At 40.6% G+C, this 131,626-nt stretch overlaps 7 protein-coding genes and 2 long non-coding RNA genes across 10 annotated transcripts; 5 read left to right on the top strand and 4 right to left on the bottom strand.

The window, feature by feature from the left end:
* The first annotated feature begins 16,451 nt into the window (after positions 1–16,451).
* LOC127181553 (endonuclease domain-containing 1 protein-like) lies at positions 16,452–17,312 on the top strand. Its single transcript, XM_051136329.1, has 2 exons — positions 16,452–16,794; positions 16,944–17,312. The coding sequence occupies exons 1-2, from the start codon at positions 16,486–16,488 to the stop codon at positions 17,310–17,312; spliced, it is 678 nt and encodes a 225-aa protein (XP_050992286.1). The 5' UTR covers positions 16,452–16,485.
* A 5,793-nt stretch (positions 17,313–23,105) lies between these two features.
* Positions 23,106–26,494, bottom strand: LOC127181748 (uncharacterized). The gene is made up of 3 exons (XR_007829813.1): positions 25,050–26,494; positions 24,824–24,877; positions 23,106–24,298 (listed from the first exon to the last, which is right to left on the bottom strand). It is a non-coding gene; the product is annotated as an uncharacterized LOC127181748 (long non-coding RNA).
* A 4,699-nt stretch (positions 26,495–31,193) lies between these two features.
* LOC127181744 (CD209 antigen-like protein E) lies at positions 31,194–63,713 on the top strand. Its single transcript, XM_051136642.1, has 7 exons — positions 31,194–31,309; positions 60,606–60,734; positions 61,505–61,552; positions 61,676–61,747; positions 61,898–62,055; positions 62,238–62,350; positions 62,752–63,713. Exons 1-7 carry the CDS (start codon positions 31,234–31,236, stop codon positions 62,915–62,917), a joined length of 762 nt encoding a protein of 253 aa, XP_050992599.1. The 5' UTR covers positions 31,194–31,233; the 3' UTR covers positions 62,918–63,713.
* Positions 39,557–40,954, bottom strand: LOC127181742 (uncharacterized). Its single transcript, XM_051136640.1, has 2 exons — positions 40,615–40,954; positions 39,557–40,411 (listed from the first exon to the last, which is right to left on the bottom strand). Exons 1-2 carry the CDS (start codon positions 40,933–40,935, stop codon positions 39,926–39,928), a joined length of 807 nt encoding a protein of 268 aa, XP_050992597.1. The 5' UTR covers positions 40,936–40,954; the 3' UTR covers positions 39,557–39,925.
* A 10,649-nt stretch (positions 63,714–74,362) lies between the features above and the next one.
* LOC127181736 (uncharacterized) lies at positions 74,363–78,846 on the bottom strand. Its single transcript, XM_051136635.1, has 3 exons — positions 75,819–78,846; positions 75,479–75,553; positions 74,363–75,361 (listed from the first exon to the last, which is right to left on the bottom strand). The coding sequence occupies exons 1-2, from the start codon at positions 76,757–76,759 to the stop codon at positions 75,481–75,483; spliced, it is 1,014 nt and encodes a 337-aa protein (XP_050992592.1). The 5' UTR covers positions 76,760–78,846; the 3' UTR covers positions 74,363–75,361; positions 75,479–75,480.
* A 5,858-nt stretch (positions 78,847–84,704) lies between these two features.
* Positions 84,705–91,634, bottom strand: LOC127181747 (uncharacterized). 2 transcript variants are annotated; one of them, XR_007829812.1, is made up of 6 exons: positions 90,957–91,619; positions 88,873–88,907; positions 87,778–87,869; positions 87,515–87,616; positions 87,291–87,394; positions 84,705–86,971 (listed from the first exon to the last, which is right to left on the bottom strand). It is a non-coding gene; the product is annotated as an uncharacterized LOC127181747 (long non-coding RNA). The 2 variants fall into 2 exon arrangements; XR_007829811.1 differs by having other exon boundaries at positions 87,778–88,907; positions 90,957–91,634.
* Positions 91,635–103,847: 12,213 nt separating this feature from the next.
* On the top strand, positions 103,848–106,081 carry LOC127181552 (C-type lectin domain family 4 member E-like). The gene is given in 6 exon segments (XM_051136327.1): positions 103,848–103,929; positions 104,010–104,081; positions 104,855–104,926; positions 105,027–105,181; positions 105,679–105,788; positions 105,907–106,081. Coding segments are annotated over 6 exon segments (666 nt in total).
* A 1,233-nt stretch (positions 106,082–107,314) lies between these two features.
* On the top strand, positions 107,315–112,026 carry LOC127181743 (CD209 antigen-like protein E). The gene is made up of 7 exons (XM_051136641.1): positions 107,315–107,435; positions 108,458–108,583; positions 108,717–108,806; positions 108,945–109,016; positions 109,120–109,271; positions 110,991–111,103; positions 111,332–112,026. The coding sequence occupies exons 1-7, from the start codon at positions 107,360–107,362 to the stop codon at positions 111,492–111,494; spliced, it is 792 nt and encodes a 263-aa protein (XP_050992598.1). The 5' UTR covers positions 107,315–107,359; the 3' UTR covers positions 111,495–112,026.
* A 1,074-nt stretch (positions 112,027–113,100) lies between these two features.
* Positions 113,101–130,322, top strand: LOC127181739 (C-type lectin domain family 4 member E-like). Its single transcript, XM_051136638.1, has 8 exons — positions 113,101–113,214; positions 120,037–120,165; positions 127,390–127,437; positions 127,570–127,641; positions 127,857–127,928; positions 128,064–128,221; positions 129,044–129,156; positions 129,342–130,322. Exons 1-8 carry the CDS (start codon positions 113,139–113,141, stop codon positions 129,508–129,510), a joined length of 837 nt encoding a protein of 278 aa, XP_050992595.1. The 5' UTR covers positions 113,101–113,138; the 3' UTR covers positions 129,511–130,322.
* The last annotated feature ends 1,304 nt before the right edge of the window (positions 130,323–131,626 follow it).

Here is a 131,626-nt window from a genome sequence, read left to right as displayed (position 1 = left end):
ATAGAGTAGACATGTCTGTGTGTGTATATTCCGCTGTTTTCACATCTCATATGCAAACATTGCAGCTGCTCCCCTGCTACACTCTTAAAAATAAAGGTGCTTCATGGTGCCATAGAAGAGGCTTTTTGTCTAAATGGTTCCATAAAGAACCTTTAACACAGGGGTCACCAAACTTGTTCCTGGAGGGCCGGAGTCCTGCAGAGTTTAACTCCAACTTTCCTCAACGCACCTGCCTGGAAGTTTCAAGTATACCTAGTAAGACCTTGATTAGCTGGTTCAGGTGTGTTTGATTAGGGTTGGAGCTAAACTCTGCAGGGACACCGGCCCTCCAGGACCAAGTGTGGTGACCCCTGCTTTAACATCTGAAGAATCTTTCTGTTTCACAAAAGGTTCTTTGTGGCAAATAAGGTTCTTCAGATTATAAAAAGGTAAGCAAGAAATTGTTCTTTAAATAACCTTTGACTGAATGCTTCTTTGTGGAACCAAAATGGTTCTTCTATGGCATCGCTTGAAGAACCTTTTGAAGCACCTTTATATTTAAGAGTGTATGCTGTTTTTAGGGATGCCCCGATCCGCCTTTTTCGCCTCCGTTACCTAGGGTTTGGTATTGGCTGATACCGATATCAGTGTCAGTAGTGTGTCAGTAGGAAATATTAGTTTACATTTCCAAACATTCATTTTGCCATTAATTGTAATAATCCAGCAAGATTTTTGTTTGCACAAGGAGTCTGACAATAGCCAGTGCTCCAGACAGAGATCTGATCTCATCATCATTCAGTCTGTCTGGAATGACATAAAGAAACAGAACAAATGGAGACAGACTAAATACAGAATAATTGTGGCAACGTCTCCAAGATGCTTCAAGAGATCTACAGTACCTACAAAGCTACCTGAAAAACTTTGCGCAAGTGCACCTAGGGCAAAAGCTGCTTTAAACGCAAAGGCTGGTCACACCAAATGTTGATTTAATTTAGTTATTTGAAGTTATTGAGAAAGAAAATCTATTTATGACATTTTTTTTGACAGCATCCTCATTTTACAGCATTTTTCACAAGTGCCTAAAACTTTTAACAGTACTATAGATTTGCAGGTAGGTTTCTTGAAGCATCTTGGAGACGTTAACACAATTCTACTGGATTTAGTCTCTCTCAGTTTGTTCTGTTTCTTCATGTCATTCCAGACACACTGGATGATGATGAGATCAGATCTCTGTGTGGAGCACTGGCTGTTGTCAGACTTCTTGTGCAAACAATACTGAACAAACAGGCACTGAAGACTGGAGTAATGGATGATGAAAATGTAGCTTTGCATCGTAGAAATAAATTGTATTTTAAAGTATATTAAAACAGAAAACTGTTGTTTTAAATTACAATGCTATTTCATAATATTACATTTTTACTGTACTTTTGATCAAACAAATATGAGCATAAGAGATTTAAAAAAAAAAAAAAACCTTAAGAATCTTAAAAATCTTACTGATCCCAAACTTTTGCACAGCAGTGTATACAACCGCCATACTTTTTCTTTACCCCGTCATCACAGACTATATGCAAACTAACTGAATAATATTAAAGCACATTGCCTTGTAAAGAAATTTAATAAATTAATTATAAACTAAAAACTAAATTAATTATAAAGAATGATATGAATCTGCCTTAGCTCTTATTTTCATTCTCCCATTACATACAATCTCCCTCTCACTGGTAAATAACTAACTAACTAACTAACTAAGCTTGACAGCAATTCTGAAGCAAGAAGTTGCATAGTTGTTATGCATCATCACTGGGTGCTGTTTTTACCTTGTAAACATCACACATACCACACAATCACATATTCCACCTCCCACAAGTTGATTTACAACAGGTGAGAAATTTAAAACAAAAATGGCTACTGCTCTCCCTGTTATTAAGTGTTTAGCCTCCTAGCATTAGCAAGAGTTAAAACAGTATGACTGTCTATAAACAGAGTAGATTATATTATGTTATGAGGTGAAGATATAGGCTTTGGAAATCTTGTAAAGCATGAAAAACATCACAAATTTTAAATAAGAGTAGAGTAAATCTTACCAGCTTTTCAACATGGCTCCTCTGGAGGCCAATGATGTCACTTCCTGTTTCCTAAAAGTGTATAATAAAAGTGTATAATCATATTAATATTATAATATTATAGCAGATTGTGGCAAACCGAAATTCTTGAAATGCCAAGGCATAAACCAGGTGAGAATAAATAATCAAACAGGTGGAATGTTGAGGTCAGATTTCTACCAGCATGTTTACTGCATGGCTGTAGAAACACGTCCCTCATGACTTACCATACACAGTGTTAGCTAAAGCAAGGAGAGGATGTTTTCCAACCCATTATCATCCGCCGAAACCAAGCTCCACCATGGATATCAGGGGACTTTTTCATCTCTTATTTTCATGAGGGCTTGAAACATTTCACCTCTGCTTACTAACCTTAAGAGCAGCTCTCAGAACTTGCCGTGTTGCATCTACAACTGTTTGTTGACACCCGTTTACAGTTCACCATCAGTATTAATGTTCATTATACCAGCTAAAACTAACAATTCTTCTCAGATTGGATTCAGATGGTTTTTATCTGATTATTTGCACCACGACACCTGCCACTGTAATGGTAACCACCAAGCCCTCATATTTTCTGAAGAAGTTGTTGAATTCCCTTGCAGACATCTGTCAAGGTAAATCACCCTTGTTGTAATTACAATTATATTTTTAAAACACAATGCACATTATATAACTGCAACATTTAAGTGTTAATATATTTTGTCTAGAAATATTCACATAGACTTTCTATGACTTGCATGCATTGGATGCATTGATAACAATCATTAATCATAAAATAATAAGACATTCAAAAGAGAAAAACACAAAAACAACTGGCTTAAAGACAAATGTGGGATGTATTAGATTCTGCAGAAGAGAAAGGAGGTAATTAAAACTATTATTATAATTATTATTTTAAATATATAAAAGGACTTGACCTAATGTAAATGGAAAGAAACACAAAGCACGTTATATCCTGGCCAAGTTTTAGAGTTTAGAGTTTTTTTTAATATTTAAATAAAACTTAATATAATATAATATAATATAATATAATACACTATTCAAAAGTTTTTTTTTTTTTTAGCAAGGATGAATACATTGATAAAACAATTAAAAATAAATGTGGAAAACAACAGATTCTGCAAAACAAAAAGGAGGTATATTTTTTGTTTAAATATACAGTGGTCAACATTTGAAGTGGACCAGATAGTGTTAATAATGTTTTTATAATATAATATAATATAATATAATATAATATAATATAATATAATATAATATAATATTCAGAGTGTTTTTAGCAAGGATGAAAAATAGGTAAAACATTTAAAAAAATATTTTGAGCTAATCAAAATCTGTTTGTTTAAATATATACTGTAAAAAATCTACTTAAATTGAGAAAAAGCAATGCACATTATATAACTGTGTTCACATTTTTTTGTCTATGACCATACATTTTAAAATGCATAAACTTCTTTTAATAAATAAGATCATAAATAGTTTTTGAATTATATATTTAAGCATGCAAAATACTTTTTTGTATGTAGTGCACTTAAAATGTAGCCATAAATGACATTACTTTGTTTGTGTCTGTTTTTCCTGCAGGATCGCAGGATCAGAGATGGCAACCAGACGACCACAGGTATGCAATTATGAAAAGCAAGACACTACTAAATGTGCCAGCATCAGTGAACAGCGATGTGAGAATCTCACCAGACCACAAACAAACACACACACACACAAAATATGTCATTCAACAGGGCATCCGCTTTTTTTTTTCTTCTGTATAACAGCTATTCGATTTATTTGTATATCGAATGACTAGCTGACAATGTATTGTTTCAAATGTGCTTCAAAACATGAACGGCCGTCTTTAATTGCACACTTGCATTCTGAGAAAAAAAGAAATGAAGAAAGCACCTTAAAGATGTTTTTTTTGTCGTGTGGCACAGTGTGTTATCTTCTGGGCCATCAGTGTGGTTTGGAGTGATGGCTTTATTCCAGCGGAAAGAGGGTCTCCAAAGCCCTGGCATGAGTTCAACTCGAACGTTACATAATATCTGCAGGAATGTGCCAGGAGATAAGCGAGATCTGTAGAAACAATTTATAGTTACATGAATTAAAAATCTGGAATTATGAGGTTTGAACTGATTCTCTCAACTAAGGAAGTATTTTAGGAGAGTTAAGAAGAGAGGTAAGTTCAGTTCCAAAATGCAAATCACTGAACATGTTCTAGCACAGTTTGACGTTACAATTTGGCTGGAATGCAAAATCAGCCTGTATAAATGCTCATACTGCTGCAATCTATACGCACATACAATACAATGCACACTCAAATACATGCATGCATTTAGGAGACAGTGTGCATATATATGTATGGCTTTTGCAAGCATTAACAACTCATATGTAAAGACACATCAAAACAACATTTACCCTAATCATTCCTGTGAATTTCTTTGGAGTACAGAATATAGGCCCCAGGCAAACTTCACAGTGATTTGTCAACAGTCTGATCCAAGCCGTTTCTATCAATCACTGTGTGTGTCTCTAAACCATAGCCTGAAGGAGGGTTTGAAATTATCTTGTATGTATAACTGTATAGATCATTGGTTCTCGACTGGATTTGTTTCAGGATGCATAGTTTAAACCTTAGCCTGAGGGAGGATTTGAAATGATCCTGTATCTAAAACTATATAGATTTGTGGTTTTCAGCTGGATTGATTTCAGGACGCAGTTTCAGAATTGTTTATCGTATAAATGCAAACAAAAATGTCCTTAAAGGAATAGTTCACCCAAATAAGAGCATGCTGAAAAGGTATACTTACCCTCAGGCCATCCAAGTTTGTTTCTTCATCCGATTTGGAGAAATGAAGCATTACATCACTTGCTCACCAATGAATCCTCTGCAGTGAATGGGTGCTGTCAAAATGAGAGTCTGATAAAAACATCACAATAATCCACAAGTAATCCACATGACTTCAGTCTATCAATTAACATCTTGTCAAGCAAAGATGTTTTTTTGTTTGTTTTTTTAATGACATTTTTAACTACAAGTCCTCTATCCATAATATTACTTTCTCCAATGAACAAGTAATTTTGCCTGAATTAGGAAAGAAATATGCACAGATCATTTCTTGCATCCTGTTGAATTTCATTAGTGGCATTAAGTTTTAAAAAGGTGATAAATTTATAAACCAGGGTGCACATGGTGTGCATGTGTGACCAAAAATAAAAAAAATGCACTGTGTAAGTAAGTTCAGACCACTCATTTGCATAGTACTGACATTGTTGATAGCTGGTAATGCACAGTTACTATTTTAGATCAAAAAACTGTAATACTGTATAAGATTTCTATTCAAACTGAAGGCATAAATCTAGACTATCCGCTGCCATTTTCAGAGCATAATCAAAACTGTGACATTTCATTTACTGACGCTCTTTAATCAACGCTCTTCAATTTGGCAACCTGCCAAAGTAAAAGTTTGCTGATTTTAAGTTTGCACTTCATCACATTTGGTCAGTTACCTGGATGCACGGCCATACTGGCGATACTCAGATGTAAACAATAGCATGGATTGCACAGTTAATGTACTATTATACGTTGTTCTACTAATATAAAAAAAAATAAAGTGTCGAAGCTGCTAAGTCATATAGAGTAGAACTTGAAGGACGTACTGTACGAGCAGTACAAATTAAGATATTAGCCTAATATTTCACCCAACTGACCGGAAATTATAAGAACAAACACTGTCAAGATTCTTGCCCTGGAAATCCTGGTTCAGTCTGCCAACCACAAATGTCTTTTGTTCCTCAGACAGTTTTTTGGACTCTTCTCCTTGATTTGTTATAATGTTTGGTAGTCTATAGTACTCCAGATGTTTTTTTTTTTAGTACAGCCCAAAACATGACAATATTTGATCATTTTCAGCAGCAATAATTGGTAAAATATGTGAGTTTTGGTCGCTTCAGTGGCATTGTTTAGTCGGCATCGTTCAGTGCCGCTAATATGGCCAATTGATGGTGCATCGCAAAACACTCTATTATTATTATTTTTTTTTTTAAAAAAGAAAGAAAAAAAGGTGCAATAATATTATTATCCCTATTATTAATTTTTTTTTTTTTGTAGTCACATTTAATGGGTCACATATGTGCAATGTGAGGACTAAACCAAATCTATAGGTGCTCTTATGAGAACCAGGCTGAAAAGCGTATGAGCACCCCTGCTCATAAACATAAATATATGCTTTTGTTACATTTTATTTTTGCATTTAGCATTGTTATTAGAGTACATATGTACAGAGCTATAAAATGAAAGTGCATAGTAGCTCAGATCATTTGATGAGAAATGTTTGAGTTAATAATGAGACTTTGATATATCGGCAAATCTGAGCATTTAGACTTTAGTCGAGACAAAAAAAGTGTTTTTTTTTTTTTTTTTATTATTAATTAATGTGACCTATTCTTAAGGGATGCATGAAACTGATCAACATTTATAATGTTACAAAATATTTATATTTCAAATAAATTGCTTTGAACTTCCCATTCATCAGAGACTTTCACATTGTTTAAAAATATGTATTGCTCATTTGAACTTTCTATTCTTCAATGATTTCGGATTGCACAAAAATATTAAGCAGCACAACTGTTATCAACATAAATGTTTCTTGAGCAGCAAATCAGCATATTAGAATGATTTCTGAAGGATCATGTGACACTAAAAACTGTAGTAATGATGCTGAAAAGTCACAGTAGTAAATTATATTCTAAAATATATTATAAATTTAAATCTAGATTGTGTCCTTCATGAAATCAAAATACAGTAAAAATCATTTAGTAGTATAAGAGATGATAGTTTGTATGTTAAGGGTTTAAAGTGTTATACAGTGTTTTATTCTCTGATTACAAGATGTCCTCTTCTAGAAAACATCCAATGGCAGTGGCAACTGGATATATCATCCTTTTTAATGTCACCTGGGACAACGCCAACTTTTGTCATGCATTGGATGTTTGCTTCAAGACTGAACGCTCCGGCATAAACCGGCTTGAGGTGTTTGCTCCTTACCATAGCAACAGAACCTGATCGCGCTGGCCGCGCAGGAAGTGCTACAACAAGGACAACAGGAAGTGCCCTGGCTCCGTCGGCCAGGCTTCGAAGAATTCCAGGAAGTTATTGTACTGTGTGGAATGAGCACTGGAATGCAGCATGTCTGCGGAGCAGCGAGGTCCCTGGCCGTGTTGTGAGTCACCAGGCGACGGCTTTTGAAGATAACGGCTCGTTTTTTTAATGCATATGTGGCATAAGGCTGGCAGAGGCCTGACTGCATTTCTTCTTCACATGACACAGACAGATCTTTAACTAAAACTGTAACTATTGAAAAACACAAATACTTGAAATAAAGCTGAAATATAATAAAAATATACAGTTGAGGTCAAAAGTGTACATACATCTCACAGTATGTGAAAATGTTATTATTTTTACCAAAATAAGAGGGATCGTACAAAATGCATGCTACTTTGTATTTAGTACTGACCTGAATATGATATTTCAACAAAAACAACAACATTTACATATAGTCTGCAAGAGAAAATAATAGAAAATAAAACTTTACATACACTTGCTTAAAAATACTGTGTTGTTACCTGAATGATCCACAGCTGTGTTTTTGAACCCCTTCCATAAATGACTGTATGATTTTGAGATCATTTTTTTTTTACACTGAGGACAACTGAGGAACTCATATGCAACTATTACAGAAGGTTCAATCAATCACTGATGCTCCAGAAGGAAAAGTTATGTTTTTTTTTTTTTATTTATTTTTTTTATAGTACTGCCCTTTAGAAGCTTCAGAAGATACATGTTTCCCAGAAGACAAAATAAGTTACATTTACCCTAATCTTCAAATTCAAAAAAATTTCACCCCCAGCTCTTAATGCATTGTGTTTCCTTCTGGAGCATCAGTGAGTGTTTGAACCTTCTGATAGTTACATGAGAGTCCTTCAGTTATCTTCAGTGTGAAAAGATAGATCTCAAAATCATACACTCATTGTTGGAAAGGGTTTAAATACACAAAAATGCTGAAAAACCATAGAATTTGTGGGACCTGAAGGATTTTTCTGAAGAACAGCAGGCAGTTTTACTGTTCAGGACAAACAAGCAAATTATGATCAACTATGACTAAACAAAAAACAAAACAAATAAAACAGCTGTGGATCATTCAGGTAACAACACTTTGTGTTAAGAATCAAGCGTAGAATCAAACTTTTTTACGGGGTCATTTTTATAAATTCAACTATTATTTTCTCTTGTGGACTATAAGTAAATGTCTTTTATCGGAAATATCTTATTCAGGTCAGTACTAAAAAAAATAACATGCATTCTGCATGATCCCTCTTATTTTGGTAATATAATTAACATTTTAACATTAACTGCTAAATGTATATACACTTTTGACCTCAACTGTAAATAGTAGATGAAAAACTTAAGCTGCAAGCTACAAATCCTGGCAACTGGTTGTGTCCATTTTATGTACAAAATCCAATCACTTAGAAAAGTAAAGTAAGTATTACAGTATTTTTACAAGTAACTTGCTTATAGACAGGAATTGTATGTTTCTTACAAGGCTCAAATGCTTCTTAATTTGTAAAAAAGAAGTGACTCAGAAGGGAATAAATGTATTATCCTATCCTGTATGTTGAATGGGTAATAAAAAAAAAAAAAAAAAAAAAAATTGTGTGGGCTTGAATAAATCTGCAAACAGTTTCCAATTTTTCCGCTAACATCAGCATTAATAGGAACTGAAGGGCTGCTGATCTCCACCACTAATTTACTATTGTGCACTATTTATGTTTTATCTACTATTATACTTACGCCAAGTTGTTTTAATAAATCTTAACTGAGCAAACTTCAATTGATGTGCTTTTTAAAAACACCTATGTATTTCTGTATGTCTTCTAAGAATTACTTGTGCTTCTTACTTGTGCTGGAAGCTTCTTGTGCTTCTAGGTCAAACGCTTCTTAATTTGTAAAAAAGAGAAGTGAATCAGAAGAGCATAAATGCAGCATCACATCCTGTATGTGGAACAGGCGTTAAACATCATTGGCTTGAATGAATCTGGAAGTTTCCCCATTTGTTTCAGTAACATCAGCATTAACAAGAACGGAAGGGCATTTCAGTGGCTTTCTGCTGATTTGCACAATTAATTTGTATATTTAGGGTTAGGAATTTATTCGCAAATCAGCTTAAGTGGTAAATTTTGACATGCAACTTAACTCAAGCCATGTCTAAAATATGACAGAAACTGCATAGAAACATACTAAAAATGCTTTAGCAGCCACACGACAACCATCCAAGTTCCGTATGGGCAAACGCTACTAAAATCTAGTTAGTCTACTCTTCCTCCAAACTACTCTGATTTTTATTCCATCTCTAAGTTTCTTTTTCATTTGATCCTGCTCTAGTTCCACAGGCTTAACCGGCAACATCCCTGGCCAATCAGAGCGAGGAATCGGAGCGTTCCGGAAGGTTCCGTCTGACAGTCGATCTCTCTAACGCGTGGACAGAGGTGCGCAGGCTGGAGGGCAGGGGTGAAAGGTCAAAGGTCAACCCTGGTGGCTAAGCTTTAGCAGAAAACACGGCTTTGACAGTCTGAGCGACACACTTTCTTCTCGCTGACATGGAAAGCCTCAAAGCTCGTCAAAACAAACCCTCCCTTGACTGGCTTTTACTGGATTAACATAAGAGATCTGAAAGAGCCTAACAGTAAAAAAAATTAAACACATCCTTTGCAAATAACTTTATAAACTGCATGCTGGATATGACAGTCTCACATGCAAAGTTAACCCAGAGGACAGAGTTACTGCTCAGAGTTTGTGCCTCTAAAGCTTAAAAGAATTAATGGAGTTGTCAGTTATATTTTTTGGCTCATCTTATACACAAGATAAAATAAATTAAAAAGTAAAATTAAATACAGCAATAAAATAAGTTTTAGTATAATTACTACACTATTAGTACGACGGTGTTTAGTGCCAATTTAAAAAAATAAAAAAATCTAAAATTACGAGAATAAAGTCAAAATATTTTGAGAATAAAGTCGAAATTGCAAGAATAAATTTCAAATATTTCGAGAATAAATTTGAAATGTTTTGAGAATAAGGTCGAAATTATGAGAATTAATTTGTAGCAACTAAATTTATAATATTTTGAAAGTATAGCTTGCACATGCAAATTGCCTGGATTTGGAGCACCGGGAGAAGATACCAGGCCACCGGAATTTATTTGAATATATGTGGGATTATTAGCAAAAATCATATCATGTGTTATACTTGCAGGGACAGTATGCTAGGAAATAATAATTCATGTCTTCGATTACATATATAGGCCTATTTGTAGAGCGTCAGCCACCCAATAATAGCAATACGTTTTGTGCTTTTGGTACTTTTAATATAAGACAATGTCTCAGCTTTCAAAATCTGTCAGTTTTATCACAAAATACTAATTATAAATGTGTTTTTCCTCTTTATTTCAAGTTTATAGCTCGATATAAATGTGAAGGAACATCAAAAGGAATGAAAAAAAAAAAAACAAAATATCCCAATTTAATGAAATGAATGTCTCACTGTAATTGGAAAGATGACTGATTCACATGCTGCTTAAACTGAGGCGAATACAGCAATTTGTCATGCCACATTAAAGATCGTGAAAAACACATTATTATACTAGACATATTGTTTGTATTTTGCTATAAAACTGACAGATTTTAAAAGCTGAGACTTTGGGATATCTTCCAAATCCGGGCCATTTGCATGCGCAAAAGGCTATAATATAGGCTACTCTCAAAATATTATAACTTTAATCTCGTAATTGCTACAAATTTCTCATAATTTTGACTTTATTCTCAAAATATTTTGACTTTATTCTCTAAACACTTCGACTTTATTCTTGTAATTTTGACTTTATTCTAGTAATATTTTGACTTCATTCTTGTAATTTCAACTTTATTCTTGAAATATTGTGACTTCAAACTCGTAATCTTAGATTTTTTAATTTTTTAGCATAGCACTAAACCCCATCGTATATTAGTATTTTGAATTGGATTTCGATCTTATATTTTATAGTTAATGCTTATGTCATGTAACTATTATGATTTCACATTTTGTATCATTATAACCAAATAGACAAAAATTTGTCAATAGCTGACATATAGTAAGTACTATAAATCAATACAATTGATTTGGATAGCAGTTCAGATGATTTAAACTTGGACGAACTTGATAAAAAATGTTTAAGATCTCTCCCTAAACTCTAGACTGATATCAAATCACATTTATTTAAGTTAATGTTGCAAAATTCAGCTTTAAGGCTGCTGTAAAGCAGCTCTACAGAATATAATAGTTTTATTATTCAGCTCAATTCAGTTCATGGTTGATTCAGTTCAGTTCAGTAACAGTGTCAATGTTGCAAAGTTCATCAACACCTAGGAAACAAGATTACGATTAAAGAGATTACTTTCATAGTGTGAAACTACTTTGTGTCCGCCAGTTTGGATAAAAATCAAATACTGAAAAATCCAAATGTAAACCAATTGCATATCATATTTTAAACATTAAATACATTTTAAACATCCTTTTCTGACAAAATAGACTGAAATTACACATTTAAGTGGTTCCAACGTAAATGCATTGCAAAGTGTTTTAGAAACGGAAAGTGAAGCAGAATAAATAAACAAACATGTTTGTCTGAGAAAATATCTAGATTGAATTTTTGATTTAATTCAGACCGGTGCAAATACAAGTTCCTTAGTGACTTAAGCAGCAGCAGGAAGGTAAGCTTGTGTGTGTGTTTTCAGTGTTGACAGAGTGTTTTGGTATGTGATCCTATGGTGTGTTTGGTGTAGAAAATACCTTGTTGGCTCACACTCCTAGTGTGTGTTTCAGCGGTGAGGTTAATGACTTTGACCTCTGATGAATCCCTCCTGTTTCTGCCATGTGGTTTAGTGAAACTCAGGAGATAAAGATCAGGATCTGTGTACCTAAAAATCACACACACTTTAATGCCAAACCAGAGGACAGCAAAACAAGTGTCAGATTGTGTTGAACATGGTGAAAGTGATGTAAAATGACTGATTGAATAAAAATGCCTTAATTTTAATACTTACAATGTTGAAAACATACTATGGTCACAAAATAACCCAGTACAAATTCCAAACATCTTAAATAAACTCTGTGGTGACCAGTAAGCTAACGTTTTGATGTCAATATGTGCAGCTAGGAGATGAATGCATGGCATATTATGTTTATTTACCTAAGTGTGAACCATTTATTCTTTATTTTTAGGTCATCCTTTCAAAACGAGCACAATACACTATTGAGTGAATTTTTTACCTTAGCATGTGGACCTGGGCTCACGGCTCATTTTTTACATACGTTTGTCGCCCTCTAGTGTTCATTCATGCAACGACATTACTACGCAGTTTCCAGTCGTGATGGAAAAGAGTTCATTTCATTTTTCATTTTATTTCGAACAAAACATAATTTAAAACAAACTAATACACATATATAAATGTGAAACAAAAAACATCCCAAAAACTTAATACATTACAAAATAATGTTCGAAAAGGAGTGGGATGAAGCTAAAGCTTATTTTTTCCCACCCCCTATACAGTTGTATAGTTGGGTTTAGAATAACATAAACGTATACAACTTCTGATATTACTATGCTTTTGTTCGGAGTATTATATACTGTGCAAAGTGTACTTTTGAAAGGTTATCAATGAAGAAAGATGACTGTGCGGCAGCCAACAGAAGCTAACTTACCACATGCTAACCAGTGTTTGACATCTTGTTCTCTGTGCTGCTTACGGCAGTATCGCAAATAATAAATATATTGCATTTTTAGGTACTGTTTTTGACACAGGTAATATTAGTAAATGTTTCTTGAGCAGAAAGTCAACATACAAGAATGCTTCTTGAAGGATCATGTAACTCCGATGACTGGAGTAATGATGCTAAAAATTCAGAAATAAATAAATTCTTAAATATATTAAAATGCAAAACTGCTATTTTAAATGTAAACAATATTTCACAATATAAATGTATTCACTTTATTTTTAACAAATAAATGCAGCCTTCGTGAGCATAAAAAACTTTCAAAAACATATTACTTATTCCATTATGACTTTATGCATTATGCAGCACTGCTTTGGCTCTTGTTATCCTCTATCAGAAGCATGAGGATTTTGACTCTGTCAGTTAAATAGCACCACGGACAGCTCCTGAATGACCCAAAGGAAACAAGCCAGAACTCTGTCAACAAATACATGTCATGCACCAGACAGCAGATCACACATAAGAAAGTAACTTGTTCCATCTGTAAAAAGTATTTTGAAAACTAAACCTCACAGACCACATTGACTTTTAGACTCAAAGTAGATGACCAAGATTATATCTTCCACATCTACTGCAAAAAAAGAATTCCTCAAAACAGTTTTACTAAGATTAAATCAAAGATTAAAATGAGAATCCATCCATCAGATTATAAAATGTGATAATTTCTAATTGCGTCAGATGTGTTGGTTTGCAGTTTTCTAAATGGTTGAAATGATAATGATGCATGAGAATTCAGATTTCATTCCTTCATCAAACAAATGCTCTCATTGCAAAGATAAGAATGAATGTAGGACTTTTTGCTTCTGCTACTGTTTTGATTCAGTTTATTTCTTCTTATTTAATTTCAGTGGGTCTGGGTGAATTCTAAGTAGTACTGACTCCAAATGCAGTATAAATATGACTATGTAGTGGAGTGTGTGGGCGCAGATGTGTGAAACTCTCAAGGTCTGTTTTAAAATTTGCAGGTTCACAGGGGTAGATGCGCTTATATCAGTTATGACTTACCAGACGTTATGTGGAACTAAAGGTTATTAAAAAAAATTTCTAGTCACTTCAGCTTTGTTCTAGGTTTGCAATTTAACTCTCAATGAAGATGCGGCTCTTTATTGTGAGTTATACTGGCACTGAGCTTTTCATTGGTCATATCTAATTCTGGGAGCATTTACTAAATGTAGAGCATTTTTCTTTAAGAAACAGCCTCCAGTGATTTCTGGCATCATGGATTCACACTTTCTGAGTAATCATTACAAAGAAATCTGTAAAAAATATCAGAATGTGTACAGATTTGCAACACTGTATGACACAACAAACAGGATTCCTGCTTTCTCAGCTTACAAATATTTTGGGTAAAATACATCATGGTTCAGATGACCATAGCAGTTTCTTTATTTTCTGTAATTCAGAGAGCATATTTATGTTTCAGATGTATTGCCAGAGATTTATACTACATAACATGTACTGATAATACAAAAAGAAATTATCTTACTTTATATTTTTCCATAATTGTTATATTGACTGTCCTTCAACTGCTGTCTTTTAATCATTTGTTTTGTAATTGACAAGCAAGAAAGTGGTTGGTTTTAATTCCATAAACAAACAACTGCACACTGCGTTTGTTTTACTACTTTATTGTTTGATTGGTTTTAATTCCATGTCAGAACTTTATAAATCCTCTATTCAGTGCTGATTTCACCTGAAATACAGGTATTTTCTAATTGTAGGGTGTGACTGCTAATCAGCCAAACCACACGCATCTGCTGTATTTAAAAGGGATTTCGCTCATCAGCAAGGAAGCTCTTGAAATTCTTTGGTCTTTACATTCTATTTTGTTTGGCAGACACTTTCTAAGCAAAACAACTAACAAGACAACAAGAAAATAACATTCTATGTAAGTGGTAAATATTAAAACTAGCAAAGCAATAGGAAAAAATAGGCCTCAAGTGCTGAGAAGGGTATCAAAGCGCAAGACACAAGATCACTACAGCACTCTACCGATATTTTGACATTTCACAGGTCAAACTCGACACTCAAATTATGTGCAATATCTATGACCCAGTTAACAGAATTAGATTCTAGAGCAGGGGTGCTCAACCCTGGTCCTGGAGATCGACTTTCCTGCAGTGTTCAGCTCCAACCCTGACCAAACACACCTGAACCAGCTAATTAGGATCTCAAGGAGCACTTGATAATTACAGACAGGTGTGTTTGATTAGGGTCGGAACTAAACTCTGCAGGAAAGTCGATCTCCGGGAACAGGGTTGGGCACCCCTGTTCTAGAGAATGTTTCTTGTAAGCAATGCTTTTTATTCTTTAATAAAGTTTGCGGTAGCAAATGTTGGAATATCCGAAACATTTCACGTGTGCACAAATTTATGAGTTTACTTTAAAATTAGTCGGAAAAAAGGTGGTAAAACTGGCAACCAATTACAGAATCCAATACATACAATTTCCCTCATGCATGTAAATAGAATAGAATAGAATATCTTCATATTGTTCACAAGGGTGGAAATTTGTTTTAGCTTCACAATATTTGGAGTGGTCTATCATACTTGGTGGAATCCAGACACTCCTCATCACCTGCACACTACCATTCCAACAGTTAAGTATGGAAGTATCAGCCTCATGCTGTGGGTATGTTTTTCAGCGGCAGGGACTGGGAGAATTGTCAGAGTAGAAGGAAAGCTCAACACAGCAAAATACAGGGACTGCCTTACTGAAAACCCACAGCATTCAGAAACTCAGACTGGGCAGAAGCTTCACCTTCCAACAGGACAATGACCCTAAGCACACAGCTAAAACAATGCAAGAGTGGCTTATGGACAATGTGAATGTCCTTGAGTGGCCCAGCCAGAGCTTGAGCTTGAACCCAATCAAACATTTCTAGAGAAACCTGAAAACGTCTGTAGGCCCCCATCCAAGCTGACAGAGCTTGAGAGGTGAAGAGAAGAATGGCAGATAATGCAGATAATCCAAATGCAGATGTGCAAAGCTTTTCTCATCATACCCAAAAAGACTTGAGGCTGTAAAGATGATTCAACTAAGTACTGAGTTAAGGGTATGAACACTTATGCAATGTACTTATTTTTTTTTTTTTAAATTGTAATAAATTTGCAAAGTTGTCACAAAACTTTTTTTACCCCTTTGTCAGCATATATGTATATATAGTCTATAGACATGAACACTTTTTGTCAAAGTGACTGCCAACTGGTAAAAAGTCTCAAACACAGCCTTGTAGACAAGGGTCATTCACATGTCACATGTGGGAACCGATATTAAGTGTTATTTGTTAACTTTTAACTGTTCATGAGCACTTTGTAAAGGTCTTAAAGACACTACATTAAAAATGACTTTGCATCTTAAACTTTTTTTAGCAACTCAGAGTTGAGCTCATAGTAAGGAGTGTATGTAGGCGTTGACTGTTGTTACACTATTTAAATGAGAGCGCAGAGTCCATTTAGAGAGGCTCGAGTTTGAATTGTGAAAGCTTTCTGCAACCACAACTTTTTTTTTGGTTTGCAAGTCAGATCAGCATAGGTGAAGATGCGTCTTCTTGTTGTGTCTGCACTGCTGGTGTACGGTTTTTCTTTCGTCATAACCAAAGTTGTAGATTCATTCAGCACATGCAGTGATTTCTTTTTAAATGGACAGGCTCCAGTGATTCCTGGCATTCTGCAGAATTCAGTCTCACAGGATAACAATTGCTACAAATTAATCTGTCAAAAATATCAAAACGCTTACAAATTTGCAACTCTCTACGACACAACAAACAAGATCCCTGTTTTCTCAGCTTATAGATATACTGGAATTTATGGAAGGAGACCACGTATTCCATGGATGATCGAGCTGCAGGTAATGTTTGTTACTGTTTCTAATTTTTTTATTCCAGTTGTGTTTGAGAGAAACCTTATTATTGTGTCACAAACTTTCTACACAAAAAATAAATAAATATGGGTAAAATTTGAGGAATTTAGGAAACAAGTTATTATCTTTGTTTATAGTTTGAAACTTTAGATGCTACCATGCGTGAACCATGTGTCAATCAGGCCTTCCCTGGAGACTACTGGACACAGAACAATTTGACTTGCGGTCACTTATTTCCCAACGGCCATGCAGCCAATGAAATTGCTGCTCTGTCTACATTCACACTGACCAACACTGTGCCACAGTATGCCAGCTTTAATAATGGTAGCTGGGGTAGAATGGAGCAAACGGTTAGAAACACCATGCATTCTCACTGCCGTGACAAGGACAATGCTGGTAATATCTTGGCATATGTGCTGACAGGAGCTGTGCCAAGCAAAGTCTTCTTGAATAACAGAGTCAACGTTCCTTCCTGTTCAAAATTTTTGAAAGTAAATGAAGGTTAAGACAACAAGCAAGAATCATGGAGGTCCTTTTTAAAATGTATGCTTCAAAAATCAATCAATCAATATTATTATTATTATTATTTATTTATTTATTTTTTTCTTCAAAAAAGCAACATAAAATGTATCTTCTCTGACATACACAGATTCGTTCAGGCTTTACATAATTAATAAGTACATTAATAAATTAATTTATAAATAAGAGAAAATAAAACTTAATTCTGTTGTACAACTAAAACCGTAAAACTTGTCATTTCAAAAGGCACAATTCAATTATAAATTAAAGACATAACACAGATCCAGTTCATTCATTTAGACTGTAAAGAACTAAAACTTAATTGTCATATTTTTCTTTTACCCATTTCACCTTTGTTAAAAAAAAAAAAAAAAAATAATAATAAAAACTATAAACTATTTTAAACAATTTTCTAAATTAGAAATTCAGTTATTCAGATTACCGTTCAGCTAAATTTGTCCAATAGAATTTGGCTTGGTGTGCAATGATTGGTTGGTCTATACATGACAAACAATTCAATTATGAACTGACCCTTCACAAAGACCCGCCCCCCTTCATTACTGTTGCTATGTCTGACAAAAAATGCTGCTCTCACACTACACATCACATTCTCACACAATGAAAAATACATTGTGGTGCAAAGAGGAAACTGACAACACACCAACAGACAAGACAGAGCAGGTTCCTTCTAGTATGAAACTGTAACGGGACTCTTTGGAAGCGTGAGTAGATCCAAGTGCGAACTTTATTATACAGATCGTAGTCAGACAGGCAAGGTCAATCTCCAACAAACAGTGATAATCAGGGCAAGGCGAGAGCGTAATCCAATAAACAGGCAGAACGTCAAAATACCAGAGAGCAGTCCAAAAGTAACAAATAAACAAGGCAATGGAACAAGGCAAAATTATGGCAATGAAACAGGGCAAAACTATGACTATGGAACAAAACCGTGGCAAATAACAAAAACAAGGCAATGAAAACAGGGAAAACGCTTGGTAGAGTCCGCACAGGCAAAACAATACTTTGCGGGGCCTGTTTGGTATAGGCCTCCTTAAATGGCCACCAAACAGGAAGTAATCCATGAAGCAGCAGAGGGAGCGGTAACAGAGAGTCAATGGGTGAGGGCTCCCTCTGCTGGTGTGGCATTACAGAATCCCCCCCTCTAGGAGCGACTCCTGGCGCTCAAGCAACAACAGTCCAGGAGGGTGGGGGAACAGAGGCAAAACAGGGGGTGGGACAGGGGGCCAGGTCCGTGCAGAAGAGGTGGGCCTGGATCGTGGAGCAGGGACAGACAGTGAAGCACTGGAGGACCTGGGCCATGGAGCAGTGGCAGACAGTGAAGCACTAGAGGACCTGGGCCATGGAGCAGTGGCAGACAGTGAAGCACTGGAGGACCTGGACCGTGGATCTGTGGCAGACAGTGGAACCTTGGAGGACCAGGGCCGTGGAGCTGTGGCAGACAGTGGAACCTTGGAGGACCTGGACCGTGGAGCTGTGGCAGACAGTGGAACCTTGAAGGACCTGGACCGTGGAGCTGTGGCAGACAGTGGAACCCTGGAGGACCTGGGCCATGGTACAGTGGTAGACAGTGAAACCTCAGAGGACCTGGGCCGTGGAGCAATGGCAGACAGTGGGACACTGGAGCAGAAGTCCACCATGCTTAATTCGGAGGAGCCTGGAGCCATGGTGGAGCAGGGAGAGCAGGCAGCAATGGCAGGGCAGGCAGAGCAGGCAGAGCAGGAAGCCATGGCGGGGCAGGCAGAGCAGGAAGCCATGGCGGGGCAGGCAGAGCAGGAAGCCATGGCGGGGCAGGCAGAGCAGGCATAACAGGGAGCCATGGCGGGACAGACAGAGCAGACAGGAGCAAAGATATCCACAGTGGAACTAGTGACATCCATAGCAGAGCGGAGAGTTCATGATTAGCCTTTTTGGCCATGACATGGCAGGCAAAGAGTTTGTGATAGGCCTCCTTGGCCATGACATGATCAACTGTGGTTTGGCGTAACATAGACAACCCAGCTGTAACTAGACTTGACTCAGGAACAACAACTGTAACATGACTTGACTCAGGAACAACAGCTGTAACTTGGCTTGACTCAGGAACAACAGCTGTAACTTGACTTGACTCATGGTGAACAGCTGTGACTTGGCTTGACTCATGGGGAACAGCTGTGACTTGGCTTGACTTATGGGAAACAGCTGTGACTTGGCTTGACTCATGGGGAACAGCTGTGTCTTGGCTTGACTCATGGGGAACAGCTGTGACTTGGCTTGACTCATGGAGAACAGCCCTGACTTGACTTGACACCGGAGGATCAAGCATCACTTGATTTGTTTTGTGTGTGGCTGACATGGTGAGATGTGATTTGGATGAGATGGTTTTGGACTGATGAGGCTCGGGCGTGGCAGCCATCTTGTGAACAGGCTTGGGGATGGCGGTCATCTTGTGGACTGGCTCGGGGATGGTGGCTATCTTGTGGACTGGCTTGAGGTTGGCAGCCATGACAGGTGCAGACCCTGGACGGGCAGGCATGGCGTGAGCAGGCCCTGGAGCGGCAGGCATGGCGTGAGCAGGCCCTGGAGCGGCAGGAATGGCGTGAGCAGGCCCTGGAGCAGAAGACGTGACGTGAGCAGGCCTTGGAGCAGAAGACATGACATGAGCAGGTTTTGGCTTGGCAGACTTGGCATGAGAGGGCTCTGGCTTAGTAGACTTGACAAGTGCAGGCTGTGGCTTGGCAGATGTGACGTGAACAGGTTCTGGCTTGGCAGGCATGGCGTGAAAGGGCTCTGACGTGACTTAAATGATTCCTGACATGACAAAAAAATTACCAGGTTTGGCAGATATTGGGGGATAGCAAGGTTCCTCATCAGCTACCCCCACAGTAAATGGTGAACCAGCCAACTGGAGTGCAAAGTCAATGTATTGTTCTAGAGTCCAGTGAGGGGTATGGCGAGGCATGAGGTAATTAAGTGAGTCCTTTAATCCATGACGGAAGATGTCCTTTAGGGCAATGTCATTAAAGCCTACTAAGTGTCAGAGTAATCCAATAAACAGGCAGAACGTCAAAATACCAGAGAGCAGTCCAAAAGTAACAAATAAACAAGGCAATGGAACAAGGCAAAACTATGGCAATGAAACAGGGCAAAAACTATGACTATGGAACAAAACCGTGGCAAATAACAAAAACAAGGCAATGAAAACAGGGAAAACGCTTGGTAGAGTCCGCACAGGCAAAACAATACTTTGCGGCGCCTGTTTGGTATAGGCCTCCTTAAATGGCCACCAAACAGGAAGTAACCCATGAAGCAGCAGAGGGAGCGGTAACAGAGAGTCAATGGGTGAGGGCTCCCTCTGCTGGCGTGGCGTTACAGAAACAAGTTACAATTTTGTCATTTTTTTAAGAAATTCAAACAATAACAGCCGTTTTGTGGCTCTTTAATGTGTTGTGACAGATCACTGTATTGCCTCAGTTCAAACTCAGTTCAAAAAGCCATATAGGATCCTGACTGCTGCTCAAGAGCTTGGTTGAATTCTAAGTAGTGTTGAATGCAAATGCATTAAATATACAGCTGTATGTAGAAGGGCTTGGTGAGTAGATGATGAAAGGAAACTCAACACTCAAGCTCAAGCCCAACACAAGCTATTTTTAAAGGCTGTGGGTTCACATCATCAACATCTTTGTTTCACAGGAAATCATAACAGCTACTCATCAGCAACTCTCTTAGTAATGCTGGAGCCTTACATTGCTATTGTGAACCAATAATTGTTGTTGTTGATATAATATAAACAACAATATAATAAAAATGGTGCAGATGTGTATTAGTTCTACAAGTGAGTCTACTTCCACAAACAGAACGAGCCTGTGCCTGGATTGTCCTCAGTTAAGCATACAAATGAATCCCTTGCAAAAGCATACTGTGAGCATTTTCCCATGTTTAATTTACATGGTTACTTTGAAATGTGTCTTGTTATACAGGCAGTAAAGAGTTGCACCCATATTCACTCAGCTCTACAGTTTTAGTGACTGCAGCAGCTCGATCACATGCAAATCAGGCTATCAATTAGAAGTACAATAACAATACAATAGCAATAATGCTATGAAGTGAATTGGGATTTCTCTCCTGTCATGCAGCTGATGAATTCACTGCTGAATCTACATTCACACTGACCAGCACTGTACCACAGAATACCAGATGGTCTCCAAAGCTTATTAGGCCCCAGATATACAAGAAAACATCACTGAAGTCAGAATTATGACTTCAAATTGGATTTAAATAAAAATGTGGAAAAAATTGACAGCTGTTTAATGACAGTTGTTCATTTGTTATGCTTTCAGGATTAGAGGTCTGTGAAAGTGCCTTTGTTTAGCTCTCCCAGAATCTGTCACATGGTAGCATGCTAGTTTTAGTATAACAGTATATGTTTTAGTTTGTGCATTAATGCATTATATACTCATTATATACTCGCAATATACTCAATTAACTTACTTTTTTTTCAGAGAGTCACTGCATATATTATGACAGATGTCAGGCACACAGCACTGCCAAACTGCATCACTATGTTCATGTGTCGCTTTAGAATGCTACAGTTGCAATAAAAATGATTCAACCCCCAGATACTGCAGTACTTCACAAATACAAGCATTTCTGTTAATGTCAAAATATAATTTAATAGTTTTGAGTTTCAGGATTTTTAATAACGCAGCTATGTCATAATTATTCAACCCTTATTAAACATAGCTGTTTTTAATCACTTATTTGTATAGTGGGGAAAAAATGTCTTAAAACACAGTTAAACCTTTAGAATCTCTATTAGAAAGCAAAATTAGCTTGAGCTGTTACACATACATATATTTAACCCATGCATGTGCTGAAGCTGAGTAGAAAATAGGACAAGTCAAAATAGCTCTCAGAAAAGCTATACACAAACTATAGAGGAAAAATAATTGTATTACTTTATAAAGTCTAAGGCTACATGAAGATATCTAAGATATTAAACATTCTCAGAGACACAACTGGCAGCCTTATTCCTTAGCTTAAAATGTGTTGTACCAGAAAACCTTTGAGGGTGTTGAAGAAAAAAGCACAATATCGTAAAATGTTTGATCAGAACAACCTGCAATGTACAGTCAAAGACTTGCAAAATGACCCAGTAAAAGTTGGAAAAACATTCCAATGCAGAGTATAAGATAAACAGAAGACAAACATGGCTTTCATGTTGGGGCATCTTGCTGAATGCCACTCTTAACCAAGATGAACATAAAACGCTGACTTGAATATGCTAAAATTCATTTGGACTCCTGTGTGAGTTCTGAAAGAATGTTTTATAGAGTGATGTGACCAAACTGAAACTTTTTGGACCCATGGATCAGCAGTATGTCTGGTGCAAAAAAGGCAATGCTTATAAGCAGAAGAACACCATCTCTATGGTCAAACATTGAGGTCGACCAGTCCTGTTACTTTTTTTTTTTTTTGTAGCAGGAAATCCAAATCATGAGTGTATGAAGGATATCATGGATATTTATTGAAGTATCAGGCCATTTTGGCAAGAATTGTGATGCCTTTGGTGCAAAGACTGAAGCTAATGATCAATGGACTTTCTTGTAGGACAATCATCCTAAAGTATACATCCAAATCTACGTATGCTTGGTTCAGGGATTAGCCATGTCAATCCTTTGCAGTCTCTACATCTTTATTTTACACTTTGACCTCTGCCTCTGAACACACCCTCTTAAAGCCCCCATGCATAACAACACATCTCTCCCCTAAAGAGAAAAAAAACAATAAATTGAAGAAATTACATAGCATTTACTCTATTTTGCATAGTAAATCCAATCATCAACAACAAAAATATTCAAATGCAATATAATTTTGAATCACTTCAAGCTGATTGTACTCCTTATTCCCTTCTTATAATAGAAATCAAACAATCACTTGTAAACCAACTCGAAACTTCACATAACTTCAATCAGTCTTTCTGGAGGTTTAATGTTTCTATTCGGTCTTTGTTCAGTCAGTGTCTTCAGTACTGTCTCTGCAACCTCTCCAGTCTTTGTATTCAATGGTTCAGAAGTTGTAGTTGTTGGATCCTGTATGTCAGTCTCAAGAGATACTTTGCTTGAGACTTAAATCAATTCTGTTCCATCGCAGAGTTGATCCACCATCCATCGTAATGTCATAAGACCTTGGAGCCACTTGTTTTTCCATTTACCCTGTTGAGACCATAGACCTGTATTGAGGTTTCTTATCTTGACAGTGTCTCCTGGTTTCAAAGCTGTCAGTGGCTTCGCTTTTCTATCATACAGTCTCCTTTGTTTGATTTTTTGTTTCTGTTTAAAGCATTTCACTTGACTTGCATGTGGAGTGTCCAGCAGATCCTCTCTAATGGGCAAATTTGTTCGGATTCTTCTGCACGTGAGCATTTGAGCTGGGGAAAAGCCGTTCTCCAGTGGTGCACTTCTATAGATCATGAGACTTCTATGAAAGTCTTCACTCCCTGCATGAGCCTTTCGCATGAGTCCTTTTACTATTTTTACAGCAGACTCCGCCAGTCCATTTGATCTGGGGTAATTTGGACTGGATGTATCATGGCGAAAACCCCATTCCTCAGAAAACTTCTTGAATTCACTACTGGAAAACTGAGGTCCGTTGTCTGTAAATACTACACAGGGGACACCATGGCGAGCAAACGTAGGCTTCATGAAGGCAATGACCGCTTTGCTAGTAGCAGACTGCAGTGTGGCCACCTCTGGATAATTAGAGTAGTGGTCAGTTACCACAATGTAACTCTTCCCATCACAGTCAAATAAATCTGCTCCAACTTTGTAGTAAGGCCTACTTGTTACAGGATGCGGAAGAAGAGGCTCTGCCTGCTGTTTGGGCCTGAAGGTCAAACAAAGCTAGTGTAGCAGTTTTACTCTGGTTGTGGTTTTATTCAATAAAAACGATGTTGACGATGGAGGTCACATGTATTCTGCAGAAACACAGAGCACAAATTAATTCTTTGGACACACGTCTCTCCCCTTCACTCAGGCTCTCGTTAGCAGAGCAAGAGAGAATACATCTGACCCCGTCAGCAGCAAATTTGATTCTAAAGCTGCAATGTACTCAAAGTAATAATTATAAAACATAAGACAACAAAATAAAATACAAAAATAAACCACAGAATAAAGTAGCCAGGAAAATACAAATCATTGTTATATGGCATATCAGGTATTATATTGTGTTCAGGTGTCCTATAAGAATATAAATTTGTCACTGCTTACTCATACAGTGAGCAATAAGATAAGAAATTTTACAAAAATAACCAAACATTCCAATATCAATGTATCAAATATCAAAACAAATGTATCAAAGAAAAGTGCAAATAAAATGTATCAAAATATACAATGTGATGTCACTTTTGCAGACAGACCTCATTTTTTATATCAAACTCATATAAAGTTGATTTTAAACACATTTTGAACATTTCTCAACATACAGTAAAGATACAGCATACCTGCAGAAACAGAGCACAAATTAATTCTTTGGACACACGTCTCTCCCCTTCACTCTGCTCAGACAGAACGAAAAAAATTGTAAGCTATACCAGTCACAGTAAAGCATCCAAAATGCAATCATTTACATTCATTTTCATGACATCACAGCCTTACATTACTATTAGATATTCTGTATCTCGTAAAATAACACACTGAACTCATTTAGTGCACTTTAAACATTCTTACCAGGCTCTCGTTAGCAGAGCGAGAGAGAATACATCTGACCCCGTCAGCGGCAAATTTGATTCTAAAGATAGCGCTGTCAACGAGCGCCGCACAAGGTATCATGTGCGTCACTAATACGTGCTCTTCATAACACAAAATTCTGCATATATGGTTCCATGTAGAGTAAATGACGTCCATTGTACCTTATAACTCAGAAAACAATAAATATAAAACACAAAGGAAATAAGTTTTGATGAAGTTCACTTCAAACACAGCATTTTATAATTATTAGCCCAACTACACTTCATGCCGCTGTCAACTGCGAAATGTCCGGATTAATCCTGGGCCAGTACATCACTTCCCTAGTTCTCCTTTTGCACTTTTCTTCTCCCAGGTGTCTTTCATGAATTTTTTTTCAGCATTTCTTTCCTTAGGCTCATTGGGATGACAAATTTACTGCCTTTGCAGATAATGCCATCTACAACTGTGAGTTCTGATCTGCAAGCCCAGTAGTCTCTAATTCTTACAGGACAGTCATTTTTTTCCTTCAGAACCTTCCGTTCTTTCATTATTTCGTCCTTTTCTGTCTCAAGTTTTATCTGGTCCTGTTACGGATCTGGTCGGTGAGCTGCGGACCGCTCACCACCAGATGTCGCCCTCACTCTACTTACACACACAGTCTGTTGCATTCCACCCCGGACTTCATTACCCATCAGCCACCACTCATGTCACCTGCGTCCAATCAGAGACTGTATAAAAACCCCGGACCTTCCCAGTGCACTTCACGGATTGTTGTGATTGTTATAGTTAGTGTTTCCAAGTCTCCTAGTTTCCTTTGTTCCCTATGTTAACGCTCCTGCCTGGCCATCTCGTTTTGCGTTCGTCTGCTGCCTACCTATTGGACTCTTATTTCGGATTATTGGATTATTCTCTGGTCTCTCCCTTTCACGGATTTCGTTCGCCTCTGGATTATCAAGGACTGTTAAACGGACTACTCTTGTGCCTAGCCTTCGTTATTCCTCTTTGCTTGTTTGTCTGACCCTGCCTGCTTTCACCATGTATCTGTCTCGCCCCATTAATAAAAGCTTGCAAGTGGATCCGTTCGCCTCTCGTCTCCTTCCCACTGTAACAGAACAATCCGTCGCTACAGGATCCAGCAGCTTCACCCCCGGACAATCAATCGATGCGGACACAGACAGAATTCTATGCAGAATCAAACAGAGATCCCACACACTCGAACAGTATGCCCGTGAGTTTATTTCAATTTCAAACTATTCCACTCTCCCGGACTGTGTAATAATTGAGATTTTTTGTGACGGCGTGAACCAGCCCCTCCGTACGCTGTTGAGACGCGAGGGCCCGCGCTTGTCACTGGAGGCATTTTTGAACTTTGCGTTGTTGTGTGTGGGTTCGCCGTGCACCGTGGGGGTCGCAGAGAGGGAACGTGACAACGCGGTAATGGTGACCGCGCGTCCCACTCGCAGATTGGCGGTCATGCCGGACCACGATGCCACAAGCACGTTTGCCGCCTGGATTGCTCGGGAAACGGCAGCCGTGTCGGAGCGTGCCCATGCTATGGTGGCGTCAGCTGAGTCCGTGCACAAGGTGGCGGCCGCGCCGATGTGCGCTCGCAAGATGGCGGCGACGGTGGAGCCCGTTTGCAAGATGGCGGCTAAAGCGGGGCTCCATCACGTCACAGCTGCCCTACCCAAGCCATATCAAGTTGCAACTGCGTTTCCTGAGTCAAGTTTCCAAGTCAAGTCAAGTTGCAGCTGTGTTTCCTGAGTCAAGTCCAGTTTTCAAGTCAGGTCAAGTTGCAGCTGTGTTTCCTGAGTCGAGTAAAGTCACAGCTGCCACCCCAGAGTCAAGCAAGATTGCGGCTGCTGTTCCTGTGTCAAGTCAAGCTGGAGCTATGTTTCCTGCGTCAAGTCAAGTCAGAACTGCTCTTAAGGCAAGTCAAGTTAAAACTGTGTTTCCTGTGTCAAATCAAGCCAGAACTGTTGTTCCTGTGTCAAGTCAAATTACAGCTGTCGCTTCTGTCTCAAGTCAAGTTACAGCCATCTTTCCTGAACCAAGCACTGACAAGATGGCTGCCACACCAGAGCCACTGCACAAGATGGCTGCCACGTCAGTCAAGCCAGTGCCCGCTAACGCCACGTCAGCCAAACCACAGCCTGCTCAGGACATCTCCGTCAAGTTACAGCCTGTTCACGTCATGTCTTCTGCTCCTGAGTCTGCACCCATCATGGCCGCCCTTCCTGAAGCGGTTCCTGAGTCAAGCAAAGTCACAGCCGTGGTCCCTGAGTCGAGTTACGTCCTGCCTGACGGCCCAGAGCCTCGCCATGTCTCGTCTGACATCTCAAGATCACGGCCTATCATGATGGCCCACGTGCTGGACTCACCCCTAATGGCTGTATGGGCAGCTAAAATGGCACTCCTTCACGTCGCGGCTGCTACCCCAGGGTCAAGTCAAGCTCCAGGGTCAAGTCAAGCTTCTAAGTCCGGTCAAGCAACTGAGTCAGGTCAAGCCAAAGCTGCTGTTCTCCATGAGTCCGGCCAAGACACAGCTGTTCCCCACGAGCCAAGCCAAGTCACAGCTGTTCCCCATGAGTCAAGTCACGTTACAGCTGTTGTTCCTGAATCAAGCCAAGTTACAGCAGATCTTCATGAGCCAGGTCAAGTTGCTACTGTTATTCCCGCGCCAAGTCAACCCACAGCTGACCTCCATAAGCCAGGTCAAGTCACAGCTGTTCCTGTAAAGCCAAGTCAAGTCACAGTCGTTCCTTCAAGTCCAAGTCACGTCTCGCCCGAGCCACGCTATGTCTCGCCTGTCTGGCCAGAGCCTCCTCACGTCTCTTCTGAAACCCCAGAGCTCCCAAGTAACAAGTCCAGTAATGTCACAGCCGTCGTCCCAGCGCCAAGCAAGGTCACAGCTGGTCTCCAAGAGCCCAGCCAAGTCACAGTTGGTCACCACAAACCAAGTCAACCCACTACTGAACTTCACAAACCAAGTCACGTCTCGTCTGTCCGTTCAGAGCCTAGTCACGTCTCGTCTGTCTGTCCTGAGCAACGTCACGTCTTGTCTGACCACCCAGAGCTTCACCATGCCCCGTCCGATGGCCCAGAGTCAGGACATGCCCCGTCCGACGGCCCAGAGTCAGGTCATGCCCCGTCCGACGACCCTAAGTCAAGTCGCATCTCGTCAGACAACCCAAGATCACGGCCAATCATGATAGCCAGTGTACTGGATCCACCCCTAGTGTCAGTAAGGGCAGTTAACATTTCAGCGGCATCAGCGTCTCCAAGACCAACTATTAATGAGGTCCTGCCCCCAGCTGCTGCTCTTCCTGTCATGGCGGTTGCCATTTGGTGTGTGTGGGCTGCACACTGTACTCCTGAGGCCACGTCTGTTCACCAGTTAGCCCCTGAGGTTACGTCTGTTCTCGAATCAGCTCCTGAGGCCACGTCTGTTCACCAGTCAGCCCCTGAGGTCATGTCAGTTCACAAGTCAGCTCCTGAGGCCACACCAGTTCACCAGTCAACCCCTGAGGTCACATCTGTTCACCAGTTCACTCCAGAGCCCCCGCCTGGTCACAAGTCTGCTCCAGAGCTCACACCTGATCACAAGCCTGCTCCAGAACTCCCGCCTGGTCACAAGCCTGCTCCAGAGTTCCCGCCTGGTCACAAACCTGCTCCAGAGCTCCCGCCAGCCGGAGAAGCCGCGCCAATGCCTCCTGAGGTGTCAGCTGTGGCTGTAGAACCTCCCATGGAAGCGGCGTCCCCTTACAACGTCTCTGCTTCTCTCCGTACTCTGTGTGCCTCCTCTGTCCCTGCTTTCCCCAGGTCCCAGACCATGACGCAGGTTCCTGTTCCGCCCCGGAGGGCTGCTGTGCCTCCTGTTCCGCCCCGGAGGGCTGCTGCGCATCCTGTTCCGCCCCGCAGGGCTGCTGCGCCTCCTGTTCCGCCCCGGAGGGCTGCTGCACCTCCTGCTCCCCCTCCTGTTCTGCCCTGGAGGGCTGCTGCGCCTTCTTCCCCTATTCTGCCTCCTCTGTCCCTGCTTTCCCCAGGTCCCAGACCATGACGCGGATTCCTTTTCCGCCTAGGAGGGCTGCTGCGCCTCCTGCTCCGCCTCCTGTTCCGCCCTGGAGGGCTGCTCAGCCCCGGAGGGCTGCTGCGCCTCCTGTTTCGCCCCAGTGGGATGCTGCGCCTCCTGCTCCGCCCTGGAGGGCACCCGCGCCTCACGCTCTGCCTCCGGTTCCGCCCTGGAGGGTGCCTACGCCTCCTGCTCCACCTCCGGCCCCCCCACCGCTCCCCTGGACTGTTTTTCTATTGGAGCGTCTGGAAGCCACCCCTTGGGGGGGGGGCTATGTTACGGATCTGGTCGGTGAGCTGCGGACCGCTCACCACCAGATGTCGCCCTCACTCTACTTACACACACAGTCTGTTGCATTCCACCCCGGACTTCATTACCCATCAGCCACCACTCGTGTCACCCGCGTCCAATCAGAGACTGTATTAAAAACCCCGGACCTTCCCAGTGCACTTCACGGATTGTTGTGATTGTTATAGTTAGTGTTTCCAAGTCTCCTAGTTTCCTTTGTTCTCTGTGTTAACGCTCCTGCCTGGCCATCTCGTTTTGCGTTCGTCTGCTGCCTGCCTATTGGACTCTTATTTCGGATTATTGGATTATTCTCTGGTCTCTCCCCTTCACCGATTTCATTCGCCTCTGGATTATCAAGGACTTTTAAACGGACTACTCTTGTGCCTAGCCTTCGTTATTCCTCTTTGCTTGTTTGTCTGACCGTGCCTGCTTTCACCATGTATCTGTCTCGCCCCATTAATAAAAGCTTGCAAGTGGATCCGCTCGCCTCTCGTCGCCTTCCCACTGTAACAGGTCCGTCCTGTCAACAGACACTGGGAGCGAGGCTACTACCATGTCCACGTAAGCTTTTATTTCTGTTGCACAGGTCTCTGTTCCCTCTTGTCTGTCTACAGCACGAGATAGTGTGTCCGCCGCAAACATATACTTGCCTGGTGTGTATATTAAAGACCCATCTCTTTAACCTGGCCTACACATAACACATTAACACATTTTTATAACTGAAATCCATTAAAGGATTATTATGCTTCATTAATTAGGTCAACCGAAACCGGAAACACTTCCCATAACATCTGATGTACTCATTGCATCGTAAGAAGAATGGCATCTACGCTAATATTAGTCTGTTTCTTTCTTATTCTAAGGTCACTGTAGCCACTGGATCCAGTCCGTACACAGCCCAGATGGTGGATCAGCACCTAGAGAGGACCTTTACAGCCCTGAATGTCAGCGGAGACCACGTCAACTAGACAAGCCCCAGAGATGGATCCCCAGTGAAGACCTCATCACCTAGATGGCCATCGGCACAAGACCACAGGAACCAGATGAGTCCTCTGGTTTCTTCCAAGGTTTTTTCTCCATTTTGTCACAGTTGGAGTTTTGGTTCCTTGCCGCTGTCGCCTCTGGCTTGCTTAGTTGGGGACACTTAATTTCAAGCAATATCGTATACTATTTGAACTGAACTGAGCTGGATGATGACATCATTGAATTTAATAATGAACTGCCTTTAACTGAAAATTGAGTGTTTACTGTTGCCCTTTTGCATTATTGATGCACTATTTCCTATTTAATACTGTACAGCCGCTTTGTCACAATCTGTATTGTTAAAAGCGCTATATAAATAAAGGTTGACTTGACTTGACTCTATTGATGCTAAATTGCTTGTGAAGTTCCTTATTTGTAAGTCACTTTAGTGATCTGAAGTCTGAAGGGATGAAAACAGGAAAAGCATTGCTTTTGTGAAGTGAAGAGCAATGATGCAGAAATAGATCTGTGTGTAGCCTTTATATGCCATTATGCTATGTTATGCTACAAAACACCATGCAGTTTGTTTTCTTTTTGCAAAAAGAGCTGGTCCAAAAGAAAAAAAAAAAAGCACAACTACTGCACACGTTCTATTGACAGTCTATTGTGTAATTCCAGCATCTATCTTTCAGAGACCATCACATTTAAACACATAGTTTCTAGATTTGTTATTCAGACTCAAAAAATTCATGACTTCCTGTTTCTATTAATAAAAATGGCACCTTATGTGACTTCCTTATTCTTAACAATCTCAAGCACCAGTCAAATTTCAGTAGACACATCTTCTGTTAGGCTCATGAAATGGATCCAGTCTACGAAAATTCTAGTTTCATACTTTCAACAGTTTCTTCAGGTGAAGGACGCTCTCAGTACAAAGGTAAGGCTGGGATTTTTCCCGGAACATTCAGTGATGTCACTAAACGATGCCACAACTATCCACCTTATTTTTCACATAAGAGTGGGTGCAGCATTTGTAAAAATTTGTGTGTGGCTTCCGGTCTCATCTACTTCTAACTATTTTTAAGCTTGTTTTGCTGCTTGATATTGCAAACTGGTGTCTTACAATATTATTTTAGTGAATTATCTTAATTATGAACACACTGGTTTGTAGTGTAAACTGTTTTACCGTTTACTGCACTTCGAGATTCTTTTCATTATTTCCCTATGGTGGATTATGAACCGGACATCTAACACATTACCAGAAAACAACTTACTTCCGCACTGAAAAATAAGGTGGATAAGAGCATTGTTTACAAGTTTCTGTATGTACCTAACTACAGCCTAGGGCACAGGTTTTCAAACCCTGGGTCAAAAATAGGTCGCCAGGATGTTGAAAAAGTATATATAAGTTACATTAAAAATAAAAATTGTCATAAAAATAAAATACAATCATAGTCTACATATATAAGAGGTATAAATATGCAAAATATATCTGCCTTAGATAATTAACATTTAAAAGATGTGAGGTGCGGTGCTTCTAAAATAAAAGTAAACACTTTACGGTTTTGAATTCTGTCTAACTCTAATCTGTATGACCAAAAATAGTAAAGTATTTTATGTTTTAGCTATCCGATCGCGTCGGCTACTCGCACACACACAACAAGTAATTCAAACTGGACATCTGTACTTTATCAGAACTAAAATACAGTCAACTAAACATATAAAAGGTTAAGCTGGTCAATTTAAATTGGTTACGACAAGTACATTTTTGCTCATGTGAAGAGGATGATTTTTTCCATCGATATGCAAACGTGTGTGAAGTACAAAGCCTACTAAATAACAGTTTATAATTTATTGCGAATAAGGAAACATTTGGATTTGTGCTGAATTACTGAGGTACGTGAGCCCAACACCTGGTACATTCAGTTTCGTTTTGTTTTGGTTTCTTAGCTTTATATATTTTTTGGTAACACTTTAGAATACAGTTCCGTCATTAATGAATAACTACACAGGAACAAATGACTAATGCACTATTAACATTCTAGTAGCTACTATTAACTAACAAGAAACCCTGATTAAGAAATCAGTAAGTCATAGCACTCAAAACATAGTTAAGCATGGTAGTTCACTATTAGCTAATCAGTAACTACTATTTTTTCGTATCTCCCAAAGAACTACTAAGAACGTCTATATACATGTTCATAATGAATGTAAATAATGCAAAATGTATAATTAATTCTAAAGTGAAGATCATGGTAACCCACTAGTAATGACTCGGGTGTTACCAAATACTTCAGAAGGAATTACTAATTATTTGGATCTGTATTCTAAAGTGAAGATCATGATAACTCCTTAGTAATGACCAATGTCATTAAAAACTATTGAGGTTTTTGTAAGGTTCTGGATAGTCATACTTCCGATGGCTTTGGTAACACTTGTGTCGTTACTAGTGGGTTACCATGATTTTCACTTATATACGGATCCAAATGATAAGTAATTCCTTTAGAAGGATGTAGTAACACTTGAGTCATTACTATCTAAAACCTTACATATACCAATACCTCAATAGCTTACAATGATTTCAGTCATTACTAGAGAGTTATCATGGTCTTCACTTTAGAATACAGATCCAAAAATTTAGTAATTCCTTCTGAGGTATTTGGTATTACCAAATACTAGTCATTACTAGAGGGTTACCATGGTCTTTACTTCAGAATTAATTATACATTTTGCATCATTCACATTAATTATGAACCTGTATATAGTAGTTCTTAGTATTTCTTTGGGAGCTATGAAAAAAATAGTAGTTGCTGATTAGCTAGGAACCAGATAGGAACTATATTTTATTTAATAAAAATCTAATTATATTTTCAGAACAGTCAGTGGGGTTTATTGTCCTCAAAAGGAAATTTAATGTGGACTAAATGTTGCTGCAAACATACAATAAACAATTAGTAATACAAGAAATACATAAAAACAAGATAACCTCAAAATAAAATCAATATAAACTCTTGTTCAATAAACACTCTGATACAGGTACAAAGGATTTCTTATATCGATTTAACTTACACATTGGGAGTCCATATCTTCTACCAGAAGGAAGCAATTCATATTGTAAATACAAGAAATGAGTCTGATCACAAGAATCCTCTCTGCCTGATTGAGAACAAATTTCTCATATAAAACTTGAAGGTTACACTGTTCATCATTCCCAACAATTCTCCATGCTGTCAGTAACGGGTGCATCAACATACATTTATACTGCGCTGACAGGTTGCCAAACCATACCGTGATACAGTTCATACGATTCTTGTTTACTCCATAGAGACATAACCTACATAAGAAATACAGTCTCTGTTGTAGACGAGTGCAAATCTATTCAATTTGTGTTTTCAATGTATACACTCAAATTCGTATAGGTCTGTGACTAGATAATACAGGATAATATGATGGTCATGTATGACCACTTGACAATGGTCTCCTTTACATTTTGGGTCAAATACAATCTCTTCCATTTTCTTTGTATTTATTATTAACTCATTTTTATCACAATATGAATATTTAAATATATAATTTTGTGAATGCCTGCTTAAGCATTCATTTGTAAAAAAAGTGTAAGATGAATAGGTGAACTGATGCAGCCTTCTGGAACATCTGTACTACTGCTCTTTATTGAATTCTATTTGTTAAAAAAAAAAATGCCACTTAATAATACATGGGTTTTACACTCAGCTGTTTCATCTTATCAGTTAACAAATAGGATTGAATCGTATTAAAAGCAGAGATAAAATCAATAAACAGTAACCGAGCATAACCTTTAGGGTTGTCACGAATCTGGTCTGTGTCCCATTGTCCACTAACCACCAGATGTCACTCTCGCATCACTTACACACTCTGACTGTCACTATGCATCTCGGACTGCATCTCCCATCCTCCACCGCTCTGATTGCATCAGTCCCCGTGACCAATCAGGCGTCCTATAAAAACCCCGCTCCTCCTCAGTGCACTTCACGGTTGGTTGAATTATCCTATTGTTGTAATTGTTAGCGTTTCCTAGTTTCCTCGTTCCTGGTTCCTGGTTTAGTTCTCTCGCCTGGTTATCTCGTTTGGACTGTCTAGCCGCCTGCCTTTTTGACTATCGCTCCGACTGCCTGTGATATTCCTGTCTGCTCCCGTCTCGACCCTGCCTGTACGACCATGTCTTTGTCTCGCAATTTCAATAAAAGCTCGCATATGGATCCGCTCGCCTCTCGTCAATCACTCCTCGTAACAGAACCAACCGTCACAACAGGATCCAGCAGCTTCACCCCCGGACAATCTTCCGATATGGACACCGACAGAACCCTATACAGAATCAAACAAGGACAGCGTACACTCGATCAACACATCCGTGAGTTTCTAGCCATAGCCAATTATTCCACCCTCCCGGACTGCAGTATTATGGAGATTTATTGCGACTGCATTAATGAGCCTCTAAAGGCCAAACTCAGATGCGAGGGTCCGCGCTCATCTCTGGCCGCCTTTTTGAACTTTGCGTTATTGTGTGTGGGCTCGCCGTGTACTGTGGGGGTCGCAAAGGGGGAACGCGACAACGCGGACGCGGCAGCCCCGCACCCCGCTCGCAGATTGGTGGTTACGCCGGATCACGACGCCAAAACCAAGTTTTCCGCCTGGATCGCTCGCGAGATGGCGGCCGTGTCGGAGCGCGCCCAAGCTACGATGGCGTCAGCTGAGCCCGTGCACAAGATGGCGGCCGCGCCGATGTGCGCAGACAAAATGGCGGCGACTGTGGTGCCCGATCACAAGATGGCGGCAGCGCCGGCGCGCGCTCACAAAATGGCGGTGACTGCGGTGCCCGTTTGCAAGATGGCGGCGGCGCCGGTGTGCGCTCACAAGATGGCGGCGACGGCGGAGCCCGTTCACAAGATGGCGGTGAAAACAGAGCTTCGTCACGTCACAGCTGCCGTATCAGAGCCATATAAGGTTGCAGCTGCGTCTCTCGAGTCAAGTCAAGTTTCCAAGTCAAGCCAAGTTGCAGCTGTCTTTCCTGAGTCAAGTCAAGTTTTCAAGTCAGGTCAAGCTGCAGCTGTATTTCCTGAGTCAAGCAAGTTTACTGCTGCTGTTCCTGTGTCAAGTCAAGCTGGGGCTGTGTTTCCTGCATCAAGTCAGGTCAGAGCTGCTCTTCCTAAGGCAAGTCAAGCTAAAACAGTTTTTCCTGTTTCAAATCAAGCCAGAACTGTAGTTCTTGTGTCAGGTCAAATTACAGCTGTCGCTTCTGTCTCAAGTCAAATTACAGCCACGCCAGAGCCACTGCACAAGATGGCTGCCACGCCAGAGCCACTGCACAAGATGGCTGCCACGCCAGAGCCACTGCACAAAATGGCCGCCGTCTCCAAGCCGCTCCACAATATGGCTGCCATTCCAGAACCTGTGGTCAGCGCCCGGACGCCACCTGTGGTCATGATGGCCCACGTGCTGGACACACCCCTAATGACAGTACGGGCAGCTAAAGTGGCGCTCCTTGTCGCGGCGGCTACCCCTGAGTCAAGTCAAGACACAGAGTCAAGTCAAGCCAAAGCAGTCGTTCTCCATGAGTCAAGCCAAGTCGCAGCTGTCCCCCACGAGTCAAGTCACGTTATAACTGTTGTTCCTGAGTCAAGCCATGTTGTTCCTGAGTCAAGTCACGCTACAGCTGTTGTTCCCGAGTCAAGCCATGTTGTTCCTGAGTCAAGTCACGTTACAGCTGTTGTTCCTGAGTCAAGCCATGTTGTTCCTGAGTCAAGTCATGCTACAGCTGCTGTTCCTGAGTCAAGCCATGTTGTTCCTGAGTCAAGTCATGCTACAGCTGTTGTTCCTGAGTCAAGCCATGTTGTTCCTGAGTCAAATCCCGTTACAGCGGATCTCCATGAGCCAAGCCAGGTAATAGCAGATCCTCATGAGCCAAGTCAAGCCGCTGCTGTTATTCCTGAGCCAAGTCAAGCTTCAGCCACTGCTCCAGAGTCAGGTCAGGCTACAGCTGTAACTGCCAAGTCCAGTCAGGCTTCCAAGTCCAGTCAGGCTTCCAAGTCCAGCAATATCAAGGCGGTCATTCCTGAGTCAAGCAAGGTAACAGCCGTGGTTCCAGAGTCAAGTGAAGTCAATGATCTTCTCAAGCCAGTTCAAGTCACTGCTGGTCTTCACGTGTCAGGTCAAGTCACTGCTGATCTCCATGAGCCAAGTCAAGTCACCGCTGGTCTCCATGAGTCAAAGCAGTTCACTACTGTTCTTCACGAATCGAGTCAAGTCACAGCCAATCTCCAAGAACCAAGTCAGACCACAGCTGATCTTCATGAGCCAAACAAAGTTGTTGCTGCTGCCCCAGGGTCCAGTCTCGTCCCGCCTGACGGCCCAGGGTCCAGTCTAGTCCCGCCTGACGGCCCAGAGTCAAGTCTCGTCCCGCCTGACGGCCCAGAGTCAAGTCTCGTCCCGCCTGACGGCCCAGAGTCAAGTCTCGTTCCGCCTAACGGCCCAGAGCCTCGCCTTGTTTCGTTTGACTGCGCAGAGCCGTGCCATGCCTTATCTGATATCCCACGATCACGGCCTATCATGATGGCCAGTGTACTGGATCCACCACAACCTCCCGCTGCTGCTCTTCCTATAATGGCGGTTGCCATCTGGTGTGTGTGGGCTGCACACTGTACCCCTGAGGCCACGTCTGTTCACCAGTCTGCTCCAGAGCCCCTCTCTGATCTCAAGCCTGCTGCCGAGCTCTCGTCCGGTCTCCAGCCTGCTCCAGAGCTCCCCTCTGATCTCAAGCCTGCTGCAGAGCTCTCGTCTGGTCTCCAGCCTGCTCCAGAGCTCCCCTCTGATCACAGGTCAATCCCTAAGGCCACGTCTGGTCACAAGTCGGCTCCAGAGCTCCCCTCACTTGGAGAAGCCATGCCAATGCCTCCTGAGGTGTCAGCCTTGGCTGTAGATCCTCTCATGGAGGCGGCATCCCCCTATAACCTCTCTGCTTCTCCCCTCGTTCTGTCAGCCTCCTCTGTCTCTGCTTTTCTCAGGTCCCAGGCCATAACGCGGTCTCCTGCTCCAGAGGTCCCACCTGGTCTCAAGGCAGCTCCAGAGGCCCCGTCTGGTCTCAAGTCTGCTCCATCCCAGCTCCCGCCTGGTCACAAGCCTGCTCCAGAGCTCCCGACTGATCTCAAGCCTGCTCCAGAGGTCCCGTCTGGTCTCGAGTCCGTCCCAGAGGCCTTCCCCGTCGGAGAAGCTGCGCCAATGCCTCCAGAGGTGTCAGCGTCGGCCGTAGAACCTCTTATGGAGGGGGCGTTAACTGCTAAACTCTCTGCTTCTCCCTTTTTCCTGTCTGCATCCTCTGTCACTGTTCTCCCCAGGTCCCCGTCTAAGACGCAGCCTCCTGTTCTGCCCCGGAGGGCTGCTCAGCCTCCTGTTCCGCCCCGGAGGGCTGCTCCGCCTCCTGTTCCACCCCGGAGGGCTGCTCCGCCTCCTGTTCCGCCCCGGAGGGCTGCGGTACCTCCTGCTCCGCCTCCTGTTCCGCCCCGGAGGGCTGCTGCGCCTTCTCCCCCTACTCTGTCTGCCTCCTCTGTCCCTGCTTTCCCCAGGTCCCAGACCATGACGCAGACTCCTGTTCCGCCCTGGAGGACCGCTCCGCCTCCAGTTCCGCCCTGGAGGAGTCCTGCTCCGCCTCCAGTTCCGCCCTGGAGGAATCCTGCTCCACCTCCGGTTCCGCCGTGGAGGAGTCCTGCTCCGCCTCCAGTGCCGCCCCGGAGGACTGCTCTACCTTCAGCTCCGCCCTGGAGTACGCCTGTGCCTCATGCTCCGCCCCCGGCTCCGTCCTGGAGAGCCTTTGTACTGCCGGTCCTGCCTCAATCACCGGGTCCTCCGCAGGGACCTGGTCCTCCAGCCCTCGCCCTGTCTCGCTCCCGCCCCACCGCTCCCCTGGACTGTTACTCTGTTGGAGCGTCTGGAAGCCGCTCCTTGGGGGAGGGGCTATGTCACGAATCTGGTCTGTGTCCCATTGTCCACTAACCACCAGATGTCACTCTCGCATCACTTACACACTCTGACTGTCACTATGCATCTCGGACTGCATCTCCCATCCTCCACCGCTCTGATTGCGTCAGTCCCCGTGACCAATCAGGCGTCCTATAAAAACCCCGCTCCTCCTCAGTGCACTTCACGGTTGGTTGAATTATCCTATTGTTGTAATTGTTAGCGTTTCCTAGTTTCCTCGTTCCTGGTTCCTGGTTTAGTTCTCTCGCCTGGTTATCTCGTTTGGACTGTCTAGCCGCCTGCCTTTTTGACTATCGCTCCGACTGCCTGTGATATTCCTGTCTGCTCCCGTCTCGACCCTGCCTGTACGACCATGTCTTTGTCTCGCAATTTCAATAAAAGCTCGCATATGGATCCGCTCGCCTCTCGTCAATCACTCCTCGTAACAAGGGTCTTCTGAATGCCTTAAAATCAAGTGCATAATGCTGTTTATAGCATCTTCAGTTCCTCTCCCTTGACTATAGGTGAACTGTAAGGAATCTAGATTACTAACAACCTCTGTGTTTAACATAGACGCAACACACTTTTCAAAACATTTCATAATCACAGATGTTACAGTTTTTCTCAATTGCTTAAACACATTTCTTGAAATTATGCCTCTTTTTTGCGAAACTCTGAACACAAATTCATAACTTCTAACTCAGTTCCCCAAACTTACTATATTCAGGTCAAAATGAAGCTCTCCACTCAAAACAGCTCAATCTTGCTGAAAAAACAAACAAACTTTGCTCTCAGACATGACACACAGACCCTCAAAAACACACACACTACAACATAGTTTTACACACTGATGAGATTAATTCAAAACAATACTACGAAAACTGGTAATAAGTGTTGCTTGGAAAAAAAAAATTCACATGATGAACACAACAAATGTATGCATTTGCAACAAGTGTTTTACAGTTTTTCTCAATTGCTAAAACACAATTTCTGAAACCTTGCTCCATTTTCTGAAACCATTAAATGCAAAACCTCATCTTCAAGCACTATTTACAAAACCTCTGACTCCTCTTGCAAAATGAAACTCTCGCCTAAAAAGAGTTTTACCTGTGTTCAAAATCAAGCACTGCTCTCAAATCAAAAACAAAGTGATCAAAATGATATACACTATCAAGCAGTCAGTAAACAATACAACAAAAAACAGAAAACACTTTGTTCAAAACATATAGTTCTCAGGGAGAAGCAAATTTTTAATCTCAATGTTTTGGGCCATACAATTTGTTCATTGTACAGTAAACAGCATACAATGCACTGTACTACAGTATACAATACTAAAAGGGACAAAAATCGAAGGAGTAAACGTGATCAATTTGCTTCTTCTCGTCTTTGGGCTGGGTCAGCCAAGAGCACTTCGTCAACATCACAAGCAATATTGTCCCTCCTGAGGCAACGGGGGAAGAAGCCTCTTGTGTGCCGTATCCAGTCCTGACATGATTCCTCACCTATATCACCACAAGCTAAATCCATGGCTTGCAGAAGATTTACTCTGGTGTAGGGTTGTCTATCATACACTTTCCATCTCCAAGAGGAGGAAAAACTCCTCAATCGGATTCAGGAAAGGCGAGTATGGAGGGAGGTACAAGTTCATAAACTGCTCACTGATGTTAAACCATTCCCTTACCGGAGCAGCTCGGTGGAAACTGACATTGTCCCACACTATCACATAGGTGGGAATGGGATTCTCATTTAGCTCTTGACCCTGATGGTCTTGAACCTGCAGCTCAAATAAAATATCTCTTAGATTGGCAATAAATCTTAGAAGGTGCTGGGTGTTATATGGCCCGAGTGTAACATGGTGATGTAGAACACCATGGTTGCTAATAGCAGCACAAATGGTGACATTGCCACCTCGTTGACCAGGGACTTCAACAATGGCCCGCTGTCCAATGATGTTTCGGCCTGTCCGTCTCCTCTTTGTTAGATTGAAGCCTGCTTCATCGACAAAGATGAAGTCATGGGGTCTGTCCAAGGACTCCAAGTCAAATATTGTCTGTGTAGAAATACAATATACTGCATTTAGAATTTTGTAAGTCATACAGAGACAGTGCTATACTGTAAAGTACAATTAAGCCTACTGTATGCACTTCTGATTCACATACATTGTATGTACTGAAGAGTAATGTCATTCACATAGTATGTGTTAGTACTGTAGAAAATCTGGATTACAGTAAATGTTTCTGAATGTACACTTACTTGCACATACTGAGCTCGCAGTTCTTTCACCCTTGGTGAGTTGCGCTCAAAGGGTACTTTGTATACTTGTTTCATTCGCATCCTGTTACGATGGAGGACATGGTCAATTGTGGAAATGCTCACACTGTTGATTCCCTGGAGGTGTGTGTTGTCTTGTATCACTCGTTCCTGGATTTCTCTGAGTCGTATTACATTATCTTGAAGGACCATGCCCACTATAATGGCCTCTTGCTCTTGAGTGAATAAAGCCGTCCTTCCACCTGCATGTGGCAGCCTCGCAATTCTACAAAAAGTAGATGTGCAGTTACAACAAATATTCATGCAATACTATACATACAGTGATGAACTTTACAAATGTCTATTGAAACAGTTGCATATAGTGTAGTACAGTAAATTTGCAATTACAAAAATAGAGTAGAATACTGTACCTGTTCTCTTCTCTGAATGTCCTTACTATGGTGGACACAGAAAATCGGCTCAAATTGGGTTGCACTCTTAGTCCTGCTTCCCTCATTGTCAGTCCATGGACAAGAACATGGTCTATGACTGTTGCTCGAATTTCATCAGATATTTCCACTCTTTGTCTTCCTCTTCCTCCTCCTCTTCCTCTTTCTTGCCGCCCTCCTCCTCTTCCTCTTTCTTGCCGCCCTCCTCCTCTTCCTCTTTCTTGCCCTCCTCCTCCTTCTCGCCCTCCTCTTCTTCCTCTTTCTTGGCGCCCTCCTCCTCTTCTTCGCCCTCCTCCTCCTCCTCCTCCTCCTCCTCCTCCTCCTCCTCCTCCACCTCGCATACAAACTCGTTCTCTCACATTGTTTCTTCTATCCATGCTCAGACTTTCTCCTTTCTTCCTTCAACAACCTGTTTGCTCTCTGAACTGGCTTATATTGCTTGTGTCACATCATTTGAAACAGGTGACATCAATTTTGAGTGGTTGTGTTCAATCAATGACATGTTTTCTCTAATTGTATTTGAGCGTTGCTACTTGTGTTTACCAGTATGGATGACGTGTGCATTAGAGTGTAGAATGTGTTTTGAGAATGAGAATGTGTTTAGAGTTTTGCTGAAAAGTCTAAGTAAGATCTGCATATTGTGTTTTACCATGTGAAATGGTTTAAGGTATTGACAACAGACTGCACAATTAGCTAAATGAGGTCAGGCAACTAAGAACTTTCTTCAGCCAATGGGTTTTAGTGTTTTAGCAATTGAGAAAAACTGTAATCCTTAATTTATTGTACTGTAGAGTACAGCACAAAACAGCAAACAACAACAAAAATAATTATTCTGCCCCAGCATCCTGTCTTTGGTCTGGGACAGGCCAAAGAACCTCCTCAACATCATAGACTAAATTGGCTCTGGACAGGCAGCGGGGGTAAAATCCTCTTGCATGCCTGACCCAACCCTGGCACGCATCAACTAAAATATATAAGACTGCTTGTTTTCTTGCCCTTGCCCAACCTATTTCTCTTCCATGTTGTTGTTGTCGTCCTCCTCCTTCTTCCCCTCCTCTTCCTCTTTCACCTCCTACTCTTTGTCTTCAAAACTGCATATTACTGTATGCAGGATATTAATTGAAAAAGACGGGATAGGATTCACAGTTACACTTTTACTAGTGGTCTAACAAAAAAAAAAAAATATATATATATATATATATATATATATATATATATATATATATGTATATGTATATATATACACACACATATATACATATATATAAATACATTACAAAATCATTGTGAAATGGAAAAGAAAAAAGAAATATGGGCAAAGGCAGAAATATAAATTAGAAAGTCCACTGTCAGAATTTGTAAGTCTTGTGTTGTCCCCTGTCTATATATGCTTTCTAATTGAAGGTTCATGAGATGTTGAGATGTACCTTTGAGCTATTTCAGAGAACTGCTTTATCATTGGTTGATCTGTAGTCTCGACATTAGCAAAAGTCAATATTCACTTGAACAGTTCATGGCAAATTTACAAAAAGTCTTATGGAAATGTGTAGAATATGCTTGACAGTTTATGACAACTAGATCAAAAATTTAGCATTTACTGCAAATACATATACGATGAGATAATGCCTTGATGTTTTGAGGGGTAAGACTATAGCAACAACAATAGGACGTGATAATGTAGGAAACAGCAGACAAATCAGTTGCATAATCAGTTGCATGAATGTACCAAAGCAAACGCGACTTGTTAAAAAAAAAAATAAAAACATTTTATGATATGTACAAGTGACTAGACGATGTGGAGGTTGAACAAGTAGTATTGAGAATGTCATTTCTGATCTGAGAAATGCACCAAACTGTAAGCTGACTTTGGCCCTTTTATCTCCATCGAAGGTTCTGATTGGTGTGTGACAAATTTTGACTCCTAGTGTTTCCACTTGGGTAACTGTTTTCTAATTGAGCTCAAATTTTGCAGACTTGAGTGAACAATATTGAATGCTAGTACTTTCTAAATGATCACATGGTGTAAGCACTGAGAAATGTAGGGATTTGTGTGTAGAGTTTTGCAGTAACAGTTCACCAAATCTGACTCATGTGTTAAAGCAGGAAAATAGTGTTTATAGTTCAGGGAAATGGGTGTGCTGTTTGAAAAATGGCATTATGGTTTTAAAAATTTTAGTTCAAAAGACTGGTTATAGTGTTTTAGCAATCAAGAAAAACTGTAATGCAACTGAAGTCTAAAGTCATTGTTCTCTGCAGACCTAGCTATCTTAGGAACAGGTATAATCAATGTTCTTTTCCATAAACTGGAAACAATACCTAAATCCAAAGATTGCTGAAATATAGGAAACCAAGCAGGAGTCAGTTCATCTGCACAACACTTAACAATATAGGGGAAAATTCCATCCGGGCCTGCCGATTTCTTAGAACAAATATGTTTAAAATAAAAATAAACCTGATTCGGATTAATTAATAAATTGTCTTTGATGGTATCTGAAAAAGACACCATTATACCAGTACTATTCTAAGGAATATGCCCACGCTCAAACCTTAAATAAAAATCATTTAGATAATTATTTTTCTGGAATTCATCAAGAATAGAAACAGTATTTTTTAAGAGGCTGCATTTTTTTCCCACCCATGGGGGCGTTTTGCCCCATAGGTTGGGTAAAAAGCCCCCTTGGTACAAATTTAATTTTTTAATTAAAAATTTAATTACATGAAAACTGTTTTCGTACTTTGTTTATAATTTGTCATTGTCACTAAAACTATTCTGAACACATTAAATTACACTGTTCTTAAAGGAGAAGTCCACTTCTAGAACAAAAATTGACAGATAATGTACTCATCCCCTGTCATCCAAGATGTTCATGTCTTTTTCTTCAGCCTTAATTATGTTTTTTGAGGGAAACATTTCATGATTTTTCTCCATATATGGTGCCCCGATTTTGAACTTCCAAAATGCAGTTTAATTGCGGCTTCAAACGATCCCAAATGCAGAGGAAGAACACCCCTGTGGACTGTTTATGTTGGTTTCTCCCTTCTGTGCCCATATATGGTTTTTCCTGTTCCTGTCCTTGTTAAGTCATTATCAGTTAATCACCCTCACCTGTCCTTATATCATTAGCACCCCTTTTTTAAGTTGTATTCAGTTCAGTGTTGTTCGTCTGATCTTAAGGTTATGTTGGTGTGTGTTTTCCCTGCTGTTCTTGTCTGGATTTACCTTTTGTGGATTTTATTAATCCATTCCATTATATTTCATCTTCGTATGTCTCCTTCTACACAATACCATGACAGAAGATCAGACCGTTAAAAGAAAGGAAGGATGGAAGTTGCTGCTAGCTTCTCCGCCCTAACCCGCAGAGATCTCCCATTTGTGGAGTATGCCTGGGAGTTCTGTGGGCTGGCTATGATGTCAGGGCTGGACGACGCTACCATCAACTCTCTGTTCTGGATTGGGGCTAATTACAGCCATCCTGTGGACCTCCCAGACACCACAGGACTGAGCTGGAGGGAAGGGATCCTCAGGTGTCTGGAGAGTGTCCAACCCCAATCCAGAAACAGCCCACTGGCCCACCCAGAGCCTAGCCAACCCACACCCCAACTCGTGGAGCCAGAGCCCGAGCCCACCGCAGACGGAGAGCCAGAGGCGAGTACGACAGAGCGATCACCAATAGGAGCGACAGCACGAGAGTTCGCTACGGAGCCTGAGCCTATCGAGTCCAACCAGGTGCGAGAACAATCTGTCTGCCTTGAACTGTCTTCCTGCCTGGATTTCCCACCCACCTTCCCCCTGTTATCTCCTATTGTCCCTGGTCGCCTCAGTCCCACCACCGCTGTCTCCTGGCAGCCTCTCTGCTCACCCTCAGCCCACCATCTGTGCGGTGGGCTCGCCACAGGTCTGCCAGTCTCCATTGGCGTCATGGCTGGAGGATCCCTCGTCACCGCCTCCAGCCTCTGAGTCCTGGACTCCGCCTCGGCCCTCCGACCCCGGCTCCACCCCGACTCTCAGCTCCCTCATCTCCACCATCGCCCGTCGGCCCACTAGCTCCACCGGGCTCCCTCGTCCCTCCGGCTCCGCCTTGGTCAGCCGTCGTCCAGCCATCGCCTCAGCACTCCACTCCACTTCTCCGGCTGCGCCTCGTCACTCCGTCCCACCGGCTCCGTTGGGCTCCTCACTCCTTCCAGCTCCGCCTCAGTCCTCTGTCGCTTCGGCTCTGCCGCGGACCTCCGGATCTCCACCTCCGACTCAGTCGCCAGAGCCTTGGGCTCCGCCTTGGCCCTCCGGATCCTCGGTGTCACCCAGGATCATCAACTCTCCGTCTCCGCCTCGGTCTCTACCTCCACCTGCTCCACCACCGTCGGTCAGCCCCCTGGAGTCATCAGCCCTTCCCCCACCATGGCTCCTCAATCCATTGGCGCCGTGGGCTATGAATGAAACAAAAATATTCCAGTGAAGAGAACTTATGGAGGTACAATGTCCTTAAGAGAGAACTACAGATCAACAAACAACAGAAACAAGAACAATAAATGTCCCACTAAAAGTGCTGGCAAACAGGAATCAGTTTGAAGCTTTCCAGTCATATTCCATCAAGGACTGAATAAAGCGATGTACGAGAGGGTTGATGGGTGTGACCTTCCTCTGTATGTCCTTCTTGGTCCTTTTGCTGACTCCCCGCCTGACAGAACACTTGACTATCTGTCTGGCCTTTAAACCTTCTGTAATAGTCGCTCAGCAGTCCTCAGCAAAAATAGGGATCTCAAAATCATACAGTCATTGTTGGAAAGGGTTCAAATATACAAAAATGCTGAAAAACCAAAGAATTTGTGGGACCTGAAGGATTTTTTAAAAGTACAATGGGCATTTAAACTGTTCAGGACAAACAAGGGACTCATGAACAACTATCACTAAAAAAAAAAAAACAGCTGTGGATCATTCAGAAAACAACACATTATTAAGAATCAAGTGTATGTAAACTGTTGAATGGGGTAATTTTTATAAATTCAACTATTATTTTCTCTTGTGGACTATATGTAAACATCTTTTATGTAAAATATCATATTCTAAATAAAAAATAACATGCATTTTCTATGATTCCACTTAATTTGGTAAAATAGTTAACTTGTGCAGTTTCTGCAAGGTGTATGTAAACTTTTGACTTTAACAGTAATGAGACTATAATTCATTTATGAGCATGGGCTTCATATAAAGAGTCTAAAGCACTCAACCTTGTCTTCAAATAACTTCCACCCTGCAACTTTGCACATCTGATTTAATTACAATACAAAAGTCAATTGCAGAAAGAAATTTACTTGCCTCTATACAAGCTCCAGTGTACATGCAGCAGACTCCTGGTACTGGATGTTAAAGACATAGTAACTTGCAAAGAGTGCTGCAAAAGCTGCTACAAAATCGTCACAGCTGTCAAGTGCCAAGACGACATTTCCTTCGATGGACAGCATCCACCTGGCCTACATAAATTATATCAGAAAACAGCATACGTGTCTCCAGTGTTGGGCATGTTATTGTAAAAGAGTAATTAGTTAGAGTTACTAGTTACTTCTCACAAATAGTAACTGAGTTAGTAACTGAGTTACATGATTATAAAAGTAACTAATTACTAGGGAAAGTAACTATTGTGTTACTTTTTTTTTAGAAAAATGCTCAAATATGTCAAGTAACTTGGATATCCCCAATATTAAGTATGTTAAATGAATGAAATGGACACTAAATAGAATAAATTATCATTATAAAACATTGTACACTAATCTACTATAATGTATTTTAATGTTGATGTGAGAGATACCTATCAAATTAAAAAAATATATTGTAAATATTATCAACCTTCTATGGACACCTTGGCAATAGAATAGCCATTGGCTAGTACATTTTTTGTTGTTGTTGCTAGTTTTTTTTTTTGTTTGTTTTTTTAAATATCTGAAAATACACTTTTGCTGTCAAGCAGTATATTATGATATTATAATAATTTAGCATTAAACTTTAGTAATTAGAACTACCAGAATAACCATGTACGAATGCATTTGTCATGTTGACTGATCTTAGGACTGGTGGTGGTGCTTAAGATATTGTTTGTCATTTAGTGTATCTATAAAAAAGGGGGGGAAAAAATAATACTAATAAAACTGATAAAACTACTACGAATTCTACTACCAACAACAATATAAAATGCACTAAAGATTAATGATCTGCTGGGCTCATGAATATTAATTACGTTGTCTGCGTTCACTCGAACTGATTTGCTGAAATCAAAACAGGAACGAACATTGGTGAGCGCCAGGCAATGAGATTGCCGTTTGCGCATTAGTTCCACCTACTACCGGAGAAACCGGCAGTTCTAAGAAGCTGAAGAATTCCGAAGGACCTCCGTTATTTTGACAGGAAAATACAACAAAGAATATTGTTTACATATAGCGCATCAGTTCTGCATGATATAAAAGACTCTCTCGCTCTGTATCTTTCTTTCACAACAAAATCCTTGTGATTCTGATTCTAAGAGAAAGCGACGGCTAGTTGTGTGCCTTCACACTAGAGTATACGGCTCATCAAAAACAGGTATGCAACGCATCCATTCATATGAACTGAAAAATAAATAAGTTATAATAAAAAATAGTAACTCGGCATTTCATCGTCGGTAATGGTAACGGCGTTATAACGGGGTAAACAGTAATTTGATTAGTCGTTACTGAAAAAAATAACTCCGTTAGTAACGCCGTTTATTTCTAACGCCGTTATTCCCATCACTGCATGTCTCCAGCATAATGAGCCTGGGTGTGTCATGAATTACATGCTGTGCCTCAACATCTGCCTGGGTTGCAATGACCTAAAACATATTAAAATAACTTGATGGAAAGTACAGAATATGACGTAATTACATAAAACACAAAAATGAAACTTCTGTCACCATTTACTCACCCTCTTCTTTTTTTTTCAAACATGTATGAGTTCCTTTGTTCTGTTGAACACAGAAGAAGATATTTTGAAGAACGCTGGTAACCAGACAGTTGACAATACTCACTGACTTCCATAGTAGGAAAAAAATATGGAAGTCAATGGCTACCGTCACCTGTCTGTTTACTAGCATTCTTCAAAATATAATCTTCTGTGTTTAACAGAAAAAATAAACTCATGCAGGTTTGGAACAACATAACAGTCAGTAAATAATGACAGAAGTTTCATTTTTGGAAACAATAAACAACAGATGTATTTGAGAGAGAACAATACTTACATCAGCCAGTATGAAGAGGGACTCCATTGACTCCCTGAAGAAGGCCATCAAGAGCAGCACAGCTGAAGTTGCCATCAAATCTTGATCCTCTAGTGTCCTTGAGTCATTCTCTATCTCAGTCAGCAGAGACTGAACCTCCCCACTCCACTTCAACTTCTGATGCAGGAAGTAGTTGATGATTCGGCTGCCTTTATTCTGCAGTGCCACAGTCAATCTTGAGTGAAGGTCAATCCCAGTTAACTTTTCAAAGTGAGAAAAGAGCCATCGTTTCTGGAAAAGAAAGGGCCACTCTTGCATAACATCGCTGAGTCTGGGAGGTGGATTGGAGTTGATGAATTGGCGCTGTTGTAGCTATGTTATGTCCATGAGGTCATCAACCTTCACACTCTCTGCCCCTTTGGGTCCTTCCTTTCTGTAAAGTGAGACCAACATCTGCTTCTTGACCTCCAGAGAATCTAGTGTCTCTCCCTCAGGCAAGTTATGAGGTTGGCAGTTGATGCAACCATAACCGTCCACTTGAATGCAGATATTTTTGGGCTGAGAGGTATCACCATCATTCTCGTTTGTCCTCTTTGGTCTTCGAATTCTAGAAAGTACATTGCCCCTGTTAACATATTCCACTCTTGTTTTGATCTGATTCAAGAGGGAAGTGTAACCAGAACCTAGGAGCTCTCCCTCATCTGTTACATCAGCAAAGGTTTTGGGATATTGAGCATCGATATTCTTGGCTATCTGAGAACATTCAGCTCTGCTAGGGCTTGGGCATTGCATCCAGATTGTGTCCACAATAACTCTGATAATTTGTAACCTGTCAGAGTGAGCTCCCCTGTTCTTCGTAGAAATGGCCTGTCGGAGAGTTGGGGCCATCTTCTCCCAAGGTACATGGAAAATGCTGATCCAGTTAGGTGGACACTGGGTAAGGTTTGGCTCAGAAGAAGTAGTGGAGATAGGAAATAGAGACTGCAATGGAGAAATAACACTTGGCTGTGGCTCCAGAGTAGAGCCTTGACAGAAGACAAAAAAAGAAGAAATTAAAATTTAGACATAAAATGAATTAATACATGTTATGCTGCTGCAACACCCTCAGCCATGTCTTTAAAAATGTGCACTGTAACTGTATCCAATTAATTGCCATCTTTCTATTAGTGTCATCATTTGTATCACCATCACATTAAACAGCATGGGGTGATTTAATCATGTAAAAAAATAATGTTGGTCTTTTCTATCTCATAAATACATACACATATACCTTTGACAAGTGTTTTGGTTGTTGAGATATGTTAACTAAAAAAAACTGTCATCAGTGTGAACACAATGGTATGTAACAATATCAAATTGGTAATTATGAACTGATTTCATCCTTGGTTCTGCCTCAGCAACAAACAATAGGCACTTAATTTATCAACAGTGTTTGGAAAAGTAACTTGTTTTGAAACTATTTACATTTTTACTTCCACTAAATAGTAGTTAGCTCATTATTTTGATGAAATAATGCCCTTCAATCATCTTATACTGATGTTACCACTAATATTGTACAGAACTCATCACTAATCTACATCACACATCTATAAGTAACAATTTGTTCCTAATCTAATCACTTGCCTCCAACAATAACTAAGCTTAACTTATGATGATTAAATAAAATACATAAAAATATGCCTTCAGCTGATTTTTACTGTTATATTTAACTACAAAATTGAACTAACCTCTCCTCTGGATCAAGATGGCGCCGCGGATGGCTGCCTCGGTTTGTTGCTCCTTCGTACTTTTTCTGTTTTTGTTTGTTTGTCCTGTCTTAAGCAACGTTTTTCCGATCAGCTTCTCAAGAAACGAGCTCTTGGACATAAGAAATAGCACACCAGATAACTTTTTGCCAACGTTTGAACATTCAGACGTCTTACTGGACATTTTAGTCGGAGGGGCTGCGTTCCTATACAAGCGCTCCAAGCGACGCAAGCGAGGAAAACGCGCCGGCGCACTTGTGAAATTCCGACAGCGCGGTTTTAGGACTCCGTTGCCGAGTATTCATCTGGCGAATCTCCGCTCCCTTGCAAATAAATCAGACGAACTACAACTCCTCACCCGCACAATCAAGGACTTTTTAAACTCTGCTGCACTTTGCTTCACGGAAACCTGGTTAAACGGAACCATTCCGGACAGAGCGCTTCATCTAACGGGCTTCCAGCTGATCAGAGCGGACCGCGTCACAGAGTCGTCGGGGAAAACGAGAGGCGGTGGATTATGTTTTTATATCAATGAAGGCTGGTGTACAGATGTGACGGTTTTAAATAAGATGTGCTGCCCAAACTTGGAAGCTATCTTTATTAACTGTAAGCCTTTTTATTCGCCGCGAGAGTTTTCCTGGTTTATTCTGGTGAGTGTGTACATTCCTCCTGATGCGCGTGTAAGCGCGGCGTTGGAACTGTTGGACGATCAGATCACACACACGGAGCAACGTTACCTGGACTCTTTCATTATCGTGCTCGGTGATTTTAATAAAGCTCATCTCACCCGTGAACTGCATAAATATAGACAGCACATCACATGCTCCACCAGAGACAGCAATATACTGGACCATTGCTACACTGTTTTAAAGGATGCATATCACTCTGTCCCCCGTGCACCGCTGGGACTCTCTGATCACTGTTTAGTTCATCTTCTACCAGCCTACAGGCAGAAACTTAAATCTGCTAAGCCTGTAGTAAGAAGTGTAAAGAGATGGACTGTTGAAGCAGAGTGGGATTTACAAGCCTGCTTCGAACTTACTGATTGGAGTGTTTTTGAGGCTGCAGCTACTGATCTGGATGAGCTCACTGACACTGTGACATCCTACATCAGTTTCTGTGAGGACATGTGTGTACCCACCAGGACTTATTTAACATTTAACAAAGACAAACCTTGGTTCAGTGCAAAACTCAAACAGCTTCGCCAGGCCAAAGAGAACGCCTACAGGAGTGGGGACAAAGCCTTGTACAAACAGGCCAAATACACACTGAATAGAGAGATAAGAGTGGCAAAGTTAAACTACTCGGGAAAGCTAAAAAAACAGCTTTCAAGAAATGACTCTAAATCAGTGTGGAACAGCCTGAAAGCCATCACCAGCTACAAGAGCCCATCCCCCAGCACTGAGGCCAATCAACAACTGGCTGATGACCTGAATGAGTTTTACTGCAGGTTTGAAAAACAAAAGACAGGTCTGACACCCTACACCCACCCCAACTGTCCCACAACACAGCCACAGCCCTTAAGATCTGTGAAGGTGATGTTTGCAAAGTCTTCAGGAAGCAGAAGATAAGGAAAGCCAAAGGCCCAGACGGTGTCTCTCCAGCCTGCCTTAAAGCCTGTGCTGTCCAGCTATCATCTATCTTCACACTGATCTTCAACAGATCTCTGGAGCTGTGTATAGTCCCATCCGGCTTCAAATGTTCCACCATCATCCTTGTACCCAAGAAACCAAAAACCACAGGACTTAATGACTACAGAACTGTTTCTTTAACATCTGTGGTCATGAAGTCATTTGAGAGACTGGTGTTGGCCTACTTGAAGGACATTACTGGAGTTTGCTTGCTGGACCCCCTGCAGTTTGCTTACCGAGCAAACAGGTCTGTGGATGATGCAGTCAATATGGGATTGCACTACATCCTTCAACATCTGGACAAACCAGGGACCTATGCAAGGATCTTGTTTGTGGACTTCAGCTCTGCTTTCAACACCATCATTCCAGATATCCTTCAGAATAAACTGTCACAGCTCTCTGTACCCACCTCTATCTGTCAGTGGATCACCAGCTTCCTGACAGATAGGCAGCAACTAGTGAGGCTGGGAAAACTCACATCCAGCACCCGCACCATCAGCACTGGAGCTCCCCAGGGCTGCATTCTCTTCTCCCTCTACACAAATGACTGCACCTCTAAAGACCCCTCCGTCAAACTTCTGAAGTTTGCAGATGACACCACAGTCATCGGTTTCATCCGGGATGGTGACGGATGTGCTTACAGACAGGAGGTTGAGCAGCTGTCTCTCTGGTGCAGTCGCAACAACCTGGAGCTCAACATGCTCAAAACTGTAGAGATGACGGTGGACTTCCGGAGAAAGCCCCCTGCGCTCACCCCTCTCACCATCATGAACAGCACTGTGGCTGTAGTGGACTCATTCAAGTTCCTAGGAACTAACATCTCCCAGGACCTGAAGTGGGACATTCACATTGACTCCATTGTGAAAAAAGCCCAGCAGAGGTTGTACTTTCTCCGTCAACTGAAAAAGTTCAATCTACCACAGGCAATGATGACACAGTTTTACTCCGCTGTCATTGAGTCAGTTCTGTGCTCTTCTATAACTGTCTGGTTTGGGGCACCCAGTAAATCAGATATAAGAAGACTGCAACGGACTGTTAGGACAGCAGAAAGAATCATTGGTGTGCACCTGCCCAACCTTCAGGACTTATACATCTCCAGAGTGAAGAAACGGGCAGGAAACATCATCCAAGACCCTTCTCACCCCGGACACAACCTGTTTGCTCTTCTCCCCTCAGGCAAACGCTAAAGATCCCTGAGCACTAAAACATCTAGACATAAAAACAGCTTTTTCCCAAATGCCATCTCCACCTTAAACAGATAAACATGAATCATTAACTGGGTTCTACAATTCATTTCTTTATTTCTTTCTCCATTCTAATTAATGTCTCTTTCTGTAGTAATATTATGTAAATACTCATGCACATCTCTTATTTATATAGCTGTATATAGAGAAAATAATGCACAAATCTGTACATAAATCATCTGTGTCACGCTGCTGGTGGAGACGGAGATGGCAGATAAAACTTGAAGGAAACCGGAGTAGATAAATAAACTGTAATTTATTGAAAACAAATAAACAAGCAAAACCAAGGAACATAAACCACACAGGAACATTAATCACGGACAATGGGAGTGAGAGACTGAGGACAATATATACACAGAGACAGGGGAGTGGCTACCAAACGAGCAAACGAGGGGAAGTACAAATATGGGCAAGACTAAACCAAATGAAACAAAACTAAAGGGGGAAAACACGGACTAAACCAATACACAAGAAACATAAGGGAAAAACACTAGGAAAACCAAGACAAACCAAATACAATCCTGACAATCTGTTCCAGATTCATACATTATTATTTATTTTTAAGTTTTTATTTTATTTAAATGTTGCATGTATGTATGTATGTATGTACCAGGAGCACCTTAAAAAACCACAACAAATTCCTCATGTGCGCACACTTGGCGAATAAAGCTAATTCTGATTCTGATTCTCTGAAAGGCATCTATAAGTTTGCGGCACTGCAGGGGTGTCAAGATGTCCTTGATGTCATCCTCCTTCACATAACTCAGATCTGAAACTTCTTGTACCCCAACAACCAAAAGCAATCGCTCAACCAAAGCTTTCATCCGATCCTCATCCAGCTTTGGGAGTGCTGATGTGATTTCATCCACAGCTGATTCAGACATTGTTAAACCTGCAAAATTAGACACAAATGGAGTGATCAAGGGCAACAACTGAAACACCACACAAGTCATAAACTGGTAGTGGGTAGTAGTCAACTACACTCTATGTCCACACACATGTACTCCCCCTGTAGAGACAGGTGATGAACACCAACATCAACCAGTAAAGCAGACTGGTGCTTTTCCACAATCAGGTGTATTCTGCTTTGATCAAGTAAAATCAATACAATTTTCCCAAACAGAATTCCACTCTCACCCTCTGCCATTGCCACAACCAGACCCTTGGAATATTTAGTATTCTTATACACTACAGCAGACAGCTCTGTAATGTTTTTCCTGCTGGAGAGTGTCCTCCTGACTGCCTGCTGAATCCCATGACTGTACAGCCTCTCTTCAAAGTTGCCTGCTACTCCAACAACTTGAATGTTTGGAAAAAAACAGCTTTCCTGTGCTTAAGTATGCCTGCAGTAATTGGTGTCTTTCTGCTAGTGAGCCTGACAAATTTTTGAAATTGTGCAGTCTCCTCGCACACTGTTTAAAATAGCAATGTTTGCTTTCAAACCGTAGAGTCCAGAGTCTAATCAAAGGGCCGAAATGTAGAATGAGGTCGGGGTAATGCATCAAGTAGTGATTCTTAGCTTTTAGTGGACAATCAGGAAACATGGTACTTCTGAAGTGTATGTAATCTTCAATGAGAATCTTCAAGTAAGCAATCTGGTCATGGCTGATTTTTGGTGCACAAATCAGCTCAGTTATTTCTCTTAGTTTTAGGCAGAGTTGCCAAACTTGGTTGTCAACTGGATTCTTAATACGATCCCCAATGTAAAGAGGAAGCAATTGTGAAATGTCAACTGTGAAATGCACCTGTTTAACTGGACGTATGTAAAGTGTTTCTCAACATTTACAAGGTGACTAATGTACAGTGCCAAGTCATATGAGACGACCACTTCAAATAGGTCATGGCCCAAACAAGGCGGGAGACCTGGATTGCACACATGAAAGTGTTTCAGGTTGTTGAAAACAGAATCAAATTTGATTCCGTTGACCATAGGTTGGCCACCACTGAGTTGCTCAATACTCTCTCTGTAGTTTTCCATTGTTCTTTTGGGGCCTACGTTTCAGGTTTTCTTTTAAATGTGTCTCTGTCTATCAAGCAGTAACGACAAAAGTAAATGCTTTTGCTAAAGTTCTGTGTTGTAATAAATTTAGCTTTCGCCAACCTAGGGAGGCCAATTTAAGGTAGTGAATTTAATTTTCACCAACCTAGGGAGGTGAAATAGGGTAGTGATGGGTATTTATGTCACAGCTGAGGTTATGATTCTTGGATCACGTGTCAATTAATGTATGGTTATGAGTACATCACATAAGAAAGATTGGTGGGATCTCTAACTTGTAGAACCTCTTCTGTATTATCAACACAAGGAAGACACAAGTTGTAATAAAATAAATTTTATTAACAAGAGATAGACAAGAGTAATCAACAACTACTAAATGAATACCATGAATGAAGAAGGAATAAAGTGCATAAGATGCATAAAAAGCAAGTGATAATGTTGGGAGTTGCTATGTCAGAGCTACGTTATCTGGAAAGATAAACTGTTGCTACTCTGAAACAAATAAGGTGAATAATCTTACTATGCATCAAACAAATACATGTAAGATTTGTTATCAACTGCAATCAACTACATAATATCTAATGTAAATTAGAAAATCATATACTGATAACATACAACAATGCCAAGGTCTCTGGAAGAGGTTTGGAAGTGATATTTACGTTCGCTGTGGTTGAGTGAGCAGTCCGGTGGCGGCAACTTCTTCCACTGGTGATGCTGGTGGCAGTACAGTAGGGAAAGGAGCAGGAATCCGTTTCGACAGCCTTGAAGATGAAGCACTGTAGGATGCTGATCTCCTGGAGCACCAAGGGTCCTAAGATCTGGAACACGCAGATGTGGCCCTGGAGTAGGTGCTGAAGGTCCTTAGCTTGGAACACGCAAGCAAAAGTACCTGAAGTGAAGGTTTGCTCGCCAGAGCTTAACCTTGTTGCAAATGTCTGTGTGCCTTCTGCCTCTCTAGAGACTCAGAACTTGGTCAATCCGCTTTGTCTCTCCCCAGGATGGAGACTCAGGATGCTGCATCAGTTGTTTTCTCGCTGGACAAAGACTCTGAACATAGATTATCTCTTTCCTCACAGGCTAGAGGCTCAGAACGTGGTCGTATCTGTTGCTGCCTCAAAAGCTGGAGACTTGGACATGGTATCTGTTGTTGACTCACCTTTGCAGGCCGGAGACTCAGAACAGGGGTTTGTTCTGTTGGTGTCTTTTCCTTCACAGGTAGAAGACTCAGAACTTTCTTGCCCTGTTGCAGTCTCTTTCCTTGACAGACTGAGACTCAGAACTTGGTCAATCTGCTATCGTCTCACCGGATGGGAGATTCAGAACGAAGGTGATCTGTTTCTGTCTCATCCCCTACAGAACCGAGTCTCAGAACGAGGAGTGTCTTTTGGAAGGGTACCTTTATCCCTTTACGATGAGGAGAAGATTGCAATTTGGCGCTTCTCCATTTCCATGCTGTGATTGGCTGGTTCCATCAGACTGGGGGGACACGTGGTTGCCCACTCTTCTTTCCTCCTGTGGAATTTACTTGCATAGTCCAAACACAAAGCTAGAAAAGTGTCACTAAAGTTTTACCGGTGCATTTATCACTTTCTAAACCATAACCAGAATGCATTTGGCAATGTTACGAACACATTAAGTCCAAACATGATGGGAAAAGATTGAACTGTCATGCATGCATTCATTTGTCCATTAATAGCTAAGTTTGTGTAAGGTGTTGCACTACACATTGCTGTCACAAGGAATACTTATTTCTCTGAATAAGTATAAGATGTGTGTGTTGTAGTGTGCATCGGTTTTAAGGTTTGAAAACAGTTATGAATGGATTTGGATGGATCTCCATGATCTCTCTTAGTTTCACCCACTGCTGCTGCATCTGGAGGTCCTAAGGAATTTTTATGGTCGGTCACAGGCCAAACCCTTAGGAACAGTCTCAAGGTGGGTGAAGGGCACAAACAGCATTTTGACCAATAGGAAGTTCTGTCCTTCCCGGGCTTTGCACCAAAGATGGTCTTTTTGTGCTCTAAGAGGTGTCTGGCTGTTGTCCTGGCATCTTTATCTGATGCCGTTGGACAGTCTGTTTATGTTAGTTCACCAAGATCCAATCAAAATGTAGCAAACCTATGTCCAGTATTGTGGTCAGGGAGGGCTCCTGCCATAAACTGGGCCCTGGAATGTGCTGTCCACTACGGTGTTAATTCTTCGATACAATGTGAACCAAGATTGTTCCCTGATATTGCTATCAGTGCTCCTTTCAGACTGCTACCATCCTTGGTTTCAAAGCCCAGCTCTTCTATATCTTTCAAATCAGCTACAAGAGGGGAGAAAATTTTCTCTTGCCCAAAGAAACGAAAGTCTTCCTCCCTGCAAAGCAGTACCAACTGCATCTGATCGGTACATGAGCGATTGTGGGGCAATATTTCACCAAGAGTCACGTACACAGCCAGTATTTTGTGCTTCTTTTTGCCTGATCCCAATGGATTGGCTACCTCAAATGAATCCTAATACAGAAGCACTGACAAAGATGAAGGGGATTCATTTAACAAAGTATTGTCTTCATTCAAGTATTGTCCATCCAGCACATCTGTCAAAACATTTGGCTGAAAATTTGACTGCTTCATCTTTGTCTCTCTGTACTGATCTTTCACTACTGATTGACTGAGAAGAGACTTCAGTGTCTCCTTGATAGGTACATACTGAAAGAAACGTTCTCTGCCAGCTTCATCAGCACCTAGATAGATCTTAGTGGGCTCAATGTAGTTGAAAGATTTGTTAAAAAGCAATTTCCTTGTATGGTCAGATTTCATGGGCCCTTCATGGCACTCTTTAAAGAGAAATTCCTTTGAAACATCCTCTAGTATCTGACTAATTTCACTGTCCTGCAGGTTCAAAGTAGTTAACTTCTCATGAATCTTTGAGAGTACATACTTCATGCCAGTGTTGTGCACATCCTGAAATTCCTCTATGATTGCTTGAATAGTGGTGGGAGGAAGGAGCATTTTTGCTTGCATTTTAAGATAAAAAAGAGCCAAATTATTCAAAAACTGACTTTGGTCAGGCACATCATCCTGCTCTGCATCTTGCTCACTAAGCACAGCTTCAGGGAGGATTTCTTTAGGCAATGTACACTGCTGAATTTGCTGGCTGGTAGAAGCAGTGTGACAACTAGTTTCATGGTAGGAAAAATTGTGGGTTCTACTCAAGTGAGAAGAAAAGGTTGACCTAACCCAAAAATATTTGGGACAACCAGTGTAAGGACAGGCCACTTTTTTTTAACCATTCTTTATATGGCATTTTAAGTGTGAACAGAGACTTGAAAAAACAGTGCTCTGAAATTTGCAATCCTTAACCTGGCATGACAGTATAACATTCTGAGGTTGAGATTTGCCCTCAGTTGGCACAGCTTTTGCCTTGCTGTGATGGTGCCGATACATATGAGATTTAAGAGACTGAAATCTCTTAAAAGAGCAAGAGCACTCAGGTAAGCCACATGCAAAGGAGTAATTAGCCACATTCCTATGAACTTTTGTGTGTGTGGTGAATGCATTTAAAAAAGAAGCTGCATAACTTGCAGATGTAGCTGGACATACTTTAAAACTTGGCTGGGATGACTGTACTCCTTAGACTTTGTCCTTATGACCAAATGTCCAAAACTTAAAAAAAAAGACATGACTCAGAAGAATACATATGACAAAACTTCTTAGCCACAGCACCATGAAAAAATGAGCAGATAATATTAAAAGACAAATGATTAAAAAAAAAAAAAAACTAAATTAAATTAAAAGTTTACAATTTTTGTAATATGGCTAATACTACAGAAAACTCTGTGTTGTGAAATTTTTCAGGGTGCTTAGATCAGTGGCCCACACTGAAGAGCTGTAGGAAATCAAAATAAATTTTACTCAATTATGTGTTGCTTGTTGCTCACAGATATTTATTTTCATTTTAGAATGGATTTGAAATTAATGTTCTCCACTAGAGGGAGCCATAAAAAGGAGATATTTACGCCAATTTTAATCAGTTTTCTTCTCTTTGAATGAAAGTACATCCAAAGAACTATTTCATTTATATAAATGATCTACTGACAGTAAATCTTGTATTATGCACAGAAATCTGTGAAAAGCTAATCCCTAGAAATATTTCACGCATTTACTTTTTTTTCTAAACTGGTGTCTTAAGTAATAGGACTGTAATGACTGATCAGAAGCCTGAGGATCCATTTGCAGCTTTTATTAAGAGAAAATGTGGTCAGACAGGCAGGGGTTAGAAAACAGCGACGGGGACAGCAGAGAGTAAACACAGAATAGTCACAGGCAGGCGAAGTGTCGGGGCTGGCGGCTGGCAGAGCAATATCAAAGTCCAAAGCAATAGCGTCCAAAGGGCAGGCGGCAGAGAATCAAAAAACGAGAAAACAATCCTAGGTCAAACACAGCTAATCCAATAACAGAGAAAAACGCTCAGAAATGCAGCCGGGGCAATACAAGACTTCGCAAAGTGAAAGAGTCCGGAAGCAGTATAAATAGGGGTGGAGATGAGGAACACCTGGAAGGGCAATCAGACCCAGGTACGGGGAACATGGGAAATGGAGTCCAAAAACAGTCAATATTCAGGAGAGGGTGCCCTCCGTTGGCGATCGGAGGGAGCCACAGAAGCCTGACTCATGACAAGGACAGTGGTGTAGTATTACTGCATTCCAGTTCTACAGTCTACTTAATAGCAGTGTTAATTTAACTACATGTATTACTTATAAAAATTAATCTAGTGCGCCCCGTGCTGCTCCATCAAGATGCCCTAAAGCATCATTACCTTTACGTTAAATATTAACCTTATTTAGTTGGACTTTATTGGTAACGACGGAAATTTATCTGGGGTCCTGTATTATTGCTTCGCATCTTACAGCCAGGTTACAGCAAGGTTACAGCAATGCTAAAATATACTGTAAAATATTCCCGCTCAATCAAAACTACCCAGAATAATTTACAGTAATTTACTGTGATATATAAATGTGGTAGGTTTTTACACTGTGCTGCTAAATCTACAGCGATTTCTAACAGTATCATATGAAAGAAATAAAGAGAAACATGGTTTGCAATAAGTGAATATGGTAATTCTGTTTTTGCAGTTGTTCAATCATCCTCTGATGAGATATTAATTTCATCTAAGGCTGTGTTGCTGTAAGTAGCATCCCAAGCTGGTCCCAGCATGCAAAACATACCTTATGGTGGTCCACCAGCACACCTGTTTACTGTGCTAGGGACCAGCAATCCTGCAACCAGCATCGCATGCTGGGGGACCAGCAAACCAGCAACCAGCATCTTATGCTGGGATCCAGCAAATCAGCAACCAGCATCTCATGCTGGTTACAGCATGCAAAATATTCCTTATGCTGGTGACTAGCAATGCTAGGTTTTTCAACAGGAAATTTGAATGCAATGTTGAATGCAATAATAGATGCTTTGAATAAAAGCATCTGCCAAAAGCGTTATAGAAAGCAAAAGTGATTTATGTGATGTATGAACTGGTGTAAAGTTTGCCATTTGACATCCTGTGATAAGACTATAAGTGTTAATTTTCTTAAGATGCTGTGAAGATCTTTAACAAGTGATATATTTTTTACTCATGTGTCATGATATAAAGTTGTCGCATAGGCCTAGTTGATCTTTATCATTCATGTAAATAGATATTTTCTTATCAAATTTCTGACCCCAGATAAATCCACTAAAGAACAAGAAAGCGTAAGAAAAGTGACTTCCCCAAAGTGGACTAAAGTCCTTCTGATTGTTCTGGGTTTATCTCTTGGTTTGGCTCTCGGAGGTCTTTGCGCTCTCTGGATGCTTTGTGAGTATAACTAATTCTAGTTCTTTGCTCTGTTCATTGTATACCAAACATTTTTAGTAAATTTGAATCTTTAAAATCCTACTTTTAGTAGGCAATCATTGCCAAACAAGCCTCCATATTGTAAGGGTGGTTTCACTACCCAGGTGAAAAAAAAGGTGCACTTATATAATGTATATAAAGTGGTATATTTTCACATACTGATTTTGTACTTAACATACTAAAATTATTTTTTAGTACTTCTTAAGTTAGACCGAAGTTAATCTAAGTAAGCACCTTAAGTGTATTATGAAAGTGCAATTTTTTCACCTGGGTACACTGGTTCAGACTGCAGTACTGATGAATCACTGGAGAAACGTTATAAGCACAATGGAGTAAAACTGCATTTCTTGTCTATTACTACCCATTGCTCTTTACACCAATGATAGAAATAAGCGGACTTAGAATAGCAAAATATGTGGGAGAGCATTGCAATAGTGTGACTATATTGTATTGAAACAAGTAGCACTTTATTTTTAATGTTGAATCAACACAAATTAGCACACCATTTATAACTAAAATGATTTAATACTAGTATTTATAGTAGTAGACTAGAGGAGAGAGAGTGAAACCCCAAGAAGAGAGCCAGATAAAAAGTCAGAATCTTCTGCAATAATGATTTAGTATTTTAAGTATTTGCTTATTTAAATCCAGCCAGGCAGTCTAAACATACGTACATACATATCCACACTTTCCAACATCCTTGCTACTGTTTATGTTTTGTCTTTAATCAGATGTCAGTGTTTCAGTGCAACTGTCTGCCAAGGAAACTAACAGCAAAAGTGAGTAAAATGTATTTCATGCACCCAATACAACATCATGTTTCATTAACTGTGCATGAGAAGAAATAACTAAATGAGTGACTTTGCTTTTTTCAATTTTGTTTTTGACTGTTTCTGTACCAGTCATGGCAAGAGAGCTTGAGGAACTTACAGCCAATTACACCAGAGTTAGAGAACAACTGTCCTTTTTTGAAGGTGATTGTCTTTCAGATACATGAAGGCTCAGACTAAGATACATGAAGGCTTAGACTAAAAAAAAAATCTGCACATTAAACCAAAATCTGATTAACACAAGGAGTCTAATGATCTGAAGAATAGATAATTTTCATATGCTTTTTATTTCAGGATTTACAGCTCATACTTTGAACTGTGATGTGAGCTTGACAGCTTTTCATGGGAAGGTGTACTTCTTCAGCTGTGATAAACTGAACTGGTCACACAGTCGTGCTTTCTGTGTTTCAAAAGGAGCTGATCTGGTCACCATAAGCAGCCAAACAGAACAGGTAGAACATTTTTAACCGCTGTTTGTAGTGTCATTGTGTCCATATACAATTGCACAATGTGATTATATATATTTGTGCAAAATCAGATAAATCAGATAAACTCATATACTGTCTGTTATGCTGTCTTGACTAAACTTTTTTTTTTTTTCGTAATTATAAAATTTGTATTGTTTCTCTATTAGAGTATTCTGGTTTCTAAAATTAAAGAAGCTCACTGGATTGGCCTCAATGATCTGGAAACTGAAGGACATTGGGTTTGGGTGAATAACCAAACTCTCAACGAAACTGGAGTACAGTAAGAATACCGTCTACAACCCTTTATTATTTATTGTAGTACTTTTTTTGCGATAATGGCATATTTCATAAAAACAACAGCTTGATAAATATTATTGAAAGGCATAGGCGTAATTTACGGGTGGGACACGTCCCCACCACTTTTTGCCAGGGTTTTGGGGGTGGGGGTGGGGGTGGGGGTTAGTTACATATGTATTTATTCACTTGCATGAATCATCTCGGGGCTAATAATAAATATTATTATAGTACATGTAAGAATAAAACTATCACGTTAAAAAAATGATTTCTGTGTCAATACATTAACCCCCCCAACCCCCACAAACTCACACTCACTCCTGTCCCGCCTACTTTTTAAAACAAAGTTATGCCACTGTTGAAAGGTGAATAATTTTGCTTTGGAAGGTTTTGGCATCTGAGGAAATCTGGAAAAAGTGAACCTGATAACTGGAAAAAAGAAGACCCCACTGGAGAAAACTGTGCAAGTGTACAAAATATGGACAACAATTTAAACAGCTGGCTTGATGGTTCTTGTAAACAACAGAAAAAGTTTATCTGTGAAATTAAGTGATAATTTACTTAATAACTTGCTTAATAAAAAAGTTTTTCATGAGACCTGTGTCTTGTGACAGATGTTGTATAAAATTAAAACTGCATTATGTTTTCCTTCAGTGAAGTGTATCCTTACTTTTTGTCTTTTTTTCTTCAAATCTAGATGTTCTATGCAAAACAAACAAACAAACAAAAAAAAAACTGTAACTGCTTTTGAAAATGTAGCATTTTATATTGATAGCACACTCATATTCCATTAAATATGTATACACAATGCATTGCTGTTAGAAAGTAGCTTTGACAAGGAAAATTGTTGTTGTTGCAAATGTTGCAGTGGCAGATGAATATGAATGATTTAATACTTAAGATGTTGAAAACATACCATGTTCACAGTTTAGTCCACTGCAAGTTCTAATATTTTACAGCCAAAAGGAGTGATATGAGAAAAGGGGCAGACCTCAATGTCCTGCAAAGGGATACAGCCTACATACAGCCTACTCTGATATACTGCTATAGATAGCATATATGGTGTGTACCAGTGTGCAAAATTTATTTGGATGACGTGCTGTATTTGTTAAAAGCCTTCACATGCAACAGTTTAAGATGGGCTCTTAAATGCCCTGTTAATTTTTCATTTTCATGTTGCTTTGAATAAAAGAGTGTAATAAATGAGTTAATGTAATGAATGATGTTTTATTAACAAGGTTCGGTAGGAGCGCGTCAGATACCTAGCCTAACTGTGCGTTCACACCGGCGAGAGTGTCAAAATTCGCTCTGGCCGCCCTGCCAACAACGCTGTAGAAAGATTCGTTGACGCTCTTTAGATCGAACGCTTGGTCTTGTATTTAAAGCGGCCGCAAAGCAAACAAGCATGTTGATCTTGTGTAGACTGACCACAAGTAGAATGTAAGTTAACCTCATGATTTTTTAAAAAAGTGAAAGTAAGAAATTTAATTTAATTGTAGTTACATGCAGTGGTGTAGTGGTGCCTGGAGAAGTGGGTATACGCATTAGTTATACACATGTATATACGCAAGCCGGCTCACATTGAAAATGAATGACTTCCGGCCACTTTGATGCTCTCGCCGGCGGTGGTGTGAACGCACAGTAATTATCACAAGAGGAGCTCACTTAAGCTAATCAACGCTACAGTCTGAAGACGATTCCGACTGGTTCGGCCACACTGGCGTCACACACAGCCCCGCCTCCCGCCCCTGTTAGCTCAGGGCTTGCACCAAATAGACTGCGGGGGTTATATATATATATATATATATATATATATATATATATAATAAAAATTCAAATCCTCTTTCATCATGTCTGCTTCGTTTTCCCAAAGACTATAGAATACCCAAGACTTGTCACTCGTACACTTTTGAATGGGGAAAAATGCAACGCTAATCGCTGATTAGTAAAGTCAGCACGTCATTGCAGCTGCAGTTAGAAGTCCCGCTTGCTATAGAAACAGTCAGCGTTTTGAGACGTGCGCTCAGTACTGCGCATGCGCATTGGCTGATCTAGCCAGAAAAACAAGCTTTTTAATGCTGTTGGAGCATAAGAAACAATATTTATGCGGCAGTTCTTGTCAGATTTCATTGGTGATTTCAAACATGAAATTTAATCGTAAACTTGATGAACAGTTTTGGAGAATTCGATGTTTCCCCATTCAAAGATATAGGAGCTCCACTTGCCTACCTGAGAGCTCGAGGACCTCATTTCACGCGTCCTACGACGAACTTAGGCTTTGGATAATGTTCCTTAAACAATGGAACGGCCTTCCACTGTTTTATAGCAACCTCGTTTCGTCTCCTGATGACATCCAACTATTTACAGATGCAGCTCCCTCTACCGGCTTCAAGGGGTTTTACCAAGCTCGCTGGTTCGCGTCTCTGTGGCCCCCCCAGCTGCAGGACTCCCCCTGTGTGGTAGCAGCATACGTGTGGGGGAACGAATGGGCTTCTAAAAGCATCTTAGTGCCTTGCGACAATGAAGCAGCCATGCAGTGCATTAATAAAGGGCATTCTCATTCTCCCACCCTCACGCCTGTCAAATTATAGACACTGGCTCCAGAGACAGACTAGGTTTTTAAATTCGATCCAAAGACCAACCCCACCATCTCAGATTTAACAGTACTCGATAACGAAACAATTTCTTTTTAATCAAACAAAGCAAGACAGACCAAGCGAGGTCAAAAGAGGCAATCTCATCTGTCTTCAACCTCCCTTCTCCAATCCAACCCTAACAGTCTGTCCTCGAGTTCCTCCGCCTCAGAAATTCACAGGCTAAATCCCCCCCATGAACCCCTATTCTTAGACGAAGCAAAAAAAAAAAAAAAAAAAAAAAACTGCCACTTGCTTCTGGTTCCAAAAACACCTCAAATCCGTCCAGCCATTGTCAGTGTGAGGGAGCCGTAGGTGACGACATGGAAGTGATTTAAATCCAAATTCGGTAGGTTTATTGACACAAAGCAACAAATCCAAAACAGAAGGCAAAATCGTAGTCGTAAGGCAGGCAAGAACAAAACAATCAGGAAGGCAGTCCAACAAGGCAAACAAAACAGAATTAGTAATCCAAAAGACAGTGGTCAAAATACAAGCACAAAGGTCATAACAAGAGAGCAAAAACAATAGAAAAAAGAACGCTTGGTAAGGCGGTGAAACTGGCAATACTTCGCAGAGAAGACCTGTAACAGAGCTGTTTAAATATGGTGTCTAACAGGAAGTAACCAACGAAGAAACAAGCAGTCAGTATTCTGGAGAGGGCTCCCTCTGGTGGTCGGATGAATGGCCATTTGTTACAGTCAGGCATCCCAGCAGGACATTTTGCATCGGGGCAGCAACATCAGCAGCCCAGAAAGGCCTCTCCAAACAGCAGATCTAATCCCTAGGAAGATGGTCGTCAGAAGCCTTCCAAAGCTACACCAGAGCTAACCAGTCCCACCAAACCCTCATTGGCCGACAAGCCATCTAAAGTAATCTCCCCACGTCTCCTTCCCCTGCCTGGTGCAACGGCTGGAGTTCTGAACTCCCATCAGTTGCCGCGAGAGCCCTCCCAGGCGGGTTTGCCTTTCTCCGTTCTTGCCCGGCGGGCGGGCGGGCCTAACTCCACGCCTCTCCCCCCCCGCCTGGTGCAACGCCCGGAGTCTTGATCTCCCATCAGTTGCTGCAAGAGCCCTCCCAGGAGGATTTCCCTTTCTCCCTCCCCATCTGGCAAGCCAAACTCCACACCTCTTCCCCCCCGCCTGTTGCAACGCCCGGAGTCTTGATCTCCCATCAGTTGCAGTGAGAGCCCTCCCAGGTGGGTTTGCCTTTCTCCCCCCCCGCCCGTTGGGCCAAACTCCACGTCTCTTCCCCCTGCCTGGTGCGACACCTGGAGTCTTAATCTCCCATCAGTTGTCGCGAGAGCCCTCCCAGGCGGGTTTTCCTTTCTCCCTCCCTGCCTGGTGAGAGCCCTCCCGGTCGGGCCTCCATACTTGCTGCCCGCAAGTGAGGCTCATCCATCCAATGCCGCAAGTCTTGATCTCCCGTCCGATGTCTCGAGATTCCTACTGACTGGGCGCCCAAACCATGCATTTCAATATCAGCGGCCGGCGGGGCCTACCCACCCGTAGCCTCAAAACGGGAGTATGTAGGCTCCTCTGGCCTGCCAACCAGGCGACTTCTCAATCATCAGCCCCTGCCAGATCCTAGTGCCTATTTTGGGGGGGTCTTCAGCCTGGCGACTGTCCTCCACTCTATTGCTTTTTGGGGGGTTCTTTGGGTTCGGGCCATTCCCAAGCTCGGAGCCCTTCCCTGGACAGCATGCCAAATATGCATCACTACACTCCGGCTAATTATATGTAAGCGTGAACTCGTGAAATTCTGTTTTATTAACAAGATTTAGGAGGAGCGCGTCATATACCTAGCCTAATTATCACAAGAGGAGCTCACTTAAGCTAATCAGCGCTACAATTTTAGATACAGCTGACTTATCTCTATCCATTTGACGGTTTATCAGCATCCCTCCACCACCCCATCCCCTCACTCCGAGTTCTCACTACACAGAGGGGGGTTCTCTGGGTTCGTGCCATTCGCGAGCTCGGAGTCCTTCCCCGGACAGGACGCCAAATATGCATTACTCTACTCCGGCTAATTATATGTAAGTGTGAACATGTGAATCTGATGTTGGTTTAAATGGGTGAGATGAGAAGGGGTAAAAACATGAAAAAATCCTTATAGAAGCAGATGAATGAGATGAGTAAAGAGCAATGCTGCACATCATTATGTGTAAAACACTACTTATTTTCCAACCAGTCTGAATGCTACAAAAAATGTTTCAAAATTAAATGTTTCCCATGTCACCTCCTTAAGTATATTTTGGTTGAGCAATATGATATATAAGTATATACTGTGGCGGGAGGAGCAAAACGACAGACACAGTGGGTGTGACGGCAGGCCTTGAAGGCTTTCATTAAACAATAAGGTAAACAAAAGTGTCCAAAGGGGGAAATAAAAGTGTCCAAAATAAATAGGGGATCTGGTGTCCTCGACGTGCAGGGGTTCCGTGAAGGAGGGGCAGTGTTCAAAAGGAAAGGGTCCAGGTAAAGGGCAGAGTCCGGCAGCCACACTTGCTTCTTTTAGCGGCTTCATCCACTTTGTCCACGGCACTTCCTGGGGCGGGTAAATCGGCCTGGCATCCTACCCCGCAGCCGTCTGGGTGCGGTTCACGTCCGGACCATGGGTCCGGCAGCTCGTCCATTTCGGCGGCACTCAATCCCTCAACGCTCCTTTCCTGGACCCACGAGGACACCAGCATGCATGCACGGGGAAGAGACCAGTCTCCCGAGGAGAGGCGCGCTCAGCATTTCAACAGCAGCGGTGATGAGGCTTCATTCACATCAGGTGTGCCTCATCACACGCCGTCAGACCTGGCTGTTTCAGCGCCCCTCCTCTCTTTGCACGCCCATTCCCGTTGGGAGCCTGGTGAAGGGTGGCGATTACGGACGGGGTGACGATGATAATTAGGAGGAGGCAGCTGACTCGACACAATACACACATCTTACCAGCCATTTGGTGACCATTCACCTTGAGCTGTCAGAGTCAGCAGACCTTAAAAATACAAGTCCATATCTTTAATAGAGTGTGTATTTACACAAAGTGCAAGTAGCCCACCTTGTTGGCAGAAGCTATTTACACTAACTCCGCCCACTGACATGTGATTGGGCTAGTCGACATTGCAAAAGACAATCATCTACCAACAGCTCCGGTAGGGATGATGGTAAAACACGTGCAGTAGTCATTTTTGACGCGCTCAACAAGAGTTCGAATTTTGTTTTTTTTCCAGCCTTTTGCCCAAGTTTTTTCTCCCCTCAAATCTCATATCACATTAAAAGGCATTTATTTTCAATAAAAATTAAGGAAATAATCGGTAAGTAAATATTGTTATTTTCACTTAGTGTAAATAGAATGGCTTGCTGTTTTCACTTAGTGTAAATAGCATCTATCAATAAGAAAGTATGCTATTTGCCCTAAGGGTAAATTGCATCTATTGCTATTTGCACTTAGTGGAAATAGCCGCTGCCTATATTTAAAATTTAAACAGAGATGGGAAGTAACTAAGTACAAATACCTCTTTACTGTACTTAAGTAGATTTTTCTGGTATCAGTACTTTACTTCACTATTTATTTTTCAAACTACTTTTTACTTTTACTCCTTGCATTTTTACACAAATATCTGTACTTTCTACTTCTTACATTTTCAAACCAGGCTCGTTACTTTCATTTTAATCTGCATATGGTGGATCACCATTCGATTTTGAATCTCTAAATCATGAATCGGTTAGTCTGTACTGGCAACGCAATTTGGCTCCCGTGCATGCTCTGCGTCTCCGCCAAATGGTTTCTATCAGAGTAATCAACGTGAGAGACTCGAGAATGGTATAGACCTGCGAGGCAAAAATATTGACCAGCACTTCAAGTGCAGGTCAGTTTCATCTGTAAATTGGCTACTGTAGTTTTGTCTTTGTTTACTTAGTTAAGTGCTAGAAACTCTTACCAGTAGCAGCCAGAGGATTAATAATACTGTAAAGTAAACTAAACTAAATTACAATTACTCAAAATACCATTCAGACCGTCTGTCTTCCTGCAGACAGTCACTGCCTGGTCAGTAAGAGTGTCGCCCCTTCTCGGTTATCTTAAAGCGCTATGGCCCTCCATGAGAAGGCCAGATGCTAAGTCTGCAGACCACGATGTGTTGGGCACCCAATGTTCCTTGGGGCTTTCATCTCCAAGCACGGCGCCCTTTGCTCTATTCAGCCACGACATCCCCATTCCAGGTACGTCAGGTGTAGTTCCTCTGAGACTGCTAGCAGACTCCTGAGATATTTGGGGCCCAATCCCTCCTGTTGGCTTCTCAGGACTACCTGACTTGGCTACGCGACTCAGGTTGCAAGGCGTCTGCCAAGGTCTGTGGCATTCTCTTACAAATCGGCTCTGGGCGAGAATGCTGTGGTTCTTCGAGGGGAATTCGCAACCCTCCTGGGAAAGGGTGTGATAGAGCCTATCCCCTCAGCCAAAATAAAGAAGGGGTTTGTCAGCTCCTACTTCATTGTACCCAGGAAGGGTGGTGGACTCACACCAATCTAAGATCTGAGGTTTTTTGAATCAGGCCCTTTTCAAGCTCCCGTTCAAAATATTAACCCTTAAACACACCTTCCTGCATGTGTCAGGGTTCAAGATTGGTTTGTGGCGTTGGACCTGAAGGACGTGTACTGTCATGTTTTGATCCTGCTAAGACTCTGTCTTCGAGTTCAGGTTCATCAGTACAAGGTTCTCCCTGCAGCCTATCCCTGACGCCCCACACCTTCACAAAGGTCACAGAGGCTGCCCTTGCCCCCTCAGGGATATGGGCATATGCATTCTCAGTTATCTCGGTGACTGGCTGGTTCTAGCACAATCACGAGGTTTGGTTTGCACTCTCAGGGATGTGGTTCTCAGCCGCCTGGCTCGATTGGGACTTCAGGTCATCTGGGAAAAGAGTAAGCTCTCCTCAGTACAGGGTTTCTCTTTTCTCTGTGTGGACTTGGTTACTCTTCTTCACATCTTTCTTAAGACTGTGCATAGTCAGTGCTGTAGTGCATGAGAGCACTCAGATTCAGTACTGCGGTCCCCCTTTTATGTACCAAGGCTCCTGGGACAAATGGCACCCTCAGCTGCGGTCACGCTGCTGGACCCGATGCATATGAAACCGCTGTAGCACTGACTTCATACAGACTCCCAAGATGGGCATGGCGCCCAGGCACACATTGTGTTTACATCACACTTTTGTGGTGCAAACCTTCAGCCTTTGGGAACACATTTTGTTTCTACGGGCAAGGGTGCCCTGGAACAAGTGTCTAGACCAGGGGTGGCGAACTCCAGTCCTGGAGAGCCGCAGCCCTGCAGAGTTCAGCTCCAACTCTGATTAAAACTCACCTGTCTGTTGCTTTGTCTGTCACCTGGTCTAGACGCACTGTTGTCACAACAGTTGCTTCCAAGTCAAGCTGCGGCGCCATGTGTAACGGGCATGCAGCCTTGGGGGTCTGGTTAGGCCCTTGGCTGCTTTGGCATTCAATTGCCTGGAGTTGTTGACAATGCTTCGGGCCCTGAAGAGGTCTCTGCCTTTGTTCAAGTCGAGCATGTGTTGGTCTGCACAGACATCACAGTGACTGTGGTGTACATCAACCACCAGGATGGTGTACGCTCCTTTCGCTTGTCACAACTGACCCACCATCAGAGCCCCCTCCACTAGGTGGTGGTACTTCCTGGAAATGGCGGAGGTGTTCTTCCTAAGGGAAGAACCCACAGAGATGCGGCATCAAATCTGTGCTATCCCTCCTCCAAGGAGGCCTGGATAGGCACCTTTCTGCTTCTACACGCAAGGTCCATGTGACAGCTACCGTGACTTGGTGGAGCACGATTTGTTATCGAACTTCTTAGGTGCCCGGAAGTTGAACCCTCCCTGGTTGCACCAAATCCCCTCTTGATCTGTCTGTGGTCCTTCAGGCCTACAGTAAGATCTGTTGAGCCCCTTCAGTCGGTTGGTTTCTGTGCCCTCTCTATGGAGACGACTTCCCTGACTGTGCTCACCTCTGTTAAAGAGCGGGAAATCTTCAAGCCCTCTCCATCAACATTCGTGCCTGGAATTCGGGCCGGTACACTCTCGCGTTGTTCTGAGAACCCGGCCTGAATACGTGCGCAAGGTACCCACCACTCCCTTCAGAGATCAGGTGGTGACCCTGCAAGCTATTCCTTCCCAGGAAGATCACCCCATCCTAACCTTATTATGCCCAGTCTGTGCCCTACGCATTTACCTGGAACGTACTCAGCCCTTCAGACGTTCCGATCAGCTCTTTGTCTGTTATGGAGGACAGCAGAAGGGGAAGGGAAGGGATTGCTTTTTCCAAGCAATAGATCTCCCACTGGCTTGTGGATGCGGTCCGTACGGCCTACTAGGCCAGAGGCTTACCCTGCCCGCTGGGAGTGAGAGCCCACTCTACCAAGGGTGTCGCTGCCTCGACAGCTTTTGCGAATAGGACCTCTTTAACAGACATCTGCAGAGCTGCAAGTTGGGCTGCACCTAACACATTCACCAGGTTTTACAATCTGCGCATGAAACCAGTGTCTGCTAGAGTCTTGAATGCAAGCTCTTTGACTCAGCACTCTGGTTTGGTGTAGAGCTTGCCATAGCGCTTCCCCTCACAGTGATTACGTTTCTATAGATTCAGTGGGTTTCCTGACGTGAACCCTGAACAACCTCTCCATCACTTGGCACTTCTGGACGTAGCTGAAGTTCAGCGGAGGAATTCACTATAAGAATCCAATGCAGGGTAAGTGACTTTTGCAAACTCTTGGTTGGATTAGTGCCCCATATGTAGTGGCTCCTCATGCGGCCCCATGTGTGTAATTTCTACCTATAATTCCCTGTGATGCAGTGTTTCCCCTGAGACATTCCTGTCTCTAGGTTCTGAGTTTTTGGTAGTCTCCACTGGTGTGGACCCCACCTCAGATCCCATCACTAATGGTATTTTCACTTTTTAACCCCCTCTGGGCAGGTTGTGATCTCCGTAGTGTCTTTTCCCTTAGGGGAAACAGTCACTGTCCCAACGTTCTCAAGACGCTCAGCCACTCCACTGAGGAAAGGCCCGGCTGCAGGACACTGCCTGCAACAGGTCAGTTCTGGACGTTGGAAGGTCACGAAGAGGTGAGCTGCACTTATTTTAACACGTTGGTTTGTTACTATCTGCGCTCAGAGCACTCGTGACACAGTCTGAGTTGTGGCGTGTTACACAGGGACTCCTAGTGTCGACACTTGACACAATGCGAAGTGTACGACAGAAAGGGAACATCTCGGTTACGTATGGTAACCCTTGTTCCCTGATGGAGGGAACGGACATGTTGTGTCCTTCATGCCACAACTCCAGACTGCCTCTGAGTGAGTTGAGACGCTTCGACTCAGAACGAATGAGCAGATCCCACGCTGCCCTATTAATACCTGGATGCCCAGGGCGTGGCCAGCTATGCAAAATCTGCACACCCAATTTCATTGGCCTTTTCTCAAAGTTTTCATAGGTGTTTGGGCTCCCAAGAGCAACCCCTAGTGTTGTACACTTGACACAATGTCTCCGTTCCCTCCATCAGGGAACGAGGGTTACCATACGTAACCAAGACGATTTCACCAACCTGAAATTTTGTCCCAGTCCTGCCCTGTTCATGGTGGTTGTTCAGCCTTGATACAGTCATAAGCTAACAAAATTTTAAATGTTAATTATTTTGTATCAATGTGTCAGTATGACTTGAGGTCCAGTTAAAGCGTGACACTAAAACAGCCAGTACTAATGGGTACTTTTTACTTACATGTCATACAAATACATGTCAGAGCTCATACTTCTTTACTTTAACCTAGTAAAAAAAGTGTGGTCAGTACTTTTACTTTTACCAGAGCATTTTTAAAAATATGAGATTTTATTCTTAATGTTGAGGCTAATAAGCAATAGACAGCCTACAAGATTTTAAGGATCTACAGATTTTAAGAGCCACTATCATCATTCTTCTCACTTGGACAACACATTTAATTACTTGTTTCAGAGACAGTCAAACCAAAAATTATTCCGACACCAGATATAATTTTAAATATTGTTTATTAATATGGGTGCAGGACCTTATAGTTATAGTTATATTTATGTAAGTGAGGATAGCAAAATAAAGTAAACTGTGACATATTATACCCAAAAATTCTTCATGCAGTGAATTACCAGTATAAATGATAAAAAAAAATTGGGAGCAAATATTATCTAAACATTTTGACCTGACCATGTTTGCTTAAGTGTTTTTTTTCTTTTTTCTTTAATTGCTAATGAAACCATTATACACCACAGACTTACCATTACCATTTTCTAAACTAGTAAATAAACTGTGATAATGTGAGAAATGTTGAAGGTGTCTGAATAAATTTTGGTTTGACTGTAATATTCAAACATGCATTATTATTTGCTAGATTTGTTATTCAGACTCATAATTTTATTACTTCCTTTCTATACACTTTTGGAGTTTAGAGAAACATCCTTATTTTCAGCAATCTCAAGCAGAACTCAAGTCTTAGTGGACACGTCTTCTGTCAGGCTCAAGAAATGGGTTCAATCTACCAAAATTCTAGTTTCATAATTTCAACAGTTGCTTCAGGTGAAAAACACTCTCAATGCAAAGGTAAGGCTGGGATATTATCAGTATGCATTACAATTCCTATGTTAAAGATTTAGCACTGGTGCAGTAAAGTTTTCTTATGTTCATTCAACAATTGCACATTTGGGACATCCCTTTGTCCAAAACTTACACTGCATCGATGTAGACCTATACATTTATTAAATGGATTAAATTAAAATTAAATTAAAAAATTTTTCTACATGTTAGTAGATCATGGCTTAGTAGTTGGTTAGTAGACCATCATTATAGTTCAGAAAGAACAAACAAATTAAATGCAATGTTGAATGCAATATTAGATACTTTGAACAAAAGGATCTGCCAATAGCATAAATGCATAAATTGCAAAGGCAACAGCCATGTGTTCACTGGTGTGAAGTTTGCCTTTTGACTTCCTGCGAGCAGACTATAAATGTTGATGTTCTCAAGATGCTGTGAAGCCCTTTAATGAGCAGGGATATAATCATTATATAAGTCATTAGAGAAAGATGTTGCCTAGTTGATCTTTACAAGAGCACAATTTATAAAATGTCAGACTGGGCAAGTTTATTTTGCAGAAATGAACTGTAAACTGAGGAAAAGTTTCAGACAGCAATGCTGGACTGATTAAAAAGTACAGAAAAAGATAAAATATTTTCTAATCAAATTTCTGACTCCAGATGAGGAACAAGAATGAGAGAAAGAAATGACTTCTCCAAAGTGGACTAAAGTTCTTCTTATTGTTCTTGGTTTATCTCTTGTTTTGGCTCTTGGAGGTCTCTGCGCTCAAGGGATGCTTTGTTATTATACACTCCGTTCAGGGTATGTCACACATTTTTAGTAGCTTTTTATTTTTAAAATCATCCTTTTAGTCATTGCCAAACAAACCTCTATATTGTAAAGGTGGTTTCACTACATTGATTCAGGCAGCAGTACTGCTGAATGACTAAAGAAACATTATCAACACAATGGTGTAAAAATGTGCATTTCTTGTCTATTACCACCAGTGTTGGGAAAGTTCATTTTCTACATGAACTAGTTCAAAGTTCAGTTCACACATTTTAAAATGAACTAGTTCAGTTCATAGTTCATAATTCAAAATTTTTGAACTAAGTTCGCAGGTTCCAAAATGAACTAGTTCATAGTTCTTTTATTTTTTCCAGTATGTTGCTGCAAGCTGTTACCCTAAGAATACTGGCATTTTCCAGTTGTTGCCCCCCCATTCAGTCCACACTCGTATCCAGCTGCAGCTTTCACCCTACAGTATATTCTCAGAAACTTGAGGAAGAATGTGCTGCTTGAATGGTTTTTTTAATGAGGAATTAAGAAACAATCTGAGGTAGGAACCAGGCTAAGGTAACAAGGATGTACCTCAAAGCGCAAAACATTTAAACATTGATTTTCTTCTCAGTAAGTCACTTTTCAATTTTTTGTGAATGTATTTTTTTCTGAGTTGTTTGCCCAAAGAAAAAGAACAGATCTAGAACTTGGGTAATAAAAGTGAAATATTTAGTCCAAATGAATGAGAAAAAACTAAACAAAAAAAACCCTCAATAACTTAAAAAGAGTCAATCAGAGTCCAAGGCCATGGACATAAATAACTCAAATAACAATAATAATCATCAATGGGGAAAAAAAAAAAGTCCAACACGTGCTGGGCCAAGGACAGTGTTACTTTCTATGCAGCTTGAAAACCCCTTATCTGAATGAAGATCCTCTGTCACTGGTCCCAGTGGTCTCTCCCTGCTAGATCTGCTGTGTCTTGCTTCCTGTAAAAACAAGATATGCTCTGTTATTTTTATGCAGCTCACCTCTGCACACCCACACACTCATCTCCATTGTACTTCTATAGCCCAATAAATAGGTCAGAACAATATTTAAGATACCTTCAGATCTTTTTGTTGGCATTCAAGATCAGCTGCTTCTCAAAGTTGGCATCTCCCAGTCGGTTTCTCCTGGGCCTGAATGAGACGAAACAAGAAATTTTAACATCATGATTATTGTGCAAAAAATGGTAACAGTAATCTGTATTAAAAAGAATTGTGTACTGAGGCAATCACTGAAATAATTTGACCAAATTTTATATTGAAAACCACAATTACTATTAGCTACATAAGCAGCATTAAAATAATATCACCAAGACATAACTATGATTGAGAGTAGGTATTTACTGTACTTATGACCAAAGCATATTAATTATGGAATATAATCACAGTTTGTCCATACCTGAATATTAGACCACCGATGCTGAAGAGCCTCTCTACTGGGGCGCTTGAGGGCAGTGCAGTGTTGTGTTTTATGAACAGCCTTTTGAGCTTTGAAAACTGCATGTATTCATCAAACCCATCTGTGGTTGGAGCATCCAAATAGGTGTCCACTTCAGTTTTTTGAGAAACCTGAGTTTTTCTGTTAAATCTGAAGAATGAAACTGCAGAATCTTTCTTCTCCATTTCACCACTGGACTGGGGTTGACCTAAGTCTCTTGCAGCTGAGTCATCAGAGCTGAGGGTTTGAAATTCTCTTTTCAGCATCAATCTGTACAGCACACGTTTTTCCTCACCTTGGACCCAGTCTAGCTTGAATCTTGGCATCAGCATAGCGGAGAGTATGTGCTCCCTCTTCTCCAGAAGATCTGCCAACCCTGTACTCAGTGACTGCAAGATGCTCTCTATAAGGGGACGGCATGTAATGAGACCCTCTGCAGCAGTGGGCTTCATGCTCTCATCCAACAGGTCATTCATAAGACATTGCAGTTGCACGATGGTTGGAGCCAGGTAGCCAAGAAAGATGTTTTTCTCTGCTTGGAGGATGTTTAATGCAAGTGCTAAAGGCCTCATCACGTCCACAAATTTGTGAATGAAGTTGACTTCATGTGGAGAGAATCGGCGAAAGCCAAACTCATCACTCACAGTGTGCAGAATCAGCTCGTCATGTAGGGGAGTGGCATCATTTGCAGGGGGGACCTCAGCCACATTTATTTCTGCCCTGGTAGTTAATGTTGCTATGCGAGACAGTCTCTCCATGGCAAGAAATACAGAGTTCCATCTTGTGTCATTTGGCACAATAAAGCTAATCCCAAGCTTTTCCTCCACAGTATCAGAAGCCATTGGACTCCGCTTAACTCGGTTCCACAAAGCAGAAGCTTTTGCAAAAACAGTTCTCGACATTGTTTTGTAACGTGGTTCAGTTACTTTTTATGTATCTTTGGCCACTAGATTCAAGGTGTGAGCTATGCACCTTCTATGAGGGGGGAGAGAGGGATGATCCAGACCTGAGAGAGAATGAGGCTCCATCTGGTCATCTTCATCTGAGTTCTCACTGGCAGCAGCAAAGGCTGACTCTGGTTCACTGTCATCTTCACTTTTAGTTTCATCAAAGTGGACCACTGTCTCTGGCTCTTCAGTATCAATAGCAACATCCATCCCAAAACAATTGAACGCCTTGACAAAATTTGAAGCGTTGTCTGTAACTGTCCACACAACCTTGTTGTGGATTTTGAATTCTTTGTTGACATCTGACAATAATTTTGCCAACACATCATGTGTATGTGCTCCTTTAATACGCCGACATGCCAGGACTGCAGAATGTCTCTTAGAAACATAATTTTTGTTCAGCCAGTGGATAGTGATGCCCATAAATGCTTTGTTCACAGCTGACCAGCAATCTGCTGTTGTGCACACAGCATCGATCGCAGAGAGTTTAGTTTTAAGTTCACATATGTTTTCTTCAAATTTCTTGTTCAGCAGTGTTTGTACTTTTTTTCTTGATGTCACTTTTTTGGATGGCTGCAACCCCTTTATTAAGTTTATGAAAGCTGGGTTTTCTACTTTCCTCAAAGGCTGCAGGTCTCCAACAATATACTGCAAAACCAGGTTGTCCAGCTGCGGCTGGGAGATAACGGAGCTGCCGTTACTGTACGCCGTTATTTGGTTTTGGGTGGTAGAACAGGATCTGTTTTGGCACGCCGTTGCCGTGTCTTGATTTTTTAGTGACCTGCACATACCTTAAAAGGTTAGACGGGTGCTTTATTTCAATATGCCGTTTCAAGTTTGCTGTTGACGTTGTTGATGTGCGGAGTTGCTTCTTGAGACCCGGCGGGCACAGTTTACACAAAAAGGTAAGATTTTTCCCACCTGGATCATCACTGACCTTTTCAAAAAATTCTTTTAGGTGGACATATGAAGTTTCATTCATCATTGAGACAGAAGTAGTGCCACTGCCTTCATCGGATTTTGCCTCCATTCATTCTTAGCAATTTGATGACGCATGCGCGGTGCGACTCTGTGGTGGCTGGTGTTGCCAGATCTGGTCTTTCCCCCTATATAATAAGGCCCGTTTTAGATTGTGTTGTAGCGGTTGTAGCCTAGATAATGTACAGTCAGTGGTTATAGCCGGGATTTTGCTTGGCTCCATGGAAATCTGGTACTCTCTAGAACAAAATTGAACCACGAGAGAACGACGTTCATAAACGCCAGAATGAGCGCGTTCACGTTCACGTTCATCAGGCAGATATACAGCACGTTCAGTTCACGTTCACCTAGAATTTACTGAACGATCGTTCATGAACTCGTTCAGGCACAACAGTGATTACCACCCACTGCTACTTTTACCAGTCATGGAAATAAGCGCAGTTAGAATAGCAAAATATGTGGGAGAGCATAGAGACAGAGCGACACGCATCATAATCTGAAAACCACACCCACCGGGTGCAGGAAGCTGCCTCCTTGTTATTTCTGACTTATAACAAAACACAGAACAATGTCTAAAAGCTGCTATGTGACAAGGTGTACCGTATAAGCTAAAAAAAAAAACACTGAACTACGTATTTATAAGCTGTCAACACAAAAAAAACGAGCATTTAAGGACACAAAAGTAATGTGTCATATTTTATTGGTCTATGTCAGTGTTTCTGTAGTTTTGAATAGGGAAAAAGGCAATACTCGAAGGAAAGCCAATCGTGAATCTGTAAAGTCAGCGCGTCACTGCAGCTGCTATGAAATTTCAAACATGTAAGGTTGGTGAACAGTTTTGGAGTATTTGATATTTCCCTGTTCACATAGATAGGAGCTGCTCTTACATGCCTGAGAGGCGTTTCAAAAATGGCTGCCGAGTGAAATGACTTACACTTCAAATAAATATTAAATATTTCCCAAAGATGTTTTTTTTTTTTTTTTTTTTTTTTTTTTTTATTAATAGGTAGTCATTTTAGGTAGTTCTTATGACGCTAATGTATTTTCAAGTGTTCTAATAGGCCTTGGGGCCTTGGGGTAAAACACCACCCAACTGTTTTTCCCAAAATAACCACTAGATAAAGTCAAGATAAATTTTTGTTGTAATTATAGACTACGTTGACAAAAGTGATCTAGAAGTTTTCACCATAAAGCTTACACTGGTGATATACCTGAGAGAAGTAAGTGATCGAATAAATGTGTAAGAAAAATGCGTTTTAAAGCTTGTTGTTTTCTAAAACATCTCAGTTATATATGATATAAGAATAGCAAGGCCTGTAGATAGGGAGTGTGTGTTATTTAAGAAAAAAATAATTATTCTTTTAGAATGACATATTTAAACCTAATCTGTGGGGTAAAAAGCTTCCAGGGGGGATGGCTTCTGGATGTATTCTAACTAATTGGTTAAATAAAAATATTTGGACTTTATTTATATTTAAAAATTACCAAAAGTTAGCATCAGTTAGTTAGCTAGCCAGTTAGCATCAACTAACAATATTTTTTAAATAGGCTATTATATTTTTGTAATTCATAATTATTGATTACATTCTTTTTCACTTTAAGCTAAAACTGCCTGTACTCTGATTTTGATGTAAATGTATACAGAAAATTGTTTTAAAATTTTTGTTAAGAATGTAATAACATGAAAACGCTAGACATTACTACAAGTCAGAAAGGAGCTGATGTCATCATACATTCCATTCACATTTTTAATGTTACAGAACAAGTGGCATGTGAATGTGAGCAACTTTACAGATTTTATGATAAAAAAACTGATTTTCAGGAAAGAAAGTAATTTTTAAAATTAAGATTATTTTTGCCTAGCAGTCATTGTGTTGTACATACAATTATTTGACTTACATAACCTAAAGTAGCTGTTTCTCTAGTTTAATTTGATACTTTGCATTCATGCTAACTTAAAACCCACATGCTAAAACAGTTTGCTATGTTATGGCTGTTTGGGGTGGGGATAACTGTTTATTAAAAAATGTTACAACCAACTAATTTTGATGATTCCAATGTGTCCAATTATTCAATTACATTCTCTATTGAGGCAAAGTCATGGGAGGTTTTTGTTGCACATCAAGGGATTTATGTAAAATGTGTTTCCATCATAGTTTATGAGAGTTTATGGTTATGCTCAAATGAGCACATAGGTTTTTTTTTTTTTTTTTTTTTTGCACGTTTATATTTTATGTGCATCTTGGAATTTCAGCATTTTCTTTTTTTATAATATTCCAAAATTCACATAAAAATAGGTAGATGGCAACACAGCTATAGTGACTGAATACAGTACACACTAGTGATGCGCGGATGGCGGTTATATCCGCGGGTGCTGCGGATAATCCGCGGGTCGGGTGGGTCGGGTTATAAAAAAATGCATTCTGATTATTTGCGGATGGGTCGCGGGTGGATGAGATGAATCAATAATGACGCAAATATTAACTACATTTTCTAAAATATCAACCTGGTTTAAATACTTAAATACTGTGCAGATCAGCTGAATCAATGTGCTGTTAAAAATTAACCACCCATTCATCATATCATCATGCAAAACTAAGAATTAGAATAATTGCAAATGACGGTCGGGTGCGGTTATCTAAATCAGAGAAAAATACAGGTGTGGGTGGGTGGCGGGCGGATAATTCATTTGAAGCTGCGGATTCCGGTGATGTTTGAGCTCATCCGCGCATAGTACACACACACACACACAAACACACATCAATTGTTTTTACTAAATTTAAAGTCTAAAATTAATACTGTATGTTTTTGTCACGTTAAATGGTTCACTTTATTAAAAAAAATAAATAAATCTTTGTTATTCAATCACATTTTTGTATAAATTGGAAATGTGGGTCTTTTTTCTGCAAATTGCTTCAAACTGTTACATCTATCCCCAACCTGTGTTACAACTCACCCCAGTAGTGGGGTAGGTTGTAACAACGGGACTCTTTGTGTTTGACATTACCTCACATAACGTGATTATGCAGTACACGTCCAAGTGAGTCTTATTTATAGTAGACAAATGTGGCTACTAGAGTTGAGCCGGATACTCGGCTGAAACGAGTATCCGGCACGGATAAAGCACTTTTGCCGAGTACGAGTATCATACGAGTAATACGAGTCAATATCTGTGCTCGGATTGAATAAAAATTCTCATTGGGTAGTTTACTGTGTCTGCGTTCTGTGATAGGCTAGTCACAGGGCCCCTCCCCTACACACATACTAGAGATGCGCGGATGAGCTTAAACGTCACCGGAATCCGCAGCTCCAAATAAATGATCCGCCCGCCACCCACCCGCACCTGTATTTTTCTCTGATTTAGATAACCGCACCCGACCCGCACCCGATCGTCATTTACAATTATTCTAATTCTTAGTTTTGCATGATGATATGATGAATGTGATGAACACTTATAAGCTTAATCACTCGTGCTTTTAAGCCAAATCCACGCTAAAAAGAATAACGTTAACTGATATCTGGACGTGACGTATTGTTTTCGGTATAATGTACTGATTCAAATTAGTAATCAATAATAATTTTTATTTTAATACTCGGCGTGCCTCTCTTGACATGCTCTCGTGTATGAACAGGCAGCAAATGTGGTGCTGGCGCGGACGCGCGCGGGCGCGGGCGCATCAGGCGCATCAGGTGCAATGATAAAACATATTTCAAAGGAAGCCGGCGCTAGGGTCCTTACCGTCTTTGCTGGGTGTTTTGAGCGAATATTTGCATTTATTCACATACGATTTAGTTACAAATGGTGGCCTGTCATGATTTTGGCTAATGCAGGACACTACTGAATGATGCGCATCAGAGGGGATTTAGAAGTGGGTGCGCAGAGCCGACTGATAAAGAAATGGGTATACGCGGGTTATACACACCACTGCATATTAACCTACTCGAGTATTTAAAACATATGTTAGAAAATACAGTTAATATTTGCGTCATTATTGATTTTTCTCATCCACCCGCGAACCACCCGCAAATAATCAGAATGCAATTTTTTATTACCCGACCCACCTGACCCGCGGATTGTCCGCAGCGCCCGCGGATATAACCGCCATCCGCGCATCACTAACACATACAGATTTATTGTGTTGCTGTGTCCCGCTCTGCTCACACACACACACAGAACACTGAGAAGAGAAGAGAACAGCCAGTAGAGTTTTGGTAAACGTGGGGTTTGTTCAGACGTGGTGCTTGGTAAAAGCGACTCGCGTCTCTGCCTGTCGGAGAATTTATTTTTCTTTTTTAAACCGTCAGCTGGCTCTGACCAGTTTTTTTACTTCACGCACTGAGTGTCTGACACTTTCTTTCTGTATTTCATAAATAAATAAATAAATAAAAAAACCACACTGCTCAAGGTTAAAAAAAGAAAGTTATGTTGAAATGAAAACTCTTGTTCATTACATTTTACTTCATAATTGCAACCGCATGTGTTGTATTCATTGTTGCAAAACTTATTCTGTATATAGTTCGTTTGTTATCATGATCAAAACCACTGATCTGAAGCTCAATGCTGATGCTGTCATGTAAATAGTTTTCTAATCAGCAATAAATATAACAATTTCTGATCAACCCATATCAATTGCATGCTTAAAATAACATACCGGTTAAAGCCCCGCCCATTTCAATACAACATGACCCACTTCCAGGTTAAATCCCACCCACTTCCGGGTTAGGCCCCGCCCACTCCGAGTACAGATACAGATACAGATAATTCATATGGTTAACAGATACAGATACAGATACAGATAATGCTGTACTCGCTCATCCCTAGTGGCTACCATATATCAGGTTTGAGAGATCTAGCACAAACAACCACTGATGCTCAATCAAAGAGTGTTATTTTTTGTCCCTGGTCTCCCCTATCATCATGTTCACACAATGAACAAAATGCCTGTCACTCGCCACTCGCCACCAGCCGCGAGGAGCTGATGAGGGAGCGTGCGCAGCGAGAGTGTGGGCAGTCAGCTCCCTCCAGAGCTGACACAGCCAGCCTTGCCGCCAGCTCTCACTCAAAGGGGGAAGAAACCGCAGCGCGGGCTTTCGACCCTGAAAGAGAGCCCTAAATCCAGGGAGAATGTCAGAGAAAAAGAGAGGTATACTCACACAGTATGCCCGGAATACAGAGACCTCCAAGAACAAAAACCAGACAGAACAATCAGAAGAACTTTGGCCCGTTTAGGTGGACAAACTTCCATCTCACTTTCTTGCTCCTCAGTGGAGTTACCTTTGATGGAAAGCACACACACACACACACATACAATACATATATTAGTGTGACATCACGGCTACTGCTTATGTTTTGTCTTTAATCAGATATCAGTGTTTCAATGCAACTGTCCGCTCAAAAAACTATAATTGCACAAGTGAGTTAAACATATTTCTTGCACCTAATAGTACAGCAACGTTTAGTTAACAGTGCATATAGACTAAGGACTACATGACTAACAGTGTTTGTGTTTATCTTTTTGTTGTTCCTTTTATTTATAACTGTTTCTGTACCAGTCATTGTGAATAAGATTGAGGAACTTACAACCAAATACACCACAGTTAAAGAACAACTGTCCTTTTGTAAAGGTGAGTTATAAATTTAAAGAACAGCATAGGATTGGTCTCAATGATCTGGAAACTGAGGGACACTGGGTTTGGGTGAATAACCAAACTCCCAATAAAACTGGAGTAAAGTAAAAACTCTGTCTGCAACTATTTGTTAATCAATGTAACAAAACTAAACGAAAACACATTTATCAATTATTATAGTACTGAAACATTAAAAACTTTGCAATAAATAATTTACATAATTTACAAAAGCTACAATGTAGTTTTCTACAAATATTATTGAAGGAGAAAAATTGCTTTTACCATGATCACCTGTTTCTGCTTTTGAAAGTACAAGAGGAAATATGAGAAAGGTGAACCTGATAACTCCAAAAAAGTGAATCCCAATGGAGAAAACTGTGCAGTTATGCAGAATTCTGTCTGCAGTTTATACAGTTGATTTGATGTTTTTTGCAATCGTCGGATGAGGTTTATCTGGGAAAAGAAATATTAATTTACTTTCATCAGTGGTGCTAATTGATGAGGTCTATTTTGTATATGCACAACAAGGCTGTTTTGGACTTGTTTTCTCATGTCAGATTAAAAATGCTGTTTGGTTTTTTTTTTGTACCATTTGTCCAAACACAAGAAACAAAACTCTGTCATTTATCATTCTATCAAATGAACATGCTATATTTTCGACTGACCCTAAACTGATAACTGTTCAGTTAATCAGATACTCAACACAGGAAATGCAGTTTTCCTAATTGTTTACACATTTGCACATTTTACATCACAATTGCTTTAAAGTAATAATAAAAGGTAAAGTATACAAAGAGCAAGAAGGATTATGAAAAAAGAAACAATTATAATAATACAGTAATATAAAAATATAAAGACAAATAAAAATTGTCGGGGGGGGGGGGTATAGAAAGAGGCGGTGGAGTGGGTGAAGAAAGGGGTGTAATGAGAAAGAAGATGAGTGTAACAGGTACAGAGATGAGCAGAGAGGATGATGTGAGAAAAGAGGAGAGGGGAAAGAAAAGGGAGAAGAGAACTATTATGTCAAAAAAAAAAAAGCTGATTGTTGTTGTAACGTAGTGACTGAGAGAGACGAGCGGATCTATCTGCATAGTTTTTATTTATCAGCAAAGACGTGGTCATACACAGGCTAGGGTCAAACATAGGCAAACAGGAATTAGAAGGCAAGACAAAAGAGTAGTCCGATAAACAGGCCTTAGCTGATTGACGGCAAACGTAATCCAGGGGGAAAGGCAAACAGGTAATCCACAAAACAGGCGATAATTCCAGGTGAGGTGCAAACACAGTCTGAAAGAACAAATCCAAGACAGGTAGGAAATCAGGAAACACGACGTGACTAGGTACTAGGAACAGGCTCCGTAATGTTGCTATTGCTACACAGAGATGAGCGCACACAGTACTCGGCGCAGAACAGTGGGAAGGGCCTCGTATTTATAGCGAGTCTAATTGGATACAGGTAGAGAGGGTAATCAGTGAGGTGGTGCATGGTGTGGTACAACAGTCTGTGTAATGTGAATGTCAATAGAATGAGAGAGCGGCATCTGGTGGTGAGCGGACTGAAGGCCACAGGCCAGATTTGTGACAGTTGTACTATGATATTTGTCTCTAGTCCGGCACTACAGAGATTAGTCAACAGCTGGAAGAACTCGGAGATACATGTTTGGCTCTCCAGAGAGACAACGAGTGGCTTAAAGCTAAAGTCTCAGATCTTGAGAGCCGCAGCTGACGCCAAAATATTCAAATTTTGGGCTTACCCGAGTCAATCGAAGGGCCGCGCCTGGCGGCTTTTTTTCTCTCATTTCATCGTTTTCAAGTGAAGGAATTGGTCATCCGTGAATCTCACAAAAAGGGTGAGCTGCTGTATGATGGCCACAAGGATTACTGCCCTGAGGTTTTAAAGCTTCGCGCCAAGTATAAGGATGTGATGTTGTTACTCTACAAACGCGGACAGAAGCCTGTGCTTCTGTACCCTGCAAGATTGCGAATCACGCTTCCAAACGGTGAGAAGAAATGGTTGGCTTCTGTTTCCGAAGCCAATGACTTTATCCAGAGATCGGTCTAGATGTATGTGCGGTGGGCTTGATGTGAGCTGTCATGTTTATTCTCTGGCCTCCTGACCTGGATGGTGAATGTTACATTGGACTGTTCCTTAATTTTGATAAAGTTAAGTGATTGACATCACTTTGTTAAAAGCTTGCTTTTTGTAAAGACCATGCAGTTCTAATTATTAATCTGAATATATCTATGGTTTGTTAATTTTGGGCATCTAGTGTTTTTTGCACCTTTAAATTCTGTATGTTTTTATTTTTTGTTTAATATTATTTTATCTATTTCTTTTTGGTCTCTCTTCCTTCCCCATAAATAGTTCATACTCAGATTCTACATTAGGTTTGTTTTGAAGTTTAAGTCTGTCAGTAACTTTTGATATAAATATTATTGAGGTTATGTACCATTTAAGTTTTTTTTTTTTTTTCTGTGCAATCATATTGCTGTGTTATGTATCTTCAAATGCTACAAGCCATATTTATTATTGGTTGGGCTGTGTTGGGGGGGCATCTCAGGAACCTGGTCTTGTTTTTCAGTACTTACCAAAGTTGAGTAATAAGGTGGCACCACGTGGTGTTTTGAAATTCACCAGTTGGAACGTTAAGGGATTTAATTCCCCGGTGAAGCGAAATAAAGTTCTTAATTACTTGAAACATTTGAATACTACACTCTAAAAAGTGCTGGGTTAAAAAATAACCCAACCTTAACCCAGCTGCTGGGTAACTATGGGACAGAACACGCGTTGGGTTGTTTTGACCCAAGTGCTGGGTTTAACCATTTGACCCAGAATGCTGGGTTGTTTATTTGACCCAGCCAGTGGGTCAGGTTAACTGTGTTGCTGGGTTAAACATGACCTAAAAATTGGGTTATTTGTTGTTTTATTGCCTTGCTACCTTTATATTTACCAATAATAATAAATAATCACAAAAGAATGTACAATTATTATTGCTTTTCTGTAATACACTTAGAAAAACACACAAAAAAAATGCAAATGTAAACATCAATTTAATGAGTTTTATTTCTTTTTAAAACCATTTTCAAATGGGTGCAGCTGTCAAACATTTTATCCGACCATTACAGACACATAAAACAACAATTTTTGTAGATCAGTTACTTTAAAACACAAAACTGTGTAAACTAGGCACTGTAGATTCCGGTTCTTTGTCAACATTGCAGCAGCAGAACACTCAAAAATTAATTATTACCACATGAGAATCATTCTAAACATTGTGCGATTAAAACTAAGCCAAACAAAGTGTCCACCAGACAATTCATATGACAATTTAAAACGTTACAAAAACTGTTGGCCTTTAAAAAAAAAAAAAAAAAAAAAAAAAAAAAAAAAAAAAAATTCACACATGAAGACTTATGTCCATCAATATAATATACTGCAAGCTGGAGAAATTCACAGGCAACAAGTCAGTGACTTCAGTGGCACGGTCCGTAACAAAGGGCGAAGGTCTGGGATGTCGTTGTCTCGTCCCCAAGGCACAAATCCACCATGCTGGTCTGCACCTGTTAATTATACGACACTTAGTCTTGAAGACACTTAGGCCTTTAAAATATACTCATTTTAGAAGAAAATTTCAAACTGCACATTTTTTGTCTTTTACATCTGAACACTTCATACAGTGGTGGCCAAAATGATTGGAACACTAGTATTTTCACCAGCTAAACAATTGTTTTAAGTCAGTGATTTCTATTTTTTGCTGTAGTGTGTCAGTAGGAAGTATCAGTTTACATTTCCAAAAATTTATATATTTACATATATATATATATATATATATATATATATATATATATATATATATATATAAAGTAAAACATAACTTACAGGTTTGTATGTCAATGAATGGCTTCCAGACTTCTGTGGTGGTGGTTCTGTGGACACTTCCTCCAGAATGGGCAGGACAGAATGAGCACTCTCCCCTTTAACATCTAGACCACAAGAATAATACAGTGCAAACTGTGAAACTTATCTCATAATCAAAAAAACACAGTGAAACACTTTCATATGAAAATTTTTGATAGATTGACATATTATAGGAAATACTTTACCTGATGTCATCCAGCTCTTAATGCACCTTTCCATCTTGCAAAATGTAGCCCAGTCTACAAAAAGTCTGCCTCTGGATGTAGCTTCCTGAAGTCTTGTGAAATCTGATCAAGTTTGAAAAAAAAAAAATAAAAAAAAAAAACACACACAAATGTGGTTAAATACGTAACTATGTATAATACCAGTAACTATTGTTATTTTAATGAAAAGATCAAATTCTAAAACAAATCATGGTTATTGAATGTTACTGAATGATATAACTTACCTTCAAAGGTTTTAACCAGGGTATCAAGCTGCCTTTCCTTCAACTTCTCTATTACAAAACTGTCCATCTGCACCAGCAAGAATCTCACATATCTAGAATGAAATTTCAGATGTAGAAAATTAGAATTTTACAAAACTTATTTTATATAGAAAGCAGGTTAATGCGTTTACATGCAGCACAATCGTTTAAACACAGATCAGGTGATCACGTGCTTCTCCGCAGTTTCTGATTAAATCGGTCGGGTTTTCTCTGGCATGCCCTCGCGTGTGAACAGGCAGCATCTGTGTGGAGGAGTGGACGGAGCGGGCGCGGGCGCGTTTAGGCGCGATCATCAAATATATTTAAAAGGAAGCCCAGCCACTGTTCTGACCGCATCACTGTCGTTACCGGGTGTTTTTAGGGAATATTTGTATATATTCACATGCGATTAAATTAGCTATTCATGTGGTGGACTGTCACTCGATGCACAGCAGAGGGGATTTAGAAGTGGGTACATGCAAAGCCAACTGATAAAGAAGTGGACATAAGCCGTATACCTGCGTATACCCTGCACTACACCACTGCTTAAACACCACGATAGTTAAAGTAAGGTGAATAGCGGAGCTAATGCAGCTACCTGAGGAAAAAAAAGAGTGCGAAAATGCACAACATAACAATGACGGATTTAACGTTGGATTCGGCACGTCGCAGACATTGACTTGAAAAAATATGACCTTAAAAGATCAATTTTAGTACGAAATGACATAATTCTGACAAAACATTACAAAGCCATACAGTATGTAGACAGTACCTGAACTTACCCCGTATTACTAACCTATGCCTGTTCTCATGAAGCGTTGAAAAGGGACATGTGTACTGTATATGAATAAAACTTTGCACGTGCACACACACAACTTTTATTTAACGATAAAGCGATTGTTGAGGCAAAAAGTACCTCACTATAGGCTGCTACTTAACGTTCCTTAATCATTCACAGAATAAACGCGAACCCCGCGCGACATATCAAATATCGCATTAAACAGTGAAATCATGTGCTTTAAACCACAACTTATTAAAAAAATAAAGGTAAATAATCATGTAATCATATTAACTTACCGTACAATCCTGTTTGCAGCGAATTGCGTGACCGCCTGACGAGGAGACGAGTGAAGAATCCAGAAAGTTCGATGAAGTGGAAAAATAAACAAACCGGTTGGGTTAAAATAATCCAACCCGCATGTTCAGTGGTGAAAGTCCATTTGACCCAGCATGATCAACCCAACTGTATGTTTACAGTGCCTCAAACAACCCAGAATTTTGACCCAGCACAATTAACCCAGCAATGTGTTTACAAAAATAACCCAGCACTTTTTAGAGTGTAGTATTGCCTTTATTCAGGAAACACACCTTAGGCGTGCTGATCATCTAAGAATTAGAAAAGGCTGGGTAGGTCAACTTTACCATTCTAGTTTCCAGAGTAAATACCGAGGTGTAGCTATTCTCATCCATAAATCTGTTCCTTTTTCTTTCGCTGAGGTTATCTCTGATCCTAATGGTCGTTTTATTATTCTTAGAGGGCAGATTAACGGAGTCCGCTTGATTATGGCAAATTTATATGGTCTTAATTGGGATGATGAGGCTTTTTTCAAAAAAGTGTTGTTTTCTCTCCCCGATCTGCATTTCAACCAGCTAATTCTGGGTGGAGGTTTTAATTGCTGTCTAGACCCTCTTCTAGACCGTTCCTCATCTAGGCCCTGCGCAGGGGCGGATCTACCGGGGTGGCACGGGGTGGCAACTGCCACCCTAAGAAAAAGCTGTGCCACCCAACCTGCCACCCCAGAATTATCTCAGAATAAAATATAAATGTAAGCTGTGTTTCATGTGCTAATTTTCAGCCGCAGCGATGACAGCGTAACGCAAAATAATGGGAAAAAACACGTCTTTTAATAAACTGTGCACGATGGTTGCAAGCGCACGCAGCGCGCGCCCAGTGTAGTCGGCTTCATTAACACATGACTCTTATGAACCGGTTCTTTTTGAGTCAAAAACACAACACGGCCCAGTTCACTAACGAACTGATTCGATTAATGAATCAGATAATTACTGCTTCTCGGTTAACTCAGAAGTCCTCAGAGAAATCTAATCCCGTCCGGATATGTCTGAGATTCATCGCGTAATTGTTTGGTGATCCGATTCTCTGACCGATCGCTCCACTTTCATCGTATATATAGGTATTTTGCCGCATCCGACAAAACAATAGCATGAAATCAACAAGAAGATGCCGATCACGGAAACTAATAGCAGAGTTCGGTAAGCATCTGGTCGTATTGCAGTTTTCTTGATTGTTAACAAAATGTAATTGATTTTAGTTGGCTTCCCAAACCATTCATTCAGTACTCAAAACAAAGACACATTTCTCAAAAAGTTTAACAATGAGTAAGTTAAACATTAAGTAGTGTAGCGCCCTCTTCAGGTATTAAGTGTATCTACCTGCTTGTATTGTTGACGCTAAACCCGGATTCTTTTAATTGTGTCTCTCGACGTGATTCTACTTAAAATCAATGGCCCTCTGTCTATACTACTACTTGTAAAGTGCAACTTGGATCTCTGTAAATTGCTTTCCACAAATATTACCTACTCCTCAGCACTTTTGAGTGACCACACAACGTAGCAAAAATATACAAATTTATTCCAAAGAAGATAAACAGAAGCAATCAAAGACAAATCTTTTTTTCCATAAACACACTCAAAGGGTTAAACTTCTACACCGGTATCAAGATAGAGTTTTTCCACTGAATCACACTTCTGAATTAAACTTTAGTTCTTTCCTCTTCAGAAGTACAAATCTGACTCCAATAAGTGTAAACCAATATAACAGTGTACTTTGGAAGACTTAAGATAGAAATAAAGTATGTAAATAAACGTTAGTTTTAGTTAGAAATACAAATGTAACCTTTTTCTGATATACTCTCAGTGAATCACCGTATTAAACCACCATATTGTTAAGAAATTGAAAACCAACTTAACGTGGGCCCACCTCACTCACTCACACACTCACACACACACACACACACACACACACACACACAACACAAACCCCCAGTTGCAGGCCTGAAACGTCGCTGGAGTGCGTTGAGGCCGAGTGAAATGCAAAATGGCCGCTTCGCTCTCTAAGAGCACAAATAAACAAACAAATGTACCTGAATAAACTTGAAAGAATTCAAAGATCCCGACACCAGTCACATCGGTCCACGTGAGGCTATGATTCGTCAGCAAACTCCATGACACTCCCGCGAAGCCAGAGGAACTCCTAACCACTCGGCGATTAGGAGCGCTATCTGGATTTCCTCAATGCACTTCCCAGTCGATGCAGCAAACGTCTTTGGCGATCACTCCGATCACCTATAACTCTCGTACTGGCGCTGATTTAAGTGGTAAACCTGAGTTAAGTTTCTCACCAGCAAAGCACCTTAGCCCCGTTTGCTGTAGAGACGATCAAGCGTTAAACCGGCATTTCTTCTGAATCGCGTCGTGTTGACTTCACAACAGAATACTCCACTGGTTAACACTCAAACAATACAGTTCTGACAACAGTTTTCACATATAAAGTGACGCATTTTCTGTTCTCATGCCGACAACATCACCTACGCACTTCTTTTTCCAACGCACTTCTTTTTCCAACTCGCTTCTCTCTGTTGACTGACAACCTCACTGGCCAATCACAGTTGCACTACTTGACCTTAGGCGGGATTAAGTCATTTTTCAACCAATAACATTAAATTAAACACAACTTAGTGACACAAACATGTCTAAACAGAACCCTTTTCCCCTTATAGAAACACTTTTGTCACAAGCAAAAAATAAATAATAAAATAAATACAAATAAATATGTTGATGAAAATGTGAATAAATTATAACAATATAATATACTATAGAAATTGAAATTAACCCAGGGTTACAGTAGCAAAAATGATGTCACACCAATCAGAATCTCCGCATCCAACAACAGAGAGAGGAGAGAAATGAACACATCATCTACATGGGTATCATACTTACACATACAGTATAATTAGTACAGAAACAGTACATTAGATGTTGGAAATTTCACTATTCTAAATGTACAGTAAACTGTAGCATATGTTGTACAACTTCAATAGTCTGACTGTCAAAATGTATTTGTACCCATTTTTTTTAATGTGTACCCTACTGCATTTTTGCAGAACTGTGCAGAGGTTGCTGAATTTACTTTATTTTTTTACTGTACCTTATTGTGGTGCATACCAAGTTTATATACAGTTCTTTGGTATTTGAATTTTTCATGTGCTGCAGGATTACTTTACAGTAGTAAAAAGATTTTTTTTTTTCCAACAGTTCATTTCTGAATTAGCAATCTGTAATTTAATTTATGTTGTATACTGTAATAGACATTTTTTTTTTTGTTAATGTTATTGATCTCACGAGTGTTCACTGTGCAGGAAAATAATTGTTTTACTTGAATTGTGTGTAAGAATACCTGTAATAACTAGATTGAAACTTTCGAAAGACACATTTCTGCTGGCTTGTCTTAAAGTCTTGTTTAAAAACATAAATAATTTGGTCAGTTATCAACATTAACATCTTAAACTTGCACTAAAACTAATTTATACCATCTAAATAGTAATTTAATAAAATTGCATGTCTTTTTTAGTGATAGAAGCTCAGAAACATTTATAATATTGTATTTGTGAACACAACTGTGTATGTCAGACTATAAATCCCAAAAAACTATACATGGGGGGCTTGCTTTGGTGTTGCCTCCCCTCATAGACCCCATGCCACCCCTTTGCCACCCTAAAAATTATTTTCTAGATCCGCCCCTGGCCCTGCATCCTGTCTAAATCTTTCTTTTGCTATATGTGTCAGACACTGGTACCTCCATTTCCCTGGTGTTGAATCTGTTAAAAGATTTTGGTCCAATTACAGGCTATAAGCTAAATTCAAATAAAAGTGAATTGATGCCCATTAATAAAGCAGCCTTGGAATTCCCTTTAGCATCTTGGCCCTTTAAATCTTCCCCACAGGGTTTTAGATATTTAGGCATAAGTTTGACAAAACACTTTTCAGACTTATTTGATCATAACTTTGTCCCGTTAGTTAATCATCTTACACAGGATTTCAGTTGATGGTCCCTCCTTCCTATATCCTTGAGTGGTAGGGTTAACTGTATTAAGATGAACGTACTCCCTAAATTTTTATATTCATTTCAATGTATTCCTATTTTCATTCCAAAGTCTTTTTTTGTCACACTTGATAGTTCTATTTCCAGTCTTCTCTGGAACAACCCCCCACCCCCCAGGATTCGAAAAAACATTCTTCAGAAGTCAAAAAGAATTGGGGGGGTTTGGCCCTCCCAAATTTTCAAATATACTACTGGGTAGCGAACATTCGCTCTACTTTGCATTGGGTTCATTCATCTAGCTTAGTCAATTCCCCTTCTTGGCTGCACATCGAGAATGCCTCATGTAGTAAGTCTTCCTCTTTGGCCTCCTTTTTATGCCTCCCATATTCAATGACCCCAATGAAACATTCAAATAATATAATTGTAAAAAATAGTCTTAAAATCTGGACCCAATTTGTGCATCATTTTAGTCTTCACAATACCCCTTTATTATCCCCAATGCACTCCAATCCTCTGTTCTACCTTTCCATCCTGGATAATGCTTATGCCTCATGGAAAGACCTTGGATTGGCCCGTTTTGGTGACCTTTAAACTGATGGTGTTTTTGCCTCTTTTGATCAGTTGATCTCTCAGTTTAATATCCCCAAAAGACATTTGTTCAGATATTAACAAACTTGAGACTTTGTGCGTAAAAAATTTGTTAACTTTCCAAATGCGCCTCTTCCTTCGGATCTGGACATCATACTGGGTGTGGACCCTTGTACTAAAGGGTCAATTTCTAAGATAGTCAATATAATTGATAATTTACCTACGCATCAGTTGGTCCCAAGACATTGGTACTGTCATCAGCGAGGAGACATGGAAGGAGGTCCTGAAAAGGGTTAACTCCTCTTCTCTCTGCGCATACAGTGCTAGGTGGTGCACAGGGCACGCTGGTCTAAGTGCAAGCTAACTCGCATCAACCCCTGTATTGAGTGTGACAGGTGTCATTCTGGTCCAGCTACTTTAATCCATATGTTCTGGTCCTGTCCTGCCCTGTCTACTTTTTGGAGGCAAATTTTTGTTTCATTGTCAGCCATTACCTCTGTCGATATTCCACCTTGTCCAATTACTGGTTTATTCGAAGTTCTCCCACCTGGCCTTTCTTTGCCTTCACGTTTTTCAGATTTTGTAGCTTTTTTATCCCTGTTGGCTAGGTGTTTAATTCTCCTGAACTGGAAGAGCCCTCATCCTCCTTTTTTCACCCGCTGGGTAAAGGATGTTATCTTTATGAAGGGTGTTATCTTTATCTTTATGATCTTTATGAAGTTAGAGAAAATCAGGTACTCTCTTCACCGACCTAGCACCATTTTTGTTAAATTCTGGCAGCCCCTTCGTGAACATGTCCATACTCTCCAGCTTGGCCCGGTTCTTTGGGACTGAGTCCCCCCTCAGCCTACACTCACAGTTTTGTTTGGGATACTATCTATGTACAGCTTGATCAAAATAGTGTAAAACGTTTTTTGCTGTAATTTTTACATTTAACATTTTTACATTACATAACATTTTTATTTTATTTATTATTTATTTATTATGAATATTTTGTAAGTTATTTATTTTTGAAAAATATATTCTGGTGTATTTGTTCACTGACACATATGTAAGTGTGCTTTTGTTGTTGTTATCCTGTGGTTTTGGATCTTTTTGTATTCTTTTGTATTGTAATAAAAATGTATAAATAAAACTTCATGACAAAAAATCATGGCCTAGTTTATTATTAATGAATTGCATCTATTTGATTTTATTTAAATAATCATATTTTCAAGTCCTCTGAAGCCATACAATAGGTTTGTGTGAGAAACAGAATGCAGCTGAACTGATGATAATCAGATTATTTTGTATTTTTACTTTTTATTCTGTCACTGTATTTCTCTCTTCTTTTCTTCACTAATGCAGCATCGTCTAGCTTTATAGACAATGAATTGATTGTGAAGTTCCTCATTTGTAAGTTGCGTTAACGTTAATTTAGTAATATTATATTATAACTGTCTGATATTGGTTTGACTGGGTGACACGTCTGAAGGGGTGAAAACAGGAAAAGACTTGCAGAAGCAAACAAGTGTTTTGTGTAGACCTTGCTATTCACCCATTGGGAGAAACTGAATTCTAGAATTCTAGAATTCTGTTTGGAACAGAAAAGAATTTTGTGTCATCTTAAAGGTGCTGCAGCTGTTTAATTCATCCCTCATGAATAATTCAATCACAAGATAAAATTCTGTCATATACTCATCATATCTTCTCAACTAACTTTTGAACAAAAACAATTTTGGAGGATGTACTAAACTCTTTTCAATACACACTATACCAGTCATTACTTGGCATAATTATGATTTCACGAGTTCACCCTCACATCTAATCTGGTTGAGTAAACAGTAAGCATATTTTGGCGTGCTGTCCTGGGGGAGGGCTCCGAGCCCGGAATATGGCCCGAACCCAGAGAACTCCCCCCATCCCAAGTATAGGATGAGGAAAGATTAAGAGTGAGGAGTTGGGGTGGAGGGGGGATGCCGAAAAAACAGTCGAATGACGGAGGTAAGTCGGCTGTGTGCTTATTTATTGCTTGTGCTAGCTAGACGAGTTGCACCTGTGCCAAATTAGTTGATTATCTGATCATGCTCCTCCCGAACTTTGTTATCAAACATCATTTCACGAGTTCACCCTCACATCTAATCTGGTTGAGTAAACAGTAAGCATATTTTGGCGTGCTGTCCTGGGGGAGGGCTCCGAGCCCGGAATATGGCCCGAACCCAGAGAACTCCCCCAAAAGAAGCTTAAAGGCCTGAGACAGCAGCCAGACTTGTTAGTTGCCCCCCAAAATATGCATGCTGAGTAGAAATTTGAGGGGCGGGGGGGTGGGGGTCTTGGGGCAGAGCGACTTGGAAAGCCCTGCACTGTCTGACGTGAGCTGCGGCTCGAGGTGTCAGACTGGCGAGCCCTACATGTCGCTAAAGGAGGAGCATGATGGCAGATATCAAATGAGGGGCTCTCTTCCGAAGGGAGCTGCGGCTCTGCTGCACCGGAAGGGTGAGTCCCTCTTACAGCCGGAGACGAGGAACGTTTTGATGCGTCGGACGAGGGCTCCCGCCACGTCCGAAGGGAGCCTGCAGCTCTGCTGCACCGGGAGGGAGGGCCCCGTCCGCTGCCGAGTACGCAGCGTAACTCAATTGGCAGACAGAGGGCCCACACTGCGACCGAAGGGAGCTGTGGCTCTGCTGCACCGGAAGGGGAAGCCCCGTCCGACGCTAGATAGGCAAGAATATTTAAGTCGATAGATGGAGGGACTCTCGTTGCTTCTGAAGGGAGCTGCGGCTCTGCTGCACCGGGAGGGAGAGTCCCCCTTGCGACGACGTATCGGGTGGAGGGCCCCCACTGCGACCGAAGGGAGCCACGGCTCTGCTGCACCGGGAGGGAGAGCCCCGTCCGCCGCCGAGTACGCAGTGTAACTTCAGACGGCAAATGGAGGGCTCACACTGCGACCGAAGGGAACCGTGGCCCTGCTGCACCGGAAGGGGGAGCCCAGTCCGATGCTGGATGAGCCAAAAAGATTCGGAACGAGTGGTGGAGGGACTCTCACTGTGACCAAAGGGAGCTTCGGCTCTGCTGCACCGGAAGCGAGAGTCCCCCTTGCGACGATGTATCGGGCGTGGAGCCCCCACTGCAACCGAAGGGAGCCGTGGCTCTGCTGCACCGGGAAGGAGAGCCCCGTCCGCCACTGAGCACGCAGCGCAACTCAAATGATAGACAGAGGGCCCACACTGTGACCGAAGGGAGCCACGGCTCTGCTGCACCGGGAGGGGAAGCCCCGTTAAATGCTAAATAGGTGAGAAGATTTAAGACGATTGATGGAGGGACTCTTGCTGCTTCCGAAGGGAGCTGCGGCTCTGCTGCACCGGAAGGGAGAGTTCCTCTTGCGACAATGTATCAGATGGAGGGCTCCCGCTGCGACCGAAGGGAGCCGCGGCTCTGCTGCACCGGGAAGGAGAGTCCCATCTGCCGCGGAGTACGCAGCGCAACTCCAACAGACAAGGGACTCATGTTGCGACCGAAGGGAGCCGCGGCTCTGCTGCACCGGTAGGGGGAGCCCCGTCCGATGTTGAATAAGTAAATAAATTCAAAGCGAGTGATGGAGGGACTCTCACTGCATCCGAAGGGAGCTGAGGCTCTGCTGCACCGGAAGGGAGAGTCCCCCTTGCGGCTGAATACGAAGCGTGGTTTGATGCCTCGGATGGAGGGCTCTCACTGCAACCGAAGGGCTGCTGCACTGGGAGGGAGAGCCCCGTCCGACGCAGAATACGCAGCGTAACTCGAGACGACGGACGGAGGGCTCACACTGCGACTGAAGGGAGCCGTGGCCCTGCTGCACCAGAAGGGAGAGCCCCGTCCGTTGCTGGATGTGCAATGAGATTTGAAACGATGGCTGAAGGGCTGAAGGGTGACCAAAAAGGGGCTTTGACTGGCTGCATCGGAAAGGAGAGCCTTGACTGCTCAAGTAAGCGACGTTATTAAAAGCAGGGAACTTTTATCTGTTTATTTATTTATTTATTTCTGATAAATGCTAGATGGGCTTCTTTTATGTGGTGGTGATTGGACCAGATGTAGCTTCTGAAAGCATCTGATGACCACTGACTGACCGCTTGTATTTGTGGGTAAGCCCGTTTGAGCAAGAATCAGTTTTAGATGTCTTCAAATTAGAAAAATGTTGCACGTTGGTTAGAGTTATTGATGCAAATAGGGTCAAGAAAGGATTTAGATTGAGCGTTCCTGAGTTGAAAGCAGGAAGAAGGAGCTGATATTTTAAATTGAAAAGAAGGGTAAGAAGGAAGATAAGGAAGGGCCATAACTGTTTGCGGAGGCAGCCTCACGCGTGGATTAGCTCCTGGCCATCGATAGGGAAAAGGAGCAGCAGGAGGGTAAGAGTAAGGTGGCAGATCTTGAGTGGCTAGCGAAGGCAGCCTCACACTAGCATCTGCTACCAGAGAAAGAAGGGAAGGGGTGGGAAGGATAGGAGGTCGGAAAGTCGTGTCAGCGTGCAGTGTGAGGAGCAGCTGAGTCTGGGGCGCAGCCCAGGCTTGCTAATGGCTTGCTACAACTTGATGATCGAGGAGAGCTGAAACTTTATCTGGAAGAAAACAACGTTATTTTGAATGAAGTCGAGAGCTGTAAGGGAAGGGGAGCATGGGGCGCAATTGTCGGTGAAGGCAGTATCATTCTTAAATCAGCATCTGGGTTAGTGTCTGCTAAGGGAGCTGGAGGCCACTGAAAGAAAAAGAGTTATTAGTAACAGGAGGAAAAGCCTGAGATGTGTGGGCTTGAGTTGCAAGCGGAGACAGCCTCACGCTTTCTTCAACTGCTGTAGGTCACGGGAAGGGAGTGGGGTTTGAGACATCCAGAAGAGCCTGTGGAGCCAGTGAAGGCAGCCTCATGCTACCGTATACTGTTGGAGCTGGAGGCTGCTGAAAAAGAAAAGGATTAAATGTAATGGGAAGCAACTTCAGGCTTGTTTCAGCTGCTGGGAGTGGTTTGTGACATTCTGCAGTAAATGCTAAAATGCTTGAGTGGCCTGCAGTGTTGCCAACCCAGCAAATTTGTTGCTAGATTTAACAACTTCTCAGACCATCCTAGAAACTTTTTTTTTTAAATATGGTTATTAGTATTATTATAATATTTATTTATTTTATTGCAACTTATTTTAGCATTATTATTTTTTTTTTTCTTTTTTTTTTAATAATTGACAACATTTGCAACTTTTCATTAAAAACGTGAAAAAAAAAAAATGATAAAAAGACACTTTTCCTCTTAACCACACAAAATGACTGTTGAAACAGCTGGCCAGCTGAGCAGCAGATCATCAGGTGCTTAGCAGTAAGCTTATCACGTACAAATTAGGTTGCTAGTTGCACTTCACCAACAAAAACATTAATAGTAGCTTTATGATACACATAGGCTGGGACTATGCACCTATGATTGTTAATTTAGGTGCACTGTTGAACTTATTTTTCTCGAAAACCAATCTTTTTCCATCGTATCTGTCTGTGTACAACGTGTAATTTAAAACCCAGCTAAATGCTAGTGAAAATTAATACAGAGCATTTGAGTAATTTCGTTTCGCGACTTCACCTACAAACACAAAGGTCATTTGCAACACGGCCTGCATCGCGCTAGCGACTGCTGCGAGAGCTGGAGGCCTGACTGAATGCGGCGCTGCGGCCGGAAGAGCCGCGGTGAAAAGTTGAGCCGAAGCGGGAAGCGAGTGAGGTTTTGCTGCGGTGAGAACCAGGACACGACCCGGGCTCAATGATGCCTGCCGCTGCGACCCAGCGCTCGAGGAGAGCCGGGTCTTGTGCGGGACTATGGTGGTGTCAAACGAGGAGAGTTCGGGGCTTTGCTCGATCTGTTGGCCGTCTTGGTGGCTGGAGTGGATTTAGGAGTGAGGTTGGCTAATCTGCAAGGTGAAAAAAATATCACGGGTCCACTTTGTTTGTCCTCTGCGAGAATGATTCGTCGAGATTAAACAGCGTATACTGTCCACTTTCCGTGCGGAGGATATATTGCCATGGTCGAATGATACGAGGATGCCGGGGAAGAAACTGGAAGTCTCGCCGGTGGAAGCGATGTTAAGCCTCGGCGTTGTGGTGAACGTGTGGCTAATCGAGCGGAGCGACGGTCGTGATGAAGGGTGGAGCTCGACGGCAGTTGCGACAGGGGATCTCGTGTAACGTTACTGGTCTCGTCGTTGTGCGGAAACTTAAGTCTGTAATATAATGGCGAAAGGAGCAAAACCGAATGCGGAAAAAACAGTCGAATGACGGAGGTAAGTCGGCTGTGTGCTTATTTATGACTTGTGCTAGCTAGACGAGTTGCACCTGTGCCAAATTAGTTGATTGTCTGATCATGCTCCTCCCGAACTTTATCAAACATCATTTGTTTAAAAGAAGTCCTTCATATGCTCACCAAGGCTACAATCATTTGATCAAAAATACAGCAAAATCAGTAATATTGTGAAATATTTACTAATATTATAGAAAAAATAAAAATAAAAATAAAAAACAAAACAAAAAAAATAATTGTGAAATATTATTTCTGAAGGTTTATGTTACAGAGTATATGCTGCAAAAATGAAAACCGTTATTTTAGATTTCTCACAATATTACTGGTTTTAATGTATGATTGATTAAATAAATGCAGTCTTGGGAAGCACAAGAGACTTCTTTATAAACATTTTAACATGTTTGCTGTAATAAAAGCTGATAGTTTGAGAGCCCTGATCATGAGGCTAACTGAATAATTTATTGTCTAACAGAAGAAGTATTGCATAGACCACACCCAGTGGGAATTATGCTGCAAAGCAAGGCATTCAAATATGGAGTATGTTGAGTAATGTCCTTACAGTGCTGGTCAAGTGCATGTTTTTGTAAACACAATAGTTCACACAAATACAGTTCCTTCAGCTGAATAGTGTAAAAATCAAACGTCACAAAGAACATGCTAAATAATTTAATATGAATTGTTTAATTTGTTTGGCCTGTTGATGGCAGCCTACTCTGCCATAAAAAGCCATTTAAACCCTGGGTTTAGTTCTGATTGTAAGCCCATGCTGCTGGTAAATGTTATAACACCATTCTGTGGGCAAAAAAGAATTGCTGTGTAACATATATTTATTTTCACAGTATCTAAGGTGATACATTAGTATTTGACACACATTGAACAAACGTGATTGGTCTACAAGTTAAAGGAATTAGTATCAAACAATACACAGTGTATTTCACAAACACTGAAAAACACTGCTGCAGTAACTTAGCATTCATGACAGGAATTGTATGGCATTCATTTTATAAGTTAATATAAGTGAGTGAAATCTTTGCCTTATGCAAACACTGATATCAATGACTGAAAGTAAAAGACAATTAATCATTTTTGAGTTTTAAACACTAACCATGAAGGCAGAAACTATATAAGAAGCAAAAAAAAAAACTGTTATTTTGTGCTCAGTACATAAAGAATAATTCTAATTCTAAGAATATTAAACCCTTAAGTAAGAAAACAAGTCTGCTGCACACAAAGATCAGAGCAATCACTGTACAGTATAAATACAAGGAAAACAAAACCAATCACAATTCAGCATGCATGAAAGTGTGTGTATATATATATATATATATATATATATATAATATAATCACTCACTGCTGTTTTGAATAGTAAACATTCTAATAGGTAAATGTTAAATGTTACATTTCTTATAAAGTACAAAAGTGAACTAATCCAAGTCAATATGAAACACGTTTATATCATATATTTCCCCCAACATTTCAAAGATACTTTTATAGAACAAATTTTTAACAGAAAATCTTTCATAACTGTAGTTCACTTTCTGAGTTCTGAGTTTGAGGTTTTGTGACTTCCTGCATGTTTCCACAGTATCTATTGCTACAATTAGAGATGCACACAAGTGCAGTGCTGCTAAATAGTGACATCTAGTGACAAGATGTGTTTTCAAGTTGCATATTGGCAGTTAAATATTGATTAAAATGTTGACATTGTGCTTGTAAATGCTGGGATTCAATTATCACATTTTATCTCTAACCACTAATCATGTTTGATCTGCTCCTCTGCTTCATTTTGTACCCTGCTTATTTTTTCCTTTTCCTGTCAGTACAAATGAGTGTCATTACTGTACTAATATGTCTGCGGCTTTCGTGCTTCCAGTAAACAACCATAAAATGAATTCAAACTATGAAAATGTTGATTACTTGCCTTCAGCTACAGCTTCAGGTGGCAAATGCTCTCAATACAGAGGCAAGACATTATTGACATGTTTCAGAAGGTTCTTTTTGTTGTTGTTTGTTTAAATGATACCACAGAGCTCAGAAAGGTAAAGTATTGAACACTTTTCTGAGAGAAGAACAGATATCAAGACCATATTAGAAAGAGTATCACAGCAGAGAGATGTATCGTAATATTATACATAATATATGATATTTACCATCAGAATCTAACCATGTCATGTCAACAAATGGAAAAGTCAGTCATCTATTAATTCTCTTGTAAATTATTGTGCCTTTTAGCCCCAATGCAGGGGCAATTTTTACCCCACTTTTACATAATCCTTTGTTTATTGTAAAAGTGTTGCTTTAATTATTTTAAACCAAACTGGGAATCATTAAGACAACCTTTGTCTGAAAATGTATTCAATAATTTATTGTTATTGCTCAAGCTTAAAAGGCCTGTTTACTTTATTAAAACTAGAGGCACTTATTAACTTTAGGATTATTTTTTATCTGGTAAACAACAGCACGTTAATGATGTCTGATAACAAAGTTCGGGAGGAGCACGATCAGATAATCAACTAATTTGGCACAGGTGCAACTCGTCTAGCTAATCATCCAAACTAGCACAAGTCATATATATGCACACAGCCAACTTACCTCCGTCATTCGACTGTTTTTTGGCATCCCCCCCTCCACCCCAACTCCTCACTCTTAATCTATCCTCATCCTATACTTGGGATGGGGGGGAGTTCTCTGGGTTCAGGCCATATTCCGGGCTCGGAGCCCTCCCCCAGGACAGCACGCCAAAATATGCTTACTGTTTACTCAACCAGATTAGATGTAAGGGTGAACTTGTGAATATGCACGTGTGTGGGGAACACATCCACATCACATGTTGCCCATATCATAAATCAAAGCACATGAAAGTTGAGAATCAACTTTGAGAGTCGCGACTCAAGAGGATATGGGGCTTAAATTTAAATTAATTTACCCAAAACATACTTATTCTGTCCATTAAAATAATAAGATAATATAAATAAATTGAAAAAAATATAAATTATTTGTTTTTTTCATAGCTCAGACAAAATCATGATTGGTGATTCATGTTTAGGGTTGTTTAATCGCAGGGCTGACATCGTGGTTCCGATTGGGGATTGTTTATTTCCCTTAATAGCACTTTGCTTAATGCATTCTCATCCTTCACATGCTAAACTTATATTAACATATGCTACTATTTAGTAAGTAAGTGCATTTAGCTCTTATGTTGTTTTGAATAACAAAAACAAAAACAAAAAAAAATTGCTAATGAAGCAGTCATGTGTAAACTGGTGTGAAGTTTACCGCTTGACTTCCTGGGGGCAGACTGTAAGTCTGCATGTTCTCAAGCTGCAAAATCAGCAGATATTTTTCTAATGTGTGTCGTGTTGAAAAGTTATCACACAGGTGCAGCTGTCACAAGATTGTTTTCTTAGTTGCTATTTGTGGTTTTTAGTCAGATATCCAATCATACAAATGCTTTTTCCTAACAGGTTTGTTTCTAGTTTTGTTTTAAAAACAAACGTTTATGCTAAATGTATGTGTGTGTAAGCTTCCAGTCTGGTCTTAGCTGGTCTGTACAGCAGGCTAGTTTTAGAAGGGTTTTGGCCACTTCCTTAGCTGGTCAGGCTGGGAGACAAGCTGAAACAACCCACTAAAACCAGCCTGACCAGTCTAGCCAGGCTGGGAGACCAGCTAAGACAAGCTACTTGCAGCTTAAACCAGCTAAGACCAGCTAACCAGCTTGGACTGGTTTTAGCTGTTTTGTTGTTGTTGTTGTTGTTTGTTTGTTTTTTTTCAGCAGGGCGATCATTATAAAATCATACTTGCAAACATTTAGACAAGAGTCAGCTATATGATAAAGCTAGATTTTAAGAGAAAATTTAAACTGTGCTCTCATGACACAAACTGTTGTTTGTGTTGAACATATTAGTTTATAAAAATAAATGAATAAATAAATATATACAAATGTAAGCAAATTCATGAATAGTTCCTACAGAAACTCTGCACTTATTCAAGAATGAAGAAATAATTTATCTACCACAGGAAACTCTACTGAACAGCAAGAACAAAAGAGAGAAGCTTGTTCACATATGTGGACTAAAGTTCGTCTGATTGTTTTTGCTGCCTCTCTGCTTTTTGCTCTTGAAGGTCTCTGTATTCTAGGAACACTGTGTAAGCATAACTCAGATACATTATATAAGATATATATAGTGTGACATCACTGCTACTGCTTATGTTTTGTTTTTAATCAGATGTCAGCGTTTCAATGCAACTCTCTGCCCAGAAAACTAATGGCACCAGTGAGTAAAATTATTTATGATCTAGTACAGCAACATAGGTCTGTGTTTTGTTTGTTTTTCACACATTTTCTTCATAACTCTTTCTGTACCATTCATGGCAAGAGAGCTTAATAAACTTACAGCTAACAATATGACTTCAGCATCATGGTTTGAAGAATAGATAATTTCTGTCATGAATCTGGTCGGTGACCGCTCACCACCAGATGTCGCTCTCACCCTGTCCTTACACACAGACTGTTGCTCTACACCATCTCCCATCATCCATCACGCTGATTGCGCCATACACCTGTGGTCAATCAGAGGCTCTATTTAAGCCCCGGACTTTCCCTCGGTACTGACTGAGTATTGTGGAGTGTTTTGTGGAGAACTGTGTCGGTTGCGTTTAGCGCTCCCCTAGTGCCAGCACCTTATCAGTGTTGTTCCTTAGTTTCCCTGAGTTTCCTAGTTCCTGAGTTCCCTTAGTTTCGTATTCTCGCCTGGCCATCTCGTTTTCGTCTGTTTCGCCACCTGCCTTCCTGACTCTCGCTCGTTGTATGGAACACCCCTCTGCCTCACGTCATGGACTATGTTCGCCACTGATCGACCCACGCCTGCCTCACGGACATCTCTTGTGCCTCGCTCCAACATACCTGTTTGTAACTGTTCTGACCCAGCCTGCTTGACCATGTATTTGTCTCGTCCAATTAATAAAAGCTTGTGCATGGATCCCCTCGCCTCTCGTCTCCCTCTCCACATTACAATTTCATCTTGATTCCATTTCTTTTTTTCTTCTACTTTTTTTTTGTCTTGTCATTCAGATTACAAAGAACAGTTTGATGCACTCCGTAACCAGCATGAGGAGACACTTAGAAAGCTGAATAGATTAAATTGTACGTCTTTGAGTCTGAATATAAACACAATTATTCTAATATAAAGAGAAAATGAGTCTGAAATAACAAATAATTGAATCCACTATCTCTTTTACTAAAGACAACACAGGTTGTGCACTTTGTGCCATTCGCTGGATTCATTTTGGAGGAAAGTGTTACTACTTCTCTACAGTCAAGATGAACTGGACACAGAGTCACGATTACTGTGTGACTGTAGGAGGACATCTAGTGATCATAAACAGTAAAGCAGAGCAAGTGTGTTCACCGGTTGAACACCTGATCCTTCTGAGATCAATTTCATATTCTAAATTAAATATTGTTTATGTGGAAACAAATCATAATTATATGTTCTCTTTGCCAATATTAAGACATTTTAAGTAAATTGATGACCTTTTAGTAATCAAAATGTTAAGTCTTTGATGGTCTCGGCAGATTGGGTAAAAGATACCACCTAATTCCATTCCATCACAAGGCACGGCTTGCGCACTGACAGTAAATGGCGGGAGGGGAACAAACAAATCAAAAGCATTAAATTAGATGTGTAATTTGAGCAACATATTATGCTATTAGATTTAAATGAAATTGTTGCCTAATGATTACCCAGATAAAGATCCCTGATGAATCATTCTAAAACCAACAAATAGCGCATTTTGATTTCACATTGACTTGATCTGACTAAATTTCAGGGCTATACATTGCTGTGCTCTAAGCTTTATGTGCATTATATCAGGGTTTTTTTTTCTCTCTATCAGGATTTTGTTACCTCTAATGTTAAAGTAACCAGCTGGATTGGTCTTAATGATTTGGACTCTGAGGGACACTGGGTTTGGGTGAATAACCAGCCACTTAACAATTCAGTAGAGTAAGATCTTCATTCATCTTGACAATACAACAGTAAAGCTAACAAAAAGTGAAGATAATTAGCAGGTCACTACTTAAACAGAAGCGTTATGTTTTTCTCTCTCTCTCTCTCTCTGCAGATTCTGGATGAAACAAAACAATAAAATCAGTGAGCCTGATAACTGGACTAAAGTTCATCCAGATGGTGAAGACTGCGCTAGTCTGGGGCATCCACATGGAGAGACAGATTACTGGACAGATGCTTACTGTTTCGAAGAGAAAGGATTTGTGTGTGAAGCTGCTGCAGCTGTTTAATTCAATACTTCATACAAAAGTTACCATTCTGTCACACATGCATTTTCATGTCTTCCAAACATGTCCTGTCACTTTCTCAGTATTTGATTTTATAGCAAGCTGTATAAAATTGTTGTTAAGCTGAATAAGATTTGAAAGATAAATGTGATAACTCATGTTTGTGCCTGTTCTCTGTATTTGTCCCTCATTGGTTCTCCACTAGATGTCACTATTGCGACAACCTTTAACCAGTTTGTGTCTGAATTACTGAGTCAGTGCTGTTAACCTTAATCATGATTATTATGAATCGAATATGTACAAAAGAAACGCTTCTTAGTTTAATGAGTCTGCAAGCTGTGGAGGGTGGGAGTGCAGTGTCGATTCAGTATTAGTTGTGTGGACCTTTTCACAGATTCACTAAAAAGATCAGATTGAACTGAATGATTTGTTCATTATTTAGGCTGACAACATATCCAAAAACATATGAGTGAAAGCATTTTCTCAGTGTTGCGCATACGCAAAAATCCTAGTCGATGTAAGAGACAATTCTAAGAAATTATCATACTTATTTTTTCCACAGAATACAAGTGCATTTCATCCATTGCATAGGAATATGTCAAAGTCATTTATATATGGCTAGGACTCTTAGCGAACGTGTGAAGTTTGGGGGAGATCAGACATTGTATGGAGTCAGAACAGCTTCCTTTTACATGGCGAAACATCAAACTTTGTCAGGCCAACGAAATCTCAAGATCTTTTTGACATTTAACATTGCAAAGGCCTTTAGAGTAGACTGACCAAATATAATGCTATGTCATTAAATCTCTAAGAGTTCATTAGAGCATAAAACATGCCACTTCCTGTTGCCAGCAGGTGGCGCTATGACTATACCTGAATATGGTCATAGGCATGTGTTTAGGACAGGACTCAATTTTGGTGCAGAGTGGACATTGTATAGCTGAAGTATAACAACTTACTGTTTCATGGTGAAACATCAAAGTTTGCCAGGCCGCCACGGACACACCCTTCAACAAAACTCAAGATCTTCACATCACAAAGATGTGATTCTTTTTCCAGCATCATCATTCTTCCCTTTTGGAGAACACAAATACATTTTTTATACCTTATTTTTATCACCATCACATATTCAAACATACAGTTTCTAGATTTGATATTAAGACTCATAACTTCATGACTTCCTATCTGTACAAAAATGAAACTTTATGTGACTTCCTTATTCTCAACAATCTCAAGCAGGACTCGAGTCACATAAGGCACTTGTTCTGTCAGGCTCATGAAATGGATTTGATCTATGAAAATTCTAGTTTCATACTTTCAACAGTTGCTTCTGCTGACAAATCCTCTCAATGCAAAGGTAAGGCTGGGATGTTATCAGTATGCATTACAATTTCTATGTTCTAAGATTTAGCACTGATACAGTATGAGGTTTTCTTATGTTCTTTTAACAAATGCTGATTTGGCACATGCCTTTGTCCAAAACAGGTTACACTACATTAAGGTAGACCTATGAATTTTGTCTATTCATGTATTATGTATTCATTTATAGTGGAATCAAATGCTGTCAATTAGATAAAAAGCTCTGTCTTTCTCTATGTTAGACAGTAGATCATGGTGCTATCGACACCAGGCACATCCTGATTTTGCTGAGTTAGATGTGTTCCTGGGTCAACATATTTTGTTGACCCTGGAACAACATTTTAATCCAAAAATTGAATCTTGACCACATCCCTACACCTAAACCTAACCCATGAGTAATCCCTAAAATCAGAGGAAATGACAGATGAATGACACTGATGTACAAGCACCAAACACTGATTATAAGCCTAAACTTCACAAAAACTATAAACTGTTTTTTCAAATCTGATTGGTTAATCGCAATGTTGTTCCAGGGTCAACAAAGATGTTAATCCAGGAACATGTCGTACTTGGTAAAATCAGGTTCTGCCGACAGGCGTGTCATTGCTTTAGAAAGAAAAAAAAAGAGTTCAAATACAACGTTGAATGCAATATTAGATGCTTTGAATAAAAACCTCTGCCAAAAGTGTTAGATATTTGCTGAAAGCAACAGTGATGTGTTCGCTGGCATTAAGTTTGCCATATTTCCTGTGAGTGGACTATAAGTGTTGATTTTATCAAGATGCTGTAAAGCTCTTTAACGAGCATATGATATATATTTTTTTCTCTCATGTGTCATATAAAGCTGTTGCACAGGCCTAGTTGAGCACAATTTATAAATGTCAGGTTGGGCAAGTTTATTTTGCGGAAATTAACTGTAAAATTAGGAAGAGTTTCAGACAGCAATGCTGGAATGCTTAAATAGTTCAGACATAGATTAAAAAAAAAAAAATCTTTATCTTGTCAAATTTCTGACCCCAGATAATTCCACTGAAAAAGAACAAGAGCGAGAAGTCACTTCCCCAAAGTGGACTAAAGTTCTTCTGATTGTTCTGGGCTTCTCTCTTATTTTGGCTCTCGGAGGTCTCTGCGCTCTAGGGATGTTTTGTGAGTATAATTGATACTAGTTATTGCTCTGTTCAGGGTATACCACATTTTTACCATTATCCTTTTAGTAGGCAATCATTGGCAAACAATCCTCAATATTGTATGGCTATTTCACTATTTTGTCTTTAATCAGATAATAAGAAGCTCACTGATTTTAAATCACTGAATAATCAGCACATCATGATTTCAACGAAACTGTCAGCTCAAGAGATCAACAGCACAAGTGAGACAGCTATGTTTACTAAATGGTAGAGAACAAACATTTTATTTTACAGTAGTGTTTCAAAACTGTCAAAAAAGTATTTTAAATCAATCCTCTAAATGGCTGCTTATTTCTTCTTTTTAACTGTCTTTTCAACAGTCATGAAGAAAGAGTTTAATGATCTTACAACCAGATACAACACACTTAGAAAATGGCTGTCTTTTTATGATGGTCAGTGTCAGTTTGCATACAAAGTGTGATCAAATATTTTTGCACATGGAACCAGTTTGATCTAAATAATGGAAGGTTTTATTACACTTTTCATTATTCACAGCTCAGTCTTGTAATCTCTCTGTGGATGGCTGGATAGCTTGTCGTGGAAAGCTGTATTTGTTCAACTCTGATAAACTTAACTGGTCAAACAGTCGAGATGTCTGTGTTTTAAAAGGAGCTGATCTGGTCACCATAACCAACCAAACAGAACAGGTAAGATCAATTATAAATTAATTGATACTAGATGTAAGTGTAATGAAAAGAAACTTGACTTACAGCTGATGTCATATCTGTCTAGGTTTTTGTAAATGTTTTCAGTTCAGGTATTTATGTTATTCTGGAATATCATGTTCATTTGCCTTTTTATCTTGTTTAGCATTCCTATTTTGTCATTGATTGTTTGCCATGTGACTACCCATGTGATTGTATTTACAGTGCATTGTGAAAGTATTCATACCCCTTCATTTTTTTTCCATGTTTTATGTTGCTGCCTTATGTTAAACTGCTTTAAATTACCTTTTCCACATCAATCTACACTCCATACACCATAATGCCAAAGCAAAAAACAGGTTTTTAACATCTTTGCAAATTTATAAAAAAAAAAAAAACTTAAATGATTACATTACAACAGTTGAACAGTTGAAATTTAGCTCAGGAGCATTCACATTGCTTGTAGATGTTACTACACTTTGACTGGAGTTAACCTGTGTTAACCTGTGAGCTCCATGATCATATGTGGAGATAGGAGAAACCTACAAAAGGACAAACAACACTGCAACACTCCACCAATCTGGTCTTTATGGCAGTGTGGCCAAACTCAATTCTCTCCTCAGGGAAGACACACTTGAAATTTGCAAAAAAAAAAAACAAAACAAAAAAAGGGACTCTCAGGCTGTGAGAGACAAGGTACTTTGATTTGATGAACCTCAATTCCAATCATCATGTTTGAAGGAAACCAGGCACTGGTCATCACCTACAGAGTACCATCCCAAAAGTAAAGTGTGTTGGTAGCAGCCTTATGCCGTGGGGCTGTTTTTTAGCGGCAGGGACTGAGGCACTCGTCAGAGTAGAAGGAAAGCTTAGAACAGCAAAATATAGAGACAGCCTTAATAAAAAAAAAATAGTCCAGAGTATTCAGAACCTCAGACTGGGCAGAAGGTTCACCTTCCAACAGGACAATGACCCTAAGCACAAAGCAACACTGACTTATAGACAACTCTGTGAATGACCTTGAGTGGCCCAGCCAGATCCTAGGCTTAAACCCAATCAAACATTTCTGGAGAAACCTGAAAATGTGTGTCTGCCCCCATCAAACTGACAGAGCTTGAGAGGTGAAGATGTGAGATAACTGCTGATGTGCAAAATTTGTTGCATCATACCCAAAAAGACTTTGGGCTATAAAGGTGCTTTAGCTAAATAATGAGTTAAGGGTATGAATACTTATGCAATGTACTTATTTCATGTTTTTAATTTTGAATAAATTTATGAAATTGTGACAATTCTGTTTTTGCTTTGACATTATGGTGTATGGAGTGTAGATTGATGTGGAAAAAAGTAATTTAAAGCAGTTTAACATAAAGCAGCAACCTAACAAAACATGAAAAAATGAAGGGGTATGAATACTTTCGCAAGGCACTGTAAGCCCTCATGTTTGCTGCATTTTTTTGTTGTGTACTGAAGTACGTACTTTATGCTGCTCCATGTGTCAAGTCATTATTTAATGTCAAGTCATGCTCATGCTTGTTTTGTTTTATGTCATGGTTTTTGGGTCATTAGTGTTTTAAATAAATGACAGTGATTTTTTCAACATGATTTATGTTTTGATCATATAGATGAAAGTTTATTTTAATACCTGTATTAAATTTTATTTAGACATTTACCTATGCCAACACAATTTTTTAAACTACTGCCTATGTATTTATTCTCCATCAGAATTTTCTGGTCTCTAAAATTAAAGAGACACACTGGATTGGTCTGAATGATCTGGAAACTGAGGGACACTGGGTTTGGGTGAATAACCAAACTCTTAATGAAACTGGAGCACAGTAAGAACTTTGCATGTGTTATTTATTTATTTATTTATTTATTTATTTATTTATTTATTTGTATTTTATTTTCTTGTAAAGTATGTTGCTTGACCATCTTTAACTTTCTTAACATTTTTAAATGGATTACCTCTGTGCATTAGTATTGCAAACCAGTTAATTATTTTTATTTTACTGGTGCATGGTGTACATTATCCAAATGCATTATTACTTGTTTGTTTCTTAAAGGTTCTGGTTCAGTGTGGGGCAAAGAGAACCTGATAACTGGAGAAACCAGGATCCATCTGGAGAGAACTGTGCTAGTCTGGGAGATGAAAGTGGCAACTTTCAATCTTGGTTTGATGCTTCTTGCAAAAAACAGAAAATGTTTATCTGTGAAAAGAAATATTAATTTACCTATATCAGTGATACATAATAAAATGTCAATGATACATCATGTACCCTACCTGTGCATAACAAAACTGGATTTGAATTTGCTTACTTGTACCCAATTAAAACTGCTGCATTTCTCTTGTTCTGACTGTCAATGAAGATCTGAAGCAGATTTGCCTAATAAAACTAAAGCTTCCTGTTGCGATAGCTCACACATCACTCACCATGCAGTCAGTATTAACATCAAAAGACATGAAATGTTATAATTAAATGCTTTAGTATCATCTGTGAAACCACTGTAATGACCAAATGGCAGCCCTGCATAGCTATAAGAAGCCAAAAACTAAAATAATTATATAGTCAAGATCTGTTTTGTGCATGCATCATTTTTTTTTTTTGTTACAGCTAAATGAACAATGCAAATGTAATGTGTGCTACAGTTATTGCAAGTCTTGTAAAGCAGTATAGTAGGTTCCTGTGAGAAACAAAATTTAATCACTGCTTATATAATTTTGTATGTTTACAACATGCAATTTTTGTCTGTTCTGCCACTTTGTATTTTTTTGTTCTTTTCTCCACAAGAGATCACTAATGTAGCCTCTACAGCTTTACTGATTCCTATAGTGTGTTTAATTGCTTGTGAAATTGCTCATTTGTACATTGATATTTTAAGAGGTAGTTCACAAAACTGAGAGCACCACAAGTATTCAGACAGTAAAAGCCTTTAGTGACCATCCAGAGCACAAAGGCATCAGACTATTTTATCATCATTGGATCTTACTGACCAGCCAAACCCTGACCTGTCCTGTCCATATATAGAGTACTGAAGCACAATGGGATTGTCCTGTCCAGATGTACCATACAACAATGCTTAAAATTACGGTGAAACTGTAGTATTCTTGGAAAGGCCATTGTGAGAAACTGAACAGAATTTATTCACTTACAATTATTTATAAGTGCTTTAATCCAGTCAAGTCAACTTATGCTGTTTTATAGCACTTTTTTACAATACAGATTGTCTCAAAGCAGCGTCATAGTAATAAACAGGAAAGTAACAGAATCGATGATGCAAACTTTATTAAACATGGGCCAAATTCAAATTCTCCTGCAAAGCAGCGCTACAAAAGACAATAGCATTGTTATTCAACTCAAGTCAGTTCAGTGTTGATTTAGTTCAGTTCAATAACTGCTGATGTTGCAAAATTCAAGAGTTGTGAAAAAAGTTGTCAAACCCTGACAGCTCCTGTCCATATACTGAAGTGGGGGCAGAGCTGTCTGTCACATATGGAGAAGACAATCTCCCACCCATACATGATACATGATGTTGCCTGAAATTATGCTGAAAACTTGGGATTTTATTTCTAATGTTGAATGTACAAAATATAGTCAATGATGTTTAAATACAGAGTTTACACTTTATCTCTACTGAGATTCTTTTTCCAGCATCATCATTCTTCCCTCTTGGAGAACGCAAATACATTTTATTATACCTTATTTTCATCACCATCACATATTCAAACATGCAGTTTCTAGATTTGATATTAAGACTCATAACTTAGTAACTTCCTATCTGTACAAGAATGACTCTTTATGTGACTTCCTTATTCTCAACAATCTCAAGCAGGACTCGAGTCACATAAGGCACTTCTGTCAGGCTCATGAAATGGATTTGGTCTATGAAAATTCTAGTTTCATACTTTCAACAGTTGCTTCTGCTGAAAAACCATCTCAATGCAAAGGTAAGGCTGGGATGTTATCAGTATGCATTACAGTTTCTATGTTCTAAGATTTAGCACTGATACAATATAAGGTTTTCTTATGTTCTTTCAACAATTGCATATTTGGCAGATGCCTTTGTCCAGAACAGCTTACACTACATCAAGGTAGACCTATGCATTTTATCTGTTCATGTATTTTAATGAAATGCTGGCAATTAGATAAAAATCTCTGTCTTTCTCAATGTTAGACAGTAGATCATGGTGCTATAGACACCAGAGTCATTGCTTTAGAAAGAAAAAAAAAGAGTCCAAACGCAATGTTGAATGCAATATTAGACGCTTTGAATAAAAACATCTGCCAAAAGCATTAGATATTTGCTAAAAGCAGCAGTGATGTGTTGACTGGTGTTAAGTTTGCCATTTGATTTCCTGTGAGCGGACTGTAAGTGCTGATGTTCTCAGAATTCTCACTTCTCCTAAATGGACTAAAGTTCTTCTTATTGTTCTGGGTTTCTCTCTTGTTTTGGCTCTCGGAGGTCTCTGCACTCTAGGGATGTTTTGTGAGAACACACTCTGTTCAGGGAATACCACACACTTTTTATTTTTAAAATTGTTAGGGTGGTTTCACTACAGTGGTTTGAGCTGCAGCATTGCTGAATAACTAAAGAAACATTATCTATACACCATTTGCAATGACGGAAGAACATCACACATACACACAAACACCACATGCACACAAATACGGTTAAGCACTATCTCTCCTTCGGCTTGCTCCCTTTATCAGGGGGGTTGCCACAATGGAGTAATCCTCACAGCCGATTTAGCACATGTTTTTAGGCCGGATACCCTTCCTGCAGCAACCCAGCCCTGAGAGAGTTTTTTTTGTTGTTGTTGTTTTTTAACTTTTTTTTGTAATTTTAGGTAGCACTGAAACATTTGGTAACACTTTAAGGAGCCTTTGTTACACATATGTGACCCTGGACCACAAAACCAGTCTTAAGTAGCATGGGTATATTTGTAGCAATAGCCAAAAAAACGTTATATGCTTCAAACAAATTATCCACCCGCACCTATATTTTTCTCTGATTAGATATCTGCCCTGACCCACACCCGATCGTCACATTACAATGCTTCTAATTCCTAGTTTTGCATGATGATATGATGAATGAATTGATCATTTTACAAAAGATTCAGTAACATTAGAGTTGATAGGCCTACACTGTTGACTACTGCACCACTGCCTCACATGCGCTGCTGGTGTTGTGCAGCTACTGTACTGTACCTATGCATCCAGTCTCAAACACAGTGACCGTAACATGTGCACAGAACTGAGTGAGAACTGACACTGAAGTCTGATGATGTTCTGTACAAGTTAACATACAGTACACAGTATGTGTAATATTTCCTGATTTTAGCTGACTTTCCAACACATTCCGTGAAGGGAATCAGCACGCAGTGTATAGGTGTCATGAATCCTGCCCAGACCATAGACTGTAAAAAACATGGACGTAGTATCCGTGACGTCACCCGTAGGTTTCTGAAGAGCATTTTTGAAGCTCTTAGTGGGCGGGAGTCGGCCGTCGCCATCTTGGAATCGCGTCACTGCACGTCACTCCCGGATAATCGAAAATGGGCAAATAGCCTAGCGCAACGGTGGTGACAGCAGCAGCAATCCACCTGTCACTCAAATGGCCATGCCCTAAATTATGCAGAACTTTAAGGCTCAATATAAATTAAACGGATGAGTTATTAAAAAATTCACCCCCTCACAGTTGACATGAAGGGCAAAATTAGCTATATAGACCAAAACCGCTTTTTGAACCAGGCTGTAAACATATTTTTTTCTGCTGTGAAGTTTGGCATTTTAACATGGGGGGTCTATGGAATTGACTCCCTTTTGCAGCCAGTCTCTAGCGGCCAGTCGATGAATTGCAGTTTTAGTCACTTCCGTGTTGGCTTCAAGAGGGAGACCGGGAGGTTGCCACTTGGTCCAGACGCTACACAGACTGTTGCACTACACCCTGGACTGCATTTCCCATGCTCCACCTCTCTAATTACGCACACAGCTGTAACCAGTCAAGCACACTATATACGCCTTGGACTTCCTTTCTTATTTGCTGAGTATGGTCTAGCGTTTAGCACTCTCCTAGTGTTAGCGACATTATGGAGCCATTTGGAGTATTTTCCTAGGTCCCAAGTCAAGTTTAGTCTTGTTTCTAGTCTGGTTTTTAGATTCTAGTATCCTAGTCTGTTATCTCGTCTTGTCTGCCTTCAGCCTGCCCTGTATTTTTTGCCCGTCATGGATAACCCTTTATCTTGCCGTCTCTGTTCGCCTCTCGTTTGAACTTTCTGTTTGTATTTCCCATTTGCCTCGTCTTTTGGATGACGTTCACCACCGATTGACTCTTGCCTGTCCTTGGATTACCTGGGCCTCGCCCTGTTTGTATCTGTTTGCTGGTGTCAACCCTGCCTGTTTATGACTTGTTTATGTGTATGTTTATGATTTTGTTGACTATAAGTAACATTGCATCTACATGTCTACTAACTCTCATTAGAGTGTTAGTAGAGTATTAGTAGACTGGTGGGGTTAGGGTTAGAATAAGTTGACATGTACTTGCAAAGTTACTTATAGGCTGGAATATCAGGCTGGAATATTATCACTGTGCATTAATTTTTATTTTAATGATTTAGTACTAGTTTTCTTGTGTTCATTCAACAAATACACATTTACCATACATTTCTGTATAAAGTGATTTTCACTGCATTTAAGTCATAGATTTGACCTGTTCATGCATTCCCTGGGAATTAGACACTGTCAACACTGACTTCTCTGTAGTTCAAACATGATGCTATCACCTATGTCATGGACAAGGAGTTCAAATGCAGTGGTGAATGCCATAAAAGTCACTTTGTATAAAAGCATCTTCCAGAAACATAAATGTAAATCTTTCAAAGGAGAAGTCCACTTCCAGATTAAATGCAGCTTCAAAGGGTTCTAAATGATCCCAGCCGAGGAAGAAGGGTCTTATCTAGTGAAACGATTGGTCATTTTTTCGGAAAATAAAAATGTGTGTACTTTTTAAGCACAAAAGCTCGTGTAGCACAGGTTCTGGCATGCACATTCACAACGTTACGTACTATTGAATCATGTCGAAAGGTCACACGGAATGTAGGCGGAACTACAGACCCAGTGTTCACAAAGCGAATGCGCAAAGACTACGAAAGTGCAAGTAAGTCAAACGCTGTTTACAAACAAAAAGGTACAACGTGTCGGACGATTCCGAAGTTGTAGGAGAAAACAAGATGAAGCATACTCTACTTTTTTTTAGCCACAGTACACAGACGATGAACTTAGACGTGATTCGTAGTAGTGATGGGAAGTTCGGATCATTTTACCAACTCGGACCTTTGAGTCTTGTTCAGCAAAATGAACTTTTTTTTTTTTAAGTCATTTTGAAAAACCCGAAGACTCGAAACAGGTGAACTAATTCCAGTACAGAACCTAATAGGATGTTGCGCATGCGCGACTGAACGAGTCACTCGCCGAGACGACTCGTTCTTTGCGAGTTAAATTAGAGATTTGTTCAAAATGAACAAATTGTTCAAGAATGACCCGTGGACACGCATCCGAGAGCCTGTGCTACGTGAGCTTTTGTGCTTAAAAAGTATACAAATTGTTATTTTTCGAAAAAAATGACAGATCGTTTCGCTAGAAAAGACCCTTCTTCCTCGCCTGGGATCATTTAGAGCCCTTTGAAGCTGCATTTAAACTACTTTTTTGAAGTTCAAAATCGGGGGCACAATTGAAGTCCATTATATGAAAAAAAAATCCTAAAATGCTTTTCTCAAAAACCATAATTTCTTTACGACTGAAGACAGAAAGACATGAACATCTTGGAAGACAAGGGGGTGTTGGATTACAAATTTAAGGATCTGTTTAATATCTGCAGATCCCACATCCTAACATAACATTATATAAAAATCTAAGGTGATCTACATTGTATTGGGCATTTAATGTAAACATAATGGCATCTGTTTGCAAAGTTCTCGTGACTTATCCTTGTGATATTGATAGAGTCTTAGTTCCCGCAACTATGGTGCTCAAACCATTTGGTGATGTCATTATGATTATTTGGATAGGTCTGCTGAGGTGTTACAGTTGGGGGAAGGGTAACGTCCTGCATCCTCTGTTCTTGATCTGATCAAAGGATGTCACCTCTGAGTACTGTGTCAATATCTCTAAGGCCCACCTACTAAATGTATATAAACTACAATGTATCACTGCCTTAGTTAGACGATTTGAAAACTTTTTGATGACTGCAGCGAGTAGCAGCGAGTATCTGAATAAAGAGAAACTTGTGCTTCAAGATATCCAAAACGTCTCCTGGTCTCTAAGAAAAAAAAATCACAACAGTTTTGGTGCCGTGACCCGGATAGAGCTTCTCGCCAGACATCGTTCCAGACTGAATTCCAAAATTCTGAATTCCAGAATTTTTCAGCTCAACAACGATTTGGTGAGTGTTACTCTATTCAAAGAACCACTACAGACCAGTACATGTGGTTAGCCTCTGCGCCGCCAGAGAAGTGTTAACAAAGTGCTGCAGGTTTTGGTTAACAGACCAGTTATCCTCTATTCAGGTAGAGAAGATTAGCATTACGTGCTAATATCTGTTATCCTCTGTTTTAGGAAGAGAAGATTAGCATAAAGTGCTAGTAGTTTATGTTCAGGAATCCTTTGCTTTGCCAGAGAAGGCTGAATACATGATAATGTGTAATAACTAGGTTTTCCTCTGCTTTGCCAGAGAAGGTTAACAACAGTTGTTCTGTGTTAACAAATTTATCCTCTGCTTGCCAGGGAGGTGTTAGAAGTGTACTGTTGTGTCAGAAAGACATTACAAAATGTTGAGAAGGAATGCTAGGTTGATTCCAACAACTGAGAAAAGTGGACTAGCTACCCCTTTATGGACAGACAATGAGTTCAAATCATTGTTAGGAGAGCACATGGACTCAATAGTGACAGAGTCAGTCAGATTGGATTTGACAAAGAAATTTGGTATTGATCCAGAAAAAGTATGGTCAGTTGAAGAATGCAAAAAGGTACTTGGAGCATGTATCCAAAAGAAAAACATTAAAGGCATTATCTGCTGCCACAAAGAATTTACCTTATCCTTAGCACAAGAACAAGCTCAGTGTATTGCTAAGTTAAAAGAACAAAACAAAGAGCTGCACACTCGAGTGTCCTGTCTCACTAAAAAGGTGGGCCATAACAAGGCCTCAACCAAAAGTGACTCAAACGACCAACAGTCAGATGAAAGCTATCCTGACTTACAGTCTTTGTGTAGACAAGAGGACAGATGCAGTACTAGAAGGATAGAGAAAGATGCAGCATTTTCAGTTGAAGTATGTGGAGCAAGACAAAGGGCTCAGAGTAGGGTAGAAAGGGTTGAAACTGTTCCATCTGCAACCCTCATACTCCAGTTACAAGCAGTCCATACAGCGCTAGGATCTAAAGATATAGAGAGACTATCCCAGAGCTTACCCTCAGCACGCACAATTTTTTCTGAATTTAGAAGAGCATTGACTAGCAAAATGCATCTCTACGACATGTCGTTAGCAGAAGTCACACAGCTGATGTCACAAATTCTAACTGAATCTGAATCCCTGACAAGGGACCCCTAGTCCGCATCTGGTCAGATGGCCTTGTAGCCGAGTACAGAAAAGCCTTGCCATTCCTAGATCTAACTTGGTCTAACAAAACTCTCAGAAGTAACCTAGACATGTTAGCTATTTGGGAAAGAGACTCTGATCTTAAAGCAAGAGTAAAGATTGCAGCAGCATCCTTTCAGGTCAACACAAAGAACCAACAGAAACGTAAATGTCCTAAGAGGGAGGGCAGTTGTCATTACTGTGGTAAACCTGGACACTGGATGAAAGAGTGTAGGAAAAACAAAAAGTATGTAAGAGAAATGAACAGTGTAAATCAGCTCCTACTCAGTCTGCTTGCAACTCTGAAGCAGACCCTCCCCACTACACCAAATTCGTGGGGCAGCTTGCTGAGGTGCTAACTGTTAAGGCTGTGAGCTCTTAATTACCCCAGTAATCTACAACAAAGATGAAAAGATTCTTTGTAAATAGAACAAAAGGAAGTTGACTTACTCCCACTGGGGGACTCTGGTTAAGTACACTCACAGCCAAAAACAATATCCAAAACGTCTCCTGGTCTCTAAGAAAAAAAAATTCACAACAGGGGTGAGTAAATTATTTGTGAATTGTTGTTCTGGAAGACTTCTCCTTTAATAGCATAAATATACTGTACATACAGTATATGTAAATATCTGCTAAAAGCTACATTCATGTGTGAACTGAAGATTACCATTTGACTTCCTGTTAGCAGACTATAAAGGGCGTTGCACATTTAGCTACCTTTTTAACATTTTAACACATTGTTATCTATGAGTGTATGCACAGGCCTAGATGTCATGAGATCTTTACTTCAGTTACTGCTGTATAATGTTTTAAATTGGATATCTCAAACATCCATTTTAAAACCCGTTAAGTCAGAGTAATACTGAATTATAATGAATGATCATATCAGTACATTTAAACTACAGTACATATAACCACACCAGCATAGATTCAGAGTCAACTATAATGAAGGTAGATTTTAACTGGAAGGTTGAATTGTGTTCTCAAGACAAGAGTACAAATGTCAGGTTGGGGCAGGTTGTTAATAATTTATTTTGTTAAATATATGACAAAAATGACACAAATATAAATTAATGAATGCACTGATTTAAGGGTTTATAAATAATTTCCATTATCTCTACACTTTTATAATTACAGGTAACTCCACCAAAGAGCAAGAAAGTGAGAGAGATGTTTATCTCCCTAAGTGGACTAAAGTTCTTCTCATTGTTTTTGCTGTCTGTCTGCTTTTTGCTATTGGAGGTCTATGTATTCTGGCAAGAATGTGTAAGTATAACTAGATATTTGAAATATTTACAACAGTGCCACTAAAAATTCAACTTTTCACACTGAACAACTGATGGACACATACACAACTATTACAGAGGGTGAAAACACTCACTGATGCTCAAGAAGAAATGCTGCATTAAGAGCCAGGGGTAGAAACATTATGTTGTGTAATATTTTCTTAATTTGTTTAAATATCATATTATTTAATTTAGTACTGGCCTTCAGAAGCTACAGAAGATACTTACAGTTTACTATAATCATCTGACTCTTAACGCATGCATTTGCTTCTTGAGGATCAGTGAACGTTCCCACCCATTGTAATTTATAGTTTTCATGTGACGGCACACCCTTAAACACATGTAGTAAGAAAGACAGTGATATTTAAAGACCAGATTCAGTATACTCAGTATACAAACTATATACAAACAAACAAGTTTGCTTAGAATATGAATGCAACTCACTAAATTGCACAACAAGCGTTTTCCCATAGAATCGTTATAAAGAAAATTTTATATAGCTTAATGTATTTAGATTCATATGCGTTCATACTCTGAGCTCATCTGCTTGCCTGTACGTAGTTTAGGATAAGTGAACCTATGTAACGAGGACGCAGAGGCGGATGTTTATTAAAGGAATCAGAATACACAAGAGCTGAGGGTCAATACCGGAAGGCAGTCCAATAGCAAACACAACATGAAACGTAATCCAAGCAGCAGAGAATATAAACAGGCAGTGGGTCAAATACCGAGCAGACAGTCCAATAAGGCTAACATGACAACAGGGGTGATCCAGAGAGCGATAGTCGAAAGGCAGAATACGGTCAAACCTTGAAATCAGTCCAAACAGGCAAATAATCCAAACAGGGGTAATCCGTAAATGCAAAATCCAGGAACAAAGCAAGACGGCAACAGGTAGTCCAACAGAGTAATAGTAAACGCTCGGTAAGGCAGGTGAAACTGGCAATACTTCGCAAAGTATAGAGCACATGGTCAGTCTTTAAATAGTGTCAAACAGGAAGTAACAATAGAAGCAGCAGAGGGAGCATGCAGGCAGTCCTAGGGTGAGGGCTCCCTCTGCTGGCGTGGCATTACAGAATCCCCCCCCCTAGGAGCGACTCCTGGCGCTCAAAACAACAGTCCAGGTGGGTGGGGGAACAGAGGCAAAACAGGGGGTGGGACGGAGGGCCAGGTCCATGTAGAGCAGGTGGGCCTGGATCGTGGAGCAGGGACAGGCAGTGAAGCACTGGAGGACCTGGATCGTGGAGCAGGGACAGACAGTGAAGCACTGGAGGACCTGGACTGTGGAGCTGGGGCAGACAGTGGAACCTTGGAGGACCAGGGCCATGGAGCTGTGACAGACGGTGGAACCTTGGAGGACCTGGGCCGTGGAGCAGTAGCAGACCGTGAAGTACTGGAGGGCCTGGGCCGTGAAGCTGTGGCAGACAGTGGAACCTTGGAGGACCTGGGCCGTGGAGCAGTAGCAGATTGTGAAGTACTGGAGGACCTGGGCCGTGGAGCAATGGCAGAGTAGGGGACCATGGTGGGGCAGGCAGAGCAGGCATAACAGGGAGCCATTGCAGGGCAGGCAGAACAGGCAGAGCAAACAGGAGCAGAGATATCCACAGTGGGACCAATGACATGCATAGCAGAGCGGTGTGTACTTGAATGATTACTTTGGTCTTCTTGATTGCGACATGGCAGGTAGAGAGTTCATCGTGGAACGCCGCCCCCATAGGAGGATCTACAGCTTGCGCTGACACCTCTGGGGGCATGGGCGCAGATGCTTGGGCAGGTGTGGCAGGGAAGTTATAAATGGCCTTCCTGGCCGTGACAGGACAGGCAGAGAGTCCTTGGGGAAACGCTGCCCCTTTAGGAGGTTCTGCAGCCAGAGCTGCTGCTTCTGGGGGCATTGGCGCAGACTCTTTGACAGAAGAGGCCTCTGGCGTAGACTCGTCGACAGGCGAGGCCTCGGGAGCAGACTCGTGGACAGGCGAGGCCTCGGGAGCAGACTTGTGGACCGATAAGGCCTCTGGAGCAGACTCATGGACAGACGAGGCCTCTGGAGCACAGTGTGCAGCCCACACACTGAAGATGGCTACGGCCATTACAGGCAGCACAGCAGATAATGGGGTGTCTGTTGACCTTGAGGGTGCTGATGATATGGGCTTGTGGCTTGGGAGCGTGGGCTCTGCGTGGCTTGGGAGCGTGGGCTCTGCGTGGCTTGGGAGCGTGGGCTCTGCGGGGTCAGCTGATACGTGAGGTGGCTTGAGAAGGTCAGAGGGGACCTGGTGAGATTCTGGTAGAATAACAGTTTTATGACTTGACTCAGGGAGGCCTGCCGTGGCCGGACTTGACTCAGGAGCAACAGCAGTAACCTGACTTGGTTCATGGAGATCAGCTGTGGCTTGATTTGGTTCGGGAATAACAGCAGCAACTTGACTTGGCTCATGAAGATCTGCTGTAACTTGGCTTGGCTCATGAAGATCAACTGTGACTTTGCTTGACTCAGGAACCACGGCTGTGACTTTGCTTGACTTGAGGGCTACAGCTATAGCTTTACTTGACTCAGGAGCAATAGCTGTAACTTGACTGGACTTCGGAAGAGCAGCTCTGACCTGACTTGACACAGGAAACACAGCTTTAACGTGACTTGACGCTGGAACAACAGCTGTGACCTGACTGGACTCGGAAACTTGACTTGGAAACTTGACTTGACTCAGGGGACGCAGCTGCAACTTGACTTGACTTGGAAACTTGACTTGACTCGGGAAACACAGCTGCAACGTAACTTGACTCAGGAACAACATGGCTTGGCTCAGGAACAACATGGCTTGGCTCAGGAACGACAGCTGTAACTTGGCTTGACTCGTGGGGCACAGCTGTGACTTGGCTTGACTCGTGGGGAACAGCTGTGACTTGGCTTGACTCGTGGGGCACAGCTGTGACTTGGCTTGACTCACGGAGAACCACAGCTGTGTCTTGGCTTGACTCGTGGGGCACAGCTGTGACTTGGCTTGACTCGTGGGGAACAGCTGTGACTTGGCTTGACTCGTGGGGAACAGCTGTGACTTGGCTTGACTCGTGGGGCACAGCTGTGACTTGGCTTGACTCACGGAGAACCACAGCTGTGTCTTGGCTTGACTCGTGGGGCACAGCTGTGACTTGGCTTGACTCGTGGGGCACAGCTGTGACTTGGCTTGACTCGTGGGGAACAGCTGTGACTTGGCTTGACTCGTGGGGCACAGCTGTGACTTGGCTTGACTCACGGAGAACCACAGCTGTGTCTTGGCTTGACTCGTGGAGAACAGCTGTAACCTGGCTTGGTTCGTGGAGAACAACAGCTGTATCTTGACTTGACTCGTGGAGAACAACAGCTGCATCTTGGCTTGACTCGTGGAGAATAACAGCTGTATATTGGCTTGATTCATGGGGAACAGCTGTGTCCTTGCTTGACTCATGGAGAACAGCTGTAACTTGGCTTGATTCATGGAGAACAGTAGCTTTGGCTTGACTTGACTCTGTTGCTTGACCGGACTCTGTTGCTTGACCGGACTCTGTTGCTTGACCGGACTCTGTTGCTTGACCGGGCTCTGTAGCTTGGCCGGGCTCTGTAGCTTGGCCGGGCTCTGTAGCTAGACTTGACCCTGGAACTGGACTTGACCCTGGAACTAGACTTGACTTGGAAGCCTTGGACTTTGGAGGAGCAGCTGTAGCTTGACTTGACACAGGAGACACAGCTGCAACTTGACCTGACTCTGAGGAAGCACCTGCAGCTTGACTTGGCTCTGCAGCTTGACTTGGCACAGGAACAGTAGCTGTAATCTTGCTTGGCTCGGGGGTGGCAGCTGTGACTTTACTTGGCTCAGGAAACGCAGCTGCGAATTGACTTGACACAGCTGCAACTTGACTGGAACCAGGGGTAGCTGCCATTTTAGCTGCCCATACAGCCATGAGGGGTGAGTCCAGTATGTGTGCCATCATGTGGTGTGACTCGGAGACAGCGACCATCTTATGGAGTGGCTCTGGGATGGCGGCCATCTTGTGAACTGGCTCTGGAATGGCGGCCATCTTGTGAACAGGTTTGGGGATGGTGGCCATCTTGTGGACTGGCTCTGGGATGGCGGCCATCTTGTGGACTGGCTTGGGGAAGGCAGCCACCTTGTGGACTGGCTCTGGAATGGCAGCCATCACGTGAGCAGGCCCTGGAGCGGCAGGCATGGCGTGAGCAGGCCCTGGAGCGGCAGGCATGGCGTGAGCAGGCCCTGGAGCGGCAGGCATGGCGTGAGCCGGTTGTGGTCTGGCAGATGTGGAGTGAACAGGCTGTAACTTGGCAGACGTGACGCTAGCAGACTTGGTTTGAGGGGGTTCTGGCACAATGGTGACAATACCAGACATGAAGGTTGGGGTGTGAAGGGTCTCTGGTTTGTTTGATATGACGTGAGCTGGTTGTGATGTGGTGGTTACTGCGGGATTGCGGAGTCCCTCGTCCGCAATCCCCACAGTAAATGTGGATCCACTTAATAGCAGGGCATGATCAATATATCTCTCCAGTGACCAATGAATTTTCCCTCCAGGTAGCCACGAACGAATGGGATCATTCAAACCCACCCGAAAAATGTCCTTCAGTGCCACGTCATTAAAATCAACAAGGTAACACAGTCCACAAAATTCCTCTACATATTCCTCTATAGCCTTGTCCCCTTGACGAAGGCAGAGGAGACGAGATACTGCTGGGTTCATGTTGGCTGATCGTTTCCGCTGGATTCTTGGTAGGTGAAGTATTCTGTAACGAGGACGCAGAGGTGGAATCCAAAAGCGGATGTTTATTAAAGGAATCAGAATACACAAGAGCAGGCAGAGGGTCAATACCGGAAGGCAGTCCAATAGCAAACACAACATGAAACGTAATCCAAGCAGCAGAGAATATAAACAGGCAGTGGGTCAAATACCGAGCAGACAGTCCAATAAGGCTAACATGACAACAGGGGTGATCCAGAGAGCGATAGTCGAAAGGCAGAATACGGTCAAACCTTGAAATCAGTCCAAACAGGCAAATAATCCAAACAGGGGTAATCCGTAAATGCAAAATCCAGGAACAAAGCAAGACGGCAACAGGTAGTCCAACAGAGTAATAGTAAACGCTCGGTAAGGCAGGTGAAACTGGCAATACTTCGCAAAGTATAGAGCACATGGTCAGTCTTTAAATAGTGTCAAACAGGAAGTAACAATAGAAGCAGCAGAGGGAGCATGCAGGCAGTCCTAGGGTGAGGGCTTCCTCTGCTGGCGTGGCATTACAACCTATTAAGCCCACCAAAATCTAAGTTTAAGTGTTTTTCATAGATATTGACATGCTTTATAAAAAAAATCTGTTAAAATGTGAGATTTCTCTCTCATTTGAAAATATAGTTGATGTACACTTTAGAATACAAAATAGATATTTTAAAAGATATCTCATGAATAAAGTCAAAAGTCCAGCATGGGCTTGATACTGTAATACTTGTTTGTGGGTGCTTTCGGGGCTTTAATACTAAGTAAGTTAGAAGATTAATAAAATAAAACCCTCAGAGACGGACGAGCTCTTCTTAACGCCTTCTCTCCTTTATTCCGCTATCTCCGACTCCTCTCTCCCTCGTCATAAGTCCTCACAACAATATCCAACAACACAAAATGGATACTGCTAAATTAACACTGAATATTTAAATACAACATCAGCATTTATTTTTCCAACATAAAGTCTGTAGTTACACAACTCTGTTAAACTCAGTTTAAACTCTTACAATACTTTGGCACCATTTGAGCCTGCATGTGTTCCAAATAAGCCCACATCTTGGAGAAAAAAAAAAAATACACACTATAGTCTAACCACATTTAAATCACATTTTTCCTTCTTTCATTTTACACTTAGCCTATATAACATAATCTAGCTTCTTGTTTACAGTCTACTTAAAGACACTGAAATATTGCTTTTTACCACTGAACTGAGGAAGGTCTCCCATCCCCAATGAGCATCAATTCTGATCTTGGCCTTCACACACTCCCAAAAAGATTTTCTGTCCACTCTAAACTGTTTTGCTAGAACAGAGGTTTTTTTTTTTTACTGTGCCCTTATGGTAAAGACAACATGCCTCTACGATTTTTGTATTATCAAACATCAGCAGACACCCATTATATAATGGTGCTACACAATGTGTAATTTGTAGGCCTAAATATCTAAATATAGTAAGGTAGTAAGTAAGGTAAGGTAAAAGTTTAGTAAGGTAAAAACACAAAAAGAACTTTTCATTAAACACTTTCATTCAGAAAATAGATCTATAATATCTAAAATCTAAAATAGATTCTATCTACAAATAGAAGTTTGTAATTTGAGGGATTCCTCATTGAAACATAAGGTGGGCTTAAATGGTTCCACAGTGAGTAATGGTAAAAAAAGACAATGTTTTCCTTTAAAAATTTAAGATATCTTTACAAAGGCATGCATAAAGCTTAAATATTTAGTGGACTAAGCATCATAGTAATTTTCATTATGCCCACATTAAGAATTTTTTCATTCAAAGTTAGCTTGTGTTGACTGTAGTTTGCATGTGTTTTGTTGCACTTGATCTTTTAAAAAAAGAAGAAAAGAATCTGCTCTACAAAACAATTTATGATGTATTTATTTGTAAATTTCCATTTACAGAAAAATTATATAAAATGCTAAAGTACTATTTATTCATACACACACACACACACACACACACAAAACAATACATTTGTCTCTTATTTGACATATTATAAATGTACTTAGCAAAGAAATGGCTGAAAATTGCAGAAATGTGTTGATTTCTGAAGGGTCCCAAAACACCAAAAGTTTTTGGGTGTCTCTGCGTGAGGTAACCTGAGACAGCATGTAGATCAGTGAGGCTAACACAACATTGCCAAATGTGAATGGTATGCAATAAAAAAAATGTCAGGGAATTAACAGATTCACTGGATTAGTTAAAATATTAACTAGCACTTGCCCTAAATATAATAAGAATATGCTGGAAAACCAAAACCAGCAAGACCTGGAGAAATTTTCATGACAGCAATGGGCGGTTTAACTTTGTTTATATAAATATGTGACTTTGGTGAAGATCAGGTGTCATTTTATGACCCATTAATGCAGAAACAAATTCCAGTTCTTAGCATTCTGGATAAGCAGACATGTCAGTGACTTCGCTACTACTGTTTTGTCTTTAATCAGATGTCAGTGTTTCAGTGCAACTGTCTGTCCAGAAAACTAATGGCACAAGTGAGTATATAGTATTGTTATGCATTAAACAACATGCTTCATTATCGGTGAGTAAAGAAAAATAACTACATGAGGGAATTTGTCTGCTTGCTTTTGTTTTCCATTTTCATAACATAACTGTCTCCGTACCAGTCATGGCAAGAGAGTTGGAGGAACTTACAGCCAATTACACCACAGTTATTGAACGACTGTCCTTTTATGAGGGTGAGCTGATTCAAAGAGTTAAGAGTTAGAGCATCTCTACATTAATGACAGTGAGTTATGTTAGCTTCAGACACATCGCAGGCCTTGGACAGAGTGTACTAATTCTGAACCAGCTTCAGTTCAACTCATTTCTTTTTGTGTACTGAATACAAGTCAGTCTTTTAAACATATTTCTCCAGCTGCTTGTTTTCTCTTTCTTCCTGTCTCTGTATCAGTTAAGGTAAGTAAGACTGAGGAACTTACATCCAACTACACCAGCATTAGAGAACGACTGTCCTTTTATGAAGGTGAGCTGACTGTACTCCAGTCCCATAAAAGCTTGGGAAAGAATTCAACAAATTTCTACAAACTATTAAATAATTAAATATTATTTAATGTCACGAACTCAACTAATTATAATTTTCATATGCTTTTCATTTCAGCATTTACAGTTAAGTCTTTAAACTGTAACGTGAGCCTGACAGATTTTCACAGAAAGTTGTACTTCTTCAGCTCTAATAAAATGAACTGGTCAAGCAGTCGTGCTTTCTGTGTTTCAAAAGGAGCTGATCTGGTCACCATAACCAGCCAAACAGAACAGGTAAAAAAAAATAAAAATAATAATAATAAATAAATAATCACTGTTGCACTGTTGAATATGCAAAGATTTGTGTGTGTGTGTGTGTATTAGAGATGCGCGGATGAGCTCAAACATCACCCGAATCCACAGCTTCAAATGAATTATCCGCCCCCCACCCACCCACACCTGTATTTTTCTCTGATTTAGATAACCGCACCCGACCGTCATTTGCAATTATTCTAATTCTAATTCACTGTATTTTCTATCCCCTTACCCTAACCCTACCCCTAAACCTAACCCTTACAGAAAACTTTCTGCATTTTTACTTTCTCAAAAAAACTCATTCTGTATGATTTATAAGCTTTTGTACCCATGGGGACCTCAAGCCAGTCCCCACAATGTCAAAAGTTTCAGGTTTTACTATCCTTGTGGGGACATTTAGTCCCCACAATGTAGCAAAAACAAGTACACACACACACACACACACACACACACACACAAGTATTTAAACCAGGTTGATATTTTAGAAAATGTAGTTAATATTTGCGTCATTATTGATTCATCTCATCCACCCGCGACCCATCCGCAAATAATCAGAATGCATTTTTTTATAACCCGACCCACCCGACCCGCGGATTATCCGCAGCGCCCGCGGGTATAACTGCCATCCGCGCATCACTAGTGTATATATATATATATATATATATGTATATAGAGAGATAGATAGATATAGATATATATACACGCATACACACACACACACACACACACACACATACAAAAATCGTATTAGTCAAACTAATTTAGATTTATATCATTTTGGGAAAAATGCCCTTTCTCTAGAGGTTTCTGGCATCTAAAATTACAGAATGGCACTGGCTTGGTGTTAATGATCTGGAAACTGAAGGACACTGGGTTTGGGTGAATAACCAAACTCTCAGTGAAACTGGAATACAGTAAGAAAACTGATTACAATTATTTGTGTCAATTAATGTAATAAAAAACACATAAAAAAAATTATAATAAAAAAAAAAAAAATGTATTACTAAAACATTTATTATTATATGTTATTAAAATAACATTTATTATTATCATTAATCACTTTTTTATACTTTGATCACTTGTTTTTTCACTTTTAAAGGTTTTGGTACAAGAGGACATCTGAGAAAAGTGAACCTGATAACTGGAAAGAAGATGATCACAATGGAGAAAACTGTGCAATTGTGAAAAATGATGTCAACTATTTAGACAGTTGGTTTGATGTTTCTTGCAATTATGAGATGAAGTTCATCTGTGAAAAGAAATATTAATTCATCTCCATCAGTCGTGCTAATTAATGAGGTCTATTTTGTATATGCACAGAAAACAAGGTGCACAGGTTTTAGATTTGCTTACTTATTTCATGCTTGCTTATTTTGCTTACTTATTTCATTTGGTTTTGATACCTCACACATCACTCATCTTGGAGTCAGTTTGATTTTAGGTGCTTTAGTATTGCATGTGAAACAGCTGTGTACTCAAAAAAAATATTTAGGCCTAAATGTAAGATTGATATATTTGCATTACATCGAAAATTTCAATCCATTGGCTTTAAACATTTTTAACAAACTAATAAACTTAATGTGATACACGTTTGTCAGTCATACATACATTTAACTTTCTGGAAAAAAAGGCATTTTTTAAATGCATGAATTCAAACTGAGAATCAGCACAAACATCTTAATTGTGAAAACAATTACATTTATTTGTTTAAAAAGTAGGAACATGGTTTACATATGGGTAGCTGTGGAACAAGCAATATTCAGTTATGATTAGACAGTTATGATTAAGTTAGATTTTTTGGTGACAAATATATAAACTTTGTAACTGTGTATTTAAAACACATTCAGTTTATTAGTGCTATTACAGAAATCTTACCTGTTTCTTAACTGTTTCATTTATGCATGACAGACAAATAGGCTATGCATTATTAATATTTGTGTGTGTGTGTGTGTGTGTGTCTAACAGCTAAATGAGTAAATGTAATGTGCGCTACATCTAGTTTAAGCCTTCAAAGCCATATGATAGGTTTGTTTGAGAAACAATGCTGGTAGTTTTGTATTTTTACAAAATAAACAACAAGATTACAACAAATTTTGCCTGTCACATTGTATTTGTCTCTATTCATTTCTCCACAAGAGGTTGCTAATGAAGCATCTTTTAAATGATCTAGGTTTAACAAAACAAAGCTAAATTAAAGGTTTACCATTAAAAGTAAAAGTTAAATTTAAAAACACTTAAAACACGCAAAAACACAGACCAACACATTCTCCCCTGTTAAAGGTTATTCCGTTTGTTGGGAATTTAAATTAAGCAGAGGTTGCTTAATGTTGTGGCATCTTTAATTTTGTGCTTTTTATTTTGGATTTTATTTTATTATTATTATCATCTTATTTTATTTATTTATTTATTTATTATTTTTTTTGTGAGTGAAGCCACGCTGATAGTGCCAGACGGCGGAGGATGACAAAAAAAGCATTATAAAATTGTATGCTGCTGTCAGACCAATACTCTTTGAACAGCCCTCCATTACTGTGCTGTTTATATCAGTCTGCAGTCAAACGCTCTTAACAAACATATAATCCTCCGTCGCAATCCAAAATGCCATTGAAAATAAACCATCTGATCAAACACCCAGAGTAAAGATGAGAATATAGAGTAAAGATGGCCGCGCGAGCAGAATGTAACTGTGAATTTTCTTCACGTTTGTACAGTTCACCGTCATCTTGGTCTCACGTAAGATACAGTCGCCATTTCACGTAAGACCCAGACTGCTTTGACACAACTGACTGGAACATCTTCACAGAAGCAGGAACTTACAACAATCAGACAGACATACAGGAATATACTGAGGCTGTAACTGCTTACATCTCAAAGTGCACTTACGACATCACACACAGGAAAATCATCACTATTTGGGCTAACCAGAAACCATGGTTGACAGTAAAAGTGCACAAGCTTCTGAGGGCTCGGGACGCAGCCTTTAGATCCGGTGACACTGCAGGCCTACCAAAAGCAAGAGCCAACTTATCCCGTGGAATTAGGCAATCAAAACAACAATACAGCAACAAAATATCTGGACATTACAGCAACACCAAAGACACACAGAGTCTCTGGAAAGGCATCCAAACTCTGACAAACTATAAAGCCCTATCAAAGACCTATGACAGTGACATATGTGATTACCAGCCTCAACAAAAAAATGTTGCCCGATTTGAAACCCAAAACAACACATGGGCTCAGAAGATCCCACCTTTCCCACATGAGCAGGCTGTATGTCTGACCCCAGTCAGCATGAAAAAGACCCTCCTGAGGATCAACCCACACAAGGCAGCCGGACCAGACAACACACCTGGTCGGGTTCTAAAGGACTGTGCTGAAAAACTC

Source organism: Labeo rohita, chromosome 19, assembly GCF_022985175.1.
Source record: "Labeo rohita strain BAU-BD-2019 chromosome 19, IGBB_LRoh.1.0, whole genome shotgun sequence".
NCBI classification, from domain to species: Eukaryota; Metazoa; Chordata; class Actinopteri; order Cypriniformes; family Cyprinidae; genus Labeo; species Labeo rohita.
The sequence above is the reverse complement of the archived record's forward strand: the minus strand, read 5'-3'. Positions and strand labels throughout refer to the sequence as shown.

Excerpts from the sequence above, each read along its gene's own strand:
- LOC127181744 (XM_051136642.1), top strand. The coding sequence starts at position 31,234 with ATGGATCCAGTCTACGAAAATTCTAGTTTCATACTTTCAACAGTTTCT. Across the intron at positions 60,735-61,504 it reads TTGCGCTCTCTGGATGCTTT|ATGTCAGTGTTTCAGTGCAA; the intron begins GTGAGTATAACT and ends GTCTTTAATCAG. Across the intron at positions 61,553-61,675 it reads CAAGGAAACTAACAGCAAAA|TCATGGCAAGAGAGCTTGAG; the intron begins GTGAGTAAAATG and ends TTTCTGTACCAG.
- LOC127181736 (XM_051136635.1), bottom strand. The coding sequence starts at position 76,759 with ATGTCGAGAACTGTTTTTGCAAAAGCTTCTGCTTTGTGGAACCGAGTT. Across the intron at positions 75,554-75,818 it reads ATCGGTGGTCTAATATTCAG|GCCCAGGAGAAACCGACTGG; the intron begins GTATGGACAAAC and ends CGTCTCATTCAG.
- LOC127181743 (XM_051136641.1), top strand. The coding sequence starts at position 107,360 with ATGGATTTGATCTATGAAAATTCTAGTTTCATACTTTCAACAGTTGCT. Across the intron at positions 109,017-109,119 it reads ATGGCTGTCTTTTTATGATG|CTCAGTCTTGTAATCTCTCT; the intron begins GTCAGTGTCAGT and ends CATTATTCACAG. Across the intron at positions 109,272-110,990 it reads TAACCAACCAAACAGAACAG|AATTTTCTGGTCTCTAAAAT; the intron begins GTAAGATCAATT and ends ATTCTCCATCAG.
- LOC127181739 (XM_051136638.1), top strand. The coding sequence starts at position 113,139 with ATGGATTTGGTCTATGAAAATTCTAGTTTCATACTTTCAACAGTTGCT. Across the intron at positions 120,166-127,389 it reads ATGTATTCTGGCAAGAATGT|ATGTCAGTGTTTCAGTGCAA; the intron begins GTAAGTATAACT and ends GTCTTTAATCAG. Across the intron at positions 127,438-127,569 it reads CCAGAAAACTAATGGCACAA|TCATGGCAAGAGAGTTGGAG; the intron begins GTGAGTATATAG and ends TCTCCGTACCAG.
- LOC127181553 (XM_051136329.1), top strand. The coding sequence starts at position 16,486 with ATGCGTCTTCTTGTTGTGTCTGCACTGCTGGTGTACGGTTTTTCTTTC. Across the intron at positions 16,795-16,943 it reads CATGGATGATCGAGCTGCAG|TTTGAAACTTTAGATGCTAC; the intron begins GTAATGTTTGTT and ends CTTTGTTTATAG.
- LOC127181742 (XM_051136640.1), bottom strand. The coding sequence starts at position 40,935 with ATGAATATTTGTTGTAACTGCACATCTACTTTTTGTAGAATTGCGAGG. Across the intron at positions 40,412-40,614 it reads TGCGAGCTCAGTATGTGCAA|ACAATATTTGACTTGGAGTC; the intron begins GTAAGTGTACAT and ends ATTTCTACACAG.